General features: G+C 41.9%; 1 protein-coding gene across 2 annotated transcripts; it reads right to left on the reverse strand.

The window, feature by feature from the left end:
* Nucleotides 1-18381: 18381 nt before the first annotated feature.
* Nucleotides 18382-115759, reverse strand: TMEM178A (transmembrane protein 178A). 2 transcript variants are annotated; one of them, XM_061155548.1, is made up of 4 exons: nucleotides 115741-115759; nucleotides 32834-32947; nucleotides 29615-29752; nucleotides 18382-19351 (listed from the first exon to the last, which is right to left on the reverse strand). In XM_061155548.1, the coding sequence occupies exons 3-4, from the start codon at nucleotides 29718-29720 to the stop codon at nucleotides 19110-19112; spliced, it is 348 nt and encodes a 115-aa protein (XP_061011531.1). In that variant the 5' UTR covers nucleotides 29721-29752; nucleotides 32834-32947; nucleotides 115741-115759; the 3' UTR covers nucleotides 18382-19109. The 2 variants fall into 2 exon arrangements, with proteins under 2 accessions (XP_061011531.1, XP_061011530.1); XM_061155547.1 differs by lacking the exon at nucleotides 115741-115759 and adding an exon at nucleotides 75873-76358.
* Between the last annotated feature and the right edge of the window lie 28420 nt (nucleotides 115760-144179).

A 144179-nucleotide genomic window follows, 5' to 3' on the forward strand; every position in this document is an offset into this window, starting at 1 on the left:
TTATATTTCATATAAATAAATCAGAAAATAAAGGACTCCACCTTCCCAAGAAAAGGGCAAAGACAGCCTGCTAGAATTTAGGAAAAGGAAGGATAGAAGCTGCTGAGTCACGCCAACGGGTGGCCATTTCCTTCTCCAGGGCATGTTCCTAACCCAGGGATCAAATACACATCTCCTGTGTCTCCTGCATTGCAGGCAGATTCTTTACCCACTGAGCCACCAGGGAAGCCCCCTCCAAGACAGAACCTGTGGCCAAACCACCACGACCAGGAAGGACCAGGAAGGAGCGGCGTTACGTCAAGTACCTTATTCTGCAGCTCGTCCATTCAGCTCACCCCATTGGCGTCCTTCCCATTCGGCAGCTTTTATCTGGTGGAACAAAATATTAATGTGCTGGGGAAAAAAATCACTTGTGATCCAACCCAATTTCCATATTACAGTGACATCATCCCCCTACTTAGCAATAATATTTAATGCCTGTCACAGAAACACGCAGCGTAGGAGAACAGACTGTAAGTGGGAGCAGATGCTGGAAGGTGGGCGGGTGTGGTAATGAAAGACTGTGGAAGTCTTCCGACCACTTCCATTTTCTCAGTGAAAAAGCATGTGGTTATTTCCCCAGTTTCTGAGTCTGTGGTTGGAACAGCTTCCCTGTGCAGTCAAAGAATCCACACATTGAGTTCCAAACCAGGGGCTTGAGGTGTCTATTATTGAAGGACTAAGGTTACATACTCCCTAGGCTCTCCCTTCCTATCAAAATGACCAAACAGAAGCGACACTGTGGGTCTGTAGGAACTGCAGATCTTGCTACCACCAAGAAGAATGAGGCACAGATGCTCGATGGCACAGATCCCATCACTTGGCATCTGAATGCAACCTGCGTCAGCTTTGGGTCTGCTGCTCTGACTCATTTACTTATCCTGAAGGGCTGGGTAGGAGACAACTCTCTAGCTGGTCCAGGCACACTGGAAGCAGCTCTGCATTTTGCCCTTAGGACCCAGGAGAGTGAATGATGCCCAGACCGTCTGGGATCAGCCTGGATGCTGTGTGGAGTCTGCCACGGGTCCTAAAAGGGAAAGTGCAGCTGCAGCCTCTTGGCTTTTGGAGCAAAGCCAAGCTTTCTTACGCAAGTAGTTATTCTCCTTTTAGAAATAATTCCTGCTGCTAAGGGCTTGACCATAGGATTTTAGGTGACCATGTGCCCTAAACTATCCATCCCGAGATTCGATCCACCAAGCCAAGAGTTGAGAGGGCTCAGTCTGACAGCACGCCTTCATCAGAGGGCAGTGACATAGACCAGCGCTGAGTGTATGTGACCGACAGTCCTCATCTGGCGAGGCGCCTCCTGCCTGCCACTCCCCTCCCTCATCATCATGGTCCCACAGGGAATTCCCAATGAGCAGATCACCAAGGAGGAAAAAAATGCCAAATCTGGTTTGCAGATGGCTCTGCCAGTTTAGCTGTTATCTGCTGGCATTTAACTCCCAGAGCATTTCAGCCCCACTTGGGGTCAAAGGATGATGGGGAAAGGAAACATTCCCAGGGAGTACCACTTGGTGGTCTGCAGTGTCCACTTTAGGTAGAGATGGCCTGGGAGGAGGATGCCCACCATGTCATGGGCAGTGACTACCAGTTTGAAAGAATGGTGAGCAACATGAAAGGAAGTGTGGGAAGAGGAATGTGGATGGACATCTCAGGATGGGCCCCCATATGGGAGAATCACTGGGTCTCAATCACTGGAATGGTCAAGAACTCCCACTGTGCATGAGGCTCTTAAGTGTGTGAGCAGCAGATTGCCTGGCCTATGCCTTCCCCATTTTTCACTCAACAGCCTCATGGACAAAGTGGGCATGGTTTCAGACACAGAGATGAGGCACTGGCCCAACAAGGACCTCTCACCAAGGCTGACTGCCTACTGCCCCTGCTGATGAATTATGAGCAGCAGTGACCAGCCCTAAGACTTCGATATAATACCACACGGAGGAGGGGAATTAAGAGTGGAGACCCTTCCCAGGTAGGAAGGGCAAGAATCTGTCCTCACTAGACTAACTGCTCACTCTGGACTCCAACTCTCCAGACCAGGCAACGCCTTTCGTGGACCTTGTTTCCCTGCAACAATACTTCTCATCAGAGTTCATTTACAGTGCTGTGTGAGACACACCGCTACGAGATCTGAGAGACCAATGTTCATTGAATTTCTAGTCTTGTGCCATCTGCCCCCTCACCTGAAACAGAAGTCCTGATGGCAGGGTGGAGGGGCTACTCGTCAATGACTGAACCGGCACAGAGCAGTCCTTGAGAGGCTGAGATGCCTCCTGGCAGAATGCTATGTGCACTATGAACCAGAGACCAATAGATGGTGCTCTTTCTCCCGAAGTCAGAAAAGGGACCGCGGCGGGGTGGGGGGGGGGGGGGGGGGGTGGTGAAAGTGGAAGGCAAGCCTGTTACCATACCCTATTCTAAGCAGGCCTCATAATGGAATCCACTCTCTGGGAGGGTGTCAGCAGAAGGGTCTGGCCTCAGGAGTCAGAAGGCGCAGAGGGCAGCATTCAGGGCCCAAAAGCAATGGTACCGGCTGCGGTGTGGGTGCCCAGCAGAGGCTGCAGTGGGTCACTGTGACGGCAGTCCTGTCGTGGCAGCTGGATGATGCTTCTCGCTGTAGCCACACAAACTAATTTCCTGCCCTCCTGAACACCATAATATATATATATATTTTTAATGACATCTCTTCTGCTAAACTGCCTAGAGTAGATTCTGTCAGTTGCAGCTAGGAACCCTGTCCCACACACCTGCGTTACTGAAGCCCACTCCCGTCCTCCAGGTACTGCCCTCTCCTTCTCGGTGGGGTGCTCCCATCTGTTCTGCATTTCTCCTTTTGCCAGGTGTGCATCTGTCCTTTTGCCACAGGTCTTAATTTTATATAATTTCCATCCTCCCACCCCTTCTCCAAAATTACTTTTAATGTTTTGGCCTCTTAAAGACGTTGAACAATAATACAGTCTTTTTCATTCTGTGCCTAAACCTTACTTGAATATTTAGAAGAGAAAAAAGAAACATGCAAAGTTGGACATCTTTGTGTGTGTAACCAAGATGCAGCAAATGGCAGGTAGAAAATGTGTTTCCTCATGGACTTGAATAACAGTTGGTGGACATCCTCAAAGGCAGTGGTTCTAACTATCTACATACTTGGCAGAATTAAATCATGGTTTCAATGTCTGTTAAAACAGCTTTAATAATCAAATGCACAAAACGATACAGCTTTTTTAAATAAGTTTCCAAAATTTGAGGATATCTTCTAGTGGGAGTATTCTATAGTATTTTCCCCCACCCTTGGCACAGGGTGTGGCCCCCAAGAACAGTTAATATTACTTGAACGAAATTGAACTGGCTCCTGTTGGAAGGGAACAAATAGATGTGTGTGGATCTGAGGACAGTTAATTAAAGAGACACCCAGAAAGCCATGTGAGAGACAGACAGCTGTCTGGGGAGAGGCCTACTTTCTACATAACCTAGAAAACTAAACCTCTTCAGGGATTCTAAATATATTGATTTTTCAAGTGGAGCCGCTCACTTGGATATTGGGTAAATACGAGCGTTCAAGGAGCCAAGCAAGAAAGCTTTGGGGCAAAAATTAGGTGAGATGAGGGGTCTTCACAGAAAAATCCTGGTAATAAAGAAATCTTGAGTATTTTCATGCATGTTATACAAACACTACATATTTTTACATAGTATTTATAGCATTTTCAATTCTCTTATTCTTTCACTCATTCATTTGCTCCTTCATTCATTGGACTGCCAAGCATCTCTTGAGTACCTGCTGTGTGTCAGGTTCTGGGATGCTCATTGGTGAAGTGAAAAGGTGGGCAGGGAGCAGGAAAACAGCAGCTAGAGGTCTCCACATATGACAGGGCTATCCCCAACCTCCGGACATAGAGGGACAAAATCACCCTCTGCAAGAGCTTGACAGAGAAAGATGGACAGAGTCCAGGACTGAGAGCAAAAAACAATGGATTTGTGGGGAGTTAAAAAAAATTGAACGCATGCCTAGGTATGGCTAGCTTCATCTTTTAGTTACATCATCTTTTAATGACATCTCTTCTGCTAAACTACCCAGAGTAGAATCTGTCAGTTGCAGCTGGGAATCCTGTTCTGCATACCTGGGTTACTGAAGCCCACTCCTCTCCCCTGGGCACTGCCCTCTCACTCATATAAATTCTGAGAATTTATGATGCTCAAGAGATGCAAGAATTTGAAGTTATCATTTTGCATCCGACTGCCACAATCATTTAATACTGTCAGTTTTCATCAAGTTCCTTCAGCAAGTAACGGCCTTCTCAAATGTGTAATAAATGAGAACAATTATACCAGGTCCTCTCCTCTTACACATTCCTTCTCACCATTGAGTGGCTCTCCTCCTAGCTGCCCTTCTGTGGCTCCTGCCCTTGAAATGCCTACACTATTTAGATTGAATTCACCTCGGAAGAGTGGGCATATTAACCATGTGTTCTGCCAGGGGCCCCCAAATGCCCAGTCCTGGACTCCGGGTATTAACATGATTCACTGGGCCAGAGGTTTTTTGGTCCTGTTTTTATGTAAGTCAGATAGTTCATCTTTCAGTGTCATATCTTTTTGCCTTTTCATACTGTTCATGGGGTTCTCAAGGCAAGAATACTGAAGTGGTTTGCCATTCCCTTCTCCAGTGGCCCGTGGTTTGTCAGAACTCTCCACCATGACCTGTCCATCTTGGGTGGCCCTACACAGCATGGCTCATAGTTTCATTGAGTTAAAAAAGGCTGTGGTCCATGTGATCAATTTGATTAGTTTTCTGTGATTGTGGTTTTCATTCTGTCTGTCCTCTGACAGATAAGGATCAGAGGCTTATGGAAACTTTCTGTTGGGAGAGACTGACCCAGGGGTAAACTGGGTCTTGTTCTGATGGGTGGGGCCATGCTCAGTAAATCTTTTGTCCAATTTTCTGTTGATGGGTGGGACTAACAGGGACTAAACATGGACAAACTCCCTGTTTGACCTGAGACCAAACTATGGTGGCCTAAAGGAAATCAGTCCTGAATATTCATTGAAAGGACTGATGCTAAAGCTGAAACTCCAATACTTTGGCCACTTGATGTGAAGAACTGACTCCTTGGAAAAGACCCTGATGCTGGGAAAGGTTGAAGGCAGGAGGAGAAGGGGACAACAGATGATGAGATGGTTGGATGGCATCACCGACTCAATGGACATGAGTTTGAGCAAGTTCCAGGAATTGGTGATGGACAGGGAAGCCTGGTGTGTTGCAGTTCATGGGATCGTAAAGAGTCAGACATGACTGAGCAACTGAACTGAAGTCAGATAGTATGTATGACTCTCTTGCTCAAAGCCCTCCAGTGATTTTCCCATTTTCCTTAGAATAAAGACTAAGGTCTTGATCTGGCCCCTGGTACCCATCTAACTTCATCTCTGACACATCCTCTCTCATTCTGAGCCCTTGCCAACCCGCGAATGTGCAAAGTTCTGCCCCATCTCAGGCCTTTGGACTTGTTGGCCCTCTCCCTGGGCATCTCCCCTGATGCCTGCGCTGCTCAGGCTCTCAGTTGAGCAAGGTCATCCACGGCCTCCTTACCTAAGCCGGCCACCACCTCAGCCTTCACACCTAGTCTCAGAGCTCTTTTTCCATTTCTCTTTATATGTATGACATGCTTGTCTGTTGGCTGTCTCCCCACCAGTACAGTGGCAGGTCCTTGAAGGCAGTGGCCTTATTGGTTTGCTCACAGTTTCTCTCCTGTCCTGAAGTCAGTCTCTGACACATACTAGGCACTCAATATAGATTTGGTAAATAAAAAGACCACATGAAGATTCCATTCCATGGTCATCTGCCAACCAAATAACAGAGCCAGCACGGCCTGGTGGACCAAGTTCCTGCTAGACCAAGTTCCCCCTCACCCTGAACAAACGCATACACTCCAAAAAAGAAAAAATGTTCAACTGTTATTCCCTGAAGGGAAATTCCCCCCACCTCCTTTCTTTTCCTTTGTGACATTAGAATGTATGGAATCACGCAGCGCAGAACCAGCTGCTCAATCGTTACTAGGTAAAAGCTTGACATTTTCTGTGACACCCTTCTTGATTATGTAGGCGTATCACAGCCCCACAGGCTGACTGCTTTTAAAAATAATAAAGTTGTACTAAATTTCACTTTAACCCATTGCATTCTTCACTCCTCTGGCTCCCTGCAGTCACTGGTATTTTTTTGGACAAGGTTGTAAAAAGTGGGCATCCATGCATCCAGCCCTGTCCAGCTCCACAAAACTCTTAGCCCCTTAATCCATCTCTCTCCAGCTCACCCTCATTACTCCCTCTTCACCTCAGTTCCCTTGAAAACCATTCCTTACTCCTATGAACAGTCTTTAAACTGTTACTTGATTTGGAAAATTCTTTAAGAACTGGCTCGTCCTTTGAATCAATACTGCATTAATCACTTGTGTTATCTCCCCCAGATTACCTTTCACACTTGGTTTAGTTTCCATCCCCCAGTCCACTTTATCTGAGAAATGTGTTGGCACAATAGTGATTTACTGTAGTCACAGCAGAGGCATATAAAGCAGACACAGATGCCCCATTGACATGTTTGCAGGAATACAGATACTTACTTTGTTCAACCTCAAAATCTACTTAGTTCTTCCATTTAGGGTGTTAGACGCCTCCCCAGAGACTTGCCGAGAGATCTTAGGTTAATACTCAGCCTCAGTCTCCTCTCTTGTCAACAGGGATGATGATGAGGGCCTCCGTGGACCTTCCAAGGCTGCCTGGAGGTTTGGTTTGGTTTGGTTTGGTTTGGTTTGGTTTTGAACTCACCACTCAGTGATCAGCCTCTCCAAGAGAAAACATAAAATGAAGTACTCTCCTTGATTCATTAAAAAAAAAAAAAAGAACCTGGAGGCTATCCTTTTTTGACTCAACATCAGATGGTTTTACTTTACTGTTTGTGTAATTGCCATGCTCTATTTTCAAAGTCAATTTGCATTCAACTTGGATAAATAAAAGTTTACAGAAGTATTCAAAGTATTTCAGGGGCTTCTCAAAAGTATGGTGATTGCCAGCATCCCTGGAAATCATAATAAGCTCATGGATGTGTCTAGAGGCTCAGGAGAGGTGATTAGTTTTCAATACTGTACATCAAGACAGTCACAAAACAAGGACTAAAATCCATGAGTCTCTGAGATCTGATACTATCTCTAACCATATAGCCTCCTTTCTGAGTAACTGCTCTCATTTAATAATTTTTTAAAAGCCAACAGGAATGCTTTCTCAGGACAAAAGAAAGCATACCCACCCACTTAAATATTAATCTTTGAGCCACCCTGGTGACATGGGAATTTCTCAAAACGTTCAGTGGGGGAAGTGCCAAGAAGGTAATTAAAATTGCTGTCATACCTTTAGGCTGCTGAAGGTCACTCATGTAAGAAGAGGTTCTGTGCTTGTAAAAATAGGTCTGGCATTCTTTAGAGAATTACAAAGGTCAGTGTGTGCTCTGGTTTAGAAATGCAGTACCTTGATTAAAAACTGCAGAGCAATAACTTCCAAGGGGAACCATAAAAAAAATGTGGGGGAGTATGAACGCATCTAGATGTATACAACTTTGAAAAATAAAATCAAATATAGTTAAAAGTGTACTGGCAGTGTTTGTCCTGGGGCTCAGGTAGGTGGTGTGGATGTCATGTGGAAAAGTGGAAAAAGGAATGACTTTGGAGTCAGCAGGCCAGAATCTAAACCTTGGCTCTGCTATTTGATACCTTAGAGAATGTGATTTAACCACAAGGAGCCTTAGTTTCTCCATTTAGAAAGGAGCTATAGAACCTAAAATGGACTGGAATGGGTGGATTTAACTCAGATGGCCATTATATCTATTACTGTGGGCAAGAATCCCATCTGGATTTAACTCAGATGGCCATTATATCTATTACTGTGGGCAAGAAATGGATTAGCCATCATAGTCAACAAAAGAGTCTGAAATGCAGTACTTGGATGCAATCTCAAAAACGACAGAATGATCTCCATTCGTTTCCAAGGCAAACCATTCAATATCACAGTAATCCAAGTCTATGCCCCGACCAGTAATGCCGAAGAAGCTGAAGTTGAATGGTTCTATGAAGACTTACAAGATCTTCTATAACTAACACCCAAAAGAGATGTCCTTTTCATTATAGGGGACTAGAATGCAAAAGTAGGAAGTCAAGAGATACCTGGAGTAACAGGCAAATTTGGCCTTGGAGTTCAAAACAAAGCTGGTCAGAGGCTAACAGAGTTTTGTGCCAAGAGAACACACTGGTCAAAGCAAACACCCTCTTCCAACAACACAAGACAAGACTCTACACATGGACATCACCAGATGATCAATACCAAAATCAGACTGATTACATTCTTTGCTGGAGAAGGAAATGGCAACCCACTCCAGTATTCTTGCCTACAGAAACCCGTGGACAGAGGAGCCTGGTGGGCTGCTGTCCATAGGGTCGCCCAGAGTCAGACACGACTGCAGTGACTTAGCAGCAGCAGCATATTCTTTGCAGCCAAAGATGGAGAAGCTCTATACAGTCAGCAAAAACAAGACCAAGAGCTGACTGTGGCTCAGATCATGCACTCTTTATTGGCAAATTCAGACTTAAATTGAAGAAAGTAGCGAAAACCACCAGACCATTCAGGTATGACCTAAATCAAATCCCTTATGATTATACAGTGGAAGTGAGAAATAGATTCAAGGGATTTGATCTGATACACAGAGTGGCTGAAGAACTACGGATGGAGGTTTGTGACACTGTACAGGAGGCAGGGATCAGAACCATCCCCAAGAAAAAGAAATGCAAACAGGAAAAATGGTTGTCTGAGGAGGCCTTACAAATAGCTGAGAAAAGAAGAGAAGTGAAAGGCAAAGGAGAAAAGGAAAGATATTCCCATTTGAATTCAGAGTTCCAAAGAATAGTGAGGAGAAATAAGAAAGCCCTCCTCAGTGATCGATGCAAAGAAATAGAGGAAAACGATAGAATGGGAAAGACTAGAGATCTCTTCAAGAAAATTAGAGATGTCAAGGGAACATTTCATGCAAAGATGGGCACAATAAAGGGCAGAAATGGTATGGACCTAACAGAAGCAGAAGATATTATGAAGAGGTGGCATGAACACACAGAAGAACTGTACAAAAAAGATCATGACCCAGATAACCACGATGGTGTGATCACTCACCTAGAGCCAGACATCCTGGAATTCAAAGTCAAGTGGGCCTTAGGAAGCATCACTACAAACAAAGCTAGTGGAGGTTATGGACTTCAAGTTTCAAATCCTAAAAGATGATGCTGTGAAAGTGCTGCACTCAATATGCCAGCAAATTTGGAAAACTCAGCAGTGGCCACAGGACTGGAAAAGGTCAGTTTTCATTCCAATCCCAAAGAAAGGCAATGCTAAAGAATGCTCAAACTACTGCACAATTGCACTCATCTCACAAGCTAGTAAAGTAATGCTCAAAATTCTCCAAGCCAGGTTTCAACAGTATGTGAATCGTGAACTTCCAGATGTTCAAGTTGGATTTAGAAAAGGCAGAGGAATCAGAGATCAAATTGCCAACATCTGTTGGATCATCAAAAAAGCAAGAGAATTCCAGAAAAACATCTACTTCTGCTTCACTGACTATGCCAAAGCCTTTGACTGTGTGGATCATGACAAACTGGAAAATTCTTCAAGAGATGGGAAAACCAGACCACCTGACCTGCCTCCTGAGAAATCTGAATGCATGTCAAAAAGCAACAGTTAGAACTGGACATGGAACAACAGAGTGGTTCCAAATCAGGAAAGGAGTATGTCAAGGCTGCAAATGTCACACCGCTTATTTAACTTATATGTCAGAGTACATCATGAGAAATGCTGGGCTGGATGAAGCACAAGCTGGAATCAAGATTGCTGGGAGAAATATCAATAACCTCTGATATGCATGTGACCCCACCCTCATGGCAGAAAGTGAAGAACTTATGAAACTAATGAAAGTAAAAGAGGAGAGTGAAAAAGTTGCTTAAAACTCAACATTCAGAAAACTAAGATCATAGTATCTGATCCCATCACTTCATGGCAAATAGATGGGGAAACAATGGAAACAGTGACAGACTTTATTTTTTGGGGCTCCAAAATCACTGCAGATGGTGATTGCAGCCATGAAATTAAAAGACGCTTGCTCCTTGGGAGAAAAGCTATGACAAACCCAGACAGCATATTAAAAAGCAGAGACATTACTTTGCCAACAAAGGTTTGTCTAGTCAAAGCTATGGTTTTTCCAGTAGTCATGTATGGATGTGAGAGTTGGACTGTAAAGAAAGCTGAGCGCTGAAGAATTGCTGCTTTTGAAATGTGGTGTCAGAAAAGACTCTTGAGAGTCCCTTGGACTGCAAGGAGATCCAACCAGTCCATCCTAAAGGAAATCAGTCCTGAATATTCATTGGAAGGACTGATGCTGAAGCTGAAACTCCAATACTTTGGCCACTTGATGTGAAGAGTTGACTCATTGTAAAAGACCCTGATGCTGGGAAAGGTTGAAGTCAGGAGGAGAAGGGGACAACAGATGATGAGATGGTTGAATGGCATCACCGACTCAATGGACATGAGTTTGAGCAAGCTCCGGGAGTTGGTGATGGACAGGGAAGCCTGGCATGCCGCAGTCCATCGGGTCACAAAGAGTTGGACATGACTGAGCAACTGAACTGAACTGAATGTTTGTAAGGAACATGGCCTGGAACAGTCCCTAAGAAAACTCAATCCATCCCTTCAGCATCTCATCAATGTCAAGAGACAGAACTGGAGAGGACTTAAAAATCAGAGCTTTCTTTTCCACTTCTCATTTATATCTAACATTTACAAGAATGAAGGAGACCTGGAAATTGACAGGAATAAAACTCCAGCACCAGCCTCTTAAATTCAAGTGCTTTGAAAATGGGAAGTGTTTTTCTTTGAGCACCCAAGAGAGTCCAGAACTAACAAATGGAAACCAGGGCTTAGGGAGAGATGAGAAAACCTCAACAATTGATGCAGCTGTCTGGGTCCCTTTTGCAGCCCAATGCTTAACAGCTTCCACCGGTGTGGTGAGCTGTGATGTGTTTCATGTGTGGGGAATGAGTCTGAAGCCCGCTGATGCCACAGCCAGTGAAGTTAGGTTCCAGCATGGCCCAATTCCCGAAGCAAGTATTGAGGTCTCATCACGGTCAACTTGATTGACAGGCAAAGCCAGGAGGATAAAAATAAATGGTGTTTTATAATTCAAGAACTAAACATCCAGAGCCTGACATCTGTCTATGATTTTTGAGGGATCTCCTGTGTTCTGGGGGCACTGTCAGTGGGGTCCCAGACCCTCCTTGCCAGGATCTAGTGGAGCCTTCATGAACCCCCGCTCCAGCAAAGCTTCCATGCACTTTCCAGAATTCCCAGAGGATGTCATTCCACATCTACGCAGTATTGAGGGGATTTACCTCTAGGGGCCTGTGTAGATTTACAATGTTTCCTAAATAGCTTGAGAGTACAGTTCTCTATACTCACAACCCACGCTCTCAAAGTGGTGGCATCATCCAAGACTTGGCCATCCAGAACGAGCAGATGATGGGGTAGTGGTCTATGCATTTGGTGAATGTCAGTAATGCCAGCCCTCAGACATGATGGAGACTTAATGAAAGCAGGCCAATAGTCTGTCAGGTAGAATTTAAGCTAGGGGTGGTGAGGGCATGACATCTGCCTTCCCCATTCACTTACAATCACTACATCCTTTCCTCTCTTGCTGGACTGTAATCTTCCCAATCAGCAGTAATTGATCAAGTTCACACTCAGACTGAATCCTATTTGCCAACACTGGTATAGCAGCTTCTGGAGAACAACTATAAACCAAAGAGGACGAGGCTAGCCATTGGACCAATTAGAGAGAAGGCACGTTGCAGTCACTAGAACACATTGTCAACTACAGCTTTTAAATCCTGGGCTCCACTCAGTTAAGGATTTATCTTAACCCAGGTGCCATCCTAGGTGACACTGTGTTTGCCATAAAACTTTGTATTGTTTTCTTTTTTCAAATTACTATATGCCTTTTTTATATAAGAACCATCATTTCCTTAGTAAATAACCTATTTTCTTGGGCTCCAAAATTGCTGTGGATGGTGACTGCAGCCACAAAATTAAAAGATGCTTGCTCCTTGGAAGAAAGGCTATGACAATCCTAGACAGTGTATTAAAAAGCAGAGACATCACTTTGCCGACAAAGGTTCATAATAGTCTAAGCTGTGGTTTTTCCAGTAGTCATGTACGGATGTGTGAGTTGGACCATAAAGAAGGCTGAGTGCCAAAGAATTGATGCTTTTGAACTGTGGTGCTAGAGAAGACTCTTCAGAGTCCTTTGGACAGTAAGGAGATCAAACCAGTCAATCCTAAAGGAAATCAACCCTGAATATTCATTGGAAGCGCTGAAGCTGAAGCTCCAATACTTTGGCCACCTGAGGTGAAGAGCTGACTCATTGGAAAAGACCCTGATGCTGGGAAAGATTGAGGGCAAGAGGAGAAGGGGATAACAGAGGATGAGATGGTTGGATGGCATCACTGACTCAATGGACATAGTTTGAGCAAACTCCGGGAGATAGTGAAGGATGGGGAAGTCTGGTGTGCTGCAGTTCATGGGGTCACAGAGTCAGATACAACTTAGCAACTGAACAACCAAAAATTACTTAGTTGTCATCCTTGATCATGTCCCCTCTTTTCCCCCTCTCCATCTACCTTACCAGTGTGCCTTGGCAATTCCATCTACAAAGTATATCTCCCCACTTCTATCTTCCCTCTCATGTTCGTACCCACCATCACATCTCCAGGGCTCCAGCAACAACCGCCTTCTCAGTGGGCTTCTCCACTTCGAGTCTCGCCTCCTTCCAATCCACTCTCCATCCAGCAACAACACTGACATCGCAAAACAGAAATCAGATCCCATTGTTGTCCTTCATTAAAGACTTTCACTGCTTTTCAAGGCCAGAATAAAACCTAGTCTCCTTATGGTGACCAGGAAGGCCCTGCCCATCTTGGAAGTCTCGCCCACACCACTGCCCCTTGCTCTCACTCTTCCAGTCAATGGTCCTCCATTTCTTGTCTGCAGACAGACCCTGACAAAAGTCCATGTGCAGCCCAAGGCCTGGCACATAGCAGACAGTATTCTACAGTACAGTACATGCTGACAGAGGAAAAAATAGGAAATAAGACAGAAAAGTATCTTATTTTATGGCCAACCAGTTTGTTTTCCTCTTACAGATGCTATAAGAAGACATATTCTATTAGGTTTTGGAACAATTAGAAATCTTGCTTTTGAAGGATGGCAAAATATAGGTTGTATATAAAGAGGAAATATACTGGATAGCCATGTTCCCAGTACGCAGTGGGGTGACCTGCTCATCTTCAGGCATTTGTAGTTGTCCTACATACAGCAAGGAGAACTTCCGGTCAAACAACAGGGCCCCAGGGAAATTCAAATAATGCAATTTAAAAGGGTTCTTGGTCCATATAGCTATTTACATTCAGAGGAAATCATTTTTGAAGCATTCCTTTCAGAATTCCAATTAGAGATTTGAAACGTATCAGCACATAAATGGACAAACTTTAAAATGAGGTGTAGAACCATACTGAGGTTACTAATGTAGTACTGCTTGAACCATCAAATAAACGTCCCATGGTACTTAGTTCATAACACATTTCAAGTTATATCTGGGCGAGTTTAGGTTAATAGTCTTTTAATTATTCTAATGAGACTTCCTTGCTTGCCAAGCTATATTCTCATTCCATTTAGCCTATTATACCACTGTTTATTTTTTATGGGTTCCCTAAAATTGGTGCTAACAGAGTCAATTCTGTCCAGGGAAGAGGAGAGTTTGTTTTTATGACTGAACTCATACATTTATTCCACAAAGGTTTATAAGCACCTGTTGAGTTCCAGAGCTAAACACTGGAGACAAAACTCAAACAAGACACAGTTTATACCTTGCAAGAGTCTATCATCCAGTTAGGCTGGGAAGTCTTCAAGAGGCAAACTCATCCCCCCCCCAAAAAAAAAATTAATAGTGTACTTTTCATGTTACTGAGGATAGATTCAAATAAGAATGATATGAAGTGAAGTACATAGCCAATGAAAACATAATTCAAAAGAAACTTACTTAATAACTGGATTGAATTACTTTAATCCTGGATTTATGGAATCATGTGGGGCCTGAAGGGACTTCCTAGGTGGTGTCAGTGGTAAAGAATCCACCAGCCAACGCAGGAGATCCAAGAGATGCAGGCTTGATTCCTGGGTAGGGAGGATCCCCTGGAGGAGAAAATGGCAACCCACTCCAGTATTCTCATCTAGAGAATCCCATGGACAGAGGAACGTGGCAAGTGACAGTATATGGTGTTGAAGTTACAGTATACGGTATAAGAGTTGTGTATGACTGAAGTGATTGAGCATGAACATGGGGCTTGCAAGGGTAACAGATTTTTTGTTTGTACTTTAGTGCATCTTACTAGAAAAAGCTTCACAGGGGCAATAATTTTGGTCTGTTTTGCTTCATTGGTGCTCCCCAAGTGCCTGGAAAACCACTTAGAATTCAACAAATATTTGAAGTATACCAGGACTCTTGCTTATTAAGGGTCCATGGTGCTTCAAAGAAGGAGGGGATAGGGTTTCCTCTGAGTGGGCAGCAATGTTCTAACATTGCAAATAAACCAAAAATGATACTGATAAAAGGAGGGGCCCATGGGGCCTATGATTATCTCATCAAGGCTTTGGGTAGAGCTCTCTTTTTTGGTAAATGTTATCTATATATGGCAGATGGACTTGAATCTTAGTCTACAATCTCAGGTGCTCTATAAATTTATTTACTTTTTATTCAAAGCCCTTTCTTGCAGGTTTAGGGGGTATTTGCCCTCAGTCATTACTGGGGACACACACAAACTGTACCAACAGCCCCAGACCTTCCAAGGGTCAGACTGGCCACCACGGAGAAGTCCATTATTCCAAGGATTGGTCCCTCCAATTGATTCTGTTGCTCTGAAACCATGGTTGGGGCATGAGAGCCATTGTACTAAGGGCCCCAATATTTCTGAACACCCACACAGCCATCCTTCCCAAGGTCCTGATAACCTCAAGAAATTCATGTGCTTCTGCTTAGTCACTCAGTGTGTCCCACTCTTTGTGACCCTCTGGACTATATTCCGCCAGGTTCCTCCATCCATGGGAATTTTCAGGCAAGAATACTGGAGCGGGTTGCCATTTCCTCCTCCAGGGGATCTTCCCGACCCCGGGATCAAACCTGGTCTTCTGCACTGCAGGTAGTTTCTTTCACCGAGCCATTGGTGAAATCCTTCCAAGAAATGCACAGACCCAGCTAATCACAGGCCTGCCACCCTTTTCTCTCTCCAGTCTCCGGGATGCCCTTGAGCACTTCTCGCCCACAAAGTCAGTCCTCTGGCCTGTCCTCCCTTCTGGACTTCTGCATCCCCTCTTCAAGGAGATCAGCTACCTCTGCTTTCTGGTCTGCAAAAACACCCGAGGCAAAGAAAAAAAAAAAAAATACACACACACACACACACACACACACGTAGCCTAGCTATAGGCATGCAACTCCAAGTGGGAGAGAGAGAACATGAGAACAACAAATTATCTCAATTAATTCTTCTGCCCATGCAGTACTGTGTGGCCATTTCAATCACTCCTCATTTGCAAGACAATTAAGAAAACACCTCTATGAGAAGTCTAAGGACTGGAAGCCAAATGCCCGTCTTTGGCAACATTTACTCACACTCTGAGACAGTAAAAAAAAAAAAAAAAAAAAAAAAGAAACCTTGCTCTGAGCTCACTTTGGCTGAAAGGTAGGGAAGCTCTGTTCTTGCCAATACACATTTGAATCCTAAGTGTACTCCCCTGGCTTCTGGGCAAATCTTTCTAGTATGTGAACCCTTCAACCTTCTGTCACTCTGAGGCTCTCTTCCACTCACACCTCAAGCCCCTGGGAAGCTTCTCAGAAACTTCAAAAATCACTTACTCAGACGCTGCTCTGGTGGTTGGAATATAAATGCTCAAGAGTCCTGACATCGTCTATGGAGCTCTTTAAAGAAAACTTCAAAGAAACAGCTCTCCGGCTTTGAAAATTTCCCACATAAGTAATAAATGAAAATAATTGTCCCTTTCTATACAACTCTGATCTCATCCAGAGGGATGGGTTTATTAAATAGGCCTAAGAGATTGTCGGGGAATATAGCCACGGGCGTCAGCAAGATCTTATGAGGTCACCAGGATCATCTAATCTCTTCTGAAAGGCTCACATGACAATATGTGGACACCATCACTTGGAAATCAAGTTTGATGTTTGGGCAGGGGTAGGTAGATTATCACTGTCCTTTTACAATCACCAAATCAGGTTTTATTGTGAAGAGAGAAAAATTTTTTTATAAAATTAAAATCTGAAACACTTCTATACTTCTGGTATAACATCTTTTCTCTTTTACAGACCATCTTTCTCACATGTTGTGTGTAGAATACCAGATAATGCCAAAGTTAAAAGGAAAAGCATAGAAGTTAGCTAGTAAACCCACCCTTCCATTTAGGGCTTCCCAGGTGGCACAGTGGTAAAGAATCTGCCTGCCAATGCAGAAGACACAGGAGATGCTGGTTCAATCCCTAGTTTGGGATGATCCCCAGGGGGAGGAAATGGCGACCTGCTCCAGCACTCTTGTTGTGAAAAACGCATGGACAGAGGAGCCTGGCGGGCTATCGTCCATGGTGTCATAAAGAGTCGGACACGGCTTAGGAACTGAACATACACACTCTTCCATTTAAAAGATAAGGAAACGCCATGGAAGACTTTTAATTTTGTCCTATACCCACACATTAAAAAAAAAAAAAATGAAGCAAATGCTCTGAGTCTGCCCTTCAGCTTCATTATCAGTAAAATGGAATAAAAGTACCTACCTGGATGATCAGGCCACTCAAGATAGTTCTTCTCTTGCTCTCAGCACATCCTCTGCTTGATCCATCCCTGCTTTACCTGCACCCTGCTGCTGCTGCTGCTAAGTCACTTCAGTCGTGTCCGACTCTGTGCGATCCCATAGCCGGCAGCCCACCAGGCTCCCCCGTCCCTGGGATTCTCCAGGCAAGGACACTGGAGTGGGTTGCCATTTCCTTCTCCAATGCATGAAAATGAAAAGTGAAAGTGAAGTCGCTCAGTCATGTCTGACTCTTAGCGACCCCATGGACTGCAGCCCACCAGGCTCCTCCGTCCATGGGATTTTCCAGGCTAGAGTACTGGGGTCGGGCGCCATTGCCTTCTCCGTACCTACACCCTACTCAAGGGAATATGGTTGCCCCCTGCCCCTTAGGCCAGAATGGCTCCGCCTGCTAGTTTATTAAAGGGAAACATACACCCTCATGATAGTTGTTAACCTGCGGGGCGGGGGCTATGAGGGAAGGTGTCTCAGCTTCTTGTTTCCCTGGTAACTAATGAGCCAACCTGACATCAATTCCCTTAGAAATGGTAGCCTCCTTCTCCCCCAGGTAGCGAAGACTACTGCCATAGCCTGCCTGCCATCTACTGAGGGGTATTGCTCTAGGACCTTTTTGCTTCAAGTGTGTAAGATTTCATGTCCAATAAACTGTTGATGTCTCTCTGTCACTGTCTCTGGGCTCTTTCTTCCATCTTGAGGCTGGTCATCCACAAGGCTTGTGGGGTGCTGCCTAACACTACCTGATAGAACTTTTGAGAGGATTTGAATGAAATTATACCTGAAAAAAACATAGTCCAGTTATTGGCACACAGTACGTGCTAAATAAATGTTAGCTATTAAGGAGATAACCATAGCTCTGACCCAGTACAGTGACTCTTTATCACAGCTGCACGTCATACCTGAGGTGTTTCTTTTCCAAAAATATTCAAGCTGAGGCCCAGCTGCAGACATTCTATGGTAATTGGTCTGGGACAGGACCCAGTTTAGGTACAAGTGAAGATGATTAAGAAGGTGATTCTGATGTGCAGCCAAGGTTGAAACCCATTGGCTTAGGAGGTCCAAGGATAAGGCCAGAAACTGTAAATTCTTATCACTGGCTAAATACCAGGCAGACGCAAACAGAGAGGAAGAGGGAGAGAAGAAAACTCAAAATACTTCAGTAAGGTTTTAAAAGAAGCTTGAAAAATGATATCTTTTGTAAATAGCATGTGTGTGGGAGCCACAAAGGATAAATAAAAATGACCAACCTCACTGAAATGAAACAAGTCTGTTAAAAACAAGAGTTCTCACCTGTCCAAATGGCTAGGGAGACCTACTGCCATGGCTGAAAGACAGAAAAACACACCCAGATTAACAAGGAGGCAGTCATTTAATGCAGAGATCTGGTTAACATAAAGGGACAGGTTGAACAACAGATAGGACTTCAAACAATACTGCATAGTATTACAGGGTAACTCTTCCACGGTTGGTCTGTTTCTCTTATGATTTTGATTCCAGTACAAAGATGGAGAAGAGACTTCAATTAAAAATAAATAAGGCAACAGAAGAATCTTCCTGTGACAAAAAACATCAACGAATAATGCACAAATATTTGGAGCTGACACAAGACACCATTAGGACAAGTTCTGAAGGTGCGGCATTAAAATTTAACAAGCATGGTACAACAACAAGAAAATTATACTCGCTTTGTTATGAATCCTTTTGCAAATAGAAATGACTCTCGGGTAATTGTTATATACAAACTTTCTGAAATAAGTGGCAATCGTACAAATTTTTCCATTGCAGTTTCCTCTCTTTCTAAACTGAGAAATGTTCCATGGCACTGTTCCCTACTCCTCACAGTCAAAGCATAAATAGTCATTAAAGCACTTGAATCCACAGTAGTCTTGTCCTTAGAAAAGTATGGAGGTTTTGCATGATTTGATATCAGTCGTCCACAAGGGGCTGGCAGGCAACAGACTGGAATGTCAAAGACGGTGTTTGTGCTTGGGATCCTGACTCAAACTCCGCTCCGTCCCCTTCAAGAGTCGTCCGCACTGTGGACGGGGCCACCAAGGAGTGAACTCGAGTGTGGACAGTCATACCGTGGAGTCCCTGCCAGACTTTAGATGTGCAATCTTGGTCCGGCTGATAAATGGGTAAGCAATGCAGAGACCTCCAGCTGCCACAATAAAGCCTAAACTGCACCAGGCACAAAAGATAGACCAGCTGTAGCCGTGTTCCACATCATCAGGCAGGCTATAAATTAGCTTCGGGAGCCGGTTCAAATCATAGGAGATGCTGGCAGCGTAAGTGCAGAGGGAAATGGTGCAAAATATTCCTATAAATAATACAAAGAGAGCAGAGTGATCCGTTACAGTTTTGCCGGCTACAGGCAAATGCCAGACAGGCCTTTGTGAACATCAGATCAACAGATGAGATGATGAGTCCAAATTAATAAAAGAGCCACAATTCTTTCACTTGAATTACTTCATTCAACAAACATTGGCAAAACCTTTATGTGCCAGACTGTATGCTAGGTTCTGGAGACACAGGAGTGAAAAAGACAGATAGGGGAAAATTCTGGTAACTTGAATTATTCAGAATTATCTAAATTACACAGTATGTATATATGAATTTTTTTACTCTTAAAAACTTAGAAATTTTGATTATTTTTAAGGAAAAAATCTTCTATAACCACTCAACCCTAATACAAACAATTTTAATTTCCTTTTTATTATTTTTATTTATTTTATTTTTGGCTGCACTGGATTTTCTTTGCTGTGTGCAAGCTTTCTCTCATTGCAGTGAGCAAGGGCTACTCCCTAGGTGTGGTGCTCGGGCTCTAGGGTGCCAGATTGGTAGATGTGGTGCTCGGGTTTAGTGGCTCCAAGGAATGTGGGATCTTCCTGGACCAGGGATTGAACCTGTGTCCCCTGCATTGACAGGCAGATTCTTAACCACTGGACCATCAAGAAAGTCCCAAGTCTCATGTCCCTTTGTTCTATACCTAAGTTGACGCATTTTTAGAGAGCTGCAATCATACCAAGTCTTTCTTTTTCAATTAACATTATCCTTGAAATTTATCCAGTTGTCTGTGAATAATAAATTAATTTTTATAAGTTTCTTTTAAGGCACAGAGCTTGGCACGTTCCAGGGCCTCAAAAATCTTTTTTTTTTAAATAAACGGATAAAAAAATTTTAAATAATGTAAATTAAATCCGAGAAGCTGGAGTTGATGTAAAATAGCTGACATCATATATAGGAGATCTATAATTCAACCACTCAGAATGCAGGTAATTTGGGTGGCCTAAGGAAAACAAACAATTTAACTTCTTCATGTCAACACGTTATATACAATTGTCCTTTGAGAACACTAAAATCAGCATTCTGATAAAAATGCTGCAAAAAGCCCAAAAGACAGGATTCTTAGTACTCAAGGATGTAGATGCTTCTGTTTCACCACAGTGGACCCCCAAGGACACTCCTTTTCGGTAGGCATGGGATTGCAATAAGGCAGGTGCTGAGCTGAAGGTGGGTAATAAATACAAAAACCCTGTCAAGTATCAGAATGTTTCGTTCTGTTCTGAGTCCTACACATCTCTTTTTAGTATTTTGGTTTATCCCCGTGTACAAAGGAGGTTATATCCATTTGCTGGAAAATTGCTTTGGTAACCTTAGGGATCTCTGCAGCATCTCCGTAGGATTCGGAGACAGGTTTGGAACTGTAAAGAGAAGGTGAAAAGTAACAGATCCCCACATCCCTTTTTAATAGAGCTTTGGGGATCAGAAACACCAGAAGAAAACAAACTCAGAACAGGCACCAACAGGGAGGAAATAAAGATCACCTTAATGCCTCCTTTTTCCCCTTTAATGACATTTTTAAGTGCTAGAATGTGCCTGCACTTAAATCGCATAAGGACACATTGCCTGAATCCTTTTCCAAATGTGCATTTAGAAATGCTTTAAATTAAAAGGACACTTGATCTGAGGTGATTTAATATCTCCTACTCTTGGCATAATTCTATTTTTAGACTCTAAAGCGATTATGTTTTATAAAATCTTGTTTTCTGACTTCTTGCTCCAAATTATTATGGTAAACACATTGCTTTTTGCGTTCACTAAAGAAAGATCATGATGGAAATAAGTCTTTCATAAAGGATTGGTCCAATTAAAAATAGAATACTACTCTGCTTTTTTCAAACTATATAAAGAGCAAATGTTCTTGCATCTACATGAATGTTTTCACTGGCAGCAAAACAAAGACAATGTTTTATATGTAACAAGTTCTGTCTAATGAGTGCTGGTAATAGGACAATAGGCAGAAGAATTTGATCTCTAGAGTATCAACAGGTAAAATATTAAAAATAGAACAGTAACCTTCTCACAGGAGAACAAACTCTAATCTGCATTTATCTGTCTGCACACAGCTGAGTGCTTGAAAGTGAAGCTTTTTACGAGTAACATATTTTTAATGACCTCAGAAAGTATGAGTTCAAACTAAGACTCTTAAGCATCCTTTGATGTCCAAATGCACTGGGCTGGGATGAAGGTAATATGTATTCTGGTCCCCAGCTCTACTACTAATCACTGTGTGACCTTGAAATTACCTAACCTCTCTGAGTTTCATCTAGGAAAAAAAATGGGGGCTTGGTTCCTGAAGTCCCTCGCTGTGTCAATTTTCAGGGACTCTATTATTCCACAATATAGCATAGAGCCAGGCCATTTCCCAAAATTTCCTAGTGAATCTCGTACTCAATATTATACAGCTAAATAAGAAACTGAATGAGTCATGAATTTTTCTTTCTGCACATACTCCTTTTGAGTTTATACTAAACTTATATTTTATTAGCATCTCTCCCCTGCCATCACCCAAAACTGCTTTGAGTGAAATGAACTTTTTTTCCCCTGGGTTTCTCCTCATTTTATTATATAAACAATGATCATACAACAATTAGAAATAATACACATAATACAATATAGTGATGGTTTTTGCCATACATTGACATGAATCAGCCACGGGTGTACCTGTGTTCCCCACCCCCCATTCTGAACCCCCCTCCCACCTCCCTCCTCATCCCATCCCTCTGGGTTGTCCCAGTGCACCAGCTTTAAGAGCCCTGCTTCATGCATCGAAACTTGGGCTGGTCATCTATTGAGTGAAATGAATTTTAGCATAACAACACTAGCTCATACTGAATAGAAAAAGATTATAACCTGAGGATTTAAACTCTCTCTGCCCTGAGTGTCATGCCCAGGGGACTTTGTTTGTGTTTACCTCACGGACACTGTGAATGATATCACTAATGCAAGGTTTTGTTTTGCTTTGTTTTGTTTTTTTCACCAAGTTGCCAGAGAGCTGAAACTCCCCTAAAAGGTACATTTGTACCCACGCCCCACACCCAGGAGCAAAAACTGGCAAATTCATGGCATGCTTTTTGGCTGCTGACCTCACCCTTGGATCCATCTTGCCTCGCAGACTTGATTGCTCCTTTGTCTTATTTGTATTCCTTATTTTTATTTATCTTGAAATATACACATTTCTGTGCCACTTAAGTTCTTTCTGGAATAGGGCATCACCAAACCTTGATGAAAACCTGCTTTATTTCCTTCTGCCTTTACTCTCTCAGCTGAGAGGGGGTAGAGGAGACTCCATGAGCCCATAAACATGCCTGGTGTCTGCTCCTCTCCCTCCCCACAACTGTCCCCAGAGGCTGCTCTTCTGGGGACATTTTTTTCTCCCTCCAAGATGCTCTTGAAGTGGTTCTGAGTGAGAGAAAAGTAAAGACGAGCCAAAGAGCATATCTAGGAATTTCCCCTTTCTGGACCCTCACAGCTCTAAGGAAGTTTGCACATACATAGCTGCCATAGCTCTTCTTCATGGGCTGGGCAATATTATACAGCTTAAGAAGAGCTCTTAAGAAGAGGAAAGAAAAACCCTTCTAACTTCAAAGATGTTAAGGAAAAGTGTTTAAAGGATGAAAACATCTTGGGTGTAGCTAGATTAGTAGTCTTGGTCAGTTTTGACCCTGTTGAATTCTATTTTAGTTCCCTACACATGTCTTATAGTCTTCATGTGTGTTAGTTGCCTGGGCTGCCTTAAGAAAGCAGCAGCAGACTGGATGGCTACAACAACAGAAATTTACTTTATCACAGTTCTGGAGGCTAAAAGTCTGAGATCAAGGTCCTAGAAGGGTGAGTTTCTTGCAAGGCCTCTCTCTTTGGCTTAAAGCTGGGGGTCTTCTCCCTGTGCCTTCACATATGCTTCCTCAGGTAACTATTTGTGTCCAAATTCCTTCTTTTTTATAAGGACACCAGTCACCTTGGATTACGGTCCACCCTAATGACCTCATTTAGATTTAATTACCTCTTTAAAGACCTTGTCTCTAAATATACTCACACTCGGAGGTTCTAGGGGTTAGAACTTCAACATACAAATGGGAGGGGGGCCACATGATCTAGCCGATAACATTGTGTGCATGTGTTCAATGTATGAAGTACATTTCTATCCCTTTTAGAGGCCTAAGCAAAACTTTACTATTTTAAGAGTTATTTACTCAGTTTGATCCCTGGGTTGGGAAGATCCGCTGGAGAAGGGAAAGGCTACCCATTCCAGTATTCTGGCCTGAAGAATTGCATGGACTGTACAGTCCATGGTGCCTCAAAGAGTCAGACAGGATTGAGCGACTTTCACTTTCTTTCTCTTTCACTCAGTTGCTCAAGAGTTATTTATAAGTGGAATTCCCTGGAGGTCCAGCGGTTAGGACTCTGCACTCCCACTGCCAAGGACACAGGTGATCCCTGGTCAGGGAACTAAATTCCCACAAGCTGTGTGGTGTAGCCCAAAAATAAAAAAGAATTATTTGTAAGCCCCTCCTAGGTTCCAGACCCAGTTCTGATTATCATCAGAGGTAGTTGAGTTGAATGAGTTCTTGATGGTCACAGCCATCATTTTCTTGACACTGACATGATCATGAACCCCAAATGTTCTTTCCATTCACTTCCAAGCATGCATCTCAGGGAAAAGGAGTAGAGACCCCTCCCTACCCCAGACTTCCTGTAAGTTTCACACGAGGCCTAATAGCACTGAGGACATGGGAGTCAGCAAAACCTGCTGAACAGAACTGAGTTCTGCAATGCAGTGAGTTCGACACACTGAAGAACCAATTCATCCCAAACTGCCCTCTGTAAGATTTACCTTGGAGAAGGAAATGGCAACCCACTCCAGTATTCTTGCCTGGAAAAATCGCATGGACAGAGCAGCCTAGCGGGTCACAGTCCATGGGGTCACAAAGAGTTGGACACGACCGAAGCGACTTTTAGCATGCGAGATTTATCTAGATAGCAAGTTATTTCAGATAATTTTGCTATTTTGTCAGTAGCAACTTAGTTAATGCAAGATATGGGATGAGGACATGGAAAGATAAGGTACCAGCCTTGCATTTCAAAGTTCTAAATCAAATGATCCTTCTTAAAAAGCCGCGAGGAGAGAGGTCACCTCTCCTCCCTCTTCTCTTAGACTTTTCCTTCCTTTTCCCCTCTCTCCTGACCAACCAGGAGCTCCCTGGGGCAACCACCACTGATACCCTTCAGCCCAGCTGGTGGTGCCAAGGGAAAGGAGTTTATAAGTCCCAAGCCTCTGTCCTGGCTATTGCTGGTAGCATCCTCAAAAAGGTGAATAATTACTGGTTCTGAAGAGCCCTGTACGCAGTTACTTTTCTTATAAAATATTAAAAGGTTTTCTGCCAAAATTCTTAATTAGAAGATATGGTGATATCACAGAATTACAAGACTGGAAGGGATAGTTTCGGATTGGGAAAGAAGTGAATGTATGCTGCATCCCAGATCATCAACCTAATTTCCTTCCTTAAACTCTTCTCAGTGCCTGTGGCCAGCCGGTACAGTGTAATTAGGGTAACTGGGCCCACTCTTCTGACCATCCTCCTTTGATGTGCTTGAAAGGCAGAAGAGAGCGGAAGTTGCTGCATCCTGGTTAGCCTGTTTGATAAATAACGTAGCTGCAACACCCAAAGGCATAAACATTGATTTTTTTTTTTTCACTCCTTCAAAAGATGGCTTGCCCATCATTCTGGTCTCTGCAGTTCCACACACACACACACAAAATGCCTCACGCTACTTTCACACAGATTACTCAAACAGCCATTGCTAATTTGCCTTAACTAAATGACTGGGCAGGACTAAGAGAGACAGATGACACGTCTTGAAAAAATCAAATACATGGTCCACAGTCTGCAACTACTAAACCCAGAAAGCGTCCAATCTCCTTCTGAGAGACTGCAGCAATGTCACTGACCAGCAAATCTTGGTCTGATGTGAAACACGGCTATTGATAGTCCTTATTGATCCTGCCTGGTGTGAATATTCATATGTTTGGCTGCAGAAATGTTAATGTATTTGATTTTAGACCCTGCCTAGGGTGTTAGATAATACAGAATACATGTGTTATATTACCTTTCTAAAAATATTAAAAAAAATATTTTTTAAATCCTGAATTCCAAAGTGCACCTGGCCCCAAGAGTTTCAGATATAGCATTAAGAACCTATAGTTTTAGGTAATAATCAATGGATACCCTAGATAAGTCAATACACCTACAGAGGAGGCCTTTTTTTAAAAAAAAAAATTGAATGTATTGAAGCAAAACAACGGGTTGCCTAATGTGGGTGTTACCCACCCCGAGCTGGGCTGGGGTGGCCTGGACTGCTTCTCCTTTCTCTGCTGTCCCAAAAGCCCTGTGTTGTTAGCAGTGGTCACTCCTGGCACAGCCTGTGAAGGGGAATGGAGGCCCCAAAATATTTGCATTGAATAAATTAACTTCTGAAGATATTTATATGTCTAACAAATGATAATCATCATTCTATCACAATGGTGATCTAATGACAGCATCATTTGAAGCTGATGCACATATTCACTAGCAGTGCCCGAAGACAGTGCTGTCTGGTCAAGGGCAGCCCCTCACCCTGGATCATTAGTCTTATTTCCTTAGTCCTCTGCATACGCCTCGGTGACAGGGTGTGTAACCTCAGAGGCCGCGAAGTCAGAAGGCTCTATCTGGGGCCCTGTGCCCCTGGCCCAGCTGGAGGGCTGCTTGGGAGCCCCCAGGGAATTAGGATGAGAAGTGACAGTTACAGCCCTGCTGTTCCACATGTGGGTAATCAAGAGCTGTCTGTATGCAATACGGCAGAAGGAGAGATTGTTTCCAAGTTTCCATTTTAACATCTCAAACTGTCACATCACTGATGATCTTCATTGAAGGTTTGACTAATAAATTCAGGTAGAGTGAAGATGCCAGCGCCTTAGAAGAGGCTAAGATTAGCATCAGAAATCGGTGGGAGTGACGCTGACTAGGACTGCCGAAGACATTTCTGCTTAATTAAAATCGATTCTTTTAACCCTTATTTGCTCTCATCTCCTGCAGCTACATGCAAAGGTCCTATAGCTGATTTATCTCATGCAGTGGATTAACACAGCTATCTCAGTGTTTACAAGGAAATGGAAGGGTATTATTTGTAGTGGCAAAAAGGAAACAAACCTCCCTAAATCCCATAGTACAGCACAGCAAATCCCCTCCATGGAAGAAAATGCAGCTATTAAAATGGATTAAAAACAGAACACAGAACAATATAGGGACATGGGGAATGGATTTGGTATAATGTTCAATGGACGCCTAGAAAACAAAATACTTCCCAAATGATGAAGGTTGCAAACAATTTTCTTCTTTTCTTCTTTAAACTTTTTCTTCTGAAATAACTGTAGACTCAAATGCAGTTGAAAGAAGTAACATGGTGAGTAGGATGGGGGATGAGTAGGATGGGGGATGAGTTGGAGGGAGGCTCAAGAAACAGGAGATATATGTACACTTACAACTGATCCATGTTGTAGAGCAGAAACTAATACAACATTGTAATTATAACCCAATTAAAAAATAACATATATGTAGGCAAGATCCTACATACCCATCACTCGATTTCCCCACACAGTAATGTCTTATATGACCCTAGTATAACAGCACAACCAGGAAACTGACAAAGACACAGTCCATCCACCTGATTCAGATTTCACCATTTTTATAGACACTCCCTTGTGTGTGTGCACACTTCGTTCCATGGAATGTCACCATGTGTGCAGATTATGTGACCACTTTCATGGTCCAGATACAGGGCATTTCCATCATGAGAATGCCCTGAATTATCTACCCTTTTAGAGCCACAGCCACTTCTCTCCCCTTTGTTTTCTTTTGTTTTAATGAGACAAAGATGTGGGCAAGACTTCTTTAGGATAAAGAAAATATTTTAACAACCTAATTTTTTAGATGGTGACATCTGTAAGTAGATTTTCCCTTTAATCAAAAAAAAAAAAGTGTCATTTGGGCAATCAAAATCAAAACCAAAAAAGCCAAACAGTGTTCTGTGGTGTCTGTCTATCCTCCAGCACTGGTCATCAAACTTCAAGTTTACAAGTCTGGGATTTTGGAGGGGGGTTGCAGTGGGGTTTTGCTATTGTGGCTATTGTTCTGCTTGTTCTTTCTTGTTTAACAATTGCACAGGGACTTTGAATAATAAACCCTGCTGAGCCCTGAGTCAGTCTGGCCCAAAGATACACACTCAGTTTAGGATTGAGCAGAGGCAGGTGGGGCTGGCTCAAGAAACTCGGTTCCTAACTCTGCCCCGAGCCGACCCAAGACTGAACTCCCACCTCCTCTCATTTAAAACTAAAGAAGCCCGTCCTCCTCCCAAGGAATGCTCACTGAGGCTGGCTTTCATGGTCCTATGATTTATTTTAATGCCAACAATTGTTTTCTATCTAAGAGCATCCTAAATTATTCATGCATTACCCACATTAAAAGTGTCCTTTAAAAACTAGTACTACTGAGCCTTTTGTCTGACCCTCAGCTCCTTTCATTTTCCTAAGGATACAACGTGGGGCCTTTTCAGGGCTGGGGATAGTGAATCTGTACTTTGATATCTATGAGGACTAGAGTTAGAAAAAGGAGGGCTCAGCTAATAAAGGAAGGGAAGAAAAGGGGGAAGATTTTTAGCCTCCCAGGGCTACAATCCTTCAGTCTCTGTGTAATCCCCTAAGTTTGGAAAAGTTGATGTTCTGTTAAGAATTTTTCAGGACCCAGGTGACTTCTAAATGCTCTAAATGGTAAATGTTCACAGTGATCATCCAGATTCTAGATCACTGCTAGTTACAGCCCCATATCATCGGGTAGAAAACACACCCACAGAACTTAGAAGGAAGGGCCTCTGTGGCAGAACTGGGTTAGGCAGGCTGACTGGTTGACCATCTACCTGTCAGTCATGAAAGACAGAGACAGTGCCAACACCGAGGGGCGCTGCTGCCTAGAGCTAACACCAGCTTGAGTAAGTGATCGTGACGGTGAGAAGTGTCAGAAGACCCAGTCATGCTCACTTGAGTAACAGGACTCCAGAGAAGCAAAAATAAGCTTATTCAAAGTGCCGGCACATCTAGAGTAACAGTGCCGTGATGCTAAGCGTACTCGGGTGAGACTGCTAACTTGGCACTCACTAATCACTATCACACTCATGTCCTGAGAAGAAGCAGGAGGGAAGGTTTTCTCCCCAAAGCCACGTTCAGTCAATTTCAGCCTTCAATTCAGCCCTTTTGGCTCCTTCTTAGACAACAATGTCCTTCACCTGCTAATCCGTAAGACTAGCTGTGTCTCCTCACACTCCCTACCCAACCTCCTGCTTTAAAATAAAGTGACTGTTTGGTTTAAAACCTTCTGGTGAATTCCATCACTCTTGGATTAAAATCCAAGCCACTGCCTGCTTCTCTGCCTCACAGGATGCTGTCCCTTCCCTCCTTGCTCTCCAGCCACACTGGTCTCTCTCTAGCTCAAAACACAAGCATCAACCCACCCCTCCTTGGGGCTTGGCATTGGGCCTTCCTCTGCCTGCAGCACACTCCCCATTTAGAATAGGGTCCCCTTTGCGAACTCGTTTCTCCTTCTCACAGCTTTTATGACTGTCACAAACGATCATTTGTGTCTCCCCACAACAGAAATGGAGAAGGATTTTATCTGCCTTAATCTCTGTGTGTCTTTATATGTAAAGCAGTGCCTGGACCATAAGAAGTCCTCAAAAAATATCTGTAGAATAAAATGAATGAATGTTTTTTGTGTGTAAAAAATGACACCAGTGACTCCATCACTAAGGATGGACTGAGCTGACTTGCCCAGAGGCGTGGACTGTGCTGAGCTATCATCCTCTGCTGGAGGGTTCCTGAGAACCAATGGTCAACTTTTGCTAAGAGTCCATGTCAGAGCTAGGGGGATAATATGAAAGAATGGGACAGAAAAATCAGATCTGCCTCATACGGAGATTAAACCCAAGACATCTCCATCTAATCTTGTAATGGACCACAATAGGGAAATCAGGCCCGTGTTTTTAACATGGCTGTTTTCTTTAAATTCTGTATTGCCCACCAGAGTCAAAGAACCTTTTGGTTGCTTTTCTCACAAGTGAAAATAAAATTAACAGAGAGATAACAAAATGAAGCTACATGCTGCAGAATAGCCTTCACTTTTTCTGGGAAAGGTGTCAGAGGGGATCCACCTACCTGTCATGAGGAAAAGGAGTCCAGCCACGTGCTGGGTCAGGCTTTCCTCCCAGAAGAAGCTGACCGTGGCCACAATGCAGCCACAAAGCAGGACAGCCACAGCCATGCCCAGGAAGCCAGCAGTGATTCTTCTTAAATCTAATCTCAAATACAAACATTCAAAATAACAAGGAGAGTTATTGAAAATTAGAGAATGAAGAGCTCTGTATACATTGTGAAAATTAATAAATTGCATGGATAGGCATAGCGTCTACAGGGCCAAGGTGATTTAGGAAATAAACTTCCCAAGTATTTAGTAAGAGGACAGATGGGGTATAACCAATTGAGGTATCAACATCTGCCTTCTCTAAATCCATGGAAAAGTCCATACCAAGTAGAACTCAGACCAGAGGATACCAGGCAAGCAAGAGTTATAGATAACGAGTTACTTAACAAACTAAGAGTTTGTTTGCAAACAAACAAGGTTGTACTGAACAAACTGAAGAAGGTTTACAAAGGATCTTTATTATCCTGCAAAGAGCAATAGAAACCTAGGTCACCACCAACTGCAGTGACTGTAGTTAATTTGACTTTGGGGAAAAAGTCTAAAAAGTCAGCTACAGTGAAACATGGTTTTACCTGCGCAGCAAGGATGCCAATTATTTTATTTTTCAGTTATATTTCCTCCTGCCTATTTTCAAAAAGGATTTGAGAAAGTGAAAGCAGTTGTACCTAAAGTGGGACCCAAGATGCACATATAAGACATCTGCTCATAAAGGCCCTCTCCCCTTAAACACAGGTCCTACCACCCAAGCATCCAAGTACTCAGGTTAAGAAAGGGCTGTTTTCATGGCCAACCCCACTGTATATGCAACTGTCAAGTTTGGTCTATCACAAAACCACCATGGTTGTGATCACTGGGCCAGGAGCCCAGCCCCTGCCCACCTTCTGGGTCATAACCAAGAGATTGACTGACTTCATGTACTTAGGTACACTGGGCTTCCCTGGTGGCTCAGATGGTGAAGAATCTGCCTACAATACAGGAGAGCCAGGTTCAACCCCTGGGTCAGGAAGATGCTCTGGGGAAGGGAATAGTAAGTAACCCATTCCACTATTCTTGCCTACAGAATTCCATGGACGGTGAAGCTTGGTGGGCTACAGTCCATGTGGTTGCAAAGAGTCAGACATGACTGAGCAATGAACACTTTGAATACTCTGATTGCCCACCCTCCTGTTATTTTCTTTTTCTATCTTCCTCTCTCCTTTTTTTAATTTGAATGAAGATAATTTTTAAAATTGTGGCTAAATTTCTTTGACCCGTCTTAAAGCAATAGATCCCAAACATAAGGCTGACCCTGAGACCAGTCAACAGTCCTGGGCAAGGTAGAGCACGCACACCTATGCGCATACAGAGCCCAGACAATAGGCACACCCTGCTGCGTGAATGCGGGCTGCTCTGCAAAGGTGCCCAGGCAGATACCACCTCCCTGTGTGTTCCTGGGGCTCCTGGACAACTCAGGGTGGTGTATACAGGGTGGATTACGGTAGCTTCCAGTCTTGGCCTTGTCGCACATGGTTCATCCCTTTCTTTCAAAAGAATTTCTTATTTCCAGCTCAGAGCATCTATATTGAATCAGGGCATTGCAGCCTAGAAGGGAAAGTGTATACATCACAGAGCTAGGGGTCACAGACACAGTACATTTAAAGGGGCTGTTTAATATTACAGTGTAAGTCATTTTGAGACATTCGATGTCATCATAGCTCAGCCACCATAATCTCACAACCTCCTAAATTCCCTGTGATTCAAGTTTTATTTTCTATGGCCATTAAAACGTACACACACAAGCTTCAGATATAATCCACATGGGATTTGCATTAGTACCAGACATGTTAAGCTTATCTGCTAAACATGGTACAGATCACCAAGTGTGACTGTCCTGGAAAGAGCCACACCTGAGACCGCTGAAAGCATCTTTCCATGAGAACCTCAAAGAGGATGAGGAGGACAATGCTCAACATGGTCTTGCTGGGCAGTGACAGGGTACAAACTCTTAGAGTAAAGAGACAAGGTTCTTTTTCAGGACCCTGTAATGATCTTTTCTCACCTAAAACCAATGACTATGTGGCTTTCTGGATAGATGATTAAGGCAAAAAAACCCTAAACATGCTCAAAAGTAATTTTAAGAACACTTAGATAAGGCTCTAACTAAGGTCTGTTGAGAAATGACCATTAAGATCAGCCAGCCAAAAATAATTTTTAGGAATTTTCAGGTTTATCAAGAAATAAACCACATTTAAGCCAAGGACGTTCCAAGTTCTAAATGTGCCAATCACAATATTTATAATATTATACCACTGCTGTGGGCAGTATCTTAAGAGCTTCCATTTATGTGTTTGAGATTCAAAATAGAGCCCTTTGATCTGCAGAGAGATTTTACTTTGCAAAATGAAACTCTGCCTTTGTAGTGACTTTGGTCGCCAAACAAGATCACTGAAGTCCTTGCACTGATTGCACTGGAAATGACAATGTCAACCTCTGAGTGGGGTAAACATTAAAAAGAATTAGGCCTAGCTGGTTTTTTTGGGGTTTTTTTTTTTTTTTTTTGCTTTCCTGGGTTATCTATCCCTAGGCAATGTGAATCAATAGTTTTCAGGTAAATATCAGTTTTCTTTGGTGTCACATTGCATGATGCTTTCTAGACTTTCACATTTTCCTAACAGTAACAAGAGAGTTCCTGCCATCAAGATGTGGAGGTAACAGACATCTTCTGAGAAAATTATAACATACACTCATAAAGATATTTGAACAGACACACCAAGGTCCGAGATAGAAACGGTAACTAAAATGAATATTGGATAAATAAAACAAAAATAAGAGCACCTAAGGTATAATCTCCTGGGCTCACTGAGACAATTGCCAGATCAGGGCCTTGTACCCCATGACTTGCTAAAGGAAACACCCAAGATGTGGTTTGTATGCAGATGCCACCAAGACAGACAAGCTCGCTGCACTGTCTCCCAGAGCCCCACGCCTGACTCTCACACGTCTGATCTGCAAACAAGCTGTGACCTCGGCACGATGAGATGACCCTCTGAGTCTCTGCCCAAGTCGGATGGGGCCCAGAGGCCCATGCAGGATCAGCACAGCATCTTTCAGTCCAGATCTGAAAGGGCTGGTGGGAATGCTTTTTGTTCAGAAAGACACCGCTTCCTCTCTGACCCTTTCCCGGAAATACTCACGAAGCAGGTGCCATTCATCTTGCTGGATTGTCTTGGTCAAATTGAAAGGGATGTTTCGTAAGCGGATTGGCTGAGAAAAGTGGTACTTGATAGCTGTACATCGCTGTGCGATACCTTGAAGGAAATAAGAAATGTGAGCTACTAGTTTGTGCATTTGTAATAGAATTCTGGAAACTGAAGGCAGGATAATGCCTCCTAAACTGGCTTGAAGGGACAAGGGAGAAGAATCTATTGATTACTCTCATTAATAGAGACAAGTCAAAGCAGTACAAACCCAAAACATGAAATAATTTTTAAATCACGTTTCTATATTTGAATGTATTAAATTTGATAAGAATCTAAACTCCCTTAATTGTTTTTTCAACACTGAATTTGTGTTAATTAAACACAAAACTCCTTAAGGAGAAATGGCCTAAAAGTATACAGAGGATTGGGAGAAATCAGCCTGGAATGTTAACACAGATAAATTTCATGCATCCAAATCTGATCCAACCTCAAACTCTCAAATGGGCTGAATCAAAAAATACATCAGGAAGTGTGTTATTTGTAAACCAGAAGACATTTTTCCATCAAGAGCCTTCCACATGATGGTTTAAGTGGTAATTAGGTCTCCAGACAACCCACAAGAGCCTAACTAGCCCTAGAGTAGCTGATGTTAATTCCTTAATACAAATTTTATTGATCTGAATTCGAGGTCCTAAGAGAAAGGGTGATATTTAAAGAAGAAAGAAATGTGTTTCCTCCCTTTTCTGGTTGTTTGCATAATATTTTGAAAGGGGAAAATACCCACTACTTTATCTAGCAACTTCTCCTACATTCCCTTCCAATCCATGCTTTTATTGCATAGATTAAACACAGGCCTATTTTTCCCCTAAAATTTGCTGAATCCAACAAAAGTATCTATCTTCCTTTCAAATTAAAATAAAACAAAACTTTGTTCTTTCCTTGTAAATCACTGTGATCAGTTGTTTGGATAAAGGCAAACTGATTAGATTAATTTTTAAAGAGCTGTGAGTAAATGTTAATCCTTTAACTCAGGCAGCTGTTAAAAAAAAAAAAATTCTCATAGATGCAAATAATCTCTAATTGGTAGACTTCGAGTAAATGTAATAATAAAGTGAAATTTTTTTAAAGATCAGACATTGAAAAGGGAGATTAATATTTGAGCATAGTTAATATCATGAGCCAGTTAGCCCCTGATATGAAGGCACCTACAGGATCATCTCTCATAAATAGTTTCTCAGTCATTAGTGTACATAAGAATCACCTGGGGAGATAGTTTAACATGCAGACCCTGGACCTCACCAAAGATACTCTGAATCAAAAGATTTGGGACGGAGCCACAAACTTGACTTTTAACAAACATCCCAAGTAATTCTGATACAGGCTGCTGAAAAACACTACCCAACACTATCTCTGCTTTTTGGAAGCTTATTTTTCTTTTCCTTATGAAACCGCAGATTCTCCGAAAAGCTCAAAGCTCTCTTTTATTTTCCTCTTTGGTTGTGAGGTCTATAAGACATGTAAGTTCAGTGTTTATATATGTTATGTGTTTATAAGTCAGAAAATCCCTGTGCTTACAAAGAACAAATGATCTGGGCTGAGAATAATAATAGATAACAGATTGAAAATGTATTAATGGTTTACATTTATGATTTTCAAAATTATCATTCTACTTGATACTCATCCTTGGGCTAACTTTGAGGCTCTGTGTAAGCAGGAAATGAAGGGCTAGAGGAGGAGTTGAACGATGTGCCCCAACACACCCGTGGCCCATCAGCAAAGACTGGGGACTTACTGGTTCTAGGCAGTTAAGGACATTTCTGTATAGTCATTAGCTTCCCACTAAGCTAGTCAAGCAGAGACTTTAGGGCCCACATATGACGAAGGATACAGACTTCACAGAATTAGTTCAGTAGAGTCACTAAACAAAAAAAAACAATGACACAAAAAGTAATAACAAACTCTGAGCAGGAGGGAGAATCTGATTTCCAGAATTGCTATATAATTTTAAATGCCCAGTTTCAATTAAAAAGTACAAAGCAAACACAGAAAAGGAACATGTGACTCATACGTAGGAAAAAGAAGTTAGTCAATAGAAATTATCACTGAAGAAGCCCGGACCCTGGATTTACCTAACCAAGACTTCACAATTCAAAGTTTTGTTTCTTGGTTTTTGTTTTCTGTTTTTAACACACCGCCAAACATGTGAGATCTTAGTTCCCCAACCATGGATTGAACCTGTGCCCCCTGCAGTGGAAATGTGGAGTGTTAACCACTGGACCACCAGGGAAGTCCCTAACCAAGACTTTAAATCAAATGTTCTAAATATGTTAAAAGAATTAAAGGAAACCATGTCCAAGGAACTAAAGGCCAGTGTGAGAATGATGTCTCACCAAACAGAGAATATCAGTAAAGTGATGAAATGTATGAAAAGAAATAGAAATTCAAAAGTTGAAAAGTATAGTAACTGAAATTTTAAAATAGGGGCTCAACAAAGTTTTAAGCAGGCAGGAAAAATAATCAGTCAACTTGAAGATAAATCAATTGATATTATCCAGTCTGAGGAATATAATGGGAGTCCCAGAAAGAAGGAGAGGGAAAAGGGACAAAAAAAGTATTTGAAGAAATAGTTGTCAAAATTTTTCCAAATTTGATAAAAAACATGAATCTATACATCTAAAAAGTTTGATGAAGTAAAAAAGGACAAACTCATATTCAGACACACCATCATCAAACTGTAGAAAGCCAAAGATGGAGACTCTTGAAAACCACAAGAAAAAAAGCAATGTATCATATGTAAGGACTCCTCAAAAGATTAGAAGCTGATTTCTCACCAGAAACCATGGAGGTCAGAGGGAGTGGAATGACATATTCAAAGCACTGAAAGAAAGGTTGTCAAGCAAGAATTTTAAATGCAGCAAAGTTATCCTTCAGAAATGAACAGAAAGTGAAGACATTTCCAGTTAAACAAAAACTGAGAGAATGTGTCACTGGCAGGCCTGCCCTATAAGAAATAGTAAGGGAAGTCCTTCAGGCTGAATGAAATAACAGTAACTGAATCCACATGGAGAAACATCTGTAATGTTACAAAACAGGGACACATAAATGGAATTACATTAAATATAAATAGACCAAACATTTCAACAAAAGCAGAGATTGCGTTATAGATAAAACAACGTGATCCAACTATCTGATAGCCACTAGAGACACACTTTAGATTCAAAGACACAAGTAGGCTGGAAGTAAAAGATGGAAAAAGATACACCATGAAAATAGTCACCACAAGAGAGATGGAATGGCTATACTAATATCAAACAAAATTAGACTTTAAGACAAAAACTGTTACTAGAGACAAAGAAAGACAGTTTATAATGATAAAAAGGTCAACTCACTAAGAAGATATAACAACTTTAAACACATTTTATCCGCTTACCAACAAAGCCCCAAAATAGTCAAAAAAACTGGCATAATTAAAGGAAGAAATAGACAATTCAACAATAATAGTTGGAGACTTTAGTACTCCAGTTTCAATAATGGTAGAACTGCAGAGAGTCAACAAATAAACAGAAGATTTGAACAACACTATAAACCAACTAGACAAAACAGACATCTACAGAACACTCCACCAAACAGCAGAATCTACGTAATCTTCAAGCGTACGTCAGACACTCCCCAGCATACACCATATTTTATGCAATAAAATAAATTTCAATGCATTTAAAAGTCATACAAAGTATGTTCTCTGACCGCAATATAATGAAATTGGAAATCAATAACAGAAGGAAATTTTGGAAATTCAGAAATTTTTGGAAATTAAGTAACACTTCTAAACAATGAATGAGTCAAAAAGGAATTACAAGGAAAGTTTAAAAACACTTTGAGATTAATGAAAACAAAATCACAGTATGTGAAAATCTATGAGCTGCAGCTAAAGCAGTGCTTAGAGGGAATTTACACCTGTAAATGCCTACATTAAAAGAGAAAGTCTCAAATCAGCAGCCTGACTTTCTATCTGAAAAAACTAAAAAGAGAAGAACAAACTAAACCCAAAGCAGGAGAGATTACATAATTAGGGTAGAAGTAAATTTAGTAGAGACTAGAAAAATGAGGAAAGTTTTTTTTTAAAAATTGATTCTTTGAAAAGATTAATAAAATTGAAAAATCCTTATCTAGACCATTCAAGGCAAAAGGAGAGAAGACTTGAGTTACTAAATTCAGGAATGAAACAGAAGACATCACTTTACAAAAACAAAAAATAGTAACAAGAGAATACTGTGAAAAAATTATATGTCAACAAATTAGATGCTACAGATTATATGAGAACTTCCTAGAGAGACACAAATTACCAAAACAACCTCAAGAAGAGATAGAACATATAAACAGATCAATATCAACTAAAGAGCCTCAGTTAGTTATCAACTTAGTAAAAAAAAAAATTTCCACAAAGGAAAGTCCAGAACCAAAGAGCTTCACTGGTGAACTTTACCAAATGTTTAAAGAAGAATTAACCATGTTTCATAAACTCTTAAAAAAAAAAAAAAAAAAAGAGGAGGGATAAATTCCCAAATCATTGATGAGGCCAGTTTTGCCCTGATACAAAAAACAAAGGCATCACAAGGAAAGAATATTACAAAACATTTCTTATAACTATGTATTCAAAAATCCTCAATGAAGTACTAGCAAACCAAATTCACCAACATATAAAAAGGATAGAACATCATGACCAAATGCAATTTATGCCAGGATGGTAAGGTTGGTTCAACATAAGAAGATGAATTGATATAATATGCCTTATCAATAGAATGAAGTGCAAAAACCACCTCATAGATGAAAAAAAAAAAAAAGCATTTGTCAAAATTCATTTGATACTCACCAATTCCCCTAAGAACTAGATATAAAATAGGTATTATTAACTCCATTAGGTGGAAGAAAAATCTGATGCTTACAAAGGTTAAGTGACTAGACCAAAGCAATAGTACAAAGTGCAAAGCAATAACTAAGCTTTAACATATACGATGTCACCCAAACTTTGCATAATGCTCACTCAGGAAAGTTAGGAATCCTTACTCTTTTAGAAATGCCTCTTAATTCTGTGGGTAGGGATATCTGTAGTTAGTTTGTTTTCATGGAAAGGCATTTTATTTTAAACACAGGAGTGTATACATGTCAATTCCAAACTCCCAATCTATCCTTTCCTCTCACCCTTCCCCCCTGGTAATCATAAATTCAAGAACTGTAGTTATTAAATGAACTGTCAGTTTGAAGTGAAAAACAAATTTTTCAGCTTAGTACAAGCATATGCTCTTTTGGAAACAAACCTGATACCTAAATTGAGGCTTCTGTCTGTACATTATCCGTACCTTTCAACACACATTATTCAGAGACTGGATTGGCTCATGGCTGACTCAGTGGCTTCATCCTTCCTGCATCTCACAGAAGCTGCTTAAGGCTAGATATGGGGTTGGACTGGGAAGAAATTCTCTCAGACTCAGAGGGCTGGCCTTCTACCAACTCCTGTACTGAGGAAATGTTTGGTCCCTTGCTAAACATCATGACTAATACTCTCAGAGCCCATCTCCTCCTCCACCCCTGCTGGAAATGGGTGTGATCCCAGGGGGCAGAGGCATAGCAGAAAGGAGGCGGGCGGCCAGCCCAGGTTCTTCTGCTCCCCACACGTGCCAGGAATGAGGTAAGCAGTGCACATGCAACCAAATTACCTTTCCTTCCCCAGGAGGCTTACAGGCTAAATTTAAACTGCCGAGAACACTGAAATGAGAAGAAAAAGGAAGTGGGGAGAGTGACAAGGTCTGAATGAAGCATCTAAAATCCCAAAGATTAGGAGTACGGTGGGGAACCCAGAGCAACTTCCTTGAGTCTGCAAGAAAATGCTCTACAGCCCTGGAGTTACACTCCCTTGAAAGATTATTTGAGATTTCAGGCAGAAGTCGGGGTAAAGATGCACTAAAGGGCAGACAGCAGTAGGGTCAAAGGCTGCCATTAGCTCTTTTATATCCTTTAAACATTTGTTCCACTGTCACAGCAGAAAGTCAAATCGATTTGAAGAGGAAAGTATATTATTAAGTTCTGGCTTCCTATAGCACACACAAAAAAATTGACAAAATGAAACTTCACAAAAATCACACAGGAAAAGACCTGCAGTTGCTTGATGGTTTGCTAAAGACAAACTAAGTTTCTTTTGATAAAAAGACAAGAATATGTATATACATAGAGGGTCAAGATAGAAGTTCCATGAGATATATTGAAGAGTGATACTCTGAAAATCCACAAGGAGGCATTAGATGCAAATTTTTTCAAAGCCATGCATGCAAACTTTGAAATTAACTGGCTTTCCGGGCTTAGAGAGCAATGAATCTTGTTCTCTGGAAAGGAATACAAAAAGCATGAGATCATAGCACCAGATGGCATCACACAATGGGGGGAAGAGACACGCAGGGGGTTGAAAAGAACAACTCGTGGTCTATATTTAGTGATTAATTAGCTTCTTAAAGGGCCAATAGAGCCACTCTAATGATGATATAAACCACAGAATAAGATATATAGACTATGCTGCACAAGGGTTAAAAATGGGGCTTAGGGGCTGGTGAATTTCTGTTGTTTCTGATGCTTAAGAGAAATGAATCAAATTCTGAGCTAAGTTACAGAAACTCACATTCTAGGTTAAATGACTGAGAAACAGCAGAAGATGCTGTAAAAAATCATCAGAGTCAATGATGAGGCAGTACATGCAGTGGCTAAAGGCCTTGCAGTCAGCCAGACTCAGAGTTGAATCCCAGCTGTATGATTTTGGGTGAATTACTTAACCTCTCTGAGACTCAGTTCCCTCATCTGTAAAAGAGTGGGAGCAATGGCAGATATTTCACGGGGTTATTGTGAGAAACAGAGAGATGTAGCACAGGATGTGACCCACTCTGAGGCTGAGGAAACATCGGCACTGGATTATGAGTTCTCTCTCGGCATCCGCCCATGTTCACCACCAGAACAATCAGACACACCAGGAGTCTGAACCCTAAATGAGCATTGCACATCAACCCAAGTGCACAGAGGAATACACACACTCATGAAACACCTGACTCTACAATGGTCTAACCAGTGGCTCTCCTGTTACTACTCCTCTTTCACCACCTCTCAAGACTCCTATCGAATCTTCACTTCACACCTGAACAGCTGGCTAACTGGCCACTTTGCGACTATTTCCCCACCTTCCACCCACAGCAGACTGGTTCCAAATAGGAAAAGGAGTACGTCAAGGCTGTATATTGTCACCCTGCTTATTTAACTTATATGCAGAGTACATCATGAGAAACGCTGGGCTGGATGAAGCACAAGCTGGAATCAAGATTGCCAGGAGAAATATCAATAACCTCAGATATGCAGATAACACCACCATTATGGCAGAAAATGAAGAAGAACTAAAGAGCCTCTTGATGAAAGTGAAAGAGGAGAGTGAAAAAGTTGGCTTAAATTTCAACATTCAGAAAACTAAGATCATGGCATCTGGTCCCATCACTTCATGGCAAATAGATGGGGAAACAGTGGAAAAATGTCTGTCTTTATTTTTTGAGGCTCCAAAATCACTGCAGATGGTGATTGCAGCCATGAAATTAAAAGACGCTTACTCCTTGGAAGGAAAGTTATAACCAACCTAGATAGCATATTAAAAAGCAGAGACATTACTTTGTCAACAAAGGTCCATTTAGTCAAGGCTATGGTTTTTCCAGTAGTCATGTATGGATGTGAGAGTTGAACTATAAAGAAAGCTGAGTGCAGAAGAATTGATGCTTTTGAACTGTGGTATTGGAGAAGACTCTTGAGAGTCCCTTGGACTGCAAGGAGATCCAACCAGTCCATCCTAAAGGAGATCAGTCCTGGATGTTCATTGGAAGGACTGATGTTGAAGCTGAAACTCCAATACTTTGGCCACCTCATGAGAAGAGCTGACTCATTTGAAAAAACCGTGATGCTGGGAAAGATTGAGGGCAGGAGGAGAAGGGGACGACAGAGGATGAGATGGTTGGATGGCATCACCGACTCAAAGGACATGGGTTTGGGTGGACTCCGGGAGCTGGTGATGGACAGGAAGGCCTGGCATGCTGAGGTTCATGGGGTCGCAGAGAGTCGGACATGACTGAACTGAACTGAAGTGGGACACAGTTTTCTTGCCATCCTGTAACACTGTATTTGTTTTATAATCCTGTACTTATTTGAAAACAAGGTGCCTTGCACAAGGTACGTGCCATATAATTGTATAATGAATAGCTTTGAAGCTGTGTCAATGTAGCAGCTTCCACATTTAGGCAAACAGAAGATAAGAACATTTCTAGGGAACTCTGAGGGCAATAAGCTCAAAGTTTTCATTGTCCAACTCTGTCCTGCTCCTTCCGAGACTATACCATACTCAGCTTCCCCCTGAGTCAAGCCCAGGTGTCAAGCCCCTACCTTCTGTCCCTGACCCCAGCTCACTCACACTTACCTGTAACTGGTCCCCAGTGGCTCCCCTCACCCCTCCCAGACATGTCTCATCTCCTCCTATACCTGCACCCTTCCCCTTAGAACAGCCCACAACCCACTAAACCCTCCAGGCTCAAAGTCTTCATTCAAAAAGTCTTCTCTGAGCACATGGCCCATGCAGCTCACCCCCTTCTCTGGCTTTATTTTGATGTTCAAGGCTGAGCCACACAATCTAGCTCTAATCACTCAGTCTTTATTTCCTAACAAGTCAGCAAGTCTGCCTCTCCCGAAAATCTGAAATTCCTTAAGGGCCAGACTGCGACTTCCCTTCTGGGTCTGTGACGTTTAAGAGGTCCATCAGCCACAGCTGTTGACGAATGCAGTGTAACTGACACTTCGGGTCCTCGAGCAGGTGAAAGGGTTGCTGAACAGTGTGCATGGTTTCCTAAAACATTTCAAAAGCAACTTGGAATTCCACAATTGGCCCGTGGGCAGAAAAATGAAGAACTCTTTCCCCAACAGCTCTATCTGCACACATCCCAGGTTAAAAGGAAAGATCAACTGTGGGGTCACAGGGCAGGGTAGCCACCATGTTCTTACCTAAGAGATTTAATTTCAGAGGAAGTCAGGTGCTAAACAGAAAAAAAGGAAAGAAAGGTTTTCCTCATCACCTCCTTGAATCAGCATGAACAGCTCTCACTTAGATAAATAACTAAGTATAGTAAGCCCAGTAGCTTAAAGCTGACTTCTAAGCCCAAAATGACCAAAACCAGTCCTGAAGGGCAAACCCATCGTGAAGTGTCCAGAACTGAAGGGAGAAAGATATAAAATCAGTAAACCTATAGTGTTGCTGTCCAGTAGAAACAGAACACAAGTCACATAAATAATTTTAAATTTTCTAATAGTCACATTATAAAAATAAACAGGGGATATTAATTTTAACATATTTTTACAAGTAATCAAGATTTTGAAAATTATGAATGAGATAACTGACGTGCTTTTTTTTAACACCAAGTCTTCAAAACCTGGTGTTTGCTTTTCCCTTATGGCACATCTCCTTTTGGAAGTCTCGTGTGGCTGGTGCCTCTTGTACTGGAGAGAGGAAGTTTCCAGATGAAGGTGAATAAGACTCTATAAAAGCAACTAAGAGCAAGAAGGTTGGATACTGGAAGTGTCTGAAAGATGTGAATGTTACTCTTTGCTTAAACTCTTTCTCTACAATATACTAGCTTGTTCTGCTATAATTACTTATGATTAACACTAGTGGAGCATCAATTTCTTAGCAGTGTGGAATTGTCTTTGTGTTCACTCTATTGGAGCCGGACAGCCTGGATTTGTATTCTGGCTTCACCACTCACTAGCTATGTGCCCTTGGCCAGTTACTTAACCTCTCTAGGCATCAGCTTCTTCTGTTGTAATATATAGACAATGGCAGTTCATCTATCTCACAGAGGATTAAATATAAAGTGCTTATACAACACTTATGTAATCCTCTTAGTGCAGTTATTATTACTATTGTTAATACTACTGTTGTTACTACTTCTACTGCTGCTATTTTGAACAAACCCAGGCAACCACACTATTAAAGGTAAGACTCAGGTGAGTTCTTTGAACTGTAGTAAACACAGGATCTCTGGGGTTCAATGCCAGAGGGAAGGTTCAGTGCCAAGTCTGATGGATTCAACCTACTGCAGAGATAGTGAACACCAACACAGGAAATTTTTTTTTTTTTTTATCTGTTTTTTTTTTTTTTTAATTTTTTTATTAGTTGGAGGCTAATTACTTCACAACATTTCAGTGGGTTTTGTCATACATTGATATGAATCAGCCATAGATTTACACGTATTCCCCATCCCGATCCCCCCTCCCACCTCCCTCTCCACCCGATTCCTCTGGGTCTTCCCAGTGCACCAGGCCCGAGCACTTGTCTCATGCATCCCACCTGGGCTGGCGATTTGTTTCACCATAGATAGTATACATGCTGTTCTTTTGAAACATCCCACCCTCACCTTCTCCCACAGAGTTCAAAAGTCTGTTCTGTATTTCTGTGTCTCTTTTTCTATTTTGCATATAGGGTTATCATTACCATCTTTCTAAATTCCATATATATGTGTTAGTATGCTGTAATGTTCTTTATCTTTCTGGCTTACTTCTCTCTGTATAATGGGCTCCAGTTTCATCCATCTCATTAGGACTGATTCAAATGAATTCTTTTTAACGGCTGAGTAATATTCCATGGTGTATATGTACCACAGCTTCCTTATCCATTCATCTGCTGATGGGCATCTAGGTTGCTTCCATGTCCTGGCTATTATAAACAGTGCTGCGATGAACATTGGGGTGCACGTGTCTCTTTCAGATCTGATTTCCTCAGTGTGTATGCCCAGAAGTGGGATTGCTGGGTCAAATGGCAGTTCTATTTCCAGTTTTTTAAGGAATCTCCACACTGTTCTCCATAGTGGCTGTACTAGTTTGCATTCCCACCAACAGTGTAAGAGGGTTCCCTTTTCTCCACACCCTCTCCAGCATTTATTGCTTGTAGACTTTTGGATAGCAGCCATCCTGACTGGCGTGTAATGGTACCTCATTGTGGTTTTAATTTGCATTTCTCTGATAATGAGTGATGTTGAGCATCTTTTCATGTGTTTGTTAGCCATCTGTATGTCTTCTTTGGAGACGAATATAGTAAAGTTGCAGGATATAAAATTAACACACAGAAATCCCTTGCATTCCTATATACTAACAATGAAAAAACAGAAAGAGAAATTAAGGAAACAATACCATTCACCATTGCAACAAAAAGAATAAAATACTTAGGAGTATATCTACCTAAAGAAACAAAAGACCTATACATAGAAAACTATAAAACACTGATGAAAGAAATCAAAGAGGACACAAACAGATGGAGAAACATACCGTGTTCATGGATTGGAAGAATCAATATTGTCAAAATGGCTATTCTACCCAAAGCAATCTATAGATTCAATGCAATCCCTATCAAGCTACCAACGGTATTTTTCACAGAACTAGACCAAAGAATTTCACAATTTGTATGGAAATACAAAAAACCTCGAATAGCCAAAGTAATCTTGAGAAAGAAGAATGGAACTGGAGGAATCAACCTGCCTGACTTCAGACTCTACTACAAAGCCACAGTCATCAAGACAGTATGGTACTGGCACAAAGACAGAAATATAGATCAGTGGAACAGAATAGAAAGCCCAGAGATAAATCCATGAACCTATGGACACCTTATTTTTGACAAAGGAGGCAAGGATATACAATGGAAAAAAGACAACCTCTATAACAAGTGGTGCTGGGGAAACTGGTCAACCACTTGTAAAAGAATGAAACTAGAACACTTTCTAACACCATACACACAAATAAACTCAAAATGGATTAAAGATCTAAATGTAAGACCAGAAACTATAAAACTCCTAGAGGAGAACATAGGCAAAACACTCTCCGACATAAATCACAGCAAGATCCTCTATGACCCACCTCCCAGAATATTGGAAATAAAAGCAAAACTAAACAAATGGGACCTAATGAAACTTAAAAGCTTTTGCACTACAAAGGAAACTATAAGTAAGGTGAAAAGACAGCCCTCAGATTGGGAGAAAATAATAGCAAATGAAGAAACAGACAAAGGATTAATCTCAAAAATATACAAGCAACTCCTGCAGCTCAATTCCAGAAAAATAAGTGACCCAATCAAAAAATGGGCCAAAGAACTAAACAGACATTTCTCCAAAGAAGACATACAGATGGCTAACAAACACATGAAAAGATGCTCAACATCACTCATTATTAGAGAAAGGAAATTTTTTTAAAAAGTGACAGTGAGAAAACCAGAAATAATACTGGTCAAACAGGCCCAGTCCTGTGTAAAGGTGGACACTGTCACTGAGTCAGGGTGATGACTGGTCTGCTGACTTTAACTTTCCTTTAATTTAGTTATGTTGCTGGGTCTAAAACATAATAAAATATTTTAAAACTTGCAAAACAGGGATTCTCAGTTTTGAACCATCATGGCACACCATCAGGGATGCGTCTGATGGCTTGGGGATATACAATTAGAGGCTGAAGAGAGGATGTGATTTTCTGTGGCTTATGCAGGATGTTAGCCCAGCTGGACACTCTCTACCGCTCTCTCTTTCTCCCTTCCTTCCTCCCTCCTTCCCTCTTCTCTTCCCTCCTCTACCCTCTCTCTCTAGCAGCAGATGAGAGAACTGAAATGTAGAGACAGGTCCTGGCCTCTTTTTTGCCATCTCAGAGGTGCCAGTATGGGAAACGGGTGAGTGATTACACCACTGGAGAGAAGGCAGATGCACTAGTAACCGATACTCCCTCCCTCGCCCTGTTCCCTGAGCCCCGGCTCATGTGAAACCAAATACAGCCACCAACTAGTGGATCACAGCCACCACACACTGTGGTATTTCCCTTCTACCCACAGGGGACACCATGTTGCAGGGACAGGCCAACGGTCATTTCTAGTTACTCTTGCTCCGGTCACAACATGCCGACCTCAAAGAGATCAATACAGTCTGGACAATAGCTGTCTTAATAGTACCTGGGTCTGTTGTTAATACATACTTGAAGTTAAAATCTCCTGGACTCAGGAAGGCATCCAAACAGTCAGGGTGGGAAGCAAATACAAGCTGTCTTCCCGCTGCAGTCCCCAGGACTTTTTCAATTCATGTGAATGTCAATGAGTATATATATTTTAATGAGAAGGTTAAACCTTTACATTCTAAATATTGGGAGAAACTTGGGAATATGCAGTTTTTTGTGTGTGCATTTAATACATGTGTATAAGAAGCAATATGTGCAGTACTATGCTCAGTCACTTCAGTCATGTCCTACTCTTTGTGACTCCATGGACTGTAGCCCGCCAGGCTCCTCTGTCAGTGGGATTCTCCAGGCAAGAATACTGGAGTCGGCTGCCATTCCCTTCTCCAGGTGATCTTCCCGACCCAGGGATCAAACCCACATCTCCTGCATCTCTGCATTGCAGGCTGATTCTTTACCTGCTGAGCCACCTGGGAAGCCCCACAAAGAAGCAGCATGCAAGAGTTCAAACCAGAATATCAGCTTTGGAAGCAGCACACTGTGTAATTTAAACAATACACTTGACTACCCTGAGCCTCCATTTCCTCATTTGTAGAACAGAGGTGATACAATCTCATAGATCTGTTCACGAGGGTCAAACAGGGTCACATACAAGGAGTGCTCTAACACTGCCTAGCCCATAACTGATGCTTCATAAAGGCCAGTATCCATTCACACCCCTCTCTTCCCACCCTCTTCATAAGCAGGATCATTACAGTGTGAGTTCTGACCTGAGAGATGGCAGGAATTTCATCCTCATCACTTGGGAAAAAAAATACTGGCTGAGTGTCAGTCACTACCTTTTGCCATCAAGAGTCAATCACCTCATCATTTATTCTTTATTTCACTTACTCATTCATTTCACAAACATTCATTTAGCAAGGGCCCTTTAGATGGAGAACCTACTTTCTGAATCTAGAACATGGTTCCACAAAAACTGAAAACTAACAAAATGAAACCAAACTACAGCTCTAAAAGGAGAAAGGGGGAGAGAGCAGAGGATGAACGGGGAGAGAGAGAGGGAGCAATCTCCCACCTGCCACATGATGACCTATAAATACTGATGACTTTAGCAATTCCCCAACCACTCAAAAAAGAGCAACTTTCTGGAGAAAAAGCTGCCTATTGTAGAGTGGGTTGGCAGTGTCCCAGGGCAAAATATCCTTAAAAACAATGCACTCTTGGCCCTTTACAGGTGCTTTCATAGAATTCTTCAAATTGAGCTACATTTTCAAAAGTTTGCTTCCTCCGTGAAGATAAGCCCTGGATCGAGCTGAACTGACTAATTGCTACTATACATGGAGATAAGGAAAGCAATGTTTGGTAGAGCTAATTTATGAAAATATAGACAAGGGCAATAGCTCAGCTCAGACTGTGAAAAAAATCTAAACACATTTACTACCATGAACAATGTTCTCATGTCCCCTTCACCAGATGGGCTGCTGGATTTATGCTGGGATGTGTCACAGACACATATCAAGATAAATGGAAATTAGAAGCCCCTTTAAAACCAGCCCTTAGGATCTCAAGAGAGAGCCTGTTCTATTACTGGCTTGATTACTGACAGGGTTGTACTCTTGGGCTTTGATAGATGATTGAAATCAATTTTAAAGAACAATACAAACTATTTTAAAACAATATTATCAACTTTTTCTGAGTAAAGATCAAGGCTAAGTGCTTGGATGTAATCTCAAAAATGACAGAATGATCTCTGTTCGTTTCCAAGCAAACCATTCAATATCACGGTAATCCAAGTCTATGCCCCGACTAGTAACGCTGAAGAAGCTGAAGTTCAACAGTTCTATGAAGACCTACAAGACCTTCTATAACACCAAAAAAAGATGTCCTTTTCATTATAGGGGACTGGAATGCAAAAGTAGGAAGTCAAGAAACACTTGGAGTAACAGGCAAATTTGGCTTTGGAGTATAGATGAAGCAGGGCAAAGGCTAATAGAGTTCTGCCAAGAGAAGGCACTAGTCCTACCAAACACCCTTTTCCAACAACACAAGAGAAGACTCTACACATGGACATCACCAGATGGTCAACACCAAAATCAGATTGATTATATTCTTTGCAGCCAAAGATGGAGAAGCTCTATACAGTCAGCAAAAACAAGACCATGAGCTGACTATGACTTAGATCATGAACTCCTTATTGCCAAACTCAAACTTAATTGAAGAAAGTGGGGAAAACCACTAGACCATTCAGGTATGACCTAAACCAAATCATACCTTATGATTATACAGTGGAAGTGAGAAATAGATTTAAGGGACTAGATCTGATAGAGTGCCTGATGAACTATGAATGGAGGTTCGTGACATTGTACAGGAGACAGGGATCAAGACCATCCCCAAGAAAAAGAAATGCAAAAAAGCAAAATGGCTGTCTGAGGAGGCCTTACAAATAGCTTTGAAAAGAAGAGAAGCGAAAAGCAAAGGAGAAAAGGAAAGATACACCTATTTGAATGCAGAGTTCCAAAGAATAGCAAGGAGAGATAAGAAAGCCTTCCTGGCAAAGAAATAGAGGAAAACAATAGAATGGGAAAGACTAGAAATATCATCAAGAAAATTAGAGATACCAAAGGAACATTTCATGCAAAGATAGGCACAATACAGGACAGAAATGGTATGGACCTAACAGAAGCAGAAGATATTAAGAAGAGGTGGCAAGAATACACAGAAGAACTATACAAAAAAGATCTTCACAACCCATATAATCACGATGGTATGATCACTCAATAGAGCCAAACATCCTAGAATGTGAAGTCAAGTGGGCCTTAGGAAGCATCATTATGAACAAAACTAGTGGAGGTGGTGGAATCCCAGCCGAGCTATTTCAAATCCTAAAAGATGATGCTGTGAAAGTGCTGCACTCACTATGCCAGCAAATATGGAAAACTCAGCAGTGGCCACAGGACTGGAAAAGGATTGCATTCCAATCCCAAAGAAAGACAATGCCAAAGAATGCTCAAACTACTTCACAATTGTACTCATCTCACACGCTAGTAAAGTAATGCTCAAAATTCTCCAAGCCAGGCTTCAGCAATACGTGAACTGTGAACTTCCAGATGTTCAAGCTGGTTTTAGAAAAGGCAGAGAAACCAGAGATCAAATTGCCAGCATCCACTGGATCATTGAAAAAGCAAGAGAGTTCCAGAAAATCTTCAATTTCTGCTTTATTGACTATGCCAAAGCTTGGCATAGTCAATAAAGCAAAAATTGAAGAGATGGGAATACTAGACCACCTGACCTGCCTCTTGAGAAACCTGTATGCAGGTCAGGAAGCAACAGTTAGAACTGAACATGGAACAGCAGACTGGTTCCAAATAGGAAAAGGAGTACGTCAAGGCTGTATATTGTCACCCTGCTTATTTAACTTATATGCAGAGTACATCATGAGAAATGCTGGGCTGGATGAAGCACAAGCTGAAATCAAGATTGCTGGGAGAAATATGAATAACCTCAGATATGCAGATGACACCACCCTTATGGCAGAAAATGAAGAAGAACTAATGAGCCTCTTGATGAAAGTGAAAGAGGAGAGTGAAAAAGTTGGCTTAAAACTCAACATTCAGAAAACTAAGATCATGGCATCTGGTTTCATCACTTCATGGGAAATAGATGGGGAAACAGTGGAAACAGTGGCTGACTTTATTTTTGGGGGCTCCAAAATAACTGCAGATGGTGACTGCAGCCATGAAATTAAAACACACTCCTTGGAAGGAAAGTTATGACCAAACTAGATAGCATATTAAAAAGCAGAGACATTACTTTGCCAACAAAGGTCCATCTAGTCAAGGCTATGGTTTTTCCAGTGGTCATGTATGGATGTGAGAGTTGAACTATAAAGAAAGCTGAGTGCAGAAGAATTGATGCTTTTGAACTGTGGCATTGAGAAGACTCTTGAGAGTCCCTTGGACTGCAAGGAGATCCAACCAGTCCATCCTAATGGAGATCAGTCCTGGGTGTTCATTGGAAGAACTGATGTTGAAGCTGAAACTCCAATACTTTGGCCACCTCATGAGAAGAGCTGACTCATTTGAAAGGACCCTGATGCTGGGAAAGATTGAGGGCAGGAGGAGAAGGGGAAGACAGAGGATGAGATGGTTGGATGGCATCACCAACTCAAAGGACATGGGTTTGGGTGGACTCTGGGAGTTAGTGATGGACAGGAAGGCCTGGCATGCTGAGGTTCATGAGGTCACAAAGAGTCTGACATGACTGAGTGACTGAACTGAACTGAACTGTTTTAAGCAAAACTGACAGGTTTGAACTTCATTCCCTTCTACTGTTTCAGTCCACCCTCTCATAGTTAGGTGGCCTGGTAGGTACCAGAGGCAGGAAGCAAAGGAGCAAGAAAATCTCCAAATTGGATGAACTATCAATGATTCACTCCAACAAGAGCTGAGGATGGGACTCACCACCTTTCAGTGGAAAGAACCTTATGGCAGAAGCAGCCAAATCTCAAAGTCATTTGTAGCAGCAGCAGGAAGACAATAGGCAGGGCAAGATCCCCTGCATCCAGCAGCTTTTACACTATCTCCCACGAGTTCTGGCTCCTCCAACAGCTCCATGGGCATTTCCAAATCATGACATAAATCTGCAGCCACATAGCACACTGTTGAGACCCCCCAGAACTGCTATAGTGTAGTTACAGGAAAATGATAATCATGCTCTTATTTATTATATAGCCTGTGATGCTATAGTCAACGTGCCTTCTCGTGCATCCTTATAAGTTACATAAGGCACCTATCCTGTCCCTTTCACAAAGAGGGCACAGTGGTCTGCCTTAGGCCACACAACTAAATGGTGATGATGATAGTTTACCGTGGACTTGTTCTGTGCCAGGGTCTATGCTGAGATCTTAACCCACATTTCCCACATGAGATGGGTTCTGTTTTACAGAGGAGAAAACAAAGCCTCAGAGGTTCAATAATCTGCCTGAAGTCCCACAGCTAACAAGTGAGAGCTGGCACTGAATCTGCATCTGCTTCCAAAACCAGTTCTTAGATATCTTAACAGACTCTGTCAGATGAGCGTCACTATGATCATATCTGATCACATCTGATCATAACTAATTAGTCCTCTTACATGAACAAGGACAAAGCAGGCAGGCATGGATGGACATATGGCATTGCTTTTATTGTAATATTAATTTGTGTATTTCCATCCTCTTTGCCCTCATACTGCCCTTTACCCACAAGGAAGCAGAAACAAAGACCAAAGGAAACCATTATCCAAAGCTCTGCAGACAAAATTTCTTTCCCTGCTCGGTGAGCAGGTTTTCAGGTGCCTACAGAGGCAGAGGAAAAACAAAAAGGACACAGGAGTAGCTGGGGAGAGATAGGAAGGTGTAGAAAGGATGGGAGGGGAAGGAGGGCCATTTGAGGCAGAGATTCCACCTCAGATCCCTGGACACACAAGGGTCCCAAATCTGGTGGTGGGGGTGGGGGAGTGGGGGTATTGGGGTTCAATACCTAAAATGAGGATGGAAAGGATAAACTTCCCCCTTGACCAAGTAGAACTCACCTCTGATGGGAATCTCTGTGGGGGCTGGGAGAGGGAATAGGCAGAAGGAGGGAAGGCCCGAGCTCCCCACTCTAAATTGAAGTCCCCATCTTTCCTCCTACCAGAACTAACCACCTACCCACATAGTCCAAGCAGCCAAAATAACCATCGGATGCTTAATCCTGAAACATAAATGTACCTCTGTCCAATTCCAGTGATAGTGTGAAGGAGAGCTGTAATTCTCTTTCTGTTTCCACCTGTGCTTATCACATCTAGTCATCACAAGTCCTTACTGGAGGACGAGGACAGGACGAGATGACCTGAGTATAGTCCAGGGCTGTACCTTATTTACTACGGTTCTCACTGCACCTTATCACACACACACACACACACACACACACACACTTATACACACTGCCAGATTTCAGCCCACATCTCATCCGAACATCCCCACCAAATGTTTCCAGCCCTAATTTTGCATCAGTCAGAATAAAAGACACAGACAACCGGGCAAGGGGAAAAAAAAGTGCCAGTAGGCATTTCTGCTAAGTATCACTTCAATCAGCTATTTGTGGATATGGAGCTAAGAATCCAGGAAGTAGGCAGAGTTGATCAGAATGACAAAACCTACAGGTTAACCCTTAGCCCCCACTCACCTAGTCCGGTCAGCAGCCAAGCAATGAACCTCTCCTTTGCTCCCCACCTGGCCTGCCAGCCCTGTGCTCATTGAGTTCTCTCCTTCAGCTACCAGCTCAGCCCAGAGCTATAGCCCATTAGCATTCCTATCACTCTCCTCAACCCAAGGGGAAAAACTTCCAGCTGCCTCATACTTAAGCATCACCCTCAGCACCATAAGCCTGAGCCTGTGCATAATTGACATGGAATATGTTGATAAGGAGTGGGACTGTTCCAAGTTTCTGAAGGATAACTAGGTAATTAAAAGAAAAACCTAATTTAAGAAAATTCAGAAGAAATGCTTTAAAACTCTCTGGCAACATCCTTTATGGATTATCTTCTTTTACAGAGACCTCGGTTTTGCCTTTGTCTGCTTTTCAAAGCCCAGGGCTAGATCGCCAGTGTTTGAGGGCATCCACAGCCCCCAGCCTCTTCTGGGGGTAACTTAAAAGCCCTGGACTAGAAGCAGAAAGGCCACTTCCATTCCTCCTCCAGGCTCAGAAGTATCTGAGTTTTCTGAAGTCTGAGCACCTGGAGACTTCTTGCTCAGGACTTAGCATAGTACCCTCTGAGGACCCTGGCAGCCCAGCCAGCAGTTGCCCCCACTTTTATCAGGCAATGCGAAAGGACTCAGAGAACCCCATGAACCCCCAGGAGCGCCAATGTGCAGAGATAAAATCAGCCTGTGCCATGCTCCCTGCTTCTGGCTGCACCACTTGGCTGCCTGGCTGGCTTAAAACCATAAACAGAGCCGGCCAGCTGCCAAAATACACCCTGACACACACACACACACACACTCACTCACACACACACACACAGACACACACACACACACTCACTCACTCACACACACACACACACACTCACTCACACACACACACACAGACAGACACACACACACACACTCACTCACACACACACACAGACACACACACACACACACACTCACTCACTCACTCACTCACTCACTCACTCACTCACTCACTCACTCACCCCTGGGGCTCCACTACCACACACCAGGTGATCCAGCAGCTCCCAACAGACAGCCTGGGCCAGCACGGTCTTCATTCCACTCGGCGCCCTCTCCTCACAATTGGTTTAACATTAAATTACGGCCCCACCCCCTGCTACCTTCGATTTCACAGGCTATTCCAAGGACTGTAGGGAGCACAGGTACTTTTGCTGCTTGATCACCTGCTGCATTGCCCCCACCTGGAGGCATGGGACTGACCTGGCCTTATCTAGTTTGATGTGTTGGGGGCAGTTCTAACATCAGCAAATGAATCTTGTGACTTCCCCACAATCCAATCCTACCTATAAGTGGAAACAAACACAAGTCTTACCCTCAGAGAGTCTAGTGAAGGACAGTGGCTCTGTTGAAATTAATAGATGCAAAATTATGACTCTGACATAAAGGAGATGCGCACAGTGACTGGAAACCACAGAGGAGGGTGTCTGAGTGCTGAGGACAAGGGGGAGACAGTCCAAGAACATTGAGGTCTTGAGGATGGGCAGGATTATCCTCGCGGAGCAGAAGGAAAAGCACACATGACGGTTTTGAAGAAGGCCTGTGAGACTGGGGTGCAGAGGCTGAGGAGGTGTCAGGGAAGATGGTACCACAGAGGAGGTGGAGGCTAGATCAGAGAGAGCCTGAAGGTGGATCGAAACTCCACTGTGAGCCTCAGTGGAACCACCTCAGATTGTAAATGACCAGAATCGATGATGAGAATTGATTTTTTTTTTTAAAAAAAACAAACCAGCCAGAAAACACTTCCCTTTTTACCCCTAGTGTGGAGAATGGACTGGAGGGGATGCAGAGTCATTTGAGTGAAGGAGATACAAGCAGGTGTCTACAGAACTGCCCAGAGAAACGGGTTCCTGGCCAGGGGAAGGCAGAGAAGATCTCCTGCGGTGAATTTTAAAACAGAGCCAGTCAGCCAGGTCACAGGGGTGGTGACATCAGAGGCAGCAATGGGCATTCCAGACAGAAGAACAGCAAAAGGGAAGGCAGAGAGGTAAGGAATGTTTACAGGGACTGACAGGAGATTCAGTACTGTGGGAGATGGAGCATGATGAGAAATAAAGAGCTAAGAAGGGAGGCTGTCAGAGACCAAACAGGAAAAGCTCCCTCCCCCATGATGCAAGGCCTCATCCAGCAAGTTATCAGGAAGCACAGAAGGGTTTAAGCAGGGAAGTGATAGGATCAAGTTTTCTCTCCGTAGATGATTCTGTCAGACAGACAAAAAAAGGGATAGGAGGAGAGACAAGAGTCGGAAAGATTAGTTACCTAGGAGGCTATGCATCTAGTAAAATACTCTGCAGATATTAAAAAAAGATGAAAACTGGAAAATTCTTGTGGCTCAATGCTGGATCCAAGGCAGTATATATCATATTACCTAAATATGCCTCTGTACTTATGGTTACCAGGGTGGAAGGGTGGGAGGAAGGGACAGCTAAGGAGTTTGGAACTGACATGTATACACTGATATGTCTAAAACGGATAGCCAACAAGGACCTACTGTATAGCACTGGGAACTCTGCTCAATATTATGTAACAACCCAAATGGGAAAAGGACTTGAAAAAGAATATATACACGTATATGTATAATTGAATCACTTTATGTATACCTGAAACTAACACAACAGTGTAAATCAACTATACTCCCATAGAACATAAAAAGTAAATATATATATGTCTTTATATATTTGCATAAAGACTGGATGAAAAGATATCAAACTTTGAACAGAAATAAATAAGTAAGTTGGAGGGCTACAGTTGATTTTTGTTTTCTTCTTTGCAGTTTTCTGCATTTTCTATAACTAGCGCATGTTAATGAAAGTTCATAGTAAGAAAGAAAGATATAAACCACGGAGACAGCATGAACCATCCTATCACACTGATGGCAACAATTTACATTTTGTGAGTGCATGATGCTTAGTGACCCTAAATCTTAAGCCACAAGATAAATATCATTCTCTCCATGTTCACAGAGAGGAAAATGAAAAACAAGGAAGCAAAATGATTCATTTAACATGACACAAAGGGCTAGAGGCAGAAGCAGATAGGAACAAGGTAGACGCATGGACTCTTGAGCTGGTTCAATTCCTTTTTTGCTGAGAAATTATTTGAACACAACAGATCATGCACAATCCCATAATTAAGACAGCCAAAATAATTAGAACCAGCCCAACAGACTGCATGATTATCAGCCCAGATCAATAAAGAAGAAGCCAATGCAAAGCCGTGGATAGACAAGGAGACACAGGCCACACTGTTACCAGGACTGTGATTCCAGAATCCTGAGTGAGATTATGACAGTGTTTTTCTAGAAGTGAGAAGAGGCCAGCCTTATAAGCGAAGACAGCAGAAGCTGCTTCCACACTGTGCCCATCCTCATGCCTCCCGATGGTGTTAAAAGAGAGGAAAACTCCAACACAAGTAGGACACAATGGTTGCTCACTTAACTCCCATGCCAGAAGAGGTAGCATGGTTCTATTTCTCTAATTACTGATCATCTCCTGGCTTTCCCCACAGCTCCAGGAGCCACATAATCCTGGCTGAAGCCACAGTGACACATATCGAACCCTCCTGGCTCCTTCCTCCCTAGGATGAGTTCCTATCCCCCTCCTGGGCCAGGCAGCCGTGGTCCCAGGACAGCACCAGGCCTGACTGCTTGCTGTTCTTCCATGAGTGCCCAGAAAACACAGCAAAAACAGCCTCATGGGAGACTGGCCCATGTGATCCTTATTTATTTATTGATTTAAAAACTTCAGAAAAGCTTAGAGAAGCCCAGTGGTATTTTTTTAATATAGTTCCTACAGCCTAAAATAACATTCTTGGCTTTGCTGGATGGGAGGGGTGAGGTCACAGGGAGGGAGAATGGGAAAGGGAAGAGGCTGCCCCAAATTGCCAAGCTTGCAGATTAAAGAAGCACAAATTAGTCAGTGTCCAAGTTTATGCTAAAATGGACAACATTGTATTTTGCAAGCTAATAAAGTGGCATTTACATGTAAATATACAGAAAATGAATAACCAATTTATATTTTCTCAATCCACCTGGCAAGTGGTCCTGAAGATCAATAGAATAACAATTAACTGGAAGTTCAGAATCCAGGCGTCCTAAATTAACCTTGCCACAGTAGACCCCCCTGTACATACTTCATCTAAAGAAGGTGGAAATGGGAGGTCATGGTGGAGAATGGCTGGCAATTCAAGGCTGTAAACAGGATGACCTTGTGAGATGCCCTACAAACGTGACTTAGCCCTGTCTGTCAGTCTCCTGGATACTCTCACAGACCCACACATCTGCCCTCTCTGTGACCTTTTTCTATTGTTGAACCCTTTTTAGTCCCTTGGGCTATGTCATTTCTGCCCAGCTCTCAGTCTTACTTTCGCCCCCCGAAGGATGGTCACAAACATTAGATCATTCCATAAACAAGAAGAGCCAGACACTTTATCCAAGGGTCTCTTACTGCAACACAGAACACCCCAAAGGCCTTGGGCAGTGACCCAAGGAAGCCTCCAAACCTTCACATGCAGGAGTCCCTCCAGCAACCTCACCTGTGACTATTTGCCCAAACTTCAGACCTAACTCCAACTTTCTTCACCTACAGCTCCCTATTCCTAGCCCATTAGAAGCAGCAAGGTGGAATACAGAAACGGGCAGCTCAAGACAGACAATGGAAACAGAAGGAAGTGATATTTAGAAAGCAGCAAGTATTAAAAAAAAAAAGTCAGAACCAGCACAATCATTTTCGTGAAAAGTATAGTGTTACTGTGTCATTTGGTTTTGAGGCACATAGTTCCACATACCCCTATGCTCCCTAAGAGGAACATATCATATTAATATGCTATATCCCAGTTATTATATCATAGTTCACAGCAACAACCTTGAGTCATTCAGCAAAAGTTAAATTTAGTGCTCTCGTTTCAGAAGGCAGATGAGAAGTGTGTAATGCATAGAATAATACATCCATCCAGTTAGACAAAAACAAGTTCCTGAGGCACAGAAAGGTAGGTTTTAGCTCTCTGGAAAACTCACCTTTTCCTTCCTGACACTATCAATAAACCATAAAAAGTAATAATCTGGAAAACTTTGAAATCATGAAGTTCAACTTTAAAAATTAGAAACTTGGATTTAGAGAGGTTTAAATGACTTGCCAAGGTCTCCCGGGTGGCACAGAAGCCAGAACCAGGCCCACAGTCCCCAGTTCCCAGGGTTCTCCATCTCTTCCCCACTCCACGTGGCCATCTACCCCTCCGTGTACAAACAGTGATTAACAGCATCCCTATGTCATTCTCCTCAACACTCAGTCAGAGAACACATCTCCTTTTTCTTGTTGTAAAAACTGCTGTGAGTTATATGGAAGGAATCTGCTGTGTAAATGTAAGGTGATTTTTCTCATGAATTCCATGAATATCACACTCCTCATCATATGGCTTCTACAGAGTAATTTCAGTTTCCTAGTGCATTATCTCCCACGGATTTTGTAAGAGTCTTCCTAGTGTTACTGCTTGTAAAAGGAAACAAACAAATTCCAAAAGAACGAAGAGACTTTCTAAGAAATCTATCCCCAAATCAACAGACCACACTGAAGACCATTAGGTGATGACTCTTTCCTCCTTGGAATTTTGTCTCCCCCATCTTCACCATCACCAATCAAAACAGGTCTCTCTCTCTTTTTTTTTTTTTTTCCTTCCTCTTAGATAAACTTCTAAATCTTCCAAATGACCCAAATGCTTATGACGGGGAAAGGTGAGGTGGTATGCTCAACCTCCAGACCACATATGCACACTGTCCTCTGGATCTCACGCTCTTTCTCAGTAAGAATCAGCCTGACTGTGATGGGGATAACTCAGATGTTAATCTTGTCTACCCATCTCTGCTTTGTCAGGAAGGATTTAAGTGAAACCAACTGGTTGAATCAAACATCAGAAGTGGAGCAACAGATCTACCATTATAATCATTGCCATGGATACCTAAAGTTTAACTGGGCATATCCTTTCATCTACATAAAAGAGAAAATTTGGGGGCAAGGAAAGTCATCTCAAATTCAAATTTTTTGAATAGAGCTTTCAGAAATTAACTATTATGCCAGTGAAATTAACTATTATGCCAGTTACAATATGTGGCAAGCCACCTAAAATATCATTTGAGGGGAGAAAAAAAACCAAGTGAATAATCAAGATTCATAGTTCAAATTAAAGTGATCAAATATAACTTCCAGGTATTTAATACGGTGGATTATTAAATTCAGAGAGTACATCTCTAAAACCTTTGAACAAAATGAATCATAGTAGATAACTGTGGATTTCTCTGACTTCACGTGGCTTATGAGTATTAAATACTTAATGAAGCAAAAACGGAATAAACGTAGGATTTTTTTTTACCTGTAGTAACAAAAAAATGTGTATGATTTTTTTTCTTGCATCAAAATCTTTCAAACTTCTTCAAAGAAGTTAAAAATGAGCAAGTAAGGCAAAATTTAAATTATACGATACAATTTTCTAAAGGGCACTTCTTTTTTGCTCTCTATTATAAACTCTAACTTCAGTTCCTAAGGCCGGAAATAACTTATTATTACCAATTCCCTGTGAAATTATCTAAGAAGAAAAAAAACTGTACAGTTGAGTCCTTCCAACCAAATGGCAAACATTGCTCCGGCAGAAAAGAATTCCTGGAACAATATGGAAAGTCCTGCTTTCTCCTTTGAAACTCTCAGGAAATGAAAAAGAAAATTAGCAGAAAGAAAGCATGTCACATTCAAAAAGAGCAAAGGAAAGAAATGTGGGTGAACAATTGAAAAGAGAGAAAGGTTCTCAGATTTGGCTTGTCCTAATGCTTACCTGCTTTTAGAGAGAAATGACCTTTCTCTATCCTTACACTTTGCTGAGTTAATTAAGCTGCTGTTTGCTGGGTATCCTATAATCACTGCCACTTAATGCTGCAAGAGACCCAGCAGGTTACACCGATCCAACCCCTATATTCACAAATGAGAAAATGAAGATCTGAGAGGTGAGGTGACTCGCCCAAGGTCACATAGCTAGTTAATAGCAGAGCAAGGAGATGCCCCGAGTCTCTGACTCCTGTCACCTCAATAAACTGCAAAATAAACTCGCTGAGAGGGAGATGATTTCAGCATGCCAGAAAAGCCACCAGTCTCTCGGAGAGCTATCTCAGCGTGAAGAGTCCGAAGAGCACACTTGAACCCAACGTGGTCTTCTGGGCTTTTTGTCAGCAAACAGCCTCCTGCCTGAGACACCTGACACAACATCCAAACAGCTCAGAAAAGAGCCGATGAAGGGCAGCCACCAAGAGTCTCCGCGATTCATTCTCGCTCTTGTGCTTTCTGGTGAAAGGAAGTATGTAACTGGACTTGAACAGTGTTACCGAAAAACAGAACATTTAGTAAGCCCAAACTGTACAAGGAAATACTTAGAATAAACCTGGGAAAACACTACCTATCTATTGAGTTCCTAGTATCTGAAAAACCACCAAATCAGGCAGGTCCTGTGAGAGAATAAAGGAAAATTTCCTTGAAGGTAGGGACTTCCTGCTATGGGGTATAAGCTGAAAGACAAGAAAATCATAACAAAAAATGTAATCCTCTTGTTAAAGATTAAGAACATTTTGTGAGGAAAATCCTCCATAAAGAAGCACCCTGTTAGTTTTATAGGGTTTTTAAAATACATCAAAAACAAAAGCAACCATACATGTTTTGTTTTACATAATACTATTACTGCTTTTTAAAAATGCCAATTGCTTTGCCTTCTTTGAATTATCAGTGTCCTAGTCTTTGAAAGCTCAGAATAAGTCTCTCTTCTCCCTTTCCTTGAATTGAATGAGTAGGTGAAAAAGAATGGACCAAATATGACGGTGATTTGAATCAATCCAGTGGAATTTTTTCAACAACTAGTGCATGGGAAGATAGCCATGTGCCAGATACTGAGCTAAGTGGCATCTGTTCCCAACCTGGGTAGGGAGCAAAGCGGGCAAGGAAATAAACCACAATATAACGTGCCTGCATGCTCAGTTGCTCAGTCGTGTCCAACTCTTTGTGGTCCCATGGACTGTAGGCTGCCAGGCTCCTCTGTCCATGGAATTTTCCAGGCAAAAATACTGAAGTGGGTTGCCATTTCCTACTCTAGGAGACCTTCCTGACCCAGGGATCAAACCCACATTTCTCTTGTGTCTCCTGCATTGGCAGGTGGTTCTTTACCACTGCAACACCTGGGAAACCCCAAAATACAATGTAGAAAGTAATAATATAGAAGTATATACAAAGCACACGGGGGTCCTAACTAATGAAGCAATTAATTCTGCAGGCAGTGAGAGACTAAGGGGAGAGTCAAGGAAATCCAGAGAGGAAATAGCAATGGAAGCCTTCAAGGAGTGACCAAACGGACAAGGAGCAGTGGCATTTCAGGCAGAAGAAACAAATTCCACAGCGACACAGAGTGAAGGGCATGTGTACTGAAAGAAGAGCAAATGATCTGGTGAGGCCTGACCCCAGATTTCAAGGGGAAGTGTCTGACTACATAACAAGGAAAGGAGTTGGAGCCACAAGGAGAAGGCTTTTTTATGAACTTCAAAGAAGTTTAGACTTTAGATATGGCCAGTGTAATGATTTTGTTTTGGTTTTGCTTGGTTTTGACCCCATTAGTCATTTTAAAGCATGCAATGCCTTGTTCTTTAGTACATTTTATTACCATTCCTACCATCTATCTCTAGAACTTTTCTGTCAACCCCAAAGAAAATCCTATATCCATGAATCAGTCACTTCCCCATTCTTCCCTCCTATTTTTCTATCTCTATGGCTTATTCTGGATATTTCATATTCATGGAATCATATGATACTTTGCCTTTTGTGTCTGATTTCTTTCACTGAGCAAAGTATTTTCATGGTTCATCCATGTTGTGGCATGTATCAGTACATCATTCCTTTTTAATGTTTCATTATATAGACATAGCATACTTTGTTTAACCATTCATCAGCTCATGAACACTTGGGCTGTATCCACCTTTTGCCTATTTGGAACAGAATTGTTATGAATATTCGTGTACAAGTTTTTGTTTGAGCCCCTGTTTTCCATTCTAGCGTATATTCCATTCTAGGGTATATTCCTAGGAGTGGAATTGCTGGATCATTGGATCAGTCTATTTTTACCTTATTGGGGAATCCATCAGACAGTGATTTTTAATCAAAGTAAAGGCATGATAAGATTGTATTTCAGAAAGATAAATGAACCTGATAGATATTTAAAGAAACAAGATCTCAGACTGTTGGTTCCCCAAAGATCTACCGAATAGTTGTTCATTTGCTCTTTCCTTTCCTTTATTTCCTGCCTCTCCACTTGCTTTTTTTTTCTTTTTGAACCTGCAAATTGGCATGCAATCTGGTGGTCCTAAAATATGTCCTCCCACATACCTTGTGGTTCTACACCATCTTTTGAGGCTTCTGGGCTGAAATCCTGCTAGCTCAGCCCATCTGCAGTAGTTCAGATTGTTTTCTTGCTTTGTAATTCCTGCTCTAAAGAGGTATCAAGCTTTAATAAATAGGCCTCTCAGTTTCAAATAAGAGGTCCAAGAGGAGCACAGCAATTCCATCAGGAAAGGTGAAGTGCCCTGGAGTGTTGTGACTTGAACATTCCTGCTGAGATTCTTGAGCTTTATCTTAACACACTCTCCCTCCATCCCACTCCTCCAAACACAGAATTACATGTTGCTGAACAACCACTTCCTTAGGTGACCTTCCAGGTTTGAACAACACTGACCTCATCAACCCCATGTGTATTAAATTTATAGCAACTGCACTATCAGATCTTAAGAGTGCATCAAAATTCTTTAAAATGTACAGTTTTGAAAATTTCACATTCCATTTTGTTAAGTGCAATTATGAAGAAGCCTCCATAAAAACCACCATGCAGTCCCTGGGTTACTAGAGGTTAAAGAGTCACCAACTGGCCTTTAGAAAAGTGAAGCACAGAGCTTTTAGGGTGTTCGATATGCCCATGAAAAATAGAATATGCTGCTCCCAAATATGCCACTCTGATATAAGAATCATTTTGAGCTGAAGGCAATCGAGAAGAAGCAGATACAAGAAAAATTCTGCCCTTCTCCTACTTGCCTAAAAGCAGGACATAAATTTATAAAGGTGCTGCCTCCTTCTTCTACAAAGAAGGATAGAAGTTCATTACCAGAGATAACTCTAGATTCTCATCAGTGAAGAGATGGTAGCAGAAGAATCTACATAACAATCCTTGCTAATTCTAGCCCTGATTTACCACCAGTCTCTCCTAATATTTGCCTTCCCACAATCTGTCAGCCCTAGAAACTCAAAGTCCTTTTCCTTTGTCTTACCACTTCTCTAAAAATATACTGTTCTTTCATTAAGATGCCATATAAACCTAAGTCCTAAACACCATTTTGAGCTACCAATCTCTGAGGGCTCTATATGCGTGAAGCACACGTTAACTTCTGTTTTTCTCTCTTCACCTGTCTTTTATCAGTCAATTTACAGGAACCCAACCTGAGAATTTAACAGACAAAGCTAGTGGAGGTGATAGAATTCTAGCTGAGCTATTTCAAATCCTAAAAGATGATGCTGTGAAAGTGCCGCACTCAATATGCCAGCAAATTTGGAAAACTCAGCAGTGGCCACAGGACTGGAAAAGGTCAGTTTTCATTCTAAACCCAAAGAAGGGCAGTGCCAAACAATGTTCAAACTACTGCAAAATTGCTCTCATTTCACACGCTAGCAAAGTAATGCTCAAAATTCTCCAAGCTAGGCTTCAAAAGTACGTGAACTAAAAACTTCCAGATGTGCAAGTTGGATTTAGAAAAGGCAGAGGAACCAGAGATCAAATTGCCAACATCCGCTGGATCACAGAAAAAGCAAGAGAGTTCCAGAAAAACATCTACTTATGCTTCATTGACTATGCTAAAGCCTTTGACTGTGTGGATCACAACAAACTGGAATATTCTTAACATTCTTAAAGAGATGGGAGTACCAGACCACATTACCTGCCTTCTGAGAAACCTGTATGCATGTCAAGAAGCAACAGTCAGAACCAGACATGGAACAACAGACTGGTTCCAAATAGGGAAAGGAGTACATCAAGGCTGTATACTGTGACCCTGCTTATTTAACTTCTATGCAGTGTACATCATGCAAAATGCTGGGCTGGAGGAAGCACAAGCTCACATCAAGATTGCTAGGAGAAATATCAATAACCTCAGGTATGCAGATGACATCACCCTTATGACAAAAAGTGAAAAACTAAAGAGCCTCTTGATGAAGATGAAAGAAACGAGGGAAAAACTGGCTTAAAACTCAACACTCAGACAACTAAGATCATGGCATCCGATCCCATCACTTCATGGCAAATAAATGGGGATGCAATGGAAACAGTAACAGACTTTATTTTCTTAGGCTCCAAAACCACTGCAGATGGTGACTGCAGCCATGAAATTAAAAGACGCTTGCTCCTTGGAAGAAAAGCTTTTTAATACACAGTATTAAAAAACAGAGACATCACTTTGCCAACAATGGTCCATACAGTCAAAGCTATGGTTTTTCCAGTAATCATGTACAGATGTGAAAGTTGGACCATAAAGAAGGCTGACCACTGAAGAACTGATGCTTTCCAACTGTGGCACTGGAGAAGACTCTTCAGAGTCCCTTGGACTGCAAGAAGATCAAACCAATCAATCCTAAAGGAAGTCAGTCCTGACTATTCATTGGAAGGACTGATGCTGAAGTTGAAGTTCCAACACTTTGGCCACCTGATGTGAAGAGCCGACTCATTGTAAAAGACCCTGATGCTGGGAAAGATTGAAGGCAGGAGGAGCAGGGGATGACAGAGGATGAGATGGTTGGATGGCATCACCAACACAATGGACATGTGTTTGAGCAAGCTCCAGGAGATGGTGATGGACAGGAAAGCCTGGCATGCTGCAGTCCATGGAGCCACAAAGAGTTGGACACAACTGAGTGACTGAACAACAACAACAATCTGAGAATTTAGGGATATAGAGGGAAATGTTTTTTTACTTCCCCATTCCCATCAGGGCAGGTTGTAGAGAGGGAACGTGGTAAATATGGAAGAGCCAGCAAGAAATCTGGGTTCTCTCAGTCCTGGTCTCCCTGTGGAGCAATCACAGGTAGGACTGGACCACTGTCTGGACTTGGTGCTGCAGCAGCACGAAAGCAGCCACACTTCCTTTAGCTAACAGTCAGGCTTCGTTCAGGTACCAGGCAGGCAGGTACCTCCTGTCGACACTGAAATCTTAGCCTCTGTCATGAGAAGCTTGATTGGTCTAAGGGGATCATGACAATTCCATTCAATTCACTGGGGATGGGTTTCGGAATGGTCATGTGACATAATTCTAACCTATGGGGTCTGTGGGAAATCTGGGAGACTTCTGGGGCATTACATGCATTCTAAGAATGTTTTAGGAATAAAAGGGTATGGCCTCTCTCCTGCTTTCGCCTTTGAAATACTGCTGTGTGAGGAAGTGACCATCAGTCCTGCTGGTGACCAGGAAGAGACAATCCTGAAGGCAAAGTTAAAGTTGCCCATGCTGCAACAACTAAAGCCTAACAGAATTCGATCTTCAATTGACCAGCCTAGGTACAGGCTTCCTCTACACTTCTTGTTATGGGAGAAAACACATTTTTCTTGCAGGTTAAGTCATTTTTATTTGGGTTTTCTATTATTCAGCACTAAAAGATCTTTAGTAAACCTGCTTATGCAAGTGGATAAATGTTTATCAAGCATTTTATTTATAGCATTTTTAAAAATTAGACTCACAACCAAAATTATAATGTTTCATACCTGGCCTTTTCAGGAATTAAAAACTCCAGAAACCTACATATATGGGACAGTACCTAGCAAGGGGATGGGGGGAGAAATAAGTCTGCCATTTTAACCTGCAAATAGAACAGGAAGAGTGCTAAAACAAGAACAGTGTGACAATTGAAAAAATAAAAACATGCTCTAAAAAACACCCATGCCACAAATTTACAAAATGAAAATCTGGGGCATGTTACTAAGGAACATTCAATTTCCCCGATGGCCTATTCAAATATGACTGCCAGAATCATCTGGATATGGGTTTACTGAACTCTGTTTAACGTCTCTCAGGGTCTCTTAGACAGATTTATTTCAGTAACTCTGTTACACTTGGAGGGCAAACAAAATTATGACCTTTTATGATCCCTCCTGTCTCTTTTTTTCTTTAACTTTCTCAAATCAGGTATGTTGGGATGGGTTCAGAAGACTAACAGGTAATGAGTTCTTAATAAAGTTCCCAATTTCCAAATCAGAGGTGGTGCCTGGGGATGACTTTGGGAGATTGAAGTACACATGCTCATGGTATCCATCAGCTTCCTGTACAAGCCTCACCCCTAAAAAATACACAAACTGGATAAAGCCTTCACTCCCACAGCCAATCAGACTGCTTTCTCTAAGTTTCTTCTATATAAGATCAAAGGGCCTCCTCTGCGCAAAAGCTAGAGTCTGTTTTTCAAATTAAAACGTATTCGAGGTTTTGCTGATGACAACATTCCCTCCTTCACAGACATTCTGAAAACACACTTTCTGAGCGAAAAACAGAGAGTTAGAGCTGGTATGCCAGGAATTACATGTAATGGGCAGAAGTGTGCGGCACACAAGAAAATTCTCTATTACAGCACCATAGTAAAAAAAACTGGGTGAGGATCACAGCTCAAAGTTCCTTTCAACTCTATGAATCTTTAATTCTATATGTGCTTATCCATTTTCCTCCAACCAATTTGAGTTTCTTTCAGAAACAAAAGGTAACCCTTGAGAAAAAAAGGAAAGAAATACATGACTTTGATGCTTCTTCAGCAGACATTTCTGGCTGGATTCTATCTTCTACTGCTGAATAGTAAGCAATTTCCTTGTGCCTTTTTGGTTTTGTTTGTTTCAAAAAACTGAACAAAAAGACAACATTTTTCAGAAACATTCTTTTCGGCAGTCACTGTCGCTTCTCCTGCCACTTGAGTTAAGCCTAGCTCTTTCTTTCTCTAGTATTTGTTAGTTTTAGCTTCCTTAAACCAACATTTCCATTGTCTGAACATCAAAGTTTCCCTAAAATACATTATATGTTAAGGATCAAACCACCAGGAATAAGTGACTAAGTATTAGCGGCATAAAACAAATACTGAACTTCTATTGACCTAGACTCCATTATTGCCGTTGGCCATTATATTTTTAGTTTCTTCTCTCCTACAATTTATCTTCTGCTGGGTCAAATTGTTGCTCTGATGATCAGTTTCATAATCTTTCAGTTCCATGACAAGTGATCAATTCTGTTGTTTTTCAGGATAACTTCCTTGAATACCATTTAATGGGATGCCCATGCTAAAAATTCCATGACAATTATAAACATTACTGTAAGGAGTTTTCAAAACTGTGAGAACATAAGGAATGGCATTCAAACTCAAATTAACCAAAAGCCCCAACCCACCTCCTCAGACCCTCTTCCTCACTAGTGAGAGTGTCCTTAGAGACAGCAAAACCTCACAGGGCAAGGAGGACACAGCACCCAAGTGTTTCACTAAGCAGCCTCTTATTTTCAAAAGCATTTCTTTTCAGCACTCAGTAACATTTGCTGACTGATTTCTGAATGAAGCAAATGCTTACATCCCCCACACGAAATAAAAATTCCTTAAAATATAGACAAAAGAGATCCAAGTCACATACAGCCTCCTACCCCTACCCCCACCCTCACTCTCTCAATCTTGCCAGTTAAAGACCCTAAGAATATATGTCAGTGTTTTCTGGCATGGCAGATGGAAGCATTGGTGTTGATTTACAGTTGAAGGACCTACTGTAAAGGGACAGTAAAGTCTTCCAGAATTATCTATACATTCAAAATTTCTCACATATTTCTAGAATCACTTCCCTGTCTACCTGTATGGTACCAAACAACCTGGTGGAACCAAAAGGGAACATATTACATCCTTTTGGTCCTTAGAGGAGAAATGAGATGATTGATTTTTTCCCATGAACAAAATACTTAAAAGTCTGAACACTGGGGGACATCCAGCAAGTTGTAGAAAATAATCCACTGTGTCCTCAGTCAGTCAAGATAACGGAAACTGAAATATGGTTTGTAATGTTCCCCTTTTTTCACTTGCTAATGCATTTGCTGATGGGTGTCCCCATGACATGATTGTTTGGTCTGCAATCAGCTTATCTGGCTGAGTTACAAGAAGGATGGAGTGCAGCCTGGAGTTTCCTGGTACTCTGCAGCAAACAAGGGCTGTCAGCTTCGCGAGGGCTGATGCGGACTCTCTCGGGCTCCAAGTTCAGTTACATCCTTTTAGTTAAAACTTGCAATAAAACAGATTAATCACTGCACTTTTAACCGCAGGTAAGCACTGTAAGAAAGTGAAAAAAAATAAACCAGCATCAATTTTACCAGGTTTTGAAGATAAAGTCCATTTTCTACTGTCAGATGCCTTTATTTTGATAAAAATCTTTACAACCAGTTGTGCAAAGCTTTAGACGATAGCAATGGTATGCTGTTTTTAAAATACATATATATAGTAGAAAAAACTAATTTGTTACACTTAAAGCAAGTCTACAGGGTTAAGATGATCTTATCTGAATTGCTCCCAAATTATTGAGCTAACGTTTTACTCCAAAGGAGATACATTTGCTACTTGTACTATTTGCCAAACCTCCAGCTTAGTTGTTTTCAATTTTTTCCTTCCATCTTACCAGTTGCTTCTGCAAGGAAGTGAAGGGGATGACCAAATCAGATTATCTTTATTCTTTTAACCAGCAAATAATACAGGAAAATAGGCCTCAAATGGTCACATAATTGAGTATCAAAGAAGGACAATGGAATCTCTCTGAAAGATAAGATGGACACAAGAAAGATGAACTCAAGGACACTGCCAACCTGACATCACAGCTTGCTTGGCAGAGGTCACAGCTCAGTTACCTGGGGTATACCGCACTGCAGGTGCACTCAAAGAGGAAAGGAGAGTTCATTCTTGGTAACCGTTGGACCAGCCTAAATTCCTTCAATGTGGCCACTCACCATCATTTCCCATCTACCACTGACACTCGGCGTCTCAGTTACTCCCTCAATGAAATGTAACTCCCGGATGCTCCCCCAACAAAAGCTATCTTCTCTTGCAATCAAGAACACTTGCAATTATGAGTAGTCTGCCTGATGGGGTTTAAGGGCTCTTTCTGAGCTTTGAAGAAGAGAAATCAGGAGCTAAGAAAAAAATCACAGCAACTCTAGTATGATTGGATGTGAACTTTCTGTAGCATAGCAAAAAAACTCTTCTGTTGTTCCCCTCAAGGCCACTGCTAAATGTAATCCACGAGACATGGTAGATACAAATGTCATTGACTCTGGCAATTTTGATCACAAACCACTTAAAGCACCATCCACTTTTGTGTTTATGAATCACTATTAAAAGATGACTTCTCTGTGCAGATGGAAAGAATAGAAGCAAATGTCTTTTTTTGATATCAGAGAGGCAAGTAAGAATTTAATTTCTATGCAAGATAACCTTCAGGAGTGTTAGCAATAGGATGTGTTGAAGCATAGGATATCACACTCAGGTATGTTCAGCCTCAAGACACTGCAGCACAAAACTACAAATCTAGTCATTAAGAGCTGTGTAATATGAGCTAGCAGTTGTTTAATCATAAAGTTGCAGGTAATACTGTCTCATGTCAGAAATGATACAGAAATAAAATGCATCTTCTTCTCTCCCCTGTGCAAGATGAATATGTGATACAATGGTGCTGGGAGACCCACCACAGAGGTCAGCCACGATAGTAAAGAAACAATCCATCTTCGCCCAGATGAGAAACTCGGGCTTTGTTGATGGGATGAGAGAAGCAGTCTTCCGAGAGAAGGGGGGATATGCCAGGGGTACATAAGCAGTCCTCTTATGTACCCCCTGGAACATAGATAAACTTTTTTATGTATCTATTTATTAATATTACCCCATCCCTTCAAAGTTTGTGTTTATTCATGTTTCATGATGTACTGGGTTGGCCAAAAAGTTCAGTTTTCCACACACGTGTATGAAAAAACAAATGAAATTTTTGGTCAAGCCAATATATTTCAGTACAGAGTGTGCACGCATACTCAATTGCTCAGTCGTGTTTGACTCTTTGTGACCCCATGTACTGTAGTCAGCCAGGCTCCTCTGTCCATTGGTTTATCTTGGCAAGAATACTGAAGTAGGTTGCCATTTCCTCCTTCAAGGGATCTTCCCCACCCAGGAATCAAACCCACATCTCCTGCAGCTCCTGCATTGGCAGGCAGATTCTTTACCGCTACATCGTCTGGGAAGCCCATGTAAGTACAGTCCCTGTACCTGATTTTTAAATGAAAAATATAAATTACATAGAGTGGGGCTTCAGACAGTTTCAGAGACCACTGCCTTGAAAAGTAAAGCGAGAAAAATGAAGTCTTAATGATATCCCCAGCACTCCCAAAACTGAAGAATCCCTTTGCCAGCAGCATCTTCTGGTCCAAGAGAAGGTCCGAGAACAGTGTGTAAACTAATGGGTCAGGAAGGAGAAATAGTGCTCGCCTCTCAGATTTCCCAGATACATCTGCTCTTGGGAGATAATTATTCTAACACAAATGATACTTTGGTCTACAAATGAGCTGGAGAAAATCATCAATCTATTTTTGTGTCAGGTAGAACTTGGTGGGTCCTGTACAGACTATTAATTTCATGGAAAATAAGCCAACAGGGAAAACAGATAAATCATTAGCAGAGTGAGGAAGAGACCCAGTGAATTCCTACCAATCCTCCTACTTTCTCTTTCTTGCAGAGAGTAAAATGACAAAGTAGTTATGTCCCACTGTCTTTGATATCTCTGTTTATCTCATTAAAGGAAAAATGCTTCTGAAACCACAAGGACATGTTCTATTTCAAGTTTTAAAAATTCAATCCCAAATGATTTATACAAGTGAATAATATGACTACAGAATTGTAATCTTCACATTTCTAAAATTCTATCATTCTTAACTTCATAAAAACAAAACACTACAACATTCATTTCCCTTTTGTTTATTGCAGGCAATATATAACATTAGGATTCAGTTTACATAAACAAGGAACATATATTTGAAAAGTAGTGTGGATTGTTTTTAATGAAAATTTTTAATTAAAAATTTTTTTCAATTAAACTTAAGGCTAGTAAGAACAGTTGGCACTTTTGATATCATTTCAATGACTAATCCCTACTCAAAATTAATTTCTCCAAAGTTCCATATAATGTATTCACAAGACTCATCAATGTTTATTTATTAAAGTCAGTGTTTTCGGTAACTGAAAGAAGCATTATAGAATGTTTCCAACTGAGTCTCTTTCCATCTGTCCTCCTATTTTACTGTTCATCAAGTAGTTTAAACATAAGAATTGCACTTGGAACAGAATGGCTGGGTGTTACCCAAAGGATCCGGCTCTCCATCACTTTGCAGTGTTAGTTAGTTAGTTAGTTAGTTAGCTAGTTAGTTCAGTCGCTCAGTCGTGTCCGACTCTTTGCGACCCCATGAATCGCAGCACGCCAGGCCTCCCTGTCCATCACAAACTCCCGGAGTTTACTCAAACTCATGCCCATCGAGTCAGTGATGCCATCCAACCATCTCATGCTCTGTCATCCCCTTCTCCTCCTGCCCCCAATCCCTCCCAGCATCAGGGTCTTTTCCAATGAGTCAGCTCTCCGCATCAGGTGGCCAAAGTATTGGAGTTTCAGCTTCAGCATCAGTCCATCCAATGAACACCCAGGACCTATCTCCTTCAGGACGGACTGGTTGGATCTCCCTCAAGTCCAAGGGACTCTCAAGAGTCTTCTCCAACACCACAGTTCAAAAGCATCAATTTTTCGGTGCTCAGCTTTCTTCACATTCCAACTCTAACATCCATACATAACCACTGGAAAAGCCATAGCCTTGACCAGACAGACCTTTGTTGGCAAAGTAATGTCTCTGCTTTTTAAGATGCTATCTAGGTTGGTCATAACTTTCCTCCCAAGGAGTAAGCGTGTTTAAATTTCATGGCTGCAGTCACCATCTGCAGTGATTTTGGAGCCCAAAAAAATAAAGTCTGACACTATTTCCACTGTCTCCCCATCTATTTCCCATGAGGTGATGGGACCAGATGCCATAATCTTAGTTTTCTGAATGTGAAGCTTTAAGCCAACTTTTTCACTCTTCTCTTTCACTTTCATCAAGAGGCTTTTTAGTTCCTCTTCACTTTCTGCCATAAGGGTGTTGTCATCTGCATATCTGAGGTTATTGATATTTCTCCCGGCAATCTTGATTCCAGCTTGTGCTTCTTCCAGCCCAGTGTTTCTCATGATGTACTCTGCATATAAGTTAAATAAGCAGGGTGACAATATACAGCCTTGATGTACTCCTTTTCCTATTTGGAACCACTTTCTGTCATTTACCTACCAGTGCTAGCAGCCTGCCCAAAGTGTTTATCCCACAGCCTACTAAAAGTAGTTACTCTATAACCTACTAGAAAATAACTACAGTACTTGATATAAACTCCATTGGGGCAGGCGTTTTTATCCATTTTTTTCACTTCTGTATATTGTATTTTTTGAAGTGAAAGTGAAAGTCACTCAGTAATGTCCGACTCTTTGCAACCCCATGGACTATACAGTCCATGGAATTCTCCAGGCCAGAATTCTGAAGTCAGTAGCCGTTCCCTTCTCCAGGGGATCTTCCCAATCCAAGGATTGAACCCAGTTCTCCTGCATTGCAGTCAGATTCTTTACCAGCTCAGCCACAAGGGAAGCCAAATTTTCTATACATAGAACAATACCTGGCATTCAATATATGTTTATAGAGTACATAAACTGGATGAATGGTGGAAAAAAAGAATCTATCTTTAGGTCACCTCCTCTCATTTCCTGGGCTCTGTACACAATCCATGCCACCTGCCTTCCTGGCTTTCTTTTATACATAAGGGCTTCTTTCCAATGTGGTATTCCCAGGGGCACAGAGGGGCCTGAGGCCCTCCTCTTTCAACCCAATCTTTCAAGGCTTCTTTAACTGTTCTAGCCCTCGTATGGCTGGAAGGAGGATGATTAGTTTGCAGACTTACCAGAGACTGTCTTTACTTTGAACAGCAAAGCTTTGTTAGCAACAAAAGCTAGCTGCAAGAAGGGTCTACAAGGAATAATAAGTTAGTCAACTGACCAACTCAAATACAAAAGAACCCTCACATGTGTAGCTGAAATCTTCCTACTATTAACTGACAATAGTGTTTTGATGGGCATCTATTTTTATTGGCTAGTAAGCTATAATGCAGTGCGAACTTACAGCATTTGTAAGTTCCCATGTTATCCCAGTGGGCAAGATAGTAAAATGTGAATTAGTCAATATAATGAGAGGACCTGGTGCTGGAAAACCTATATTCAAATTGTGTTGGTGACTGGTCCTTTGTCAGCCTAAGAGAGTAGCATCGAGTTCTAATCTTGGTCCTTAATAGGTTTAATCAATAACTTTACCTCCATTCTTATTGAAGGTCCTGGTTGGAGGTCCAATCTAGACCTTCTAGGGTCACTCTGGGCTAAAAGTAAACTAGAATCACAATGAAAGGGTGACATTCAGAATTTGACAATTTCCCCAAATACCTGTCCCAATAAGATGGCGGCTTTTCTGGCTCATATGATTTCTCTAAAGTAGATGAACATTCTATAGACTTATATGTTGCATTCCTAAGCCAGTCTCTTATAGTCCACATTGTCTGTTTATTTTTCCTCTACATCTCTCAGAAATACTTGACCAGCCTCTCATAACAGGAAACGGAAACAGTTCCAATTGTGAGAAGTCTTCCATATTAACAATTCTCTACTTTCCCCTCTGCAACTTTCACCCAACTCCTGGCTTTGTGCTCTAAGCTGATCTCTTTTTCTCTCAAAAGTTCACTAAACAAGTCAGGTACTTCTTGTGGCCCTTCCCATCCCTCCCCTCTCTCTTATCTGAGTCTACTAAATCTTAGGACTCATAAGGTAATTCAGAGAAGAAAGTAAGGATGAAACATGGGACACTAGTGGTCCAAATTTTTAAATTAGATGGGATGTCAATTTCTAGCTATAGGGGGCTCATTTAAGAAATTCATACACCACCATAGATGCCAGCACATACCACAAACACCAAATTATACCACAGATGCCAAAACAAAAGTAATGTTTACCTAATAGAGGTGTCAAAATCATCTGTTCAAACTATTCTTGGAATCACAAAATTTTAAAGCTATTCATTTCACCCATTCATTTCACAGATGGTAAAACTGAGATCCAAAAGAGTTATGTAAATAGCCCAAGGTAGATGGGGAGCAATATTCTAAGTATTGCAGGCCTTTTTGGCCATCTCCCAAACAACAAATTATGATCCTACAAGGTACTGAATGTCATTTTCTCCAAAGTCTTCATGTCTTAATAATGGCAGCTCATTAACTTCCTAGGAAGCTAAATTTACATTGCTATTAGTACAAAAGTGACAGATTTCAGAACTAGAAAAAAATCCCCTAAAGGATATTGAGCCTTCTTACAAGGAACAAGAAAACTGATGACCAAGGAGCCCTGGATTTGTTGGAGGAAACGTTGAGATTCAGTGGTACGGGCAACAATGGTGCCCAGGTCTTCTGATGACAACCTAGAACTCTTTAGTATTCCACACAAAGAATTAGCTAAACACCATCAATATTACAAAGCTGAGATCATTTTAATCTAAACTTGTGTTTATGATGAGAACACTGTAATTCATTAACTAGTACACAAGTTCCATCTTATGGAAGTGCTAGGCTGGACAACCATGTCAGAAAGATGTAGAAGGGAGTTCAAGTAATAGGTGGGAGGTTGGACTGAATGACGTCTAAAGTCCCTTCAGCCTCTAGGATTATTGGATTCTGAATTTCCCTGGAGCTGAACACCTCAGCTAGCCAGGGCGGATGAGGAGGTGGGGAATATGCAGGTGTCCTGTGGGGCATCCTCTCCTGCCCTTGGATTGAATGAACTCTACCCTGCTGTTTCAGGCATTATTCCATATCCAATTTACATGCAATCAAATACTCTAGGCACAGGAAGAGTGTAAGGAAATGTAGCTCTGTTGTTCATTCCCAAAGACAGACTACACTGCTTAGCTTTCAAAACTGCCTTGCCTAAATGAGCATTCCATAACTGAGCCTCCACTTTGAGCTTTTACAGTTTGTTCATGTACTATGCTACTATCAGCATTAATTATGCAGCATCTTCATGAGGAGAAACCAGATTTGGATGTGAGGTAGGAGAGGAAAGAATAAAGCGCAGTTTCCAAAAGAAGGTTATTGTATCTGCTCCCTGCTCCCCAAAGTACTGGAGTCCTTCCACCACAGACAGATTTCAGATGGCAGTCCCCAGCTGAGCTAGCCATGGGAAGGAGGAAGTTGACATGTTTGAGAAATGAGGAATACGCCAACTAACAAGACTCTGAGGCCAATATGTTATTAACTCCCTCATTTCTATGTAATTCCATTCCAAACCAGAATTCAACACAAATCTGCTTCTTTGCTTTCCTGAATGGCTACTAAAAATTTAGATGTACTGATTTTAGACATCTTCTCTTTTCTTTTGCAATATTATGAGTTCAAGGGAAGAACGAAGGTTTGTTTTTTGTGTTTGTTTTTTTTTTTTTTTTTCCATCTCAGAGAAAAAGAATTTATCATAAGGGTCAAGCTCTGACAGCTAGAAGAAAGCTTCAGCAATAGGACTGTCACACTGAATGAGATTACAAAAAAAAAAAATAAATTCAAAGGATCCAACACGCATGGGAGCCAGGTATCGCCTAGACTTCAGAAGAGCAAACTGATGTTCTACAACTCAGTGTCAAATAAGAAAACAACAACAAAACAGCCTAACAAGGTATCAAAATCTCAGAGAGTGATTCTGTACAGACTCCATGTGCAAACACAAAAGCTCTACTTTAAAAGGCTTGGGCCGGTTTTCCACTCTGCTTGCCCTGAACTGAGTATGGTGTGCTCAGTCATCAGGAGGAAGGCTGCAAAACAGCCGATGTCCTGGCTGCCTTCAGCTGCCTCCACCAAGGCATTACTGTCGGCTGAGGTCTAACCCAAAGGAACCCCGCACTTCGGGGTATAGAGGAAGGTTCCTCCGGCCTGCTGAGCTCCCCATTAGCCTGTCAGGCTGGCATGACCACATCAGTCCCGTCTGCTACCAACATTAAAGCAGTACAAGAATAAAGCCCTTTCCTCCTCTTCTGAGATTTGCACCACTTTTCTTCCAAACGTATTTCTAAAAGGAAAGCACAACTTGAGGGAAGGAACCCAACTGGGCAAGGTCGGGTCTTTTGGACGGTTCCCTTCCTCGCCAGCGGCAATCGACACATGCATTCCAAGTCGGGCAGGTGTACAAAGAGAGCGAAGGACGAGAGAGGAGAGAAGAGGGGGTGGAAGGAGGTCGAGGAAGGAAAGGAGACAGAGGCGAAGGGCTGAAGGGACTTGAGGGAAGAGGGGGAAAGGAAGAGGATGAAGAGGAAAGAAGAGTCGGAGAAAGAAGAGCAAGAGAGGAGGGAGGGACGGGAGAAAGAAAGGGAGAGGGATAAAGAAAGGAGGCGGCAAGGAAGACGAAAGAGTGTGCCGGGGACGCAGCGGGGAGGTGGCCGTGGGGACCGGCGCCCCTGGGGAGCCACGAGCTGCGCTCCGCGAGCGGGCGCCTGGGGCGCAGGGCGCGCCCGGCGCTCACCTTTCAGGATGAGGGTGTCGATGTCCCGGTCGATGCCCAGAAAGTAACACTTCCTCCAGAGGCCCGAGTAGGTGGCGAAGAGCGGCCGGCCGCAGTCGGCGTCCAGCCCGCCGAGCCCCAGCAGCGAGCGCCAGGACTCGGGGTCGGTGCGCCCTGGGCCGCCCGGGAGCAGCCGGCGCCCCAGTGGGGGCGAGTCCCGCAGCGGCAGGTGCGACAGCGGCATCAGACGGTTCTTCTGGTCCGGGGGGTCGGCACCCGCGCGGCTACGCTCGCAGCTCTCCTTATGGCGCCGGGGGTCGGTCTCGTACCAGTGGTCGGTGAAGATGGCCGTGACCAGCAGCCCCAGGGAGCAGAGGCTGAGGCCGAGGCTGAGCGCCGTGACGAGCGCCCGCGGCTCCATGGCTGCTCGCCCCGCCGCCGGTGGGCCCGCGCGCCGCCGCCAGACACAATGCACTTGGCCTCGCTCGCTCCGCAGTCTCTCTCTCTCCCGCGCTCCCCCACCTGCCCCCTGCCGCCCGCGGCCTCCGGTTCCCGGCCCGGCGCGCTCCCTCCTCGGCTCCCTCCGACCGCGCGCCCGCCTCCTCCCGGGCCGCCGCTCCGCGCCACCGGGAGCCTCGAGCACTTCTCGCTGCCCCCAGCCCCGCTTCCACCGCCGCTCCCGCAGCCCCTTCCCCTCCCTCCTGGAGCCCCGCACGCTGCTCACCCCCTAGCTGTCCACCGATCCTTCCGCCCTGCTCGCCCGAGACTCTTCTTCCCTTCCAATCCCTCTCCTCGCAAACCCTCACTTTTCCCTTGTCTCCTCCTCGCTCCCCTTCACCCAGTCCCGACTTTGCCCCTACTTTTCTTCAACTCGTCCTCCCTCTTTTTCGTCCCTGTCTCCCCGCTCTCGTCCCTTTCTGTCCCTGCCCTGGACGCTACGCTTCTCCCCAGCTACCCACGAGCGCTCAGCCGTCCTCTCCCCTCCGATGACCTGAAAAGACATCCACCCACATCAGACTCAGTCTTGTCACTTGTCCAAGTTGATGTTGATCAGTGTCCCGTTTTGTAACCAGAAGCAAATCCCATCTGGGTCGGGATGCGCGGTGATACTTAAACTCAGGAATCTCGATCTGGAGCCGGAGCCAAAGACCCTTTCTCCCTCCACCGAAGAACCCAGCCTCTCAGACCCCTGGGCGGCTCCATCACCCTGTCATGCCCCGCTTTCCCTCTCCCTCGCCCAGGGCAACCTCTCAGTGCTCTCTCCGCTCCAGACCCTCTTCTTTTTTTTTTTTTTTTTTCAGACCCTCTTCTTAAAGAAAAGGCACCGAGTGTCACTAGAGCAATGGACCAGTGGTCAGAGATTTTTCTCCCACCCCAGCCTGCTCAGAGATGGACTTCTTTTTCGTTGACCACCTCCATCTCCCGCTGGAATGACGGCCTCCTGGAATTTCTACAAGTGTATAGTGATCAATAAGCCCTTGCAATGGCACCTGGTCTGTGAGGTGATTATTGTCCTTAAATAAAGAAAGTCCTTAGTAATAAATCAAGGGGATGATTTTTTATTTTTCCTCCTGTGCAACTTACATGGGCTGGGAGGGTCAACAGCGTAGCAATATTACACATTAAAGTCAACATCTCAGCTTGCTTCTGTTTTCTAGGGCACTCGGAGGTAGTAATTGAGAATGGCAGGCAGATTCACATTTTCTAAAATGAGGAAACCTTAGGACTCAGGGTCCTGAAAGTGTTAATCGCTGTGTTGTGTGGAATCTGATGATAGAGGAGCAATACCTTCCTGCCACTTAATGCCCAGGGGGCCACATCACAGACAGAAAACCATGCTGCGGGAGCCCAGGTATACCAACTCTTGTGTTCTTTTGCTATATTAATGATCAAAAGATGATGAGGCATTCATTAGATGCTAAATGTCATTACTCCACGATTTAATGGGACTTATTAATTAGTGCCCCACATCAGTTGGTATGAATATGATTTATATGTTTCCTCTGAAATGACATTTGTAAAGGTGGTATAAGAATCTTTCTGGGATTTGTTTTCATTGCTGTTTGTACTCAGCATCTTCAGAGGGTATATTGCCCATGAAGACTGTGTACCTCCCTTCACAGATAGATCACTGGAGCAAATCTTTCAGTCATATTGGGCACCCCCTGCCTGTTTCTGCTGACCTGACAATATGAATTATTACTTGGATTTTCTTAGCAAGATCTATGGTGAGCTTCAGTCTAATTAAGGAAGACAAAGAATTATAATTTTAGTGTTCCTCTCACCTATAAGCTTTTCCTTAACAGGAAACGCTAAGCTCATCAAAGGAGTTTTATCTGGATTTACACAAAAAAATGATAAGACTTAGAAGCTTGCTTTTATTTATACTCTATAATATGTGTAAAATCCTCGATCTTTATGGATACACAGAAAGAATATCTTTCACTGTGAACCCACAGCTGATATCTGAAACTCACTCTAGTTGTCCTATGTCCTTTTATTTTTTGAAAATGCCTCTTGAGATCAAGATATTACAAACCTTGCAAGTCCCAAGGATAGTCAAACCTTAAGCAACTCTTCCCTCCCTTTATAAATCCTGATGTACTCCAACAAATAAATATTCTGCCACATTTCAGAGTCACCTGATTATCTTCACACAATAACCATGTCCCCAACTGGAGCCAACAGAAGGAAAACTCTTTCTCAGGCACTTCTGTTTAACTTAAAAGAAAATAATGTTCTGCTTCATTTTCCTAGCCAGAACCCTTTGATCATACCCTTCTCCGAAAACAGCATTATCCTTGAAGTTCATTTATGTCTATGTTTAAGACCAGTCTCAGCATATAATCCAAAGGTTACTATATGATGGATTACCCTTGACAGTATTTCATAAAAAATGTCACACATTACAAATATGGGCCAGCAGCATGTAATGAGAGCATTGCTTCTGCTGGTGCAGCATTAACAGCATCAGCGGGAATGTGACATATGATGTGTACACAGGTTTCGCTACAGTAACTGAGTATCGCTCCATCTATGTTCTTCAAATTTCTCTTTTGGATATTTCCAACAATGAACTATCATCCACTAGGCCCACTCTGCTGGGGAAGTGGGAAATACAAAGATGAATAGATGGTTCCCATCTTCTGGATGCTCCCAGACTAGTAGTGAGAGAGACACAAAGCTTTTTCTATGCCCTCTAGTATAGAAATCAGAACAGTGTGTGGTAATGTGGACAATGAAAAGACTAACTGCCTGGGGGAGTCAGGAAGGTTACTTAGAGGTAGTAACTTCTGAGTAAGTTCTCAAAGGATATGTTAAGCTTTGCCAGGAGGACTAGATCAAAGATACTGGCATTGTGGCCACAATATAATTCTGATTTATATATCTGCATGAAAGATTTGGAGGCTTCCATATTTGAGGCCACTGTAAAAGAAGGATATTTTTCTACATTTTTAAATCATAAAGTTGACATCTTCTAATTCCTGAACACAAGCTAACTAGTTGCAGACCAGGAAAAGCCTACCCTACCCAGAAGCCTAAGCCAGAATACAGCCAATTTAGGAGAGCACTTAGCCTGGCAGGGAGTCAAAATGATGGGAGATCAAATATCCAACTGGAACACCAAGGCATGTCTTGGCTGTGGCAGTGCTGTGCTCATAGTGCTTGCAAACTTAGCTTGTTCTTCACTTGTCTTAAATTTCCCTTTGCCATCTCCAGATTTGACATTACCAGTATCTCCCTTGTAGAATAACAGTATCCTAAAATGACAGGGACAGAGCTAGAGAATTTCCACCTGGGCATCTCACTGTGTTGTGGAACTCAGTACATTCAAAGGTCAGTTCTTATATTTCCCCTATGGCTCAACTGCCCCTCCTCACTTATCCCTCTTTCTGGTGTTGACAAATCAGGCGATATTTTAGAATTTTCTATCATACTCACAAAGTGGTAGGGATTCTTCCTTTGAAACAACTTTCTAGCCAATCTCTCCTCTACATTTCTACCTCTTGCTATCAACTGTGCCTCATCATTCACATCTGGATTATTATTCCAGCTCCCTCCTTGGCTCCCATAATTCCAGAACATCTGGGTTCGTGGGCAGCTCTTCCTGAAGTTGTCCTGGACACTGTTGCCCAATGCATCTTCCTCCAGCATTGTCTTCATGACTCATTCTTCAATGTCAAATTCCCCTTTCTAGGTTACAAAGAAATATCCTCTCTATTACTCTAGAACCTTCTTTGTTACTGTCAATATTCCCATAGCATTTAAATATACCAACTGATGTGTTGGCCATCTTTAAATATTTAGAAAACAAAACACTTTTGCCTTCTCACACTTATCATAATATCTAGGTGCTTTATGACATTCATTGCATTTCTCTATATAGTCAGGAAGTTCTTAAATTTTCTTACAAAAATGTATATACACACAGGGAGAGAGAGATACCCAATCATCACAGAGCTATGGCAATAATTTATTGACATACCCATGCTAAGTTAACCATGCTATAACCATGAATATTCTAAAAGGCCCTTCTGTCCCAGTGCTGAGACCAAAAGTAATATCTTTCCTCATTTCAAACGTTTCAATTCCACAGATTTTAAACTGTGAAGTTTAACCAAAACCACACACTGGCTTTCATAATGAGTAGGGGTTTATTCTTGATACTATCAGACATTTTTCCAGCATTTAATGTAAACATAGAGTGAATATGTTGTTGATCTACAATATGTCATTTCTGTAAATAATTGAGGTATCTTACATTAATGTCATCATTCTAAACTGTTCCCCTGTAACAATTTTATTTTAATTCAATATTTATTGAGCACCCCCAGTGTAAGTTATTTTGCCAGGTCGTACTGGATTAAGCTGAAATGATGAAAAGCATGGCCTGTGCCCTCAGGGAGCTTTAGGTTAGTAGACGAGGAGGAAGAGAGAAACGCAAGAGGCTATAAAGAGAGATGCTTGGACTGAGTGCTATCACAGAGGTGCAAACAATATTCAACACAGACAAACAGGGAAATCTGGCACAGACAGATCCATTTTCAGTGGGAAGAATATGGTTAAGCCAAGTGGAATACATGCTATCTCAGAGAGGCCTTGGAGGAAACAGGGTATTTTCTGTATATGTGTCAGTTGAGTCCAGGGCAAAGCCAAAAGTAAATTTTAGAAGTAGCACCTACTATGGTGCTCCTCTCTACCTACCCCACACATGTGGTAATTCATCTTGCCATTTTGTCACTAACTGGAAGCCTGGAACCAGAAAATACCACAAAGCCCCAAAATAGATGGTGCCTGATAAATTTCTCATTTCACTGACACACCACGGAATGTCACCATTCTTTTTCACATTCCTGGATTAAGCTGTTTCCTTTTTAGAGCTTTTAAGCACATATGGTGGGGGGAAAAAAAAAAACACGTTCAAAGAAACCCATAACCATGTTAAGTCCCACTCAGAGTGTGATGTTTTAGCAGATGGTGGCTCATTAATTGCCATACCTAACTGAATTCCCTGCTTTATCTGTGTGTATGGCTACTGGGTTTCTAAGTTGAGGGCTAGTTCAGCTCACTCAGGCCATATCTGACAACCAAGGCAGAGATACCTAGTCTCTCTAGACTAGAGAGAGCAGCCAGAGATGCTGTCCAGGTGAACAAAAAAAGCTAGTGTCTCCAGGTGTCTCTCCTTTTTCTTTACCTCGAATCTCTTCTCTGAGTTTTACCTACCCAAAGGCACCAGGATTCGGGGAACACACAAGCACTAGAGTCAGACCACCTATAATTCCAGACCCGCTGCTTCTTACCCACTCATCCTTAGCCAGTTACCTAACCTCGCCGAGTCACACAAGTTCTGAAAAACAGGGATATCAGCATCTACCTCTCAGGATTAATGAGTCATCGTTAACACAAGCTAAATATGTTTCCTCCCACTCCTCCCTAAAACATGCTTCAGAAAACCCATAGCCTAATCATACTAAGCCCATATCACTTAAATGTCATGAATACTAATAATAGCCAAATGAGTAATTAATGACATATTTTTTTTCATGTTATTATTCATCTTATTCTTGTAGGAGAGGCAATCTATCAATACTCTTCTCATTTGTTCAGTTAACATGTAGTGAGCACCTGTGGGCCAGGGAGAGAGCATTCCAAGGAGAGGGAACTGCCAGTGCAAAGGTCCTGAGGCATGAAAGGGCTTTGTATCACTGTGGAACTGGAAAGACACCCCTGTAGCTAAAGAGCAGTGAATGAGGCAGTGAGAGGTATGAGATTCAGTTGCAAAGTTAGTCAACTGCCAGTTCATACATAGCCTTGAAGGACATTCTATAGAGTTCGGACTTCAGTCAAAAGAAAATCTTTGGAGAGTTTCGAGGGGAGGGGCCCCAATTGATTTATATTTTATTTTAACTGTATTTATTATTTTGAAATTGGTGACCCATGGGCGATTTTGGACCTATAGGTATATGTACTTGGTCCTTTTCTTCTTTCTTTTAAAAAGATATTTAGTAAATTCATTGGCTTGGCTGTGCTGGGTCTTAGTTTTGGCAGAAGGGATCTTCGGTTGTGGCACAAAGGATCAGTTCCCTGACCAGGGATCAAACCCTGGCCCCCTGCTTTGGGAGCATGGAGCCTTAGCCACTATGCCACCAGGGAAGTCCCTGGTTCATATTTTAAACATCATTAAGTGGGAAATGAATTGGGGCTGGGGATGGCAAGTATGAAAGCAGGGAAACCAGGGAAAGGAGGCTATTGGCAATAGTTCAGACAAGGGATGTTAGTAGCTTAAAGACACAGCAAGTGGAGGAAGAAAAGTGGGTCAAGGTTGAACTCACAGAATTACTGGGAGTCTAGATGAAGAAAAGGTGAAATCAAGAACCAGGCAGATACTACCAGTTTGAGTGTGTGCATGGTGGTATTATGTATTGAGGTGTGTGATGTTCTTGGAAAGGAAATAAAGAATTCTATTTGGGGCATGTTAGCCTTTGACTGTGTGTGTGCTAAGATGCTTCAGTTGTGTCCGACTCTTTGCAACCCCATGGACTGTAGCCTGCCAGGCTCCTCTGTCCACGGGATTTTCCAGGCAAGAATATTGGAGTGGGTTGCCATTTCCAAACTGTGGAAAAGTCTTGAACAGATGGGAATGCCATACCACATTACCTGCCTCCTGAGAAAACTGTATGCAGGTCAAGAAGCAACAGTTAGAATGAGCCATGAAACAGTGGACTGGTTCAAAATTGGGAAAGTAGTACATCAAGGCTGTATATTGTCACCCTGCTTATTTAACTTCTATGCAGAGTACATCATGCAAAATGCTGGGCTGGATGAAGCACAAGCTGGAATCAAGATAGCTGGGAGAAATATCAATAACTTCAGATATGCAGATGACACCACACTTATGGCAGATGTGAAGAGGAACTAAAGAGCCTCTTGATGAAAATGAAAGAGGAGAGTGAAAAAGCTGGCTTAAAACTCAACATTCAAAAACCTAAGATCATGGTATCTGTTCCCATCACTTCATGACAACTAGGTGGGGAAAAAATGGGAACTGTGACAGATTTTATTTTCTTGGGCTTCAAAATCACTACAGATGGTGACTGCAGCCATGAAATGAAAAGACACTTGCTCTCTTGGAAGAAAAGCTATGACAAACCTAGATAGTGTATTAAAAAGCAGAGACATCACTTTGCCGACAAAGGTCCATATAGTCAAAGCTGTGGTTTTTCCAATAGTCATGTATGGATGCGAGAGTTGGACCGTAAACAAGGTTGAGTGCTGAGGAATTGATGCTTTTGAACTGTGGTGTTGGAGAAAACTCTGGAGAGTCTCTTGGAGAGGAAGGAGATAGAACCAGTCAATCCTAAAGGAAATCAACCATGAATATTCATTGGAAGGTCTGATGCTGAAGCTCCAATACTTTGACTACCTGATATAAAGAGCTGACTCACTGGAAAAGACTCTGATGGTTACAAAGATTGAGGGCAGGAGGAGAAGGGGGCCACAGAGGAGGAGACGGTTGGGTGGCATCATTGACATCAATGGACATGAGTTTGAGCAAACTCTGGGAGATAGTGAAGGACAGGGAAGTCTGGCATGCTGCAGTCCATGGGGTCACCAAGAGTTGGACATGACTGAGCAATTGAATAATGACAAAAGTTTGAGGCGCCATTTAGAAATCTCAGTTGGATGTATGAATCTGAGAGTCAAGGAAAGATGTTTTGATTGTAGAGATGTCAGCAGATAGGTGTTAAATGCATGTTGATATTTAAGTTCACAGAGCTAGGTGAGATTGCTTATGGGAGAGTGTAGCCAGGAAAACTAGGAGGTTCTGGTCAAGGCACACTCTAAGACTCTCAAGCATTGAAAGCTCCACAAGGAGAGGAAGAGCCACAGAGGAGACCACGAAGAAAGGTAGGAAGGAAACCAATAAAATGCATGTCCCCAAAGCCAAGCCAGGAGAGTCTAGTGATATGCTTTGATGACATAGCAACAAGACATATGGAGTCCAGGGTGTGAGGTCAGGGGGACTTGGGTTCAAATTCTATGTGATTGTTTTGTGGTGGTGGTGGTGGTGTCGGACTCTTGTGACCCCATGGACTGTAGCCTGCCAGGCCCCTCTGTTTCGTGGGGAGCAGGATTTACTTAGCATCTAAAAGCCTTTGTTTCCTCATCTGTAAAATGGGGATCAGAGTAATAATATCCTTCTTAGAGCTTCTATGAGAACCAAACACGTAATGAATTTATAGAGAATGAAAAGGCTGACCTGTAATAAATGCGCCATGTATATGGCAGCAGTTATGACTTGTTATTTACCATCTCCAACACAAGTATCTCTAGTGGCTGTTCACATCTGTAGACCACAGTCTCCATGGGGTACAGAACATTATTCTCCCAAGGACTGTGCCCAGTGAAAAGCCTGGAGTTTACCATAAAGCGCCAGCAAACATAAATCATCCATAGTATTGGTGGAATGATGGGCATTCGAAAGTATGAGAAAGCATGATGCTCTTTCAATAGGTTATTTTATTATGAACCAGTAAAAGAGGTTTAATGGTATTTTGTAAATAGCCAAAATAAGCTGCCAGAGTATGATAAGGTATCTCCAACCCTCAAGGTTTCTAAAATGGACTAGATAGAAAGGCCTCTGTAGAAAATGGATGCCCATTTTTATGGATACAAATCACATCAGAGGAGCAGAGAGAGAACCTGGGTGTCCCTTCCCCATGCAAGGAGCTGGGGAAACCCAGAGAGGACAGGGGAACATAAGCCACATATAAATAGCATCTGGATGAGAGGAGAAAAAGAGGCAGCCTCCTCTAAGAAGGGCAGGCAGAAAAAGGCAAACACTCAGAAATGACCCAAGACCCAGCCAAGATGCAGCTCCCAGAAGGCAGAAGGCAGCTCTCCACAGGTGATGAGAAATCTAAACTTTACCCACATGATCAAAATTGACATCCCAGATTCCCAGGCTCAAGACCAGGGCACAAAAATTGAGTCAAATGTCCCTGAACATGGTGAATTCAACACAGAGGTATTTGCCCCCCTCCCCTCAGAGAGCAATGTCACCACCCTGGGTAATTCTGTTTTTTTCCTTCAGTCCTTGATTTGGATAAACCTCTTGAAAAATTATTTGACTCCAGGTAATCATTAGCCAGTACATGAAGAGCTATTATGAAGCAGATATTCTGAAGAAGACATAACAATGTATCATGTTCTTTACAGCTCTTGGCAGTGTAATCATCAGATGTGCACAGTGCTTGGAGAACCATCCTATTCCTTTGGAAGGACTCACCAGTTTGGCAGGACTTGGCACACATCTCTGCAAAGCTACACCTGAGCCCCTGTAACAAATTGGTGTCTGTGGACGCTCAGTTACATCCGACTCTTTGTGACCCCATGGACTGTAGCCCACCAACCTCCTCTGTTGATGGGATTTTCCAGGCAAGAATCTGTGTGGGTTGTCATTTCCTCCTTCCGGGGATCTTCCTGATCTCCTGGGTCTCCTCCATTGGCAGGTGGATTCTTTACCACTGAGCCACCTACCACATGGCACTGATGGTCACTCAAGTGGAGAAGCAGATGAAAGCCTGAGGACAAATTACCATTTCACCTCTGACTATTGGTATGGAGAGATAAGACCTTGTCAGGGTCAGACTTATGAGGCTGATTGAAAAAAAAAAAAAAGAGAGAGAGAGAGAAAAGGCACCAATGGCCAAAAAGGAGTCCAGGTAGGTGGCTTTGATGTATGAGCTCTATCTGCCTAATTTATTTGGTGTCTGTGATCTGCATGTGATCAAGAGCCCTGAATAAGTGGCAAGTCATGGAGGGGGCAGATGGTGAGGGAGATGTTGTGTTTTCCAGCCAGGCCACCATGTGCCCTTATGAGGCCCACTGAAAGAAAAACACAGTAGATTCTTCTCTCCAAAGAATCTTGGAATTTAGCCAAAAGAAATACCTGGAGTTTTAAACAGTGAAGTTTGATCCCTGCTTCAGGACTTGCTGAATATTTAGGGGAATTCTTTCATTTCTCAATTTCCCTTTCTGACAGCTACCTGGTTTTTTTGGTCCTGAATAGTATGGACATGGTTTGAATTACTTGCTTCTTCCATCCTCACTCAGCAGTTCAGCCTTTTCCATATCAACCACTTTTGCAAAGAAGCCCAGGTTCTTTGTGTCAATAAAATGAGAATTGAAAATGGCTCTCGGGGCAGCATTGTTAACTGGGTTTATAGAACACGCTTTTAAATGTTATATTTGGTAGCAATGACAGCAAACTACATACAGAATCCTGAAAGGAGGAGGTCAACCCAGAATAGAGCCAGGATCAGAACTAATGTTGTCTGGGATTCCTGGGAACTGAAAGGAGATTTGAAGAAGAGTAACATAGGAAGTACTCTCGAGACAAAGGTAAAAGAGGTGACAATAGCTAATAGTTAAGCACAGCACAGTGTGATCAGATGTTCGCTACATGCCATCATTCTATAAATCTGTAGGTAAAAATTTCACAAAATAAGCAATATATCAAGCATTAGGCACAGTCCACAGAGTGGGTGGGAACAATTATCCCCCAGCCTAGTTCAGGAAGGGTTTGGGTATTTAAAGATTTGGGTGGCTGATGCTTAGGAGAATGGCCATTTTGACAGTTCCCCTTATCTTCTTGCCTACTATTTCCCACCTATGGTCATGGAGCTTTTATGGACTTATAGATAATACATACATAATGGTATGTAGCTGACATGTGTTGATCACCTTCTATTTGCCAGGCATTGTTCTAAGCACTTTATTATTTTTTTTCACTTAACCTTGTACGAATTATCATCATCATTATCCTTATTTTACAAATAAGGAAACTGAATCATGGAAAGGGTAAATAATTTGCCCAAGACCATACCTTCAGTAAGTGGCAGAGCCTGGACTGAAGCCTGCATGCTACTACTCCAGGACCTTCACCCTTACCTGTTATCTGTGTCATTATAGAGAGATGACTCAGAGAAGGAAATGGCAACCCACTCCAGTGTTCTTGCCTGGAGAATCTCAGGGACAGAGGAGCCTGGTGGGCTGCCATCCATGGGGTCACACAGAGTCGGACACGACTGAAGCGACTTAGCAGCAGCAGCAGCAGAGAGATGACAGTGTTTTAAACAGGGTGATAATAGAAGAATGATAAGTGGTTGGATTCCAGATCGATATTGAAAGCAGTACCAAGAGGATTTGCTAGTGCATACAATGTATAGTGAGAAAGAGAGAAAGGGACCGGGTGGAGTTATCAGCAATAGACACAGGGAGGCTATGGAAAGTGTAGGTTGGAGCAGTAACAATTTTGGTAGCTAGGTTTGGGATGCACTGAGATGCCTATTAGATGTCTAAGTGGAGATGCTGAATGAGCAATTGGATATACACATTAAGGCTCAGGGAAGAGGTTCAGGTAAAGATATAAATTTGGGGGCTAACAGAATTCACTTATAGATGGTACTTTAAACCATAAGACGAGATGAGACAAGAGGGACAAGGACTGAGACATAGAAAACTGTTACAAGTTGAGGTCTAGGAGATGAATGAAAGTGAAGTCGTTCAGCTGTGACCAACTCTTTGCAACCCCATGGACTGTAGCCTATCACGCTCCTCCATCCATGGGATTTTCCAGGCAAGAGTACTGGAGTGGGTTGCCATTTCTTTCTCCAGAGGATCTTCCCGACCCAGGGATCGAACCTAGGTCTCCCGCATTGTAGGCAGATGCTTTACTGTCTGAGCCATCAGGAAGTCCAGGAGATGAGTAGGAACTAGCAAAAAGACTGGAGGGGCATGGCCGGAGAGATAGGGGTGTGTGAAGTCTGGGAAGCCAAGTGAAAACAGTGTTTCAAATAGAAGAAAGTCATCAAGGTTGCAACATTTCTGATGGGTCAAATAAGATGAGAAATAAGAATTGAGCATTGGATTTAAGAAAAAGAGGTCTTTGGTGACCTTACTAACAGCATTTTCAACAGACCATTGGGGATGCAAGCTCGTCGGGAATGCATTCAAGACAGAACAGTAAGAGAGAAGTTAGAGCAGTACAGACAGACTACTTTTTCAAGGAGTTTTGCTGTAAAGGGAAAGAGAAAAAAATTAATAGAGGCAGAAGTGGGATTAAGAGAGGGTTTGTTTGGTTTTTTGAAAATGAGATGAAAACAGCATGCTAGGTACTGATGGAAATTATCCAGGAGGGATGGATAAATTGATATAGAAAAGAGAAGCAGAAATGCTGAAGTGGAATCTGGTAGATAAATGGAGAGGTTGACTTAGGTAGATACCTGCAGAGTTCATCCACAGTAACAGTGGAAAGAATTTAGGACATGGTGACAGTTGCAGAAAGACAGATGAGTGGTTGACTGTGCCTTATGGCAGTTCTCTGCTGATTTGCAATGTGCTCTGCAAATGTGAATGTGTTCAGAGGAAGAGAAAAGTCTTTAAAACAGAGATGGCCAGAGAAGTATTGATGGGGAAATTGAGGCTTGAGCTTTGAAAGGTCTGAGAGTAAACTAGTGAAGAAAGAGATTGAATTTCAGGAATGGAAAACCATGTGAACCCAGAGACAGTAATGAACAAGTTATGTTCATGGGAGAGTGAACACCCTGGTCCTCCTAGAATTTTTGTAATGAAAAGTTTAAGATAAGTGTAGAAATACTGATTAGATTTAGAGAGTAGAGGGTTCAAACAGCACTAAGATCTTAGGCAATGAAAAAAAGAAGGATGACATGATGGAAGAAGAGAGATTAAGAACTGATCTAGCAAGTGGTGGTGAAGTAAGTGCCAAGAAGGACTTCAGATCACCCAGGCATGTGTGATGAGAATCAGGAGGGCAGTACTGGAAGCAAAGGAAAAGACGCCAGAAACATTAGGAATAAAAATAGTGAATAAGTCAACCAGAGGGGATTAAAAGAGTCAGACACCAATGCTGGAGATTCAAGCCAAGATGACTAGGACCATGATGGATCTGTTGACTAAAATAAATGAACAACCTTTATATAAGTAAGTGGGTATATATAAATCAGGAGGGAGAACAGATTTTGGAGATTTAAGCTCTGGACTTTTGGACATGAGAGGACAGAAGGATACCTGTATAGAAACGTCCGCCAGATAGTCAGAAAAGCAGATTCAGCAGATATCTATGTAGAGGCAAACATGTTGAGGAGTCTGTGGTTAACTGGGGTAGAAGAGCAGAGGTTGTGTCTGAAGGTTAGATCTGGGAGGAGGACAAGGAACCATGGCCTAGCAGCATGTTGTGAGTGAGTCAGGAGAGCCGCACAAGCCAAGGATGGGGAGTTTCAAGAAGGGCCTCGTCAAGGGTGTAGAGAACCATGGGAATATCTAGCAGCAGATAGAAGAGTAAGAAAAGGTCTCAGTGACATGATACCTGGAGCCTTTGGCAACTCATCATCAATAGAGGAGTTAAGGCAGGAATCAAACTTCAGGGATCTGAGGGATGGATAGAAGATGAGTGAAAAAACAGTAACACATGTTGATGAATTGTCAGAGAATTTTGGCAGTCAACTGTAGAAGGAATCATTCCATAGCTAGAGAGGTCAGGAAGATTAAAGATTTTGAAGGCAGAGAAAGCTCCTGGGTGTTCAAAGGAGAGACATGGAGAGGAGAAATGAAAGTTACACCCAAAACTGAAATTAAAGTAATAATTTGCATAAAGAAAATTATTATGGAATTAGTAATATTATTATTGCTTGCCAATAATAAAATTTCACTTATCATAGATTAACTGGTCAAGTAGAGAATTTTTTAAAATCTGTGGTTATCTCAGCACAGCATGCATGCTCAGTTGTGTCCAACTCTGCAACCCCATGGAGTGTAGCCCACCAGTCTCCTCTGCCCATAGAATTTTCCAGGTAAGAATACTGGAGTGGGTTGCCATTTCCTCTTCTTGGGGATCTTCCCAACCCAAGGAGCAAACTCCGGTCTCCTGCATCTCCTGCATTGGCAGGTGGATTCTTTACCGCTGCATCATCTGGGCTGTCTCTTTGGTCACCCCGTGGACAGTAGCCCATCAGGCTCCTCTGTCCATGGGATTTCCCAGGCAAGAATACTGGAGTGGGTTGCCACTTCCCATTCCAGGGGGTCTTCCTGACCCAGGGATCAAACCAGTATCTCCACTGGGCAGACGGATTCTTTAACACTAAGCCACCTGGGAAGCCCCATTAGACCTGAAGGAGACAGAAAAAAAGGTAGGTCTAAAGGTAGAAGCTTCCCTTTTCTATCTCAGTGAGGATATCAACTCTGTGGTTGTGGTGGTGGTTTAGTTGCTAAGTCATATCCAACTCTTGTGACCCCATGGACAGAGGAGCCTAACAGGCTACAGTCCATGGGATTCTCCAGGCAAGAATACTGGAGTGGGCTGCCATTTCCTTCTCCATTTGTGGCTGTGGTAGGATAGAATAATCTGCCCATCCCACCCCCAAAACCTATGACTATGTCACCTTAGATGGCAAAAGGAACTTGGCAGATGTAATTAAGGGTCTTGAAATGGGGAGATTATCCTGGATTATTCCAGTGGGTCCAAGCTAATCCCATGCATTCCTAAAACCAGAGAACCTTTCCTGAGTACCATTAGAGAGAGGTGGAAAATGGAAAATGGAAAAAAAGAGTTAGAGAGATGCATCATTGCTGACCTTGAAGATAGATGAAGTAAACAACAAGCCGGGAAAAGTAGGAAACCTCTCAAAGCTAGAAAAGGTAAGGGAACAGATTCTTCCCAAGAACTTTTCTTTTCTTTTTTTTCTTTTTTTTTATTAGTTGGAGGCTAATTACTTCACAACATTTCAGTGGGTTTTGTCATACATTGATATGAATCAGCCATGGATTTACATGTATTCCCAATCCCGATCCCCGCTCCCACCTCCCTCTCCACCCGATTCCTCTGGGTCTTCCCAGTGCACCAGGCCCGAGCACTTGTCTCATGCATCCCACCTGGGCTGGTGATCTGTTTCACCATAGATAGTATACATGCTGTTCTTTTGAAATATCCCACCCTCACATTCTCCCACAGAGTTCAAAAGTCTGTTCTGTATTTCTGTGTCTCTTTTTCTGTTTTGCATATAGGGTTATCGTTACCATCTTTCTAAATTCCATATATATGTGTTAGTATGCTGTAATGTTCTTTATTTTTCTGGCTTACTTCACTCTGTATAAGGGGCTCCAGCTTCATCCATCTCATTAGGACTGGTTCAAATGAATTCTTTTTAATGGCTGAGTAATATTCCATGGTGTATCCAAGAACTTTTCTTTTTTTTTTACTATTTCAGTATTCAGGTTTATCTTTAATTTTTATTGAAGTGTAGTTGTTTTACAATGTTATGTTAGTTTCTACTGTATAGCAAAGTGAATCAGCTATATGTATGTGTGTGTGTGTGTGTGTGTGTGTGTGTGTGTGTGTGTATATATCTCCCCTCTTTTTTAGATTTTCTTCTCACTTAGGTCACCACAGAGCACTGAGTGGGGCTCCCTGAACTACACAGTAGGTTCTCATTAGTTGTCTATTTTATACATAGTATCAATAGTGTATATAAGTCAATCTCAATCTCCCAGTTCATCCCTGCTTCCCCCTGGGTGTCTATATGTTTGTTCTCTACATTTGTGTCTCTATAGAGCTTTTAGAAAAGAATGCAGCCCTGATGATGCCTTGGCTTTAGCCTGCTGAGACTAACTTTGGACTTCTGACCTATAGAACTGTAAGGTAATGAATTGTCTTAAGTCCTTAAATTGGTGGTAATTTGTTATAGCAGCAATTGGAAACCAGTATTTTAAATTGCTTTCTTTGTAAGATGGTAGCCCACAATTCACCACTATTTTCCCTCTTCTCTGACCCACTTACCCCTTTAATCATGTTCCAAGAGTCTACTGAATTCCAACAGACATGACAATTAAAGTTCCTAACAGCTGGAGAGTGAATGTCTCGCCAATTTTCCTTAGATCCTGGCGCCCATTTTCTCCAAGCCTTTATCTCAGCTGAGCACTCATCCCCTCCAGGCATGCTCTGCCTGCCATCCAGGAACAGGAAAGGCTGGAGGATGATCGTGGTGAATGCTCCAGAAAGCAACAGAGAAGCCTGAGCACCAATAAGCTCCAGTGACTGTGTCCACTAAAGTCACAGGAAAGATGCATTCAATGAGCTCTTCAGATTTGTGCAGAACCTCGAGCTGTTTCCTGTACCAATGAGCTGGAAAGATTTTTCTTTTTCTAATTTCACTTTGAACTCAATCAGAATGGATTTCCACCTGGCATTTAACAGAATGGAGCATATGTAGCTACTGCCCTGATTACCTGAACCCAAGTTATTAAAGCCCAAGAGGTTGCCTTTGAACTGCAAACACGGACTCTGTAAAAAGACCCAAGTATCTTGAGAGTTACTTATAAGGCGAGTGTGTACTGAATGAGGAGTATTGATCCAGAAGAGGGATTTATTGTACAGGAGGAAGGGAAGACATCAAGGTTAACTAGTAGATATAAAAGAAGCTAATTTAATAAATCCAGGGGAATGTGGACAGGTCGTGAATACTTTATGGAGAAACAGCCAAAAGCAAACAAACAAAAGAAAGAGAAAGAGAAACTGTATATTCTTAGCACCACAAGTGAAATGTGTCAAGAGCACAGGTGGGCTGGAGACAAAATGCAGAAGGTCTGCCCCAGCACCTCGTTGATCGGCACTGGGGCTTACTTCCCTTGTTAATGATGTTATGATAAGGAAAAAAGTGCATGAGATGTCTAATTAGCACCATTTTGAGAGGAGATTTTAGGAGGGGTTTAGAGGAAGGTAGTTGTGCAGCCATGAATGAGATTAGTTACCTCATGAAATTAGTTACCTCTAAAGGGTTAAGAGGGACTCTTGCAACAGAGAGTTCCTGGCTCAGAGACCCCCTTGCTTCTGGCCTGTTGCTTCTCTGACTGAACCAGCAAATGGTATACAATGTGTTTGTGTATAAGCATTGTCTTGCCAGGTCTACATGGGAGAAAATTCTCAGCACACAGCCAGTGGTGCTCTGTAGAAGCTGATGACTTTCTCTCCCTTACTGATATTGAAGAGGGTGTGCCAGCCCCGTGGGGGCATGTAGAAGAGGCAGTCAGTGGCACTCATCACTCACTGTAAAAATATGACCAGTATTCAATAATACATGTGGGCTAATTTTTTAAGTAGACTTGCTTAAGAGTATGTTACATCACAGAAAACAAATCTATTGATCCTGATGATGTCTTTACATAAGTCATTCCTGAAAAAATGAAAGATGTATGCTTATTTGTACATTTTTCAGAGAACTCTAATTAGACAAGAGAAGAGGCAGGTGTTGATAGTGGAGGGGCAATAAGGTGATAAACTTTTTCAACTTTAAGACACATTTTTGTTGAAATTCCTTGGCACTTAGGGCTTATATTTTGTATTATTATACCTTTAAAAGATATGTGTATATATCAGTTTGCATATGCTCACACATATTTGTAAATATATGTTGTTGCTCAGTCGCTCAGTTGTGTCCAACTCTTTGCAACCCCGTGGACTGCAGCACGCCAGGCCTCCCTGTCCCTCACCATCTCCCAGAGTTTGCCCAAGTTTGTGTTCATTGCATCGGTGATGCCATCCAGCCATTCTCATAATCTGACACCCTCTTTTCCTTCTGCCCTCAATCTCTCCCAGCATCAGGGACTTTTCCAATGAGTTGCCTGTTGGCATCAGATGACCGAAATACCAGAGCTTCAGCTTCAACATCAGTTCTTACAGTGAATATTCAGGGTTGATCTCCCTTAAGATTGACTGGTTTGATCTCCTTGCTGTCCAAGGGACTCTCAGGAGTCTTCTCCAGCCTCACAGTTTGAAGGCACTAATTTTTTGGCTTTCTGCTTTCTATACAGTCTAGCTCTCACAACCATACGTGACCACTGGGAAGACCATAGCCTTGAATATATGGACCTTTGTCAGCAGAGTAATGTCTCTGCTTTTTAACATACGGTCTAGTTTTGTCATTGCTTTCCTGCCAAGAAGCAATCATCTTCTGATTTCATGGCTGCAGCCACCATCTGCAGTGATTTTGGAGCCCAAGAAGAGGAAATCTGTCACTACTTCCACCTTTCACCCTTCTATTTGCTTTGCAGTAATGGGGTCAGATGCCATGATCTTAGCTTTTTTAATATTTAGTCTTAAACCAGCTCTTTCTCCTCCTTCACCTTCATCAAGAGGCTCTTTAGTTCCTCTTCGCTTTCTGCCATTTGAGTGGTATCATCTGCATATCTGCAATTGTTGATGTTTCTCCTGCCTGTCTTGATTCCGGCTTGTAACTCATCCAGCCCAGCATTACATATACTACCTCTCAATATATATAAGTTAATAATAGATGTATATATAGGAAGGTGAGGTGGGAGGGGTTATAAAAATCCCACCACTAAGAACCCACTGCCACCTGGTAACTGTATAGTTTCATTGTAGGAGAACTGAAGAAATAAACTACTTCAAATGACAAAGCAATTCAGTGGTCCTGCAAGAAAACATGTACAAGCCTTTTCCAAACTTAGTAATGCCAAACCAGTGATCCATGTTGAAAGTGTGTTTGTCAGTACAAATATTATAGAGAGTGATAGGTTATATCCAATCCACCCCTGCTTGACAATTCTTTGCTTCCTTTTAAAGCTACCTTTATTTAAAAAAAAAAAAAAAAGTACACATTTACTTGGCTATGCCAGGTCTTCCTTGCAGTACATGGGATCTTTAGTTGTGGCATGTGGGATCTACTTCCCTGATAAGGGATGCTCCCTGCATTAGGAGCTCTGAGTCTTAGCCACTGGACCACCAGGGAAGCCCCAAGGCTACCCTAACTTAGATCAGCCTTTTTATTCCGAAGCTTGGACACCTGGGGTCTTGTTGACCCCAGGGAGCCTGTCGCTTTGAGGGCTAGCCAACTTCAGAGAGAGCTAAGGACTTGTAGGAGCACACCTCTCATATGCAAACCAACCTTGGGACTCTGTGGGAGAAGGCGAGGATGGGATGTTCTGAGAGAATAGCATTGAAACAAGGGTGAAACAGACCACCAGCCCAGGTTGGATGCATGAGACAAGTGCTCAGGGCTGGTGCACTGGGAAGACCCAGAGGGATGGGATGGGGTGGGGAGGGAGGCGGGAGGGGGGATGGGGATGGGGAACACATGTAAATCCATGGCTGATTCATGTCAATGTATGGCAAAAACCACTACAATATTGTAAAGTAATTAGCCTCCAACTAATAAAAATAAATGAAAAAAAATCCAAGAATAGCAACAACAAAAATAAATAAAAAGTTTGTTCAAAAAAAAAAAAAATATGCAAACCAACCAACTCAGAGCCTTGCCCTAACCACCTCCTTGAGTGGGTTTTTATAGCTGAGCCACTGTCCCTCTGCCCTAGTCACCCCAGGGCCAGAGTATCAGAAAGAGACAGCCCCTATATCCCAGAACCCACTGGAATTATTCAGACTAGTAAATCCTAAACTTGTTCACCCTGCCTCACCTGTTTCCTCCCGCAGAAACCACAATGAGGGCTCTCGCCTTTGCTTTCCCCTGTTCTTTCTGTCTCCTGACTGATCCTGCTGCTCTCCTGCATGCCCCTCCCCCGGCCTGTATAGCCCCTCCCCTTAGGAACTGTGAATAACAAACTAGTTTCTCAACGGCCTCATCTCTTGATCTATTGTCCTCATCATTCCCAAATAAAAACAAACCTACCCGCTGTGGGGATAGGTTTCATGAAAACCGTGTTGATGAGTGAAAAGATTAGGATTCAGCTGTTGGGAAGATGGTACTAGTAAGACCAATAGTTCAGTCATAAGAAAAGCCAATTTCTTTTATGACCCATTGCCAAATATTCACACTGCAGATCCAGTTATTAGCAAATAATTACTTAGAACACCATGTACCAACTAGTTCTGTAAATAATCATCTCTCTACTCTAATTCAAATAGGATGCTTGTACGCTGCTGCTAAGTCACTTCAGTCATGTCTGACTCTACGTGACCCCATAGATGGCAGCCCACTGGGCTCCACCGTCCCTGGGATTCTCCAGGCAAGAACACTGGAGTGGGTTGCCATTTCCTTCTCCAATGCATGAAAGTGAACAGTGAAAGTGAAGTTGCTCAGTCTATCCAACTCTTCTCGACCCCATGGACTGCAGCCTACCAGGCTCCTCCGTCCATGGGATTTTCCAGGCAAGAGTACTGGAGTGGGGTGCCATTGCCTTCTCTGGGATGCTTATATAAGTAGTGAGGATTACCTGGAAGAGAAAAGAAACACAGTTCACCTCTGATGCACCATGATCATCTGTGCCACCTGGAATGCAGAGCCATGACAGGGATGATGTGACCTTGGATTCTTTCCAACCAATCTGCAATAATCTGTCCTTTAAATCACCTCACAAATATACAGCCTTTAAGTTCATACCCAAAAATGCTAATATACAGCAAAGATGGCTGCCATGTCTTTACAATGTATCTTTAAACACATCCATAAAATTGTCCCAAAGTTAATTGGGCAGTATAGATAAGGAGGGTCTACAAAGTTTTATTTTAACCATTGTATACTTTTATACTTAGAAAACTTCTCCATCCCAGTTGCATAGTTGAGGAATCAGAGACCTAGAAAAAGGGTGATTTTTCTAGAAATAATGGCTAACTGGGGATAAAAATCCCTACCTAACTCCTACTGATTCTCTACCCTAACTAGTTGTGTGATTTAGAGCATGTCTACAAACTTCCCCAAGCCTTAATTACTTTTCCTGAAAACAAAGATAATAGTACCACTTAATGGCTTTGTTGTAGTATTCAAGATGTGAAAAGTGATTGGCAAACCATAAGACAGAAAATGAATAATGTATGTCATTGTTGCTGCTGTTCAGTTGCTCAGTCATATTCAACTCTTTGTGACCTCATGGACTGCAGCATGCCAGGTCTCCCTGTCCTTCACCATCTCCCAGAGTTTGCTCAAACTCATGTCCATTGAGTCTGTGATACCATTCAACCATTTCATCCTCTGTCATCCCCTTCTCCTCCTGCCTTCAATCTTTCCCAGCATCAGGGTCTTTTACAGTGAGTCATTTCTTCGCAGCAGGTGGCCAAAGTATTGGCGTTTCAGCTCCAGCATCAGTCCTTTCAATGAATATTCAGGACTGATCTCCTTTAGGATGAACTGGTTGGATCTCCCTGCAGTCCAAGGGACTCTCAAGAGTCATCTCCAACACCACAGTTAAAAATCATCAATTCTTCAGTGCTCAGCTTTCTTTATAGTCCAACTCTCACATCCATACATGACTACTGGAAAAACCAAATCTAGATGGACTAGATGGACCTTTGTTGGCAAAGTGATGTCTCTGCTTTTTAATACACTGTCTAGGTTTGTCATAGCTTTTCTTCAAAGGAGCATGAGTCTTTTAATGTCATGGATGCAATCACCATCTGCAGTGATTTTGGAGACCCCCAAAAAATAAAGTCCATCATTGTTTCCATTGTTTCCCCATCTATTTGCCATGAAATGATGGGACCAATGCCATAAACTTAGTTTTTTGAATGTTGAGTTTTAAGCCAGTTTTTTCACTCTCCTCTTTTATTTGCATCAAGGGGCTGTTTAGTTCCTCTTCTCTTTCTGCCATAAGAGTGGTGTCGTCTGCATATCTGAGGTTATTGATATTTCTCCCAGCTATCTTGATTCCAGCTTGTGTTTCATCCAGTCCAGCATTTTGCATGATGTACTCTGCATAGAATTTAAATAAACAGGTTGACAACATACAGCCTTGATGTACTCCTTTCTCAATTTTAGAACTAGTCTGTTGTTGCATGTCTGGTTCTAATTGTTGCTTCTTGACCTGCATACAGATTTCTCAAGAGTCAGGTAAGGTGTTCTGGTATTCCCATCTCTTTAAGAATTTTCACAGTTTGTTGTGATTCACACAGTCAAAGACTTTACTGTAGTCAATGAAGCAGAAGTAGATGTTTTTCTGGAATTCTCTTGCTTTTTCTAAGATCCAACAGTGTTGGCAATTTGATCTCTGGTTCCTCTGCCTTTTCTAAATCCAGCTTGTACGTCTGGAGGTTCTTGGTTCACATACTGCTGAAGCCTAGCTTAAAGGATTGTAAGCATTACCTTGCTAGCATGTAAAATGAGTGCAAATTTACAACAGTTTGAACATTCATTGGCATTGCCCTTCTTTGGGATTGGAATGAAAACTGACTTTTTCCAGCCCTGTAGCCACTGCTGAGTTTTCCAAATTTGCTGGCATATTGAATGTAGCACTTTCACAGCATCATGTTTTAGGATTTGAAATAGCTCAGCTGGAATGTTATTAAGAGTATCATTAAGAATGTTATAAAGAGTATCATTAAGGTTATTCCCAGGTGGTGCTAGTTATAAAGAACCTGCCTGCCAGTGCAGGTATACTTAAGAGATACAGGCTGGATCCCTGGCTTGGGAAGATCCCTTGGAGGAGGGCACAGCAACCTCTTCCAGTATTCTTGCCTGGAGAATCCCATGGACAGGGGAGCCTGGCAGGTCGCTGTCCATAGGGCTGCACAAAGTCGGACACAACTGAAGCAAGTTGGCACACACAGCATGCATAGGCTGATAGAACAAAGGGGTCAGGCCAATAAGCGACTTGAACTTACAGTCCCACCTTCTCTCAGAAGACAGAACACATATTCTAGAAATACCCTCAGTGAAATCCTTTATCCAAGAGCCTGAAACGACCATGGAGCCTCTGTTTGTAATTATGGATTTATTCTTTTTGGCTACTGTGTAATCCAAGGATTACTCTGGGCATCTTGACTGAAAAGCTTTTAAATTATTTAATCTCATTTTGCAAATAAATATTTAGTTCCAGAAGTAATGCACGTTAACTGAAAACTTTCCAGTAAAGCAGAAATGTAGAGTGCCAAAGTGATGATCCTTCCCTCAGCTTCCTCAACTCCAGTCCCCAAGGGCAGCACTGCTGCCCACACATAGTTTTTTAAACACAGAAATGGCTATTCAGCAATCTGTTGTGGACAACTCTATTCAGATAAGGCTGCTTGGCTGTTATTCACAGCTACATAATATTCTGCAGCATAAATAATACCATAACTGGTATCCCCCTCCCATTTAGGTTGTTTCCAATTTCTCATTCTTGTACATGATGCTGTAATTAACTTCATTATGATTGGACTTAGGGAAACACTTGCTTAAGTGTTTCTTTAGAATTGATTACTGGAAGTCAAAGGGCAGACACCATTTGGGAGGCTCAGAGTACCTAGACTTGGGGTTTTCCATTTTAAGTAACTGTCCTGACTTTCACTGTTTTTCATCACCAATGATACCTCCAGGCAGACAATGCTGCAGGAGCTCAAGGCAGACGTAATCTAGATGGGGCTGAGCCTGTAATACACAAGAATAGAGCCCATTGCATAACATGGGTTGTGTGGCGTGTTCTGCAGTGACTCAGCCCTCGCATTGTTTCCCACTCAACCTGACAACTCTGTCCATGTTCCTGCTAACTCGAAACATCTGTGTGTACAATGAAACTTTTGACAACACCAGCATAGGGTTGCTTTAACTACACCGCGGAGGTCATGTCACACATACTGAGTATTCATAAATGACTTCCTAATGAATAAAAACAAGAGGAAGCTGAAACTCCCATCCTGCAAAAAGGTCAGACTCAGTCTCCATTTGGAGACACTGACCGTCCATCCTTCATCAGCCAGGCAAAGCCCTGGCTTGCCCAAGGCATGGTTCTACCCAATGGGCTGCTCACAACTGCAGCCTTTCTCAGCTCCCACAGTCCCAGCCCATGAATGTAAACTCCAACTCTTGGGAAAATGCTGGAACAAATCCCAACTTTTGGAGTTGTCTTCAGCTTTGAGAAAATGTTTACAGGAGTCCAGTTGTATTTATTGAACATTCATGGACCAATTCCTGACGCATCCAATTTTTCACACCAACTGTGATATATTTGTTACATTTGGACTTTTGGCCATGCTATAGTTTTCCTAAATTGAAATGTGTCTTAAGCTCAAAAACCTCCTTGATGTTCAAAAGCAAAATTGGTTTTCTATAAAAACTTGGCATCTCTATCATTAATTATCAGAAAGTAGAATACCTCTGTGTGTTTACTTTCACAAAGTGTATCCATGCAATGCATTTCTTTCCCGGAGGCATGCTTTATTCCTATGGACCAGAAATTACAAATGGATTTTTTTTTAAATGCATTCTTTTGACCAGCAAGGAAGTTTGGAGAAGTAGTCTACTGTATTTCATGAGAAGACATCAGACACAGGGGTATAAAAATTAAATAGAGCCTCTCACTATGAGAAAGTAAATTATGTTAAATCACTCACTTTATCAGAGGCTACTTTCTGTGGCTTGATCCAATTTGCCAAACAATGTATAGGCTGATCACTCAGTTAGTCAGGAGCTATTCACTAGCTAGCTTATGGCTGATCCAACTTGCTAGTAGTAGTGCAAGGTAGAAGTGCGTGTATGTGTGTGTGTGCACACATGTGTGTGAGATTTTATTACTAGTTATAACAAAAGGATTCCTAGAACTTAAAGACTGATTCTGGAAAGTAAGATTACAACCAAGGTTTTTTCTGTGGTTTCCTTTCACTCAGCATAATTTGAGTCATGGTATATTTAAATCCATGAGCCATATTGTGATATTGGTTACATTTCTATAATACAATAAATGACTTTAAGTCATAATGATTTCTGGGTACGCGCTTGAGACTGGAACTACATATTTCATTATTTTAGCCTGTTGTTTTTATAACAAGGTTAGGGATACAAATAAAACTGATAAATACTAGACATTAGATAAATGCTTGCTGACTTTAATTAGAGATGATCTCTTCCTTTATTTATGTTCTCTGATTGTTGTTTAGTCGCTAAGTTATATCTGATTCTTTGTGATCCCATGGACTGTAGCCTGACAGGCTCCTGTGTCCATTGGATTTTCCAGGCACGAATACTGGACTGGGTTGACATTTCCTTTTAAAGGGATCTTTCCGACCCAGTGACTGAACTCATGTCTCCTGCATGCAGGCAGATTCTTTACCACTGGGTCACCTGGGAAGCCCCAGATTCTGTGATCAGTTCAGTTCAGTTCAGTCATTCAGTCATGTTCAACTCTTTACGACCCCATGGACTGCACCACGCCAGGCCTCCCTGTCCATCACCAACTCCTGGAATTCACTCAAACTCATGTCCATTGAGTTGGTGATGCCATCCAACCATCTCATCCTCTGTTGTCCTCTATTCCTCCCACCTTCAATTTTTCCCAGCATCAGGATCTTTTCAAATGAGTCAGTTCTTCACATCAGGTGGCCAAACTATTAGAGTTTAGGCTTCAATATCAGTCCTTCCAATGAATATTCCGGACTGATCTCCTTTAGGATGAACTGGTTGGATCTCCTTGCAGTCCAAGGGACTCTCAAGAGTCTTTTCCAACACCACAGTTCAAAAACAGCAATTCTTCAACACTCAGCTTTCTTTAGGGTCCAACTCTCATATCCATACATGACTACTGGAAAAACCAGAGCTTTGACTAGATGGACCTTTGCTGGCAAAGTAACGTCTCTGCTTTTTAATATGCTGTCTAGGTTGGTCATAACTTTCCTTGCAAGGAGTGTCTTTTTAATTTCATGGCAACAGACAACATCTGCAGTGATTTTGAAGGCCCAAAAATAAAGTCTGTCCCTCTTTCCACTGTTTCCCCATCTATTTGCCATGAAATGATGGGACTGGGTGCCATGATCTTAATTTTCTGAATGTTGAGATTTAAGCCAGTTTTTTCACTCTCCTCTTTCACTTTCATCAAGAGGCTCTTTAGTTCTTCTTCACTTTCTGCCATAAGGGTGGTGTCATCTGCATATCTGAAGTTATTGATATTTCTCCCGGCAATCTTGATTCCAACTTGTGTTTCCTCCAGCCCAGTGTTTCTCATGATGTACTCTGCATATAAGTTAAATAAGCAGGATGACAATATACAACCTTGGTGCACTCCTTTCGCAATTTGGAACTAGTCTGTTGTTTCATGTCCAGTTCTAACTGTTGCTTCCTGACCTGCATACAGGTTTCTCAAGAGGCAGGTCAGGTGGTCTGGTATTCCTATCTTTTGAAAAATTTTCCACAGTTCATTGTGATTCACACAATCAAAGGCTTTGGCGTAGTCAATAAAGAAGAAAGAGATGTTTTTCTGGAACTCTCTTGCTTTTTGATGATCCAACAGATGTTGGCAATTTGATCTCTGGTTCCTCTGCCTTTTCTAAAACCAGCTTGAACATCTGGAAGTTCATAGTTCATGTACTGTTGAAGCCTGGCTTGGAGAATTTTGAGCATTACTTTACTAGCATGTAAGACGAGTGCAATTGTACAGTAGTTTGAACATTCTTTGGCATTACCTTTCTTTGGGATTGGAATGCAATCCTTTTCCAGTCCTGTGGCCACTGCTGAGTTTTCCAAATTTGCGGGCATGTTGAGTGTGGCACTTTAATAGCATCATCTTTTAGGATTTGAAATAGCCTTAACTGGGATTCCACCACCTCCACTAGCTTTGTTCGTAGTGATGCTTCCTAAGGCCCACTTGACTTCGAATTCCAGGATGTCTGGCTCTAGGTGAGTGATCACAAAATTGTGATTATCTGGGTCATGAAGATCATTTTTGTATAGTTCTTCTTTGTATTCGTGCCACCTCTTCTTAATATCTTCTGCTTCTGTTAGGTCCATACCATTTCTGTCATTTATTGTGCCTATCTTTGCATGAAATGTTCCTTTGGTATCTCTAATTTTCTTGAAGAGATATCTAGTCTTTCCCATTCTATTGTTTTCCTCTATTTCTTTGCACTGATCACTGAGGCTTTCTTATCTCTTCTTGCTATTCTTTGGAACTCTGCATTCAAATGGGTGTATCTTTCCTTTTCTCCTTTGCTTTTCACTTCTCTTCTTTTCATGGCTATTTGTAAGGCCTCCTCAGACAGCCATTTTGCTTTTTTGCATTTCTTTTTCTTGGGGATGGTCTTGATCCCTGTCTCCTGTACAATGTCATGAACCTCCATCCACAGTTCTTCAGGCACTTTGTCTATCAGATCTAATCCCTTGAATCTATTTCTCACTTCCACTGTATAATTGTAAGGGATTTGATTTAGGTCATACCTGAATGGTCTAGTGGTTTTCCCTGCTTTCTTCAATTTAAGTCTGGATTTGACAATAAGGAGTTCATGATCTAAGTCATAGTCAGCTCACGGTCTTGTTTTTGCTGACTATATAGAGCTTCTCCATCTTTGGCTACAAAGAACATAATCAATCTGATTTTGGCATTGACCATCTGGTGATGTCCATGTGTAGAGTCTTCTTTTGTGTTGTTGGAATACAGTGTTTGCTATGACCAGTGTGTTCTCTTGGCAAAACTCCATTAGCCTTTGCCTTGCTTCATTCTGTACTCCAAGGCCAAATTTGCCTGTTACTCCAGGTGTTTCTTGACTTCCTATTTTTGCATACTTCCCCTATAATGAAAAGGACATCTTTTTCGGGTGTTAGTTCTAAAAGGTCTTGTAGGTCTTCACAGAAGTGTTCAACTTCAGCCTCTTCAGCATTACTGGTCAGGGCATAGACTTGGATTACCATGACATTGAATGGTTTGCCTTGGAAATTAACAGAGATCATTCTGTCATTTTCGAGATTGCATCCAAGTACTGCATTTCGGACTCTTGTTGACTATGATGGCTACTCCATTTCTTCTAAAGGATTTCTGCCCACAGTAGTAGATATAATGGTGATCTCAGTTAAATTCACCCATTCCAGTCCATTTTAGTTTGCTGATTCCTAAAATGTAGACATTCACTCTGCCATCTCCTGTTTGACAGCTTCCAATTTGCCTTGATTCATGAACCTAACATTCCAGGTTCCTATGCAATATTGCTCTTTACAGCATCAGACTTCACTTCCATCACCTGTCACATCCACAACTGGGTGTTGTTTTTGCTTTGGCTCCATCCCTTCACTCTTTCTGGAGTTATTTCTCCACTGATCTCCAGTAGCACATTGGGTACCTACCGAGCTGGGGAGTTCATCTTTCAGTGTCCTATCTTTTTGCTTTTTCATACTGTTCTTGGGGTTCTCAAGGCAAGACTACTGAAGTGGTTTGCCATTCCCTTCTCCAGTGGACCACATTTTGTCAGAACTCTCCACCATGACCCATCCAGCTTGGGTGGCCCTACATGGCATGACTCATAGTCTCATTGAGTTAGACAAGGCTGTGGTCCATGTGATCAGATTGGTTAGTTTTCTGTGATTGTGGTTTTCAGTCTGTCTGCCCTCTGATGGAGAAGGATAAGAGGCTTATGGAAGCTTTCTGTTGGGAGAGACTGAGGGGAAAACTTGGTTTGTTCTGATGGTTGTTGGGGCCATGCTCAGTAAATCTTTAATCCAATTTACTGTTGATGGGTGGATCAACATGATGGTGTTCCCTCCCTGATATTTACCTGGGGCCAAACTATGGTGGCAGTAATGAAGATAATGGCGACCTCCTTCAAAAGATTCCATGCATGTACTGTTACACTCACTGCTCCCAACCCTGCAGTAGGCCACCACCGACCCACGCCTCCACTAGACTCCTGAACACTCCTGGGCAAGTCTGGGTCAATGTCTTACGGGGTCACTGCCCCTTTCCTGGGTCCTGGTGCACACAAGGTTCTGTTTGTGCCCTCCAAGAGTCTATTTCCCATTCCTGTGTAAGTTCGGGCAGCTCTATGGTGGGGTTAATGGTGACCTCCTCCAAGAGGGCTTATGCCATGCCCAGGACTGCTGCACCCAGAGCCCCTGTCTCTGCGGCAGTCCACTGCTGACCCGTAACTCCACAGGAGATGCTCAAACACAGTTCTGTCTCCATCTCTGTGGGGTCCCTGGGTCCTGGTGTGCACAAGGTTTGTTTGAGCCTTCTGAGGGTCTCAGGCAGGAATGGGGTTTGATTCTAAATGCAAATTCACCCCTCCTACCATCTTGCTGGGGCTTCTCCTTTGCCCTTGGGCATGGGGTATCTCCTCACAGCTGCTAGACAAACATAAAATAAAATACTTTAATTGCAAAATGCTACTCAGACTCCTTCAGGCTTGTTGCTCATAAGAACCAGGGTACACGGTGGGACTTAGAGTTGAGGAAATTGCCTTGTTGGCAGTCCTCGTTTCTTTTCCCCTTCTGCTGAAATCAGGGCCAAAGCCAAAGACAGCAATGCCACGTGTCCTAGGAGCACTGAGCAACATCAATTCTACTAAAGTGAAAATGGGACAGAACCCAGACTCAGGCAGGCAGGAGGCTTGCTGGAGGCTTACTGGGGCCTTGGCAGCCAAGAGCAGGCAGGAATGGGCATCATGAACCAGGATGCAAGCCAGGCCAGCTGCAAAATTGAAGGTCCTGAGTCCAGCCTGACAGGTACACACTCCTCGGTGTATAATGGGGTGACAAGGCCCACAGGATTTATTCCTTCTACCACCATCCCTCACCTAGACCCCTGCCTGGCCTCTCTGCTAGCCACCCATTGATTTCAACCCCAGTTTCAATCTGGACACCTCCATCCACCTGTTCTTTTCTATAATAATGTACCCCTTTACCTCTAAGCTCAAGACATTTCTTTTTGTTCCTTATTCAGTGATGCTTGAGCTCCTTTTCTAGAATCACATCCATCATGGCCCCTGGAGCCTGTCTGTGGCACTCACTCCTATAACTACCCACATAAGCAACCAGAGCGTTCAGCCCAGCATTCAGCTAATGTTTTGCTCTTCACTCTAGGCTCAGAGAGTCAGACTCAGTCTCAAGGCATAATCATCCAAGGGTGTAGTGAGGTCAGGCACAGTTCAGATTTTATGGATATGAAGAGTTGCAGCCTGAAAGGATGAACACAGGAGCAAGAGGGTCTTAGACAGGCTCAACTGCAGTGTTAGGTAAGAGGTTGCTTCAGGACTGGGTCACAAGGAAGAGCATGGGCCCAGCATTTGTGGCCATGTCACTGGGCACCCAGGCCAGGAATGTGAACGAATCCCAGAGGTGAGGCTATCACACTTCCTACCAGGATTGGTTTGGGGACTGAGGTGGACAGAAGTTTGGAATTGGGGCTATTTTTAAGTTCAGCCTTAAGGAGTTAGGGAGGAAGAAGTCGGAAGAATAAAGATGGTCCAAGAAGCAAGTGATCCAGATTTCTCTTACAGGAGATGCAGACTTAAAAGATAACTATTTATAGTAGATCAAGACAGAAAACAATCTTTTATTTCGACTGAAAGAACTATGTTTGGAAGAACTTTTAGGAAGGAAAAAAAAGAGATGGAGTAGGTAGCAGTCTGGAGTTTTCCAAACTAAACAAAAAATGGTTATTATAGTAGCTATAAACTTATTCACAAACCAAGAGCATTTATTTTTGGTGGGCATGCACCTTCAAGAAGGAAAAAGAATAAACAACCCTTTCAGAGTTCACAAGTTCAAGTTAAATGACAACTCTCTCCATAGAGCAGGTAGTTCAAAGGCAACAGTCAGCCCAGAAGAAGGCCTGCTGGTTATAAGGGAACATCTGAGCTCCCATACCAAGACCAAAAGGTGTCCTCCCCAAAGTATGTGTCAGTAACATAATCCTCACACAGTAACCTAATTTGCCACTGCACGTCAATGCAATAATCATAGCAGCAAATACTTAAATACATGCTTCCAACCTGGATCAATGCCCAGAAGTAAAATGCATCCAAGGATCCAATATTCTGACATTTAATAAAAGTTTGAATTATATTTCCAGTCTGCTGTGATTTAATTTTCTTGAGTTCAATATTTAATAAAACAATAGAAAATTATTACAAGTATTTGTGCCATTCAGAAACCACTGGAAAAGAGCCTGGTTCTGGGGTCAGATAATAAGAGATTAAATCCCAATTTAGCCACATACTAGCTGTCTGACTAGCAAATGACTCAACCTGTCAGTCCCTCAGTTTTTCTTACCAGGAAAACTGAGAATCATTCTCAATTCTACTTACCATGGCTGCTGTGCGGGTTAAGAAGTGACTCTATGTGAATTGCTTCAAGCACTGCCTGTCTTAAAGAAAGGACTCAGCAGAAATTAACTAAGGTTTTTATTTTCCAAAGTGGAACCAGGCTATTTACTCCTCTTGTTTCATTTGTTTGCTTGTTTGTTTCAAATAGCTATACAAACATCTACACATTTTCCCAGTTTGTTTCAAATATTCTTCCAAATAAATTCTTTTTTAGAAACAGAAGAATTGAATCCATTATAAACTTCAACATGCAGATTCTGAAGTTATGCAGACTGAGAAAATAACCAGGTGAAGTATCTGAACCTCAGATCACAGAGAAATCTGACTTAATGCAACCTTAAAAATGGGTGCAGCTTCTGAGTTTCAAATCTGAATTTCCAGAAAGCACTAAGAAAGAAAGAACTGGTGTTGCAGTACTATTTACAACAGCCAGAACATGGAAGCAACCTAAATGTCCATCAACAGAAGAACGGATAATAAAGATGTGGTATATATATATACACAATGGAATACTACTCAGCCATAAAAAGAAACAAAGTTGGGTCATTTGCAGAGACTTGGATGGACTTAGAGACTGTCATACAGAATGAAATAGGTCAGAAAGAGAAAAACAAATAGCATACATTAATGCATAGATGTGGAATCTAGAAAAATGGTATAAACGATCTTATTTGCAAAGCAGAAATAAAGACACAGATGTAGAAAACCAATGTATGGACTCCAGGGGGGGAAAGTAAGGGGGATAAATTGGGAGATTGGGGTTAACATATACACACTATTGATAGTATGTATAAAATAGATAACTAATAAGAACCTACTGTATAGCACAGGAATTCTTGGCTGAGCTATTACTACTGTACTAGTTTTACAAACTGTGAAAATGGAGAACATAGAGGTTAAGTGGGTTTTCCAAGATCATACAACTGCGCAGCACCTGACACAGACCTGAAAACCAGCTTTATCCAACTCCTAAAGACCTTGCTTTTAATCATTGCCTTGTATTAAACCCTCTTAAAGTCACAAAATAACAAAGACTAAGAGGATTTTGTGTATTTTACAGGTAAGGAAACAGACTAGTGTTGTGAGGTGCCTTGACAAACATCACCTGGTCCATCAAAGCAGAGCCTAGGACTTAAGACTCTTCTTATCTGACAATCCAAAATGCTTTCTCCTTACCTAATCACTTCCTTTTTTAACAAAAGCAGCCTTATTCTAGCTTTGGCAAACTCAGTCAATCTCTTTATTGAATGCTAGAAAAAAATTTCCCTTCAAAAATGACTTACTCTTGTTTCATAAGCTCAATCAATTCTTTTGTAATCCAAAATATGCACCCTGAAATAAATTCCATGGGTTAGAAGTCTAAGCATGTGTTTTTTGTTTTTTTTTTTTCCTCTCCCTGCTTTTGAAATCGCCACTCAGAGCATGCTGCCTAACACATACTCCCTTCCAGGGCCTGGGACTGATAGAGAAAAGGGAGAAAAAAGACAAAGTGCAAACCTATTTTCACAATCAGATCAAGCATTCAACAGATGATTGCCAAGTAATAGATGTGACTGACAACAGTCACCCAATGAGGTCGAGCATCTTAACCAAGATGCCCATTGTTTCTGATCCATTTGTTAAAGATGCCCATATTACACTGACCATGTGATGATTAAGGCATTGTTCACCAAACCAGGCATCATGACTGATGTTTTTAAAAAAAGTGCATATGTGCAAAATACAAATCTGATTACCTCAATAATAACCCATTCTTTAGCTTAAAAGGAGATGCTATTTTGGAATTATCAGCAGACGCTCTCCATCCACCCCCCCACCCCTCCACTAAATGTGTCCTTTGCACAAAGCAAAATGTTGATAATAGTTGAATGTGGGGGAATGGGTAAAAGGGTCTATTATTCTAATCTATTTGAGAATTTGAAAACTTTAACAATAAAGGTTCAATTTTTTTCCCCTTAAAAGTAATCCTTTCCTTGGGAAGAAGCTTCCCAGAGTCTTGTCTTAGTGATGACGCTCATTTAGGAAGCAAGGATTAGTAGAGGGCACTGGACTCGAACTCAGAAGTTCATGACCTCCAGCAGTCCAACAACCTCCTGGGCCACAGAACATTGAAGAGTCAGCCTTCCCTAACTCCTGGTTTGTCTCAGAGTCTCCCCTCCATTTGCTCCCACCATACTCCCTGAGAGTCCTTATCATACTGTATTTCCTTTGTCTTCTTCCCCATTTCCCCAGGAATACAGAACTCCTTTAGAGATGGTATCACAACCCAGTTAATGCTGAATCAGCAGTACCTAGTACAATGTCTGCATGTATCCCATGCTCAGTAAATATCTGGTTGACCAACCAGCTCATTGGGACTTTTCAGTATCTCACAGAAAACCATGAATGAACTTTTTGACCAACCCAATACCTACTCAGTCCAAGAAGAAAGAAACTGACATCGATTAAGTACACATTCATTAGGAGTGCCCATTTCTTACTGTTGTTGTCAAGACTGAGACCACTTAGCTCAGTGGTTGGTGTGTAGTAAGTACTCATTTACTGGTAGCTGCTTTAATAACAATTATTATTACTACTATCATTATTATTACCCACCTATCATATGATATGTAATCATCACCTGAAAGAAAATGCTCTCAAAGTCTCCAGTTATACCATTACTAAGCGGCAGAATTCAAACCTAAAACTATTTGTCCCCAAAGCTCATGATTTTAGCTCTGCATCATTCTGATTTCTTATGTCACTGCCAACTCTAACGTAAAACAGTCTATGTGTGAGTAGCTTCAGTTGTGTTCTACTCTTTGTGACCTCACGGATTGTAGCCCACCAGGCTCCTCTGTCCATAGGATTCTCTAGGCAAGAATACTGGAGTGGACTGCCTGCCATGCCCGCCTCCAGGGGATTGTCCTGAACCAGGGATCAAACCCTGGTCTCAGGCATCTCCTGCACTGGCAGGCGGGTTCTTTACCACTAGTACCACCTGGGAAGGCCAAATCAGTCTACAGATGGGCCTAAAAAGAGCTGAAAGATCTCAGTTGTGGATTGTTATCCTCCTCCACTGAATGTCAGATTCTAGAGGTAAGACACCTGGCACTTTCCACGGCTGAGAGGAAGAGACATCAAACTGTTCCAGGCTGCTTAAACTCAATTTAATCCCTCAGTGAACAGAAAGAAACAAACAGCAGTCACTACAGTTCATGTGGCTAAAATAAATGTATATTTCGCTTGAGTCAGCAGTGTCCCCCCTACCCTGAAAATGCATTAGTGTTAGTTTACTGTACATATACTTTTCACTTTAGACTTGATTTAATTGTGACTATTAAATCACATGGGGACGGCTAGTCCAGCAGTACAGGTTTGAGTTAAATGTTAAGAGAACACTGGACTGAAACAATTTCCTTTTCCTTCATCTGTATTTGAATTTCCCTTTTCCTAAGGAGCTGTGGATAGCAGCTGTTAGGGAACACTAAGTGTGAGGGTGATTGGCTGGGCAAGGGCTGTAGTAAGGGATAATCAGTTTATGAGTTCTGCCTATTTCACTAACGTGGTGATCTCAGGCCAGTCATTGTTGCTCTTGATGCTTCTGTTTGCCCAGCTATAAACAAGAAAAATCATACATGGTGAGAGTTGGGAGTTAACATTAACAACTACCCTGAAAACCCACATAAGAGTTAATAAAATTTATTGCACACAGAAATCTCCATATTTTTACACCTTCCCATTAAGAAGGTGTCACAACAAATGTCATATGATATCACTTATATGTGGAATCTAAAAAAGATACAAATGAACTTATTTATAAAATAGAAACAGACTCACAGGCATAGAAAACAAGCTAATGGTTACCTAAAGGGGCAGGGAGGGAAAGATTAGGAGTTTGGGATTAACAGATACACAGTACTGTATATAAAAATAGATAAACAAGGCCCTACTATAGAGCACAGGGAAGTATATTCAATATCTTACAATATCCTATAATGGAAAAGAATCTGAGAAAGAACATATATATATGCATGTATATGTATGTGTGTGTATATATATATATATATACACACATATAGTAGTGAAGTCGCTCAGTCATGTCCAATTCTTTGCGACTCCATGGACTGTAGCCTACCAGGCTCCTCCATCCATGGAATTTTCCAGGCAAGAGTACCGGAGTGGGTTGCCATTTCCTTCTCCAGGAGATCTTCCTGACCCAGAGATCGAATCCGGGTCTCCTGCACTGTAGGCAGACGCTTTACCATCTGAGCCACCGAGATTATATATATTTATCTCTGGATCACCTTGCTGTACCCCAGAAGCTAACACAATATTGTAAATCAACTATACTTTAATTGAAACAATTTTTTTTTAATTTTTAAAAAAACTCTCAAGAAAGCACAAATTTTCTAAGCTTCATTCTCATAAGCCTTTCCAGCCCACAGCTGAAGAGCCAGCATCAGGAAGCCACAGCCAGCCATTCTCAGGTGGAAAGTAGCCTCAGGGTCCCTTTGGCTTCCAGAAATCAGATATGCCCTCCTTGCAATGTCTTCCTGTGAACTCAGCCAGGTACCTAGAATTGGACTTTCAGGACCAGCCCTCAGATACTACTTTTCAAAATGTGTTGCCCAGACCATCAGAGAAAATTATAATTCCATCAAACAATTAAGATTGAGCTCACATTTGTAGTTTTCTGGGGAATGTAGTGTGAAATCCAAAATCACCTCCTTAGCAAGAAAAGTGAGTGAAAGTGAAAGTTGCTCAGTCATGTCTGCCTCTTTGCAATCCCAAGGACTATACAGTCCATGGAAGTCTCTAAGCCAGAATTCTGGAGTGGGTAGCCTTTCCCTTCTCCAGATCTCAACCCAGGGATGGAACCCAGGTCTCCCTCATTGCAGGTGGATTCTTTACCAGCTGAGCCACAAGGGAAGCCCCTAGCAAGGAAGGGAAGTCCTTAAAACAATAAAATGAATCAAAGATGTGGCAATAAAGTGTTAAAGGCAGGAATACCTCTGATACTGAAAGCTTTGTCAATACTTTCAAAGTTCAGTGGTTTCACCTTTTTTCAAGTGTTGGGGCTTTTTTTTTTTAAAAGGACATGAAGAACCTTAAAGAGATCCCGGGAAGTCAGATGTTTTGCTCTTCAACTCCGCTTCAAGCTATACACATAAAATAATAAATAGGAAAACAGTGGGGAAAATAGGAGATAGTAGAATTGATGAGGACCAAATGTTTGGAAAACAAAAGAGTATTTCAGGAAACTGAAGGTGAGATTCTAACAAGTCATTGACCTGGTAGAAAAGTCTAGAAATTGTGATCATAATGGAACACTGTGGCAACTTCCTGAAGGAGTTCATAAGCCCTCATGAACAAAAGGGAACAATGGATCAAGACACCCAGAAGAGCCCTGAGAATTAGGAAAATTTTGTCTTGCCCTTGTATGATGAGCAAGAGATAAACATAACTAGTTGTGCAATGAGTTGACTAGTTTAATGAACACTAAATCAACTCTTCTGAGTACATGGAGTTGTCTTCAAATAACCCACTAATGTTTTTAAGCTTTAATTCAAGAATCCTAACCAGGTATTATTTACAGCAACAAAAACCGAAACTGACAGATCCTAAATGCCAACTGATAGCCACAGGGGTCGTTAAATCAGCCTAGACTGGAGATACCTGCACACTCTCTAGCACAAGGAGAAAACGTGTAAACACCACACAGAAGTGACCTTATTCAGGCTCCGTGCTCCCTTCTCTGTCTCTAAAACCATTGCTATGACCCTTCACCTGGTTTGCCTCTCCCCACCTTCATGGCCCACTCCTCACACTTGTCCCTACAAATTATGCTCCTATTCCCAGAGTTTGCAATAATCTGGTTAAGGTAATTTATATTAAATTATGGATTTTTGATGACCCTAATGTTTCCAGAAGAATTTTCATTTTTACAATAAAAGACCCAATAACTTCAACTGATGGTCAGAGTAAAGGTTTTAGTTACATATAGAGAATGTTTTTTATATGAGAGTGTTTTAGTGAGAGATTCAAGTTATTGAAAACAAATCAACCTACCACAAGCCAAGAGGGAAACTGGGTTTCATTTTTCTGTCTCCCTAAAGACCATTTTAACAGTTTCTTTATCTACATGGCAGAATAAAGCTGTCCTATGCTCTCGAGATCCCACATTGCAGTTCTAAAGACTGACTGACTACCTCTAAATGCCATTTGTAATTTACAGGGAGAAAATCTGACTGGCACAGCCCAGCTTCTTTTGTGGCCAGGGACATGGGTATGACACAGCCCAACCATGAATACTAAGGTCCTACCAAGGGGTAGGGAGTTGTATTGGTAAGTATTATACAGGCTAAATGGACATCCTAAAAGCTCTGCTATAAAGGACCTTCCTGTAGACCCTTTGAATCTGTGTTTTCCAAACTACTCTGAGGGTAGAATCATCAGACCCTAGACTGAAAAGTCTGAATCAGTGGACCTGGCAATGTCTATTTTTAGTAACTACATCAGGTGATCATTTTCATAAGGTAAGCTTGGGAAACTGTTGAATCAAACCAGAGGCTACTGTCTATACAGGACATGTTTGACCTGTGTAGCCAAACTCTCCCATCCTGCATTCCTCAGAGTGTCTTGACCTATGATTTTCAATGAGCCTACTCTCTCCACAATCTGATCTCTTGGGAGTCATCTTAAAAAAAAAAACAAAATGTATTTACTTATTTTGGCTGCACTGGGTCTTCATTGCCAGGCACGGGATTTCTCTAGTTGCAGAGAGCAGGGCGTACTCTCTAGTTGGTGGCACATGGGCTTCTCATTGCAACGGCTCTTCTTGTTGCAGAGAACGGACTCTAGGGCACATGGGCTTCAGTAGTTGTGGCTCTCAGGGCTAAGTTGCTCTGTGGTATGTGGGATCTCCCCAGCCCAAAGATCAAACCTGTCCCCCACATTGCAAGGCAGATTCTCAACCTCTGGACCAGGGAAGTCTTACTGGGAGTCTTCTATTCTGAATTATTTCAAAGTCTCAGGAAGTAACTGTGAGGAGACTCAACATTACCAACACTTCAACTTTCACAGGAGATTTGGGCCCAAAGCATGGGAAGATAAAACAGCATGGAAAATCTTTGCCCAAAGATTTTAATTCTTTTCAGATTAAAAAGAAATAGTCAACTGTCCATACAGATGTCCCTCCCCACTCCTTAGAGATCAGGACAGCATGAAAAACTCTCTTCCTTTAGGAACTCCAACTGCCTTGAGAGTAGGTGAGTTTGACATCTTTCACATTCTCACTTCACCCCAACCCCACCATTTCAGTTCACTGGGTATTCTGGTCTCAAGTATTTTATCACATAGCTTGGAAGATCAATGTGCTACTCCTAAAACAGCTTCATAAAGGACAGTGTAACAAACTAAAGGCTTAACTTTACATATTGTTTTAAGACTCACATAATATTATCCTAATAATATAATGCTGGTTTATTTTCAGGCTGGGGTTATCAACTAAAGGATACCATTATAAAATAAGGAATAAGCAGACACTTAAAGACAACGGCCAAAATCTTTTTCCTGTGCAAAGCACTGTTGAGGTTTTCAAAAGATATATCAGAAATACAAAAGGCCAGTGAACATATGAAAAAATTGCTCCACCTCAGCAAGAATACAAATTAAAAGAATGAGCTCATTTTTTACCTATCAAATTGGCAAAGATAAAAAAGAATAATCCTCAGTACTGGTGAGGTTGTGAGAAGGTTGACTCCCTTGCTGAAAGGAGTACAAACTGGGATGGCTTTTCCAGAAGGTAATTGGAATATGTATTTATAAAGTCTTAAAAATGGCTACATTTCTTAATCTAGCACTTTTTCTTTGTAAAAATTTATCCTAAAAAAAAAAAAAGGAACTAAGACTAGGCACAAAGATTTTATGACAAGATTATTCATTATAACACGGACTATATTGGCAAGTACCTGGAGCAAAGAAAACCCAGCAACAGAAAATAGTTAAACAAACTAAGGCAGAAACATACAACGGATACATTACACTGTCACAAAAACTGAGGAGGTATGATAATATTTATAGGTGGGGCAGTATTTAATATGTTGGCAAAAAAGTCAGTTTAAAAAATAATTATAAGAGGTATGACCTCATTTTTGTTTTTGAAAATTGTAGTAGAATATTTGGGCACAGTTGCCTAGTCCATAATTCATTATTGAGAATCACCCCCACAACGCTACCTGAAAGGGGTGGCCTTCCTGGTCCTGTTTTAATAACAGCTTGACGTTGGCTGATAAAAGTGTGGATGAATAAATAACTAGAATTCTCTGAATGGAGAATAAGAACTAACAGACACAACACTGTGCTCACATGATTGCTGAGGAATAAACGGAAGGATGCTGTCCAATTAGGGCTGGGATGGCCATTTTCATTCACTCACAAGCAGAAGAGTAGCAGAATGAGACTTGTCTGCAGGAAGGAAAGGAAGAGAACAGAGAAACAGAACGTGAGCTTCAAAAGACTATGATGTGTGGAAGGAGGAGTGTCCTTTCCCTAACGTTTAAACAAGTCTCCTTTCGTTGAACAATCTTGAATCACATAAAGAGTAAACCTCTGAATTTAACAGATACTATCCCTGATGCAGAGTACATCATGAGAAATGCTGGACTGGAAGAAGCACAAGCTGGAATCAAGATTGCCGGGAGAAATATCAATAACCTCAGATATGCAGACGACACCACCCTTATGGCAGAGAGTGAAGAGGAACTAAAAAAACCTCTTGATGAAAGTGAAGAAGGAGAGTGAAAAGGTTGGCTTAAAGCTCAACATTCAGAAAACTAAGATCATGACATCTGGTCCTATCACTTCATGGCAAATAGATGGGGAAACAGTGGCTGACTTTATTTTTGGGGCTCCAAAATCACTGCAGATGGTGACTGCAGCCATGAAATTAAAAGACGCTTACTCCTTGGAAGGAAAGTTATGATCAACCTGGATAGCATATTTGAAAGCAGATTACTTTGCCAACAAAGGTCCGTCTGGTCAAGGCTATGGTTTTTCCAGTCATGTATGGATGTGAGAGTTGGACTGTGAAGAAAGCTGAGTGCTGAAGAATTGATGCTTTTGAACTGTGGTGTTGGAGAAGACTCTTGAGAAACACTTGGACTGCAAGGAGATCCAACCAGTCCATTCTAAAGGAGATCAGTCCTGGGTGTTCGTTGGAAGGACTGATGTTGAAGCTGAAATGCCAATACTTTGGCCACCTCATGCAAAGAGTTGACTCATTGGAAAAGACCCTAATGCTGGGAAGGATTGGGGGCAGAAGGAGAAGGGGAAGACAGGATGAGATGGTTGGATGGCATCACTGACTCGATGGACATGGGTTTGGGTAGACTCTGGGAGCTGGTGATGGACAGGGAGGCCTGGCATGCTGCGATTCATGGGATCGCAAAGAGCTGGACACGATTGAGCGACTGAACTGAACTGATCCCTGAAAGATGGTATTTCAGACCAATTTTCTCAGTTTTTTTCTTTTAAATTGTAACATGACATGAAAGGTCAAAAAGCCTGCACTCCACCCAGGATTATACACTTAACTGTGAGGTTTGGAGAAGTCATTCCACCATCGAGATTCAGTGAGACTTTCAAGCAGGAAATCCCAGGTTTTTAGAAAGGACAGGCACACTCATGGGGGTAGGACCCAGAGAACTCCGTCTGCCCATCCTGCAGGTGGCTCAAAACCCAAGTGAGAAAGACTGAATTATGTCCTGCCAGTGAGTGGCAGCCTAGATGTGAACCCTGGTTCTTCTTAGGACACCAGCAAGTAGGTTTGGGCAAATTGCTTAATGAGTTTATAGCTCAATCTCCCTATCTGTAAAATGGGATTGATTTTTTTAAATTAATTTATTTATTTTAGTTGGAGATAATTACTTTACAATATTGTGGTGGTTTTTTGCACACATTGAAATGAATCAGACACAGGTGCACATGTGTCCCCCTATCCTGAGGCCCCCTCCCACCTCACCCCATCCCTCGGGTTGTCCCAGAGCACCGGCGCTGAGTGTCCTGATTTGTGCATCGAATTTGCACTGGTCATCTATTTCACAGATGGTAATATACATGTTTCAATGCTGTTCTCTCAAATCATCCCACCCTCACCTTCTCCCACAGAGTCCAAAAGTATGTTCTTTACATCTGTGTGTCTTTTGTTGTCTGGCATATAGCGTGGTCATTACTGTCCTTCTAAATTCCATATACATGTGTTAATATACTCTACTGGTGTTTCTCTTTCTGACTTACTTCACACTGTATAATAGGCTGAAGTTTCATCCACGGCATTAGAACTGCATTCTTTTTTATAGCTGAGTAATATTCCATTGTGTATATGTACGATAACTTCCTTATCCGTTCGTCTGCCAGTGGACATCTAGGTTGCTTCCATGTCCTAGCTATTGCAAACAGTGCTGCAATGAACATTAGGGTACATGTGTCTCTTTCAATTCTGGTTTCCTCGGTATGTATACTCAGCAGTAAGCAGTTTTATTTCCAGTTTTTTAAAGAATCTCCACACTGTTCTCCATAGTGGCTGTACTAGTTTGCACTTCCACCTACAGTGTAAGAGGGTTGGGATTAATTCTTACATAGCTTCCTTAGGACTGCTGAAGGATTAAAATGAGCTAACTCATGTAAAGTTCTTAGCATAGGAACTAGAACATAAAATAAGCATTAGTTGTGGTCTCCAGAGGCCCTGTTCACGGAAAAGGTATTCCTTATTTTCCAAGAAACAGACTAGTCCCCTAGTCCAATGCTTCTCAAACTTCAGTGTGCCTAGAATCCCCTAAGGATGTTGCTAACCAGCAGATTCTGGGCTGGGCTCTGAGAATTTGCATTTCCAACTAGTTCTAGGTAAAACCAAAGCAGGTAATCCACCAGGCTGTGTTAGTGTTAACACTTCTGCCTCAAAGAAACCCATAAAAGCTTCTCATACCTGTTTCCAATGTGCAAAAGAACCCTCAATCAACTGGAAAGTTTTAAGAGTGGGACCTTTTAATTACTTAGATGTTCTCACTAAATTGGAGTTAAACATCGCCGTGTTTTCAGTTTCAGCTTTCAGAGCAACTGCTTCTAAAATACATTATTAGTTCACTTTTGGCTTTGGTAAGTTCGGGACATAATTTAATCTTTCTTTGATGATTTGTGAGGCATTTCAGACTTTTACAGTGCCTCTAGTCATTATTTAGAGCATTCATTTTCATTGCCTGGCTCCACAGACACAGAAGTTATGGGATAAGAAATTGGACTGAATTTGTTCAGACCCAGAGCATAGTCTGAACTCCGTTGAAGGGTTTTATGTATTTCTACTGATTCTTTGGAATGAGTGTCTTTGCTGACCATAAAGTGAAATGAAGGATGCTATTCTGGTTACTTGAAGGGTCTGATCATGCTCCAAATAGTTGAGTTATATACACTGCTACAGAAGGAAATGGCAACCCACTCCAGTATTCTTGCCTGGAAAATCCCATGGACGGAGGAGCCCGGTAGGCTACAGTCCATGGGGTCACAAAGAGTCGGACACGACTTCACTTCACAGAGTAACACCATGTCATGCCAGGGGTGCAGTCAGGCACTCCTGGCCGTCCTGTAGAGGATGCTAAAAGAAGCATCCCGGGGAAGCACTCAAGACTTTGAGGACCCAGGAGCTCTTTCACCTCATCACTTATGCAATATTGCTTTCTCCCTAGTTTTGTCTTAACAAAGAATTAGGGCAGCTTCAAAGCCATTTCACAAATAAACAGACTCAGGACTGCTACTACTGAACACTCAGGAAACCTGCTTTTCTTTACTCATGGTGGTTTCACAGAGGATTTCTGCTCCATGGAATGGTCATTTCTCAAGGTGTTTCAAACTCACAAGATCTATTAGGAATCACATGAACCATGTCTAGCCTTGCCTGGGTTTTTTTCTCAGTTCAGTTCTATTTCCTTCCTTCTCCACCATCCCCCTCCATCCTTTCTCCTCCTCCTCCTCCCTTCCCTCCCTCCCACGCATTCTTACTGAGGCATGACACATTCTCAGAGAAGGCTGCACCCTCTTTCCCACCCCTGCTATTTCCCATCCTTGCTTTCTGAGCTTACTCCTTTAAACCAGTTGTATTCTTACAGGAAAATTTGGTCTCCTTTTGATATATTTAAGTCAAGCCCCATTTCTCCCAGATATTTCCCTGAATCTTTCCAAATGTCTGCAGGTCTCAGCACACAGACGTTCTTACCAAAGACTACTAACAGATGCTCTTTTGGAGCCTGAGATACATCCAGTCTGACCCTCCCTTCAACAGACATGGGTGTGAGAGTTTGCTTGGACAACCCTGCAGGACCACCAATACCAACCCAACATAAACACAAACCTAACTCCAGTAGCTCTGAAGAATCATGTAGGTTAACATCAGTCACATTATGTTTTAAAAGTTCTATTAGATACTATTTAAAAGCAAAAAGAAACAGGTAAAATTAATGTTGGAGATGTACCTTAACCCAATATATTAAAATATTATCATTTCAATGAGTATTCAATATAAAAAATTGTCAACAAAATAGGTATATTACATTCTTTTTTCTACACTAAGTCGTCAAAATCCCCTGTGTGTGCTACACTTGCTGCATTGTCAGTTTGGACCAGCCAAACTTTAATGGCTCAATAGGCAAAGGTGGGCCCTAATGCCCACATAGAAAGAGAAGAATGTAGATGTCTACTGTGATTCCCATGAAGGAGCAGAGTGAAAGTTTTTACAAGCATATCATAAAGGCTACATCTTTAAAACCTTTCTTAGACAACTCTTTCCACCCAAGGCAAGTGCTAAGAATCTCACACCCCACTCAGCCCTGCTCACCCCCTCGCTGCTTCATTCTGTTCTTCCCTTTCCCTCCTCCTCAACTTGCTTTTACTGGCCTAGGCCCCTGATACTGAAAACACTTCTCTGACTGCTTTTCCTCCAAGAATTAGTCCTTCTGGCATTATAGTGAATAATATGATCTATTTTGTTGGCTGATTCTTCAAGGTTCCTGGTTCACCCGGCACCTGCTTGCCAGTCTCCCAGGTTTCTTGTGGGTGCCTGGGTGAACACAAGTGATCCCCAGCTGGAAGCACATGAGCCACTCTTCAGATACGTGGGGACTTCACCAAGGCAACGGAATCTGCCTGCAGTGAAAATGCTCCTGCTAACCAGCCCACTTTGCAGAGCCCTTCTCAGGATCGCTGCCAGCACTGCAGTTCTAACAGGAGAGTTCCTAAGAAGAGGAAGGATTCCGCTCTGTGACAAAGACCATTCCCTCCTTCTGACACCTAGAGTCTTGGGAATGAGAAGGTAGAAGACACGGAGGCAAAGCAACACTCCCTGGACAGCAGTTTTATTACATTCAGCTGTAGGGGCTACAGAATTAATCATGATCTGTTTATACAGCTTTCCTGTCAACACTAGTTATATCTACCTTGTGCTTCTCTAAGACTCAGATGGGATGTTTCCCAAAGACAATCCAGGTGGAGTTACAGTTTCTGGTGGTGAGAATGGATTTGCTCATTCCCAGCACTATCTTCCCTAAGACTGTGAAACTCATATTTTTTTAAGTATTTATTTATTTATTTGGCTGTGCCAAGTCTTAGTTATGGCATGCAGGATCTTTAGTTGTGGCATACAAACTTAGTTGTGGTCTGTGGAATCTAGTTCCCTAACCGGGGATTGAACTGAGGCTCCCTGCTACCGGAGCTGTAGCCACTGGACCACTAGGGAAATCCCTGAAATATAGTTTTGAATCATTTAGTTGGAATGAAGATGGAAAACATTGCTCATAAAATAGATGCCTCTATCTATGGACAATAGATAATAACAATAACGTCTAGCTAAGTAGCCTTGATCATCCTGAGACAGCTGGATCTAACTGTGCATGCTCGGTCATGTCCAGCTCTTTGTGACCCCATAGACTATAGCCCACCAGGGTCCTCTGCCCATGGAATTTTCCAGCCCAGAATACTGGAGTGGGGAATACCCATTTCCTACTCCAGGATCTAACAGAATGAATCCTTATTATTATAGCCACACAAAAGATATGATTGGACCATGCAAATGACCCAAATGTTCTCAGGAATCACAATCAACTAGACTCCCAAGGGTCATCCAGACCAAAAAAGACCTAAAGCTAGTCTAGTAAACCCCTTAAGTCTTCTAAAGCAATGCAGTACTGGCAGAAATGGGTCACCCAGGGAGAGCACAGATTTCAACAGCACTCAGTTCAGCATCTTTTTACCTCATATCAATCACTTCAAGAGACCTTGTGCTGAAGACTTGGCTACTCTCGACACTCCCTTTATATCTAAACACTAATAAATATCCAAGAAATATCAATTGTTCTTTTCATCTTCCCCCAGCTGAATCGAGTCATTCTAATACTGAATGGCTTTTTAATATCTCTGACACACTCCCTTTCCTATGTCTGCCAATATTATAACGCATTATTTGGCTGGTGATTTTTCTCATTTCTCTTCTCAACTCAGCAGCCAGAACTGCTCCTCCTGACTTGGCAGAAGTCGAGGATGTCCATTCTTGCTGACTTTTGTGCCTGTTCATTGCCAAAAACCCATAATATTTAAGATTTTTCATTTTTCCTCTGCATTTTTTTGAGAGGAGTTATTATTTGTGGCCAGAAATTTCATAGTTTTCACATTTACTCTATAGTTCATAAAGTACCTAACACAGGCCTCTATTTCCTTGAAATCCTAAAGAAACATACAATTGTTAAGTAGTACAAGTTATGCAAGAATTCTATATACATACAGTCTAATTAACCGAAAGGTGTTTTATTATTGTTAAATATAGGAGCTTGTTTTCCTGATTGTGGTAAACAATCATAGTTTCCTCTGAGCTAGTTCATTTATTACACTTTTCTCTGTTGACCTGGATGAATAATAATCTCAGGTAAGTTTAAGATAGTTGAGTCACAGTGGAAAAGGTGCCAATGAACCGGACTCCGCCATTAACTATCTGTATCCTTGGAAAGTCACTTAATACCCATAAATGACATTTATCTTCATCTGTTAAAACAGGAGACTACATTAGACCAATGATTTCCAAGGTGCAGATCCCTGGCGGTTTCTAAATTCATGGCATCTCCAAATCCATGTGTACACCTAGTAGGTTATAGTTGAAATAAACAGTATGTCTCATTCATCCAGGTGTAGCTGTCTGTTTCAAATATACATAATTGCTGTTCTGATTAACAAATTTAAATTCAGGCAGATGATTATTGAAATCATAATGGCATATTGTCATTATACACCTCCTCAATCCATGGATACTACAAGTTTAAGTCCTACTGAATGGGAATCCAACAATGCTGAGGTTGCAAAGGGATTCTCACACTTGAAGGTTTGTGAATCTCTGTGGTATACTCATCTGTAAGATCCCTTGCAACAGTAAAATTCTGTGTTTAAACATTTCTACTTTGACAGGGGGTCTTCCATGCCCTAACTCAGAGACCAGTAAGGGAAATAGTCGAGCGTGGGGCAGACTTGGAGTAACCGTCAGCTCACAACATGCAGACGGGAGCTCTGTCTGGTCACATTGCACTCTAACTGCAAAAGCTCTTGCAGAGGAGAGGAAAATTCCAGATGAGGGCTATTACTGTCTTAGAAGATTTCTTGAGACTTTTTCCCTCCTCTTTTCTGTTCCATTTAACTGTTGACTCACTTCAGGCTATATGTTTCTGGAACAAGCAATCTGTATCAATTATGGCAGCCAAACATGAAGCAAGATGTCTGGTCTCACTTATAGCCTTAGTATTTTAACTGGAAACAAGAAGTCTTTTCAAAATAAGCAAATGCAAACACTAAGCAAACCACTTCTTTGGGGAACCATCTAAATTTTTCTCACCTTAATATAAGCCTTAGGATAATCCTGATGGTGAAAATTATTCCAAGGATGTAAGACTATATACTCATTTATGTAAGAAGCCAAGTTTAATGATTATAAAAATAAAAGAATATAGATATCTTTTAAAGAATTAAGAAAGGGACAACTTACTTATTATGAGTTCCTTGAAGGATGGACAATCTTTTATTTATCTCTGTGTCTCTGTATCCAAGCATTTATGGTTGTTATTATATTTATTAAATGGTGAGTTTCCTGAATACAAAAAGAACTGGAAGAGGATCTTGACTGTCCTTCAATTAAAAGGAATAGGATTTGAAATAATCAATCACAGCCTGTGAAATCAATATGAATAACACAGAACTGAAGAATATTTATGTAAATGCATTTTCTAAAAGCTTGGGGGAAAATGGGAAATGAGCCAGTAGAACTACCAGAACATATCACTATAAAGTGATATCAATTTTCCACTCTCTGAAAACAGACTTCTTGGGAACTGGTTTATCAGATTATTATGGAGTAAGCAAACTACTTAGGAAATATAAAGGGGCTAAAAATGTCAGAAGAATGACCTGAAGGAACCATTTGCTCCAATCTAAAGATGCCAGAGAGTAGAAGACACTAAAATTTGTAGAAAACAAATGAAGAAACACAATTAAAAAGAAAGTTGGGTCAAGATGCTCAAGAAATAAAGTTTAGGCAAAAACAAAACAACTGACTTAGAATGTTTCAAAAGAGAGAGGGCAGTGGTAAGTTTGTGATATATGACTGAAAGGTTAGTTTGACAGCAAAGAGAAACTTCAACCAAAGAAAGAATTATTTACAGGAATAATAAAAGTGGAATAAACATTTTTTTAGTATATATTATGCATCTGGTACTATTCTCATCTAATTCCATCTTTCCAGTTCTGTCATTAGGTATGTGCAATGAGATCTCATTTTTCAGATGAGGTTGGAAACATTTGTCCTGGGTGACCCAACAAGAAAGTGGCAGGGCTAGGATTCAAAAACAGGACTCTTTGACATGATGGGTATTCAACCCTGCTCACACGGGGATCCTGATGGAAAGTAAAGGAGCAAGAGGAGAAGCATCGCTGTGAAAAGTTCAAGGCTGATTTCTACTAAATCCTTGAGGAAAGCCTAGCTAGCTGCACACGGAAGAAAGCTGGAATGGTCCACCTCATAAAACAAGGCAACTGAGCATCATTTTAAACAAAAGAAAAGGGAGGCATTAATAGCAGAGGCCATTGACATTGCAACACACTGTTTACAAGATTTTTGCAAAAATTCTGCTTCAGTGGCTGACAAAAACAGCCAAAGGCATGATTTATGCAATCTGGCAGTCTGCCATGGAGAGGCAGGAAAGAGCTGACAGTTGGTGAACTTAAGAGAAGTCACAAAGAAGGGGTACAAAAGAAATTTACTAGATTTTGAGCAGGGAAAAGGATTTTTGCTAAGACCACACAAATCATATAAACACAAACTAGACAATAACACAAGCAGTATAATATCAAGAACACGGGAAATGTTACTTGTGTTACAGAATATATGAAATATAGAAAATCAGCTATTGAACCAGATACTATTTATGCATTTCATTATGTTTTTTTAAAAGATAATACTAAAAGAAAAAAAGATAATCCTAGATCCTAGTTTGAAAAGTATTTTTAATTAGAATTCAATTAAACAAAAATCAATGGGGTTTCACTGAGTAACAGGCAAAGGACCAGACTGGAAGTCCAGAGATTTAATAAAACATTTTAAAACAAATATCTTGGTATTGCTAAGTTTGATTTCTTCACTGGCAAACTGGGTATAATCATAATAGTAATACAAAGGTTCAGAGAATCTTTGTAAACATTAAATGCAATGATGTTTCTGAAAACTGCCAGTGCTATGCAATCTTCGTACTGTTCATGAGGTTCTCAAGGCAAGAATACTGAAGTGGTTTGCCATTCCCTTCTCCAGTGGACCACATTTTGTCAGAACTCTCCATCTCAGGTGGCCCTAGATGGCATGGCTCACAGTTTCATTGGGTTAGACTGTGGTCCATGTGATCAGATTGGTTAGTTTTCTGTGATTGTGGTTTTCAGTCTGTCTGCCCTCTGATGGAGAAGGATAAGAGGCTTATGGAAGCTTGCTGATGGGAGAGACTGACTGAGGGGGAAACTGGGTCTTGTTTTGATGGGTGGGGCCATGCTCAGTAAATCTTAAATTCAATTTTCTGTTGAAGGGTTGGGCTGTGTTCCCTCCCTCTTATTTGACCTGAGGCTAAACTATGGAGGAGGTAATGAAGATAATGGCGACGTCCTTCAAAAGGCCCCATGCACCCACTGCTACACTCAGTGCCCCCAACCCTGCAGTGGACCACCAATGACCCACGCCTCCACCAGACACTCTTGGACACTCACAGGCATGTCTGGGTCAGTCTCTTGTGGGGTCACTGCTCCTTTCTCCTGGGTCCTGGTGCGCACAAGGTTCTGTTCGTGCCCTCCAAGAGTCTATTTCCCAGTCCTGTGTAAGTTCTGGCAGCTCTGGGGTGGAGTTAATGGCGACCTCCTCCAAGAGGGCTTATGACATACCCAGGACTGCTGCACCCAGAGCCCCTGCCCCTGCGGCAGTCCACTGCTGACCCGTACCTCCTCAGGAGACACTCAAACACGGTTTTGCTCTCAGTCTCTGTGGGGTCTCTGTGTCCTGGTGCATACAAGGTATGTTTGAGCCCTCTGAGCGTCTCTGGCAGGTATGGGGTTTGATTCTAAACACCATTTTGCTCCTCCTACCAACTTGCTGGGGCTTCTCTTTTGCCCTTGGACATGGGATATCTCCTCACAGCTGCTTTACTCCCATGCAGCCACCATTCCAGTGCCTACCATCTTGCTGGGGCTTCTCTGACCTTGGACGTAGGGTATCTCCTCACAGTCACTCCAGCGCTGTGCAGCTACTTCTGCTTTATTGACTACGCCAAAGCCTTTGATTGTGTGGATCACAACAAACTATGGAAAATTCTTAAACAGACGGGAATACCAGACCACCTGACCTGCCTCCTGAGAAATATGTATGCAGGTCAAGAAGCAACAGAACTGAACATGGAACAATAGACTGGTTCCAAATTGGGAAAGGAGTACATCAAGGTTGTATATTGTCACCCTGCTTATTTAACTTACACGCAGAGTACATCATGAGAAATGCCAGGCTAGATGAAGCACAAGCTGGAATCAAGATTGCCAGGAGAAATATCAATAACCTCAGATATGCAGGTGACCCCACCCTTATGGCAGAAAGCGAAGAACTAAAGAGCCTCTTGATGAAAGTGAAAGAGGAGAGTGAAAAACTTGGCTTAAAACTCAACATTCAGAAAACTAAGATCACAGCATCTGGTCCCATCATTTCATGGCAAATAGATGGAGAAACAGTGGAAAAGTGGCGGACTTTATTTTGGGGGGGCTCCAAAGTCACTGGAAATGGTGACTGCAGCCATGAAATTAAAAGACGCTTGTTCCTTGAAAGAAAAGGACCAATCTAGACAGCTTATTAAAAAGCAGAGACATTACTTTGCCAACAAAGGTCCGTCTAGTCAAAGCTCTGGTTTTTCCAGTGGTCATGTGTGGATGTGAGAGTTGGACCATAAAGAAAGCTGAGCACTGAAGAATTGATGATTTTGACCTGTGGTGATGGAGAAGACTCTTGAGAGTCCCTTGGACTGCAAGGAAATCCAACCAGACCATCCTAAAGATCAGTCCTGAATATTCATTGGAAGGACTGATACTAAAGTTGAAACTCCAACACTTTGGCCACCTGATGTGAAGAACTGACTCACTGGAAAAGACCCTGATGCTGGAAAAGATTGAACGTGGGAGGAGAAGGGGATGACAGAGGATGAGATGGTTGGATGGCATCACTGACTCAATGGACATGGGTTTGGGTAAACTCCGGGAGCTGGTGATGGATAGGGAGGCCTGGCGTGCTGCAGTCCATGGGGTTGCAAAGAATCAGACATGACTGAGTGACTGAACTGAACTGATGCAATCTTCATCATCATGATTATTATTTCTACTCTGGTCATATTTAGGTCTATGACCTTAATTGTTTAGTCACTGAGTCATGTCCAACTCTTTTGCAACCTCATGGACTATAGCCCAGCAGTCTTCTCTGTCCATGGGATTTCCCAGGCAAGAATACTGAAGTAGGTTGTCATTTCCTTCTCCAGGGGATCTTGCCAACCCAGGGATCAAACTCGTGTCTCCTGCATTGGCAGGTGGGGTTTTTACTATTGAGCCACCAGAGAAACCCTGCATGACCTTAACAGTTTGAAAATGGAAGAGGAAATGAGGAGGGCTTTCCTGGTGGCTCAATCGGTAAAGAATCTCTTTCAACATGGGAGACCTGGATTCGAAATATCCCCTGGAGGAGGGCATGGCAACCCACTCCAGTATTCTTGCCTGGAGAAACCCCATGGACAGAGGAGCCTGGAGGGCTACAGTTCATAGGGTTGCAAAGAGTCGGACACAACTGAGGGACTAAGCATAGTATAGCATTCTCTGCTAATGTAAATCATTGCTTCTCCTCAAAATTATATAATATATTTTATAACAGATAAGCAATTAAAATGTGTAAAAACACAACACCCCCGTACCTATGGGTAGAGAGAAAGAGAAATTAAACTGACAGAGAGACAAAGCTGTGTGTGGCATGCAGATCTGTCAGTCATATGAAAACACTTGTGATATTCAAATGCAGTGGAGTGAAACTTTGAAAGATGCAGGCAGAGCCCCCATCACATTCCATTCAAAGGACACATGTCAATGTTAACAGAATAATATAGCAATTTCTTCTCACCTTGTAAGCTCCTACTGATTCTACAAAGCTAGATACAAATGTTTGTCACCTCCCCTGTGAAGTCCTCTCCAATTTGCTGCCAGAGCACTTGTGTGTAGCATAAGCTTACCAGTTCTCTATAGTTGGTTGTCTTATACATTTACCTACCCACTAGATTACTAGGTTCTTAAAAATTAGAATAGCATCTTATTCAACTTTATAGCCTTAGCCAACCACAGGGTCTGACACATAAAAGTTGTTTAATAATACAAGTTTGAGAATTGAATTAATTAAGTGAATGCTGAAAACACAAAGTACATGATAGAAACTGGCCCTTAAGTCTACATAACTCATGTTATGCTGCCTTAATAGAAAGACTAACCATTTGAAAAAATGTACAAAGTCCATTCATTTCTCCCAACTTGTCTGGCTTCCTAGAATAAGAATGAAGACTTCCAATCCAGAAACTTCCAATCCAGCTGGCCTTTATTGACAACTGCTGCTTTTGGAGGCTGTCAGAATATTGTTATTTCCTACCTTCCCCAACTTATAAACATCCAGCCTATGAAATACAGGTGAAATAAGCCAAAGTAAGTAGAATAGAAATGATAATCTAAGATACAATTGAAAAAAAATCACCAATTGGGAAAACCTCAATCATGCAGATGTAAGGAGCCCACAGTGTGGGAGGGAAACATATATATGAAGAAAAAACTCTTCAAGTAACCAGACAGGAATAATAAATTGCATAAAAAAGGGAGGGAAGTCAGACTGATCACAAACTTCTCCTTTGTATTATTAGGTGTTGGAAGGAAATTAAGCAGAATGTACAAAATTTTGAGGGGCAAAAGTTGTAATTTAAGCTTCTATACCCAGCTTGTATGACTCTTCTAGTTGCAACTGATAGGAAACCTAGTTCTAACTATCTTAAGGTAAAATAAATGAATAAGTTGGTTCAAAAAATGTCCAAAGTAACTTTAGGTACAGCTAAACCCAGGGGCTCAAACATTGTCACTGCCCATCTCTCTCTTCTTCCTCCCTACTATCAACTCCACCAACTGTTGCTTCATCCTATCTCTGCTTTTCTATCTATATTGGCCTCATTCTCTCACACTGTATGTACACTCTCCCTATTGCAGGAAGATTGACCCAGGAAACAATTCCATGCCCATATTGTTTTAGCTCATGATTCAAATGGATGACAGACTCCCCTGTATCTGTAATATTTTCAATCTCATGAGATCACTTTGGTTGCTTGTACTCAGACCATGTCTAATTGCCGTGGATGAGAAGTTGGTCCATTGTTGGTCAGGTCTGGGTCACACACTGCTCTTGCAGCCAGGACATACACTGTGATTAACAGTTTCACAAGAACCTAATGAGATGTGAGGGAGGCAGCTCCTTCACAAAAAAAAGAGGGGGTGGGGAGGGGTGGGCAGACAATAGGAGAAAATATCAACTACATTTCTCCATGCCCACTTAACACAAACTCATATAATTTCAAAAGACCCTCCACCTCATGTTTGTCCAATGAATGTATAAATAAAGTCACATTTACCCCAAAGAGAAACAACACAGAATCACATCCAGTTATCACCCCATCTTCGTGCCCAGGATCTCTGGGTGATATACACACCTCTGACAAACAAATAGGCTTCTCTTGATTCAATAACCTGCAGTTTATACTTTCAAAATTATATTTATGAAGCAACTGGAAGTTTGAACACTGATTGGATATTTAATAATAATAATCACTTAATTTTTTAGGTGTTATTATTACAGGTTTTTAAAAATAATACTTATGACATATGATATGTAGGGTTTGCTTCAAAATAATCTTGTAAGTGAAGATAGGCATAAAACAAGATTGACTATAAATTGACAATCATTGAAGTTGGATACATCAGCATTCAATATTCTATTTATTGTGATTATGATTGAAAATTTTCACTGTAAAGTTACAATAATAATAGTTATAATTTTAAAAAACCTATGGTTTAAATGATCAGTGTAATGATCCCCTACACCTCCATTAGACAGTAGAGGAAGAAAATCAGGTATCTTCAATTAAAACTCCAGGCAGATAGTATGCCATAATGTATGCCACACTGTGTACCAGATCCTTCAGAATAACACAGCAAGAGTTTACCTCTTGACAGTGAAACCAGTCTGACAACACCAGGCTCCTCCCTGTACACAGACCACCCAAATTCATTATTCTTCAAAGCTGTGAGTAAAATGAATGCAAGAAAAAAATCCTTCTGGAGGTCCCGCCCCTTAACAACTCTCTTGTATTTGGTGTTATTACAAGGACCTGGGGATTGCCTTAGAAATCCAACAATCCCAAGTGCTTTCAGATTGACATTTCTCTGCCAATTCAATACTTTTAAAATCCCAGTCATCTACTGATTGAGTCTATTTCTGTAAGTGAAAATCAGAAATCTTGTCTTGTCCTTGATTATAGACCAGGTTTTTTTGCATGTCTGCCTCTTAGCAGCATGTCTTAACCCTCAGCTAAGTGAGTCCTAAATGACTCAGGCTGAGGTGTGTGAGGCAGGGCTCATCAGTGGTGAGCCCACGTTGAATCTGTTCATTGGCTGTTTATTTTTTTTTTTTTTCCATTTATTTTTATTAGTTGGAGGCTAATTACTTTACAATATTGTAGTGGTTTTTGTCATACATTGACATGAATCAGCCATAGATTTACACGTATTCCCCATCCTGATCCCCCCTCCCACCTCCCTCTCCACCCGATCCCTCTGGGTCTTCCCAGTGCACCAGGCCTGAGCACTTCTCTCATGCATCCATCCTGGGCTGGTGATCTGTTTCACCATAGATAATATACATGTTTTGATGCTATTCTCTCGAAACATCCCACCCTCGCCTTCTCCCACAGAGTCTAAAATTCTGTTCTGTACATCTGTGTCTCTTTTTCTGTTTTGCATATAGGGTTATCATTACCATCTTTCTAAATTCCATATATATGCGTTAGTATACTGTATTGGTCTTCATCTTTCTGGCTTACTTCACTCTGTATAATGGGCTCCAGTTTCATCCATCTCATTAGGACTGATTCAAATGAATTCTTTTTAATGGCTGAGTAATATTCCATGGTGTATATGTACCACAGCTTCCTTATCCATTCGTCTGCTGATGGGCATCTAGGTTGCTTCCATGTCCTGGCTATTATAAATAGTGCTGCGATGAACATTGGGGTGCATGTGTCTCCTTCAGATCTGGTTTCCTCAGTGTGTATGCCCAGAAGTGGGATTGCTGGGTCATATGGCAGTTCTATTTCCAGTTTTTTAAGAAATCTCCACACTGTTCTCCATAGTGGCTGTACTAGTTTGCATTCCCACCAACAGTGTAAGAGGGTTCCCTTTTCTCCACACCCTCTCCAGCATTTATTGCTTGTAGACTTTTGGATAGCAGCCATCCTGACTGGCGTGTAATGGTACCTCATTGTGGTTTTAATTTGCATTTCTCTGATAATGAGTGATGTTGAGCATCTTTTCATGTGTTTGTTAGCCATCTGTATGTCTTCTTTGGAGACGAATATAGTAAAGTTGCAGGATATAAAATTAACACACAGAAATCCCTTGCATTCCTATACACTAACAATGAGAAAACAGAAAGAGAAATTAAGGAAACAATACCATTCACCACTGCAACAAAAAGAATAAAATACTTAGGAGTATATCTACCTAAAGAAACAAAAGACCTATACATAGAAAACTATAAAACACTGATGAAAGAAATCAAAGAGGACACAACAGATGGAGAAATAAACCGTGTTCGTGGATTGGAAGAATCAATATTGTTAAAATGGCTATACTACCCAAAGCAATCTATAGATTCAATGCAATACCTATCAAGCTACCAACGGTATTTTTCACAGAACTAGAATAATTTCACAATTTGTATGGAAATACAAAAAACCTCGAATAGCCAAAGTAATCTTGAGAAAGAAGAATGGAACTGGAGGAATCAACCTGCCTGACTTCAGACTATACTACAAAGCCACAGTCATCTAGACAGTATGGTACTGGCACAAAGACAGAAATATAGATCAATGGAACAGAATAGAAAGCCCAGAGATAAATCCATGAACCTATGGACACCTTATCTTTGACAAAGGAGGCAAGAATATACAATGGAAAAAAGACAACCTTTTAACAAGTGGTGCTGGGAAAACTGATCAACCACTTGTAAAAGAATGAAACTAGAACACTTTCTAACACCATATACAAAAATAAACTCAAAATGGATTAAAGATCTAAATGTAAGACCAGAAACTATAAAACTCCTAGAGGAGAACATAGGCAAAACATAAATCACCGCAGGATCCTCTATGACCCACTTCCCAGAATATTGGAAATAAAAGCAAAAATAAACAAATGGTACCTAATTAAACTTAAAAGTTTTTGCACAACAAAGGAAACTATAAGCAAGGTGAAAAGACAGCCCTCAGATTGGGAGAAAATAATAGCAAACGAAGCAACAGACAAAGGATTAATCTCAAAAATATACAAGCAACTCCTGCAGCTCAATTCCAGAAAAATAAATGACCCAATCAAAAAATGGGCCAGAACTAAACAGTCATTGACTGTTTAACAGAGAATGAACTGTTGTTACCTTCACCACCAGCCAGTGCTCAGCAGGATAATTTGAGGAAGGGCTTAAAGGATCAGGCTTCTGGATTTCTCAAATTCCTCCTGAGTCCCACTCACATCCCCTACTCCATCTCCCACCTCCCAACTTCTGCCAGCAGTAACTCAAGCTTAGAGCAGAGGTTTTGGCTTCTGTAGTTCCATGAAGTACATGATTATCTGACCCCCAGCAGTCCTAGATTACTGCCCACATCTAAAGGAAGGAAAGACATCTCTTAACAAAGTTACATACTATCTCCTTTGTGCTTTCACAAGGACCAATTTACACTAAAGCACTTTCTTTTCTTGAAAGACGTGCAAGAAGAAGGTAACATTCTGGAATCTTGACAACTCCTCTAAAACTCCAATCTCAGTGCAGGCACATGATCTGAGTCCAAACAGAAGAGGTGGCCCTTTAACCACATGTTTCAAACTAGCATAACAAAGATGGACAATTTTCCTGCCCTTAGTATGGGAGTCCTCTCCATTCTGAGTATGAACTACACTTATACTCAATCAAATCTACATTGTAGAGTTTGCTTCTAGCAATGGAGTATTCCTAATAACAATTCTATGCTTACTATTTTCAGTTGTAAAAGACAGAAAACCAACTCAAACTATCTTAAGAAAACAAAGAAAATGTATTGACTTGTTTGACTGGAAGGTCCAAGAATATGATTTCCAGCGTACCTGATCAAACATCTCAAACAATTCAGATGGATCCATCTTTCTCATTCTCTTCCCTCCAGTGTTTGCCTGCTTTCTCTCCATTTCTAAAATCTGTTGGTTTCCTTTTGTTTATGTTGGCCTCATTCTCTCTTACATAGATGAACTCTGTTTACATGGCAGGGAAGACGGCCCCTGGCAGTCCAGCTCTACATCCACACAGCTCACAAGCCATATGTGTAATTTAACTCAAGGGCCCTGACTGACCCTACTTGAATCATATGCCCACCTCTTGTATTAAGGACAATTAAGGACAGGTCATCACAATTGACCCCTTGTATTAAGGACTTTAAGGACAGGTTATTACAATTAACCAGGTCTAGGTACATACCTACTCTGAAGCGATAATTACACCAAAAATACATGGGTTGAAGGAGTAAATTTTCCTCAACTGGAAACAAACAATACCAATAACAAAATAGGATAAATTGAGCAGAAAAACATGAGATGTTTCACTATTCCAACTTACTTGTTTTCTAATGCCTGAAGGCATTCCCAGTATTCATGGGATCCGAAAATATATAATCCACTTGTGTGTGTGTGCCAAGTTGCTTGTGTCTGATGCTTAGCAAGCCTATGGCCCCACAGCCTACCAGGCTCTTCTGTCCATGGGATTCTCCAGGCAAGAATACTGGAGTGGGTTGCCATTCCCTTCTCCAGGGGATCTTCCCAACCCAGGAATCAAACCCACATCTCTTAAGTCTCCAGCATTGGCAGTCAGGTTCTTTACCACTAGCACCACCTGGGAAGCCCATAATCCACTTATCTTTTCTGAAAAATGTACTTGAAGAATCCCAGCTAACCAAAATTAAGACATTAATACAGGAGATGTCCAGATACTAAAAAAAAACACCAGTGTACTTCCTTTCCTCAGTTTGACCCTAGACTTAGGAAATAAGTTTTATTTGTGTTTTCAGGTAGATTTTGCCATCCTAGGCTAAGATTTGGTCCCTCTTCTTTGTTTTCAACTTAGCTTCTGCTTTGGCTCCTTTCCTAATTCCAAAAAATCTGATTCTCAAGGCATATCCTTTATCAAACATTTCAGATAGCACCTTTCATTGGATTTGACCAGTTAAACAACATAGTTGGTACATAGCTACTAAGATGGATGAAATCCAAAATACTAATAACACCAAGTGCTGAAGGATGTGAGACAACAAGAATTCCTTGCTGATGAGAATGCAAAAATGGTACAGCAGCTTCAGGAGACAATTTGGCAGTTTCTCACAAAGTTAAACATAGCCTCACCATATGATGCAACAATCACACTCCTAGGTGTTTACCCAAATGAGTTGAAAACGTATGTCTTACTAAGACCTGCACATAAATGTTTATATAAACTTTATTCATAATTGCCAAAACTTGGAAGCACCCAAGATGTCCTTCAGCCAGTGAATGGATAAATGGTGGTATATCCATACAGTGAAATATTATACAATAACAACAAGAAATGAGCTATAAAGACATGAACAGACATAAAAGAAACTTAAATGCCTAGCGCTAAATGAAAGAAAACATAGCATACTATATGGTTCCAACTATACTACATTCTGGAAAAGGCAAATCTATGGAGACAGTAAAAACTGGTTGCCAGGAGTTTGGGTTGGGAGGAAGAAGGGATGAATAGGTGAAGCATACGGCATTCTTAGGGCAGTGAAACTGTTTTATATGCTACTGTCATTGTGGACACATGACATGAATTTGTCAAAACCCATAGAACTAGACAAGGAGTGAACCCTAACTTAAACTATGGACTTTAGTTATTAATAATATATCAATACTTGTTCATCAATTGTAATAAATATACCATAACTAAGCAAGATATTAATAACAGGGAAAACTGAGGGGGGTATTTGGGAACTCTCTCTACTGTTTTTCACTTTCTTTGTTAACCTAAAATTGCTTTAAAAAATAAATTCTACTCATTTAAATAAAACAAAACATAATGAGCAGAAGTATTTTTTGGTGCAAGAAATAAGGAATTGCTCAAAATAAAATGTGTGTATGTCAAAAGAACACAAGATCCAATCTAAAAGAGCTCCCAGGAGCCAAGGCTGAATCAACTTACATAATAAAATAAATAATGATAGCATAGGGTTGTATAAAATCCAAAGAATAAAATATTGACAAGGCCACACTGAAATTAATAAGATACAATTCTTTCTTACAGGAGAATGAATTCCAATTAAGAAATGTAGAATGAATGAGGGAAATAGAAAATCGCCATTAGAACACTACTGTATAATCACTACAGGCAAGATCTACTGATTAATGCTCAAATGAATGGATGAAAGCTTGAAGAGAAACAGGATATTTACATAGTCTCAAAATACTGTCCAAAAATTATTCATTACAACGGGAAAATAGTAACTGTACAATGAAGTAAAGCAGACATCATCTTAAACAAATGATCAAGGTTACATCACTGAATATATACTGAATCATGTATCCACCAATACCATACCCTGAGAGGGGTACAAAACCCCTGAAGTATCCTTCCCAAAATGCGTAATTACAAGCACACTGTGAAAAAACAAGCTAACCCAAACTGAGCAACATTCTACAAAATATCTGATCAGACTCTTCAAAAATATCAAAGTCATAGAAGGCAAAGAAAGGCATGTTCACATTGGATAGTTTGAGGGGACTTTTTTATGTGGGATCTTAGTCCCCCGAACAGGGATCAAACCCGCGCCCCCTGCCGTGGAAGGTAGAGTCTTAACCACTGAACCACCAGGGAAGTCCTGAGGGGACTTTATACTTTTTTTTTAAACTGAGGGGACTTTAAACAGGGGTAATTTCAAGTGTTGGCAGAGCATTGGAGAATCACAAAGGTTGGTCACAGTGACCAGCACGGAGCTTGAGGGAGAAGGAAGTAGTTAATGCAGCCTAGAGAGTTTGTGGAGAGGCCACTTGGTAGGACCTGTGACTTTCAGTCAAGAATACAGCCATCCTGATGTGACTCCCCCAAGGAAGGAGCCAGAGGAACAAATGCCCTAAATGCACTCTCCCCCCTGCCTGCATTCTCCTGCCAGGGCTCCACAAGGAGCAAAACCTAACCTGAAGCCAGAGGTAAGGAGTTCATGTGGTCCATACACACCTGTCTGCTGGGTCAACCTGCAGGCTGGAGAAAGCAAAGCACGGACCTGGAGGGAAGCCATTCAGCACAAACCTCACAAAGCCCATATTCTAGGGGAGGAAGACAAACAACATAGTAATAGCAAACATTCACTGATCCTGGGGATCAGTTGAAATATAGTTGCCAACTCATGAGTTAAAAATATATATATATCAGAAAAGCTGCCTCAAAAAGGAAAACACATAGAAAAAGAGAGAAACAGGGGAGGGCAAAGTAATATTAGCATACTCTGTTAAAATTAATATGCAATTGTAAGCATTTCAGTATTCATTCTATGTAAATGCATTTTGCAAATGAAATTATAGATTTGCTTGCAAACAGTAATCCTGCTAAATAAATGTAAGGTGCCATTATTTAAAACCACAACAATAACTAGTGGATAATATTGGCAGCAGTCCCTACAGAAAGCTCAAGCTTCTAAGAAGATACTATCTATAAAGAAATGTGCACTGCTGGAAGCATCCCCACAGCTAGAAGGGGCTTAGCAAATGAGAAACATTTCTCTGGAGCCCTCCTTTGAACTGAAATTGATTGGCTTGCTGGACAGTAGCCTGGTGAGTTTCAGGATGGAGGTTCAGAGGACAGACTCCTCAGGCTTACCACCGCTCCACAAAGTTTCTGTGTGGGACCAGGACAAACCTAAACAGTTGAAGTAAATGACTTTCCAGCTCCGGTACTTGTAACTGTAAACAAGTCTGTGCTGTCCACTAAAGCCCCTACTCCCCATCATCCATAGAGCTGACAAAGCAGAAGGATGTGAGGGGAAGCTGAAGTCACTGGGTGTTTAGATCAGTTCTGCAGGTCACAGCAAAACCCAAAATGGATTGTGACCTCCTGATAATCTTTCACAGCGAACCAAGTGATCACTGATTAAAAATAGCTTTGAACATGTATCGCACATCTATTTCAGGCCTCGTTTTATTTGGAATGCAAATACTGCTGGGAGCCAGCACTACATGAGCAGCAGCTGGAAATCTACTCAGACATTCTAGCCAATTCACATCAAGCCCAGTTGGCGAAATGAATGTGGTATCAGGGAAGGAGAGATTGTTAATTATGCCCTACTGCCCAGTGGTTTTTATTATGGACACATCTGGACTGAGAGGCTCATTTGAAATCCCCAATTTCACTGCTTCCCGGAGCCTAAACCAAGTTTAAAAATTGATTTGTGAGGATGAGAGGGTAGCACATACAAACTGCCTCACCCACAGACTCCACCTAGGTAGGGCTCTAATGAAAGTCTGTCCTATTTTCAAAGGCTCTTTCATGCCCCGAGTGCTCATATTTTCATCAGTATTTCTTACCAGTCTCTAAAATGCAGTGTTTGGACAGGCTTCTCCGTAAATAATAAATACACACACCCATCCCTAAACCTCAGGGCTAAGGAGTTTAGTTTCCTCCGCACCCTCAACCACCGCAGGCTGTGATATTTTCATCTCTCTGAAAGGAAGGCAGGCTGGGACCTTGTCTATTTCGACAGAAAGCCTTTCAAGGAATATCTATGCCTTGCATCAAGAGACACGGCTGTTCTCAGGAAAACTTCCCTCCAAATGATCGCTGGCTCCTGTTTTGGCGGCATGAGCGCTGGAGTAAAGACTGCACTGTGGGAGATGCCATCGTTGAGAAAGGAATTAAAGTAGATCATCAGTCAAACCCAGGGTGGCTGTTCAAATGCTACTGGGCTTTATCTTTGTTACCAAACGTCAAAATTTGGAGGAGAGAAAGGTTCATTGAGGGCCATGCAAGATGAGTGGCTCATGCCTTAAAAACCCCAAATTCCCTGAAAGGTTTCAGCAAAGCCCCTTTCTAGGAATGGTAAGGGAAGGGCATGGTTAGTTATTGCCAACTTCTTGGTGGCAGATCCTTTGTTCTTGAGGCCAGGTCATGGTCAGGTAAGGATGTTCCTGTAAATCTCTATCAAATGAATGTTATTCTCTGTTCTGACAAAAATGGGCAAGGTCCCAAGGCACAACTGCCACCCTCTGAGGTCCAGGTCATGGCTGAGAGGAGGCGGATCTCAGCTGATGGCGCCCTCAGGACCTGCCCGGCAGTCATTGCTGAGGGAGCCAGGTGCCCAAACCAGCTGGCCCTTAGGCTCCTCAGACCACCTGTACAGGGTGGGCCAGGTCTCACGGGCTGTGACCCAGGCTGATTGCGGCTGCTATCAGGCTGTGGAGGCAGAAATGCAGGAGACATTCACCGCTGCCTCGAGGCCTGGGCCTCGACTTGGCGAGGGCTCTGGAGCCCTGCTGGACACAGTCCCGGGATGTTCCCTGCCCCTGCCCCCTCGCCCCCCAGCTCATCCGTAGGCCCAAGGCAAGGTGAACCCGAAGGCCCCAGAGGAGAAGCCCGGGATCAACCTCTTACCTTGTTCTCCACCTGAAGACCAGCACTCCACCAATGGTTGGCTGAAAAATCCCCTCACTAACGGTCGCTCCGTCACAGTTGGCTGCTTGTGGGCGGGGCCACTGCAGCCCCAACCAATGGCTGAGGAGGAACCCTGTAGCTCCTTGACAGTTGGTTCCTTATGGGTGGGCCCATTGCAACCTGGACCAGTGGCTGAGCAGGATCACCTACCAGTCCTTCTGACAGGGTGAGAGGGTAATGGCGCAGGGTCTCTGCTGCATGCTAAGGGCTGCTTGCGGTCAGGCTCTACACACTTTGAGCCAATGAGCCACTTTCTATTGCACTTAGACCTCAAGTAACACAGGTCACTAACCTCCCTACGCTCTAGTCCATCCTCCTGTGAGACCACCAGTATTCACCAAGTGGAGAGCATCATCAGACCAGGATGGACATGTAGAACCAGGCTCGCCTTGGGGAGTCAGGTGTCCTACCTGAGGCGAAATTGTTACCAAGCAAGGGCAGGCTGCCGGAGGCACACAGAAGCCAATACTATGGCATCAGCTTTTGAGGAAAGGAAGAGCTTTATAATGAGATCAACCGGCAAGGAAACTAGAAGCAAAGTTCTCAAATCTCTCTTCTCCACCCAGGCTTCAGCTGACATTTAAGGAGCTAGGAGAATTTCAAACTTGGAAGCTTATTGGCTAGTCTTGAATTAGTCCATATTGCAGGAAGCCAGATTTTCCTTATTGAAGGACATAGTGCTTCCTAAAGGGCACCGTGGCAACATTTCTCATCTTTGAGTTTCGTAGCCTGAAGATCTCCGGCTCTGGGTTCCGGGTTATCGTGGAGACATGGGTTCCCATCCTGCACATGCTCAGTCCTGTCACTTAAAGTCTCCAGGTTTGATTAATCAACTTAGTTACAGAGACAAAACCAATGTAAGCTGGTGCTGTTTCAAGCTGATTAATCAACATGCTATTTAAGGAGACAAAACTCGCCTAAGCTGATGGATGTTTTACATGCTGTTTCAATATCAAAAGTGCTGGGAATCTATGTTCCCTTACCCCCACCCTCCCTCAAACTGCCTGAATACTAAGATTCATTTCGAACCTGTTCCTTTATGCCAAACCTTTCAAGGTTTTAGCCTTAAATTTTTTTAAAAAATTCAAGACTTAATCCTTCTCTTTAGAGGAGACAGCCATGTTTTTATCAGTCACAATGGTGGCTAAGTTTCCAAACTTTTCATAACAGCAGGAATTCTGAAGGAGGAAGAAAGAATGGACAGGGTGAGAAGGGGTTGTCCCTAAAGAAAGGTAGCATGATTAAGATAATGAAAGCAAACTCTACTGGAGAACCTTTTAAGTTTTGCCTAGAGCCAACCTTGCTCAGTCTAAACTATCTGCACCAGCTACTTGGTTGATGGATCAACTTTATAGCAAACAGTTTCTGATAAAATTGAGGAAAATCAATCAGGTGAAGAACTTGAAAATTATAGAGAGCTATATATAATTTAATTTTAAAAGAATTTTGGAGCAGCCAGAGCTGCCTAACAATGTACCAATTAAAGGTGGGGTGGGGAGGGAGATTGTACTATTTCTTCCCCAGGAGTATTTAAACCTGTTTCTGACCATAGTGCTAGACAGAGCTTGCTTTTTTTTTTTTTTTTTTGCCTTAGGTAGCATGGAACTAGACCAAGCTAGAGGTCCATTCCAGCTCTGAGCTTCTCCTGGTTTACTCAGCTACCTCATGTGAGCCTTGTGATTCTGACTATAGAAGCTGAAGTTCGTGTGACATCACAACAGCTAAGCAGACACACAGGTGCCCATAATTCACAGGATTAGGAAGTCAGGTCACAACTCTTCTGTACCTCTTTGAACTGCCTGGCATTGAAAGAGGGCACTCCACACTTAACTGGCCTGGACAGGGATCCTTTGGAGTCAAGGTCACCGTGCTGGACTCCTAGTTCTGGAAACAAACTTACTCTGAGCTACCCAAAGCCCACAGGATAGAAGGTAGTTACTTTAGAGAGTGCCTCTTGCATTTCTCTAACATGAAACTAAATGCTTAGACTCATGCTTCCAGCTGGAGCTAAAACCAAGTCAAAGAAAAGAATGACAGTTTGGGGTCATATTTGAAAATTTGGTGGAATCCAGATTTGCTCAACACTAATGTTAAGGGTTGAGAAATCTGTATGCAGGTCAGGAGGCAACAGTTAGAACTGGACCTGGAACAACAGACTGGTTCCAAGTAGGAAAAGGAGTACGTCAAGGCTGTATATTGTCATCCTGTTTATTTAACTTAATATGCAGAGTACATCATGAGAAACGCTGGGCTGGATAAAGCACAAGCTGGAATCAAGATTGCTGGGAGAAATATCAATAACCTCAGATATGCTGATGATACCACCCTTATGGCAGAAAGTGAAGAAGAACTAAAGAGCCTCTTGAAAGTGAAAGAGGAGAGTGAAAATGTTGACTTAAAGCTCAACATTCAGAAAACTAATATCATGGCATCTGGTCCTATCACTTCATGGCAAATAGATGGAGAAACAGTGTAAACAGTGGATGACTTCATTTTGGGGGTCTCCAAAATCACTGGAGATGATGACTGCAGCCATGAAATTAAAAGACACTTACTCCTTGGAAGAAAAGTTATGACCAACCTAGATAGCATATTAAAAAGCAGAGACATTACTTTACCAACAAAGGTCCATCTAGTCAAAGCTATGGTTTTTCCATTAGTCTTGTATGGCTGTGAGAGTTGGACCATAAAGAAAGCTGAGTGCCGAAGAATGGATGCCTTTGAACTGTGGTGTTGGAGAAGACTCTTGAGAGTCCCTTGGACTGCAAGGAGATCCAACTAGTCCATCCTAAAGGAAATCAGTCCTGAATACTCATTGGAAGGACTGATACTGAAGCTGAAACTCCAATACTTTGGCCCTACCTGATTCGAAGAGCTGACTCATTGTAAAAGACCCTGGTGCTGGGAAAGATTGAAGGCAGGAGAAGGGGACAACAGAGGATGAGATGGTTAGATGGCATCACTGACTCAATAGACATGAGTTTGAGTAAATTCCAGGAGTTGGTGATGGACAGGGAGGCCTGGCGTGCTGCAGTCCATGGGGTCACAGAGTCAGACACAATTGAGTGGCAGAACTGACTGAATGTTAATGGTGAAGCTTAGGTTCAGAAACAACAAAGTATGGTGCCATGGAAAGAACAAGTTTTGTGGAAGCAAATAGATTTGCATTCAGGTTCCAGTTCTACTGCAAGATCTTTGGCATTTTCTTTATGGCTTTCGGGCCTCCATTTTCCTCATAAGTAAAGTGAAGCTAGTAGTTTTTTCTTTGAGAAATTACATGAGAATTAAATTAGATAGAGAGCTTCTTAGGTGGCGCTAGTATTATAGAATCCACCTACCAATGCAGGAGGCATAAGAGACGCAGTTTCAATTCCTGAGTCAGGAAGATCCCCTGGAAGAGGAAATGGCACCCTACCCCAGTATTCTTGCCAGAAGAACCCCATGAACCGAGAAGCCTGCTGGGCTATAGTCCACAGGATTTCAAGAGTCAAGACACGACTTAGCAACTGAGCAACAACAACAAATATGTCTTGAAACAAATCTGCCATCCCTGTTTCAGGTTAAGGCTGCCTTAAGCCTACAAATGAGGCATATTTCAGAGATGATTAAGTGGGTTCCCTGGTCAGCAGATAGTGTGTGGCCAAAGATAAAGCAGACCCTGAGAGCACCCGGCTTTATGCAGTCTGATAAGCAAACTAAGCTGAGAATCTGTGCTTTCTGGTGAGTGCAGGGAAGGCAGTGGGGCCATGAGTCAAAACCGAGCTAGAAATGAAAGAGCCAGCACTGCACAATGCTTGGTGCACTCAAGGGGGTTCCTGCCTTCCACAACTTCCACGAAGCGTTAACAGATTGTTTTCGAAAAGCCAGGTTATTTCTCAGATTTTAAGAAATGAGAAGGTAACTACAGCAGGGTTTCTCTCCTAAGATAATGGGCAAAGGCTTTGATGAGAAATCCCCAGGAAGCTCAAGTCAGTGGGTAAAATTCTGACCTTGGGGCCTGCAGACTTGTCGCAGCTGAGACCTCGTGAATGTCAAGGCGGGAGGTCTCTGTGAATGGCCGGGACCTTCACCCGCTGTGTCTCCCAAAGGACAGCCAATGCTTCCCCTACGGAAGCTTCTGCTGATATTCCTTATGACTGATTAACGCCTTTGAAGGCCTTAAATGTTTTCACTGGTTACAGAGCAGTGTTAGCCCCTCCTGGGTGATATCAGGGAGCCTTTGAGCTGGTTCCACAGTAGCCACAGGTTATCATTCTAATAGCCTGTTAAAAGTCTTCTACTTGGGACTTAAAATTGTAACTTGCTCCACTCAATTGTTCCATTTTGTTTTGTTGTTTTGTTTTTTTAAAAGGCTCAGTGCTTTTCTTTGTAAACATTTAATAACAGGAATTAAGAAATAGAACGACTGCAGATGGAGCAGTGTTGGTTTTGTTCATTTGGGCTTTTTCCCATCAAAATGTGGTACCTGCTCCCTGTATTTTCCTTCCCAGTATGGAGAACTCAGTATAGTGGCTGAACTCACAGGGATGTGAGAGGGTTGAGGAAGGCACGCAGAGGCATGGATGCAGGGCAGGAGCGGATGAGACAATGGACAAAGAGAGGGTGGGAGGTGGAGGTGATGGGAGGAAGAGACAGCCAGTGTGGTTGGGAGATTAAGCCAATAAGTAAATATGCTGTGATAATAGGGGCCAATATTCTCATTGCTAGGGAAGGTATTTATAAACACTGAAACAGGAAAGTCTGGAAAACCCTGAGGGTTTAAGATTGAAACCGCAGTATCAGTACATACTTAGCTTTCATTATGTGTGTATAAATACATATATGCACACAAATATAGAAATACTATAGATATATGTGTGGATTATATGTACATACATTAACATGCACACATATATCTCATATATATGTGTGTGTATATATATATATTTATACATATTTCCTATATCTGTCCACTGAGTGAATGACCTGAAAGCATTGATACCCATTAGCAATTAAAACTTTGAGTGCCCAAATCTTGGTCTCTGAATATACCCTTTATTAAAGGGAACCAGGGACCTACCATGTGGTACTGCCAGTGCAGGAGATGGGGGTTAGGTCCCTGGGTCAGGAAGATCCCCTGGAGGAGGAAATGAAA

This window comes from Dama dama, chromosome 11, assembly GCF_033118175.1.
Source record: "Dama dama isolate Ldn47 chromosome 11, ASM3311817v1, whole genome shotgun sequence".
NCBI classification, from domain to species: Eukaryota; Metazoa; Chordata; class Mammalia; order Artiodactyla; family Cervidae; genus Dama; species Dama dama.

What these genes read in the sequence shown, in the direction of transcription:
- TMEM178A (XM_061155547.1), bottom strand. Translation starts at nt 76,272, where the DNA reads ATGGAGCCGCGGGCGCTCGTCACGGCGCTCAGCCTCGGCCTCAGCCTC. An exon ending in AGATGAATGGCACCTGCTTC is followed by an intron (nt 29,753 to 32,833) that starts GTGAGTATTTCC and finishes ATTTGAGATTAG; the next exon opens with ATTTAAGAAGAATCACTGCT. An exon ending in ACTCCTTTTCCTCATGACAG is followed by an intron (nt 19,352 to 29,614) that starts GTAGGTGGATCC and finishes TATTATTTATAG; the next exon opens with GAATATTTTGCACCATTTCC.